The 144,179-nt window shown below is 32.4% G+C and overlaps 7 protein-coding genes and 1 long non-coding RNA gene across 15 annotated transcripts in view; 6 read left to right on the top strand and 2 right to left on the bottom strand.

Annotated features, from left to right (window-relative positions):
• The window catches only part of LOC115888179 (protein FAM151B-like), a 73,198-nt gene extending 62,872 nt beyond the window's left edge, over positions 1-10,326 (top strand). For all 4 annotated transcript variants that reach the window (XM_030907800.1, XM_030907799.1, XM_030907797.1 and 1 more), the window contains exons 4-5: positions 5,718-5,953; positions 9,754-10,326. In XM_030907800.1, coding sequence (XP_030763660.1) covers positions 5,718-5,953; positions 9,754-10,281 — 764 coding nt within the window. In that variant the 3' untranslated portion in view covers positions 10,282-10,326. The remainder of the gene's footprint in view (positions 1-5,717; positions 5,954-9,753) is intronic.
• Positions 10,327-11,294: 968 nt separating this feature from the next.
• LOC115888126 lies at positions 11,295-11,633 on the top strand. The gene has a single exon (XM_030907711.1). The coding sequence runs from the start codon at positions 11,295-11,297 to the stop codon at positions 11,631-11,633; it is 339 nt and encodes a 112-aa protein (XP_030763571.1).
• Positions 11,634-12,639: 1,006 nt separating this feature from the next.
• LOC115888125 lies at positions 12,640-12,978 on the top strand. The gene has a single exon (XM_030907710.1). The coding sequence runs from the start codon at positions 12,640-12,642 to the stop codon at positions 12,976-12,978; it is 339 nt and encodes a 112-aa protein (XP_030763570.1).
• Positions 12,979-13,134: 156 nt separating this feature from the next.
• On the bottom strand, positions 13,135-18,326 carry LOC115888103. The gene is made up of 3 exons (XR_004051216.1): positions 18,291-18,326; positions 17,506-17,677; positions 13,135-13,336 (listed from the first exon to the last, which is right to left on the bottom strand). It is a non-coding gene; the product is annotated as an uncharacterized LOC115888103 (long non-coding RNA).
• A 10,453-nt stretch (positions 18,327-28,779) lies between these two features.
• On the top strand, positions 28,780-69,969 carry LOC115888124. The gene is made up of 11 exons (XM_030907709.1): positions 28,780-29,063; positions 29,413-29,433; positions 31,462-31,566; positions 34,821-35,046; positions 38,920-39,240; positions 41,009-41,214; positions 58,842-58,964; positions 62,276-62,383; positions 62,514-62,809; positions 65,384-65,846; positions 69,690-69,969. The coding sequence occupies exons 1-11, from the start codon at positions 28,914-28,916 to the stop codon at positions 69,825-69,827; spliced, it is 2,157 nt and encodes a 718-aa protein (XP_030763569.1). The 5' UTR covers positions 28,780-28,913; the 3' UTR covers positions 69,828-69,969.
• Positions 69,970-77,526: 7,557 nt separating this feature from the next.
• Positions 77,527-83,376, top strand: LOC115888166 (venom acid phosphatase Acph-1-like). Its single transcript, XM_030907772.1, has 4 exons — positions 77,527-77,827; positions 79,242-79,349; positions 80,522-81,274; positions 83,072-83,376. The coding sequence occupies exons 1-4, from the start codon at positions 77,648-77,650 to the stop codon at positions 83,204-83,206; spliced, it is 1,176 nt and encodes a 391-aa protein (XP_030763632.1). The 5' UTR covers positions 77,527-77,647; the 3' UTR covers positions 83,207-83,376.
• Positions 83,377-83,561: 185 nt separating this feature from the next.
• LOC115888111 (protein maelstrom 1) lies at positions 83,562-110,406 on the top strand. Of its 3 annotated transcripts, XM_030907692.1 has the most exons (12): positions 83,562-83,732; positions 83,787-83,952; positions 93,356-93,551; positions 95,693-95,848; positions 99,029-99,162; positions 99,405-99,545; positions 101,033-101,152; positions 101,351-101,578; positions 103,969-104,094; positions 107,405-107,480; positions 107,541-107,633; positions 110,059-110,402. In XM_030907692.1, exons 2-12 carry the CDS (start codon positions 83,833-83,835, stop codon positions 110,202-110,204), a joined length of 1,536 nt encoding a protein of 511 aa, XP_030763552.1. In that variant the 5' UTR covers positions 83,562-83,732; positions 83,787-83,832; the 3' UTR covers positions 110,205-110,402. The 3 variants fall into 3 exon arrangements, with proteins under 3 accessions (XP_030763552.1, XP_030763553.1, XP_030763554.1); XM_030907693.1 differs by lacking the exon at positions 107,541-107,633 and having other exon boundaries at positions 110,059-110,406; XM_030907694.1 differs by lacking the exons at positions 83,562-83,732; positions 83,787-83,952 and adding an exon at positions 90,279-90,473 and having other exon boundaries at positions 110,059-110,406.
• Positions 110,407-110,861: 455 nt separating this feature from the next.
• LOC115888112 (GILT-like protein 1) lies at positions 110,862-130,288 on the bottom strand. Of its 3 annotated transcripts, XM_030907697.1 has the most exons (6): positions 129,947-130,266; positions 126,122-126,253; positions 114,388-114,567; positions 112,452-112,595; positions 111,323-111,424; positions 110,862-110,882 (listed from the first exon to the last, which is right to left on the bottom strand). In XM_030907697.1, exons 1-6 carry the CDS (start codon positions 130,043-130,045, stop codon positions 110,877-110,879), a joined length of 663 nt encoding a protein of 220 aa, XP_030763557.1. In that variant the 5' UTR covers positions 130,046-130,266; the 3' UTR covers positions 110,862-110,876. The 3 variants fall into 3 exon arrangements, with proteins under 3 accessions (XP_030763557.1, XP_030763556.1, XP_030763555.1); XM_030907696.1 differs by lacking the exons at positions 110,862-110,882; positions 112,452-112,595; positions 114,388-114,567 and adding exons at positions 116,262-116,405; positions 120,815-120,994 and having other exon boundaries at positions 111,285-111,424; positions 129,947-130,288; XM_030907695.1 differs by lacking the exon at positions 110,862-110,882 and having other exon boundaries at positions 111,293-111,424; positions 129,947-130,267.
• Positions 130,289-144,179: the final 13,891 nt, after the last annotated feature.

Genomic DNA, 144,179 nt, shown 5'->3' with positions numbered 1-144,179 from the left:
GCCAAAAGCTCTTTGTGCCTTCAAAATCCTTTCCTCTATATCTTTCTCTGTGCCCCCATCGCTGTGAACCATACTTCCCAGGTACTGAAATTCATCAACTCTTTCGATGGCTCAGTTGGAGATGTATAGACATTGGTTGTTGGGAGTATTTGACCTCATTTCTTTGGTTTTCGCCACGTTGATTTAAAGACCGACATTATTAGCTTCCTCTTGGAGTCTAAGAAGTTTTGGAGACATATCCGAATGTGAATGGGAAAAGATGCATAGATCGTCTGCATAGTCCAGGTCTTCAAGCCTGCTTAAGAGTCCCCATTGTATCCCTAGTGGTTCTTTAAATGCTCTATTTAGTGCACCATCCAGAACGATGTTAAAGAGTAGCGGCGAAAGTATACAGCCCTGTTTTACACCTACTGCAATAGAAATTTTCTCCCCCACTTAACCTTTATGTAATACACAGCTTGTAGCATCATGATAAAGCATTTTAATCATGCGGATTATTTTTTCGGGTATTCCTTTTTCTCTCAAAGCTTTCCAGATGGCTATGTGTTTTATAGTATCGAATGCTCTTTGAAAATCCACAAACGCCATGTATAATGGCGATCTGAACTCTTGAGATTGCTCTATTATTATTCTGAGAGTATTAATTTGGTCGATACATGATCTTTCAGGCCTAAAGCCTGCTTGTTCTTTTCTCAAAGTCGGTTCAAGGGCATCTGATATTCTTTTTTGGATGACTATAGCAATTATCTTGTTAATGGTGTTAAGTAAGGTAATGCCTCGCCAGTTTTTACACTGGGATAAGTCGCCCTTCTTGGGGAGTTTTGCAATAAGTCCTTCTTTCCACGTTGACGGGATATGTTCTGTTTCCCAACTGCTTTTTATTATTGTCTCTAGTAGCTGTGCAATGTTTTCTGGGTGTATCTTAAATAGTTCAGCGGGTATATTATCAGGACCTGCCGCTTTACCAGTTTTAAGCTGTGATAATGCTTGCTTAATTTCTTGAATCGATGGAGCACGTGTTGCGATTCTAGATTTGCAGTTCTCTGTTGGAGACGTTGGTACCTCATCAATATCATTTGTTACCTGTTGAGGCTCACTAAAAAATTCTGTCCATCTGTGCAGCTGATCCTCTTTTCGACATCCCATGCTACATTATTTTTCTGTCCCAGCCACTGATGGTATTTTTTATATTCCTTTTGGTAAATTGATTCACTTTTAGATGGAAATAACGCTTGTCCTGCTTCTTCAGCTTTTTTAATATTTCCTCCATTTTAATGGAAACGTACTCGAACGTATGCCGAATTCGTGCGAAAGGCATTTTTTGACAAAAAAACTGAATTCGATTGAAAACAAGCGTCAGTTTAAAAACAGGTTGTTTAATATAATAGTTAGTAGTGGGAACTATCGAATGAATACTATCGAAACATTCGATAGTTGCAATTCATTCGAATAATTCGATAGTTAGTAAGAAAACATTCGTTTAAAACTATTCGAATAAAAATTATCGAATAGATCCGTCATCTGCCTTGAAATATTGTATTCTAGTAATTCGGCAGCAAAAACCATTCATTTATAAAATTCATTCATTTATGAAATTCATTTATTCGTCAGGATCGATTATAATAAAATATTAATTGAATTTTAGTTGTCGCCCGGCGACGTAGGTTTCTTTCCGAGGAACCCGACAGCGGTCGGTGGCAATACTCTGAAAGAAGCCGGTATCTTTGATGTTTTGCGGAGTCAGATATAGATAAGGACACATTATTTTTTTTATTGAGGTACTAGTATTTACACAGAAAATACATTATGAAGGGCGCTGTTGCCATATTTTGGTATTAGTTGATATTAGCAAAGAATATTATTGTTTGGCTTTAGTTAGTTAGGGATAGTATGTCTATATATTCTGCATTTTTTTATTAATATTCTGTTGTTACACTGCAATAATACTTGTTATTTTATATGTAGGAAAATTATTTATAATGTTTTTAAGCAAAGACTGGTTTAATAAATAATAATAATAGTAATAATTTGTTATACCTATTAACAACAAAATTTAAAATCATTTAATATAAATATTTTTTTTAAGTAGTAGCAAAATATAAACAACAAATTAGATGTCAAAATTATTTATATTAGATCCTATTTAAAAATAATATAGTCTCTAAATTTTTTGTGTGTGGCAACGTTGGTTTATTAAATAATAATAATTACAGAACTAATTTGTTATATTAACAACAAATTTTAAAATCATGAAATATAAACATTTATTAATTTTCTAAGCATGCAGTGTAATGGAAGGAAAATATAAATAAAAATTAGAAATCAAAATTATTTATATTAGGTGCTTTATATTACTATTTAAAAATTATATTTACTTTTACTGCCATTTACTTTAAAAATAAATGAAATATTTCTTCATAAAAAAACTACATGTAAGAGAATTAGCATAAACAAAATACAAACATCGTTAACTTTTTTTTTAAATTGGCACGTGTAAAACTTTCATTTTAATTTTCTCACCCCATAGTTTGAGTTCGATAACCGCATTTAATTAACCACATTACTTAAATATGATTATTAAGTTCAACTAATTCATATTATTAAAACATCTAAAATACAAATATGTATTTTTAAAATTAATTGTAAGTTCATCTCATCTCTCTTAAAAATTGCTACTTCTCAAAATTTCCCATTAAAAAATAGACCATATACCATATAAAATTAAATAATTGAAAGATCGGACTACGGAAAACCACACAAATTTTTTTTCATTTATTTTAACTATTTTAATAAACGCAAAAATAGCACAGTATTTATACGGCGAAGTTATAAAAATTTGGAAGAACTAATAATACACTGACGCATACAAAAATCAAACGAATACTAAATTTCATTTATCAAAAGCATTCGATAGTCGTGGCTCAACGATAACCATTTAGTCGCACGGCGAGGTTGTCACATATGCTTTAGTATACAAATGAATGAATGATTTTATTCGAATAAAACCATTCGATAGTTGATATCATTCATTCATTAACCATTCGATAATCTAATTCATTCGATAGTTCCCATCGCTAATAATAGTAATCTGGCCAACCAAACCAAAACAAAGTTCCTACCATCAGCGTTAAGACAAATACAGGGTTGTTCACCACATACGACACGGAGTATTGTAGCTCAACGATTAGATTTTCACAAATTGTAAGTTTTAGGCTCGTTGAAGGATTATTAGAGGTACAATTTAAAAATAATTTTACAAGATACAGAGTGTCCCAAATAAGTAAAAAATATTATAGTTGTATTTTTTTAAATGGAACACCCTGTATATTATTCTATTTTTAGATTCTACGGTTAAAATAAAGGTAAATTTGATTAAGGTTTATCACACTTAAACCTTACCGTTTTTGAAAAATTTTCAATTTTGTGAATTTGCAGTAAAAAATTTAAGGCTTCATTTCTACAAGGGTATTAAAGGTAAATATTTACTGAAGATTATTTATTGATTAGATATTGTGTTGCAATAATAAAAATTATACTATCTTATACAGAGTGTCAAAAAATTTATATTAAATAATTACTAGCTTTAAACAGCAATAACTTGTTTAATTTAAATGGAACACCCTGTATATTTTACGAGAATCAGATGCATAATTTAATTGTCTATCAAATTTTATTATACCATTTTTTACCTATCTCTTCAAGTCTTCGTAGAAAATACATTTTTTATAATTTAGACCTCATTTATCACTATACCCATGGAATATTGACATTTCAGATTTTTCTAAAGCAATATATGTACAAAATGTACAAGTGGTAAAAAAATAATAATATTGCAAGCCCATTTGTTTACAAAAAGAAAAATATTTTAAATCTTTGTAAAAGAGTATACCAATTGTTACTAGTTATTAATATACCACCATTATTTCCGCCCAAAAATTAGTTAATTGCAAACTTAATTGTTTTAATTAACAAATTATTCTAAATAAATGTGGATTTCACTCAGAAATCAATACAATAATAAGTTATAAAAATGAACGTCTCTGTTGTTATAAATATGCATTTGTCAAAAAATGAAATAAAATATATAAGGTGTTACTTTTTGCCACACTGTCTAATACACATACAAAATGCAGTTTTTTAGTATTTGGAGCAATTATTATTAATCAACGTAAACGGTCAATTGATGTAGTTTGAATACCGGGATCATATTAATTATTGGTCCTCTTCAACAAAAAATATTTTACCAATTTTTTTTATATTTTAATGAAATAAGCAAATTATATCGACAATATTAGTATCTGTATTTTTTGAAAATTTGTTACATCTTTAAAAAATAATCTAAAATGTCAATATTCCATGGGTATAGTGATAAATGAGGTAAATTATAAGAAAATGCATTTTCTACGAAAACTTGAAGAGATAGGTAAAAAATTATATAATACAATTTGATAGACAATTAAATTGTGCATCTGATTCTCGTAAAATATACAGGGTTTTCTATTCAGATTGAACAACTTATTGCCGTTTAAAGCTAGTAATTATTAAATATAAATTTTTAGACACTCTGTATAAAATAGTAGTTTTGTTATTATTGAAAAGCAATATCTGATCAATAAATAAACTTCAGTAAATATTTAGCATTAAAAACTTCGATAGTACCATTGGAGAAATGAAGCCTTAAAATTTTTACTGCAATTTCATAAAATTGAAAATATCTCAAAAACGGTAAGGTTTAAGTGTGATAAACCTTAATGAAATTTACTTTTATTTCAACCGTAGAATCTAAAAATAGAATAATATACAGAGTGTTCAATTTACAAAAATACAACTATAATAATTTTTACTTATTTGGGCCACTCTGTATCTTGTAAAAATATTTTTAAATTGTACCTCTAATAGTCCTTCAACGAACCCAAAACTTACAATTTGTAAAAATTCAAAAGTTTAGCTACAATACTCCGTGTCGTATGTGGTGAATAACCCTGTATATCGGAAGATTAATATATGCAACGTTTGTGTCGTTTTAAAATGAGACAAAGTATACAGGGTGTCCCAGAAATAAGTGCAAGTATTTTAACTGGTAGTATATTTCGGCCTGAGAAACACACCTGAGGTTTTTTTTGCGAAATTTTCTTTTTGAAAATTTGGATTTTTTTGATAAAACTTTTGTAAATGTTTTTAGTTTTAAGTTAAAAAACATAATTTCTTGGTAATATGGCAACATAGGTAGTACATTAAATTTAAGCAAAAAATCATTTTTTGTTTAAATCTTCAAAGTAAAATAACTCGGTTATTTTGGACGTACTGGGACACCCTGTAGTGTTCATTCTGTAAGAAATAAAATATGGGATGCCATTCTATGCAGACAGTAATTCTCTATGGAACAAAGTAAAAAAATACAAAGGTACCATTTATATGCAAATCAAAAGTTGTAGTCATTTCCGGTGAAACAAGAAGTGACCGAAAAACATTCAGTCACTCAATCCTGATTTATGTCATATAATAACATATCAAATCCCCTTTTTTTGTCTGAAAAAATGAAACAGTTATAGGGGCGAGCTACTTTTGAAAATTATCCGGTATACTGAATTACTGTCTACCACATTCAAAGAAATAATTAACTCATTGAATTATTTATTCAAATTAATTTAATATTAAGAAAAAAATAATAAAAAAAATATATTTTTAATTTTAATTCATTGAATTGTTTTTTTTAGCAACAATTAATATGATAGAAGCTGACGTAGTGCTAGGAACAGTGGGAAAGGACAAAACAGTGATTCCGATAATGGCTCATCCACCAGACATTACGTCCGATCTCTCTCTAGAAACTTTCCTGGAACTAGTCAACACATCGAACATAGTCAACAATACCAAGCACGGTATTAAACTTGATTTCAAGTCTACCGATGCCTTCCTAAATTCTACAGCTTTTATTAAGAAATATGAAAACGTAAGTAGTATTTTGCAGGGTTGGAAAAAATCATGATTTAAAAGTTAAAAAAAAAAATTTTTTTTTTATTTAAATCAGATTTTTTTTATCCAAATCAGATTTTTTATTTAAATATTTTTTTTTATTTAAATCAAATTTTTTGATTTTAATAGAAAAAAATATTTAAATCGTATTTCCAAATAATTAGGACTTATAAACAACGCTTTATCGTACAAAAAGCCAAAATAGCTTCATCGACAAAGCATTTTCAAAACGAACAAAAGCACAAAAAAATATACAAATAATAAAAAATATCATACAAATCAATTCAAAAAAATTTTCGTCATTAAAATTACTGATAAAACATATACACATTTTACAAAAGGAAAATTGTAAATGGATAAAATCATGTAAGAGTTATAAAATATTAAATATTAAATACTATATAGACCTTTAACCAGTGTGTGAGATGATCAAAATTTTAAAATTCAAAATTGTTCATGATTAAACATCAACAAAAAAGTCGTTTACCTCATATAGCGGTATAGTATGATTTCAGAGCTTTGCGAAATGCGGGAAAGAATGAAAGTGACTTGATATTCAAAGGCAGATGATTGTACATTTTTTTGGCATTGTACAGTATTGAGCCTTTAACTAGTTCTGAGCTCGGGGTTGGCAGATAAAGCTCGTGCTCCGCATTCCTAAGTGGATTGTTGTGAGATGGCCTTTCCGGAACAGCAGATATGTGCTTGCGGATTAAGCAAACGGATTCAAAAATGAATAAGGAAGGAAGAGTCAGTATTTTGAATTTTTTAAAGAAATTCTGGCAGTGAGTTCTACTGTTCAGTCCCAATAAATATCGAACTGCTCTATTTTTTACAAGTACCCCAGAATGGAAGGGCATAACGAAGATGCGACTCAAAAAGGGCATAATAGACCATTCTACAGGTTGATAAGTTAAGTTCCTTAGAAACTGATCTTAGCGCAAAACAGGCAGTGATTTTTTTTTGATAAAGCTTCGATGTGCAAGTCCCATTTTAACGAGTTGTCTACAACAAGTCCTAAGAATTTTACAGAGTCCACGACGTCAATAGTGGTGTTATTAAGTACAAAAGGTTGTACAGTATTTTATATGACAAAACTTTATTTTTTGAAAGGTTGAGGCATAGGAGATTAGAATCGCACCAAGATTTAATGGTGCGTAAGTCACTGGATATAGTATTATACATATAGTGCCGTAACATCTCGGCCGCTCCAAGTGAAACTAGTATCGTCCGCAAAGAGGCAGATTTTACCGCTAATGTCTAGAATTACAATGTCGTTGATAAACACCAAAAATAAAATCGGGTCAAGTACTGAACCCTGAGGGACACCACATTCTATAGGCTTACAAGAAGACATATAGACGTATCAATCCTCACAAGCTGCCTTCTGTTGCCAAGATATGACTTAAGCCATTCGAGCGACAAAATTCAACTATTCGAGAACACTTTATTTTTTTACAACAGATACGTCTACAAAAACCGTTTTTGCCGACGACGCGCGACGACGGAAAGAGATAAATTTTCCGAAACGTTAGGCATTTTTTTGTTCGTTAGGCAAATTTGTATATCTTTAAACCTAACTTTTGACAAGTAGTTTCCGTTTGGGATTAACGCAGAAGTGTTTACATAAACTAACTAGTTTATTTTGTAGATTTTCTTGCAGTGACGAAATACCCATATAGGATTTTTTGGAAAGATGAATCCGCCACATAGGTACAGACATTTTTTAGAAGTTATCTTGATCAATACAGCTGTTTCAAAAAAGATATAAAACAGCATATTTTCTGACAACGGTTTCAAGATATTTCATCGTCAAAAGAACCTTTGCTGCACTAGAGGCTGCGAATGAACCATTTTCGAGAGATCCACCTATCTCTGTTTTTGTCATTTTGACACATCTTCATTTTCGAAACACGAGTTTTTCTCTTTTTAGACACAAATATGTTATAATGCAGATGATTTGTGTCCGACTCCATGTCAATTTTTAAAATCATGAATTAAAATTCCGCTATGTTGACTAGGGATAGCGTTTTTAATTAAAATTTAAGTTTTTATCGGCTGTTGAACTTTCAAACTCATAAGAACGCCATTCTACTCATATTGATTTATTTTTCAGAATCATGATATATAAAATAAAAATAAAAATCTATATATCAAACAAAAAAATATTTTGTAGCAATAAATAATGATATATAGAAGGGGCAATTAAAATATTATGAAATTAAACGAAGAATTTGCTTTTTTAAGAGAATTTGTTTTTTAGAGAGAATTTTAAGAAAGCTGGTTCTTTAATACATCTTTTGATATGCTCCCCTGAACCAAATCTGTAAACTTTGCCTGAACAGAGTGCGGACCGTCTGGCTGCCGGTAGACATTGCATTCACTACTGCGCATTATATCTGAATTCAATGTCTGTTTACTACTGCGCATCACAAATTCGCCCTATATTTCAGAAACTAAGGAGACTAGGACAAACATATGTGTAGCATATTTAGTTTCATAAAATTGTAATAAAGTAATGTAAAAATCGCATCATTGTGTCTCTGCTCATAAACGAGAAATCCCATAAAAATCCCACACGAACATGTACCTGTACACACACCCTGTACAGATGTGATGCGCAGAGGTGAACCGCAGTAGTCTACCGGCAGCCAGACGGCCCACACTTTGGTCAGGACAGCATAGGAAAAGAACCAGCTTTCTTAAAATTCTCATTTTCCCTGCTGTGCTAACTCTTGTACTATTATATTTTTATTAAGGTTAGATTAAATTTGTCAAAAAAGTGTCAAAACGTCCGTTATTTACGATCTTTCTCTTTGAATAAGAAGACTAAGGAAGGTGCATATCAAAAATCTTAGGTCCACCGCGATGAGCCTCAAATATGGCCAACTTAAATTCCGGTTTATCAGTGCCGTTCTAATTTTATTTAAAAAATGTAAAACTATGATGTAGGGTAGACTCAATAATATGTTGTTTTATTTGACGTTGTGAATAAATGTTGGTAGTTATTGTTAATTGTTACAAAAATATATAATTCTAATAAAAATAGATAAGTTATAATAATTATTTATTAACACAAACATCCGATACGCTACTGAAGCAGGTAAATCTGGTAAATCAAATTGACGTATCTAAATTCTTTGACATCTAATCTTTGACAAGTAGTAAATAAAAGCAAAAATGCAAGAAAAAATATATAATTAGTTAATTTAAGCGAACTTCATAAATGATCGGTTCACTACACGTATGTATATTATATAGTCACTTACTAGCGAAAAGTTGTTCCATTATTTCACTCGATTTTTGCCGAGATCTACCGCACGCTACACAACCAACTATTTTAGAGTCTTTTTCGATAAATCGCGATAGTGTCACTGTTAATTTAAGTTCTGCCACAATTTCCATCTAGATTTACTACCTTTATACAACTATCAGTAGTAGAATAAATAATAAATAACATAAAATAAGCTCCGTAAAGACTGATAAATCAATAACATTTCAAATCAAATTCAAATGTGTCAAATGAATCGTCAAACAGAACTGTCAAGGATCCCCACCCTAGAGTGCTTTTTCCGCCCACCATGCATGAATACATGGGTAGCATTATGCTCCTTCCTTAGTCTTCTTATTCAAAGATCTTTCTCCGTTTCTCCTAACCTAACCTAACCAGGCAATGGTTCTGAGCTAATACATAATCCGGTATAACCGACATTTTTGCTTAAATTCTTATCGAAATGATAATAGTGACTCATTAAGTTATTTAATTTTTTATTGCAGGAAAGTTTCCCAATCTGGCTGAACGCCGATATCCTGGAAGGTCCAAACACCAACGCCACTCCTGTCAACGACACCCAGTTCTTTGCCGCCGCTAAAGACTTCAAAACGGCAACATTGTCAGTGGGATGGACCACAGGATACAACGAGACAAACAACACTGGTTCCTATTCCGACGATCAAATATCAAACATGCTGAATAGTATTAAAACCAATAACGTGTCTGATCTCTCGTTCACATTCCCTGTCAGGGCAGTTTACGCTGCAAACAGTACAGCAAATTTGACAACATTGTTAGAAGGAGTTTCTGGTTCTACGCTCACCATCTGGTCAGGGGAAGATGATAAGGTCAACGTAACGAATTTAAGAAGTTTGCTGGAAAAAGTTAAGTTAGGCAAGACTTATATTGATGTTCCTGAGGCGCTTTTGAACGAAATCCACTTGGATACTATAAGTTCAGCAAGCCTGAGCAGTCTTAGCTGGGTGACTATGGGAGTGATGCTTCTGTTTACTTTTATTTTCAGATTGTAAAGTTGTTTAATTTAGAAGTTGAGTATAATAAATATTTTTATTCGATGTGTAGTACAATAAGTGATAAATACTGTAATTACTATTTATTTAATAAAATATACATATAGTTAAATGTGTGATTTGTTTCAATGAACGTAAAATATAGACTTAATATTAAATATGTAGGATTTCTGTATTATTTAACGCTTTTTTCTACACAAGAGTATAAAATATTTTAGAAAAAGTAGGTTTTATATTCAATAATTAGTCGAGCAAATATTTCATAGATATAGATTCTTTATAAGTGTCATACACGCTGTCAAGATATCTAAGATTTATTATTCCCAGTCACTTGCTTTCAGTTAGATGGATCACAAAAGACAATGCTGCAAATGCTGCAATAGGCTGGATTCTGTACTGGAAAGCAAAATTTATGTATGCTGACTAGTATTCAAAACATTAGTATGTATGATCTGTCATTTATTTTATCTATTAATATGTCCAGCAAAGATTTCTTTGACATTGTTTCTTTATAATTCTTGACAGTTATAAAGATAGATACAGATTGTTAGATTATCTGTGAGAAAATATTGATATGGATTTCTTATTATTTGATCATACTTTTTGCTTTCCTTAGAACTTAGTTATTAAATATAAGACTATATTTTAGTTAAATAATTTATTAACGATTAACCTTTCATCTTAGATTAAAAATGCTACAATTTAGGCAACATTTATTTGGTAACGGGGAATAACAAACATATTATTTATCAATCATTCACGGGCTGAACGTCTTCCTAAAGATTTGTAAAACGTGCAGAATCACGTTTTCCAATTGTGTTATCTTTGTTCCTGTTATCTGGCTGAACGCCAATATCCTGGAAGGCCGAAACACCAACGCCACTCCTGTCAACGACACCTAGTTCTTTGCCGCCGCCAAAGACTTCAAAACGGCAACACTGTCAGTGGGATGGACCACAGGATACAACGAGACAAACAACACTGGTTCCTATTCCGACGATCAAATATCAAACATGCTGAATAGTATTAAGACCAATAACGTGTCTGATCTCTCGTTCACATTCCCTGTCAGGGCAGTTTACGCTGCAAACAGTACAGCAAATTTGACAACATTGTTAGAGGGAGTTTCTGGTTCTACGCTCACCATCTGGTCAGGAGAAGATGATAAGGTCAACGTAACGAATTTAAGAAGTTTGCTGGAAAAAGTTAAGTTAGGCAAGACTTATATTGATGTTCCTGAGACGCTTTTGAACGAAATCCACTTGGATACTATAAGTTCAGCAAGCCTGAGCAGTCTTAGCTGGGTGACTATGGGAGTGATGCTTCTGTTTACTTTTATTTTCAGATTGTAAAGTTGTTTAATTTAGATGTTGAGTATAATAAATATTTTTATTCGATGTGTAGTACAATAAGTGATAAATACTGTAATTACTATTTATTTAATAAAATATACATATAGTTAAATGTGTGATTTGTTTCAATGAACGTAAAATATAGACTTAATATTAAATATGTAGGATTTCTGTATTATTTAACGCTTTTTTCTACACCAGAGTATAAAATATTTTAGAAAAAGTAGGTTTTATATTCAATAATTAGTCGAGCAAATATTTCATAGATATAGATTCTTTATAAGTGTCATACACGCTGTCAAGATATCTAAGATTTATTATTCCCAGTCACTTGCTTTCAGTTAGATGGATCACAAAAGACAATGCTGCAAATGCTGGTGGATTCTGTACTGGAAAGCAAAATTTATGTATGCTGACTAGTATTAAAAACATTAGTATGTATGATCTGTCATTTATTTTATCTATTAATATGTCCAGCAAAGATTTCTTTGACATTGTTTCTTTATAATTCTTGACAGTTATAAAGATAGATACAGATTATTAGATTATCTGTGAGACAATATTGATATGGATTTCTTATTATTTAATCATACTTTTTGCTTTTCTTAGAACTTAGTTATTAAATATAAGACTATATTTTAGTTAAATAATTTATTAACGATTAACCTTTCATCTTAGATTAAAAATGCTACAATTTAGGCAACATTTATTTGGTAACGGGGAATAACAAACATATTATTTATCAATCATTCACGGGCTGAACGTCTTCCTAAAGATTTGTAAAACGTGCAGAATCACGTTTTCCAATTGTGTTATCTTTGTTCCTGTTATCTGGCTGAACGCCAATATCCTGGAAGGCCGAAACACCAACGCCACTCCTGTCAACGACACCTAGTTCTTTGCCGCCGCCAAAGACTTCAAAACGGCAACACTGTCAGTGGGATGGACCACAGGATACAACGAGACAAACAACACTGGTTCCTATTCCGACGATCAAATATCAAACATGCTGAATAGTATTAAGACCAATAACGTGTCTGATCTCTCGTTCACATTCCCTGTCAGGGCAGTTTACGCTGCAAACAGTACAGCAAATTTGACAACATTGTTAGAAGGAGTTTCTGGTTCTACGCTCACCATCTGGTCAGGGGAAGATGATAAGGTCAACGTAACGAATTTAAGAAGTTTGCTGGAAAAAGTTAAGTTAAGCAAGACTTATATTGATGTTCCTGAGGCGCTTTTGAACGAAATCCACTTGGATACTATAAGTTCAGCAAGCCTGAGCAGTCTTAGCTGGGTGACTATGGGAGTGATGCTTCTGTTTACTTTTATTTTCAGATTGTAAAGTTGTTTAATTTAGATGTTGAGTATAATACGTGATAAATACTGTAATTAATATTTATTTAATAAAATATACATATAGTTAAATGTATGATTTGTTTCACTGAACGTAAAATATAGACTAAATATTAAATATATCAGATTTCTGTATTATCACTTTTTTCTTTTTCTTACAAGAGTATAAAATATTTTAGGAAAAGTAGGTTTAATATTCAATAATCAGTCAAGCAAAGATTCCATTGATATAGATTCCTTATAAGTTTCATACATGATGTCTAAGATATCTAAGATTTATTGTTCTCAGTTACTTGCTTTCAGCTGGGTCACAAAAGACAATGCTACAAATGCTGGTGGATTCTGACCTGGAAAGTAAAATTCATGTATGCTGACTAGTATTAAAAATATTAGTATGTATGATCTGTCATTTATTTTATCTATTATCTATTATGTCCACAAAACATCCCCGTTTAGAACTTCATCTGTCATGTAAAGAAAATGAAAGTAAATAAAGCGCCTCTCGTGTTTGTTCGCATACTAAAAATGGCAATTAATGCCTGTATAGCTTAATTCAGAACCTCCCAATTAGTGGAATAAATTAGTGGTTTCAATTAGCGTAGAAGTTTGGTCACCTATTTTTAATGTAAGCATTCAGAACGTCATAATTAGTGGTAGTAATTTTCAATTAGTCAAAAAAGTTAACAAACTTTTGACTTTTCCACTAATTATACTTCAAAATTTGCGAGGAATGTCATTTTGGCCTTTGATTATCATCCGCCAAGAAAAATTTTGGTTAGAAAGCAAAAGTTTATTGTTTTATATGCTAAATATTATGCTTTCTCTATGGATACTATAGACTAACTCAAGCTGTTGCTATAAAGTGTAATTGAAACCAATAATTTATTTCACTAATTGGGAGGTTCTGAATGAAGCTTATATATTTTTAATATATTTTTTAAATTTACATTTTTTTATTTGTTTAAATGGAATAGATTACATAACACTTAGGTATGCCAATTAGAGGCTTGTTTTCTAACATTTTTAAATAAAACGAATTAGAAAATGTATATTTGTCGTATGTATGAAAAAAGTAAAATATAAAATGGACACAACTAGCAAATTTTCGCTATTTTTATGCCATTTGATGACCGGCGCCTCTAGTGTTTGTTCGCACTGTCAGTCTTTTACTCCCATTTATGGCCATTAAAGAAAAAGTTCTAAAGGGGGATGTTTTGTGATATGTCCAGCAAAGATTTCATTGACATTGTTTCTTTATAATTATTGACAATTATAAAGATACGTACAGATTGTTAGTGAGACAATATTGATATTATGGATTTCTTATTATTTTATCATACTTTTTGGTTTCTTTAAAACTTAGTTACTAAAATATAATATTTATTATATTTTAATTAAATAATTTATTGACGATTGACCTTTCATCTTTGATTAGAAATGGTACAATTAAGGCAACATTTATTTGGCAACGGGGAATAGCAAACATATTTTTTATCAATCATTCACGTGCTTAAAGTCTTCCTAAAGATTTGTAAAACGTGCAGAATCACGTTTTCCAATTGGGTTATCTTTGTTTATTTGTCCATTCATGGACACACCAATTATAGAAAATGTTAATTTTAAATATATTTAGAGTATTTTTTTACACATATATACAGGGTGTATAAAATACTCAATTGGACACCGCAAGGTAAAAGGTAAAAGAAAGAGACCTAGGAGTTGGAGAGAAGGAATAGACGGGGACATTAGAACAATAGGAATAGAAGAAAACCTCTGGACAGACAGAGACCAATGGAGACTGGAAATCAGAAGACGGCGAAGAACGTTATGAACTGATTTGTATATATATATATACAGGGTGAGTTTCCTACGATGTTCTCTATGGGTATCCCGGAAACTACTGGAGATAGAGAGTCGGTTAAATGGGGAAAGAATTGCAGTTTTGTGAATCAAAAATATGCGCCCCTCAGATTTTTGAAAAAGTTCATGGCTTACTAGATATTTCGAAAAAATCAAATTTGGGCTATTTTAAAAATTGTCCCTAATTCCATTATAATCTATTTTAGACAAAAAGTTTTCAGACAAAAGTTGTAGATGTAGTAGATCACATCCCTAATGGGTTTGTGTTCTCCGATTTTTTCTAAAGCCTGTCATTTTTGACATATGACACAAATATACGTTTTTTTTAATGGAAACCATACTTGGTCATGATTTCATAAAAAGCACCATTTTTTAAGTTTTTCGGCGATATATAATATATTTTTATGTATATATCTATAATATGTTTTTTTTTCAAAAAATTACTGAGTTATAGACAATTCTTATCTTTCTTGACTAATTTCACTTAGTTAGCCGTGGAAACAAATTCAATCGTCGTTGCTCCCAGAAATGTGAAACTGTCACATCCTAACTTTGTAAATTAAAATAAATCAAAAATTGTCAATAATAATTTTTCAAATGAAGAAAAGTGTGTAGGATTATTGTTTCAACTTTTCTTGGCCATACAGTTTCGAGGATACGTTGACCGGTGAACGTAACTTAAGTTTTTTAGATAACGGTTTTCAAGACATGTTAAATTTAGATACTCGCGCATTAATAGAGTCGTTCCAACATGACTTTCATTATGACACACCATCCCCCCCCCCACAATAAAACAAATGTTAAAAATTATTTATATCATAATTATGTAGACTCAGGGATAGAAAGAGGTGGACCAATTGCATGGGACTCCTCCGATCACCTAACCTATCCATTTTAGATTTTTTATGCGGTATGGTTAACAATAAGGTTTAAAAAAGAACTTATGAATTAAGGAGAGGTACTCGAAAAGGCGGTACGAGAAAAGTTTAATTAAGTCGACCTGTCGTTCTGTGAGAATAGCTAGAAATAGCTCAGTTTTAAAAAGATACATTTATGTACTCAAAACAATGGCGGGTTTTTTGAACATTTTCTAAAATAACTTAAAGTGTATGAAGTAATATTATTTTTTTAAGTTTTAGTTTGTGTAATGTAAATTGTAAAGAGCCGTTTAATAATATATTTTGTCTTTTTATAAGTTATAAATGATAACACAATAAAAATGCCATGCCAACTAAGTGAAATTAGTCAAGAAAGATAACAATTGGCTATAACTCAGTAATAACTTAAAGTGTATATAGTAATATTATTTTTTTAAGTTTTAGTTTGTGTAATGTAAATTGTAAACAGCCGTTTAATAATATACTATAAGTTATAAATCATAACAAAATAACCATACCATGCCAACTAAGTGAAATTGGTCAAGAAAGATGACAATTGGCTATAACTCAGTAATTTTTTAACATATTATGGGTAGCTTATATCGCTGGAAAGCTTAAAAAATGGCGCTGTTTAGGAAGTCATGGCCTACTCTATGGATTCCATTTAAAAAATATATGTATGTTTGATTGGTGATGATTGTTTACTACCCTCTACCGTAGGGTTCCCAACTTTCAAATAAAAAATAGGGAATAAGGGGGTTAAAAAAAACCACAGGCAAAACATTGAAAACTTGCCCAAATATTGTTAAAAATTTACCCAAAAAATGTAACTGTTATGGGGTTTTTGGTCTTTCTTACTTACTATCTTAAAGATATTTATTCTCAAAATTTGTTATAATACAAAAAAATGATTTTCTGCAAACTTTTACTTAAAAATATAAGTAAACAAAAAAAGCTAAACATATTTATCACTTCCACAAAAAAGACACATGTTGCCGGATTAACTGCTGATTAACAATTCGATTAGATTTTGTTTTTGGTGTGTAAAAAGAGGACTTTTTCAATACATGACAGAAAGAGAACAGTACATGATCAAAAAGAGGACAGTCCTCTGAAATAGAGGACGGTTGGCAACCCTACTCTAAAGCGGCCCATACATTATCAAACAAATTGCGCAACGCAGGCTGTTGCGCAACGAGTTGCCAATGTATGGTAGTGTTTGATGCGTTGCGCAATTGTTTGATGAGTTTCAAGAATGTTTGAATTCTTTTGTGCAACAGGACTGTTTGCGCAACGCGTTGTGTAGTGTATGTGTGTGTTTCGCTTCGTTGTGCAATATTTTAGTTCTTGCATCCAAATTTTTTGTTTTCTTTTTCGTTTTTTGGTATCATCGACATCATATAGGGTATATACGATAATAATTGACGCAATGGCAATTGAGGACATGATTGTTTCTCAAACAATGCACAACTTTTAATAAAAAGTTTAATCACAATTTTACTAAGCGCATGGGTGATGCAGTTGTGCAACGGAACGGTGCACATCGCTTTGTTGGGCTACTTGTTTGATAGCTGAATCAGTTGTGCAACGCAGCGTTGCGCATCGCTTTGTTGCGCAATTTGTTTGATAATGTATGGGCCGCTTAAAGTACTCTTTCAGAACTATTACGAATTTTTATACTAACGCTCTTGGTTTTGGCAATAAAATATGTATAAGAATGCCAAATTTAAATAAAAACGGTTTATCAAAGTTTATAAAAACAAACATAATTATTTTACCTTTACGAGGGCTGTAACTTCTTCGAGAGGCATGCAGCTTAGGGCATATGCCGATGTAGTTTGGTACACTATCTTTTTGACAGCCTATATAGCAGGTAACAATCTTTAAAAATCCCAATTTCTAAGCGAAAAAAACTCGTAGACTTGTTTCTAGGGTCGAAATATACCACACCTAAAAATATTTGCACTTATTTAAGACTCGCCCTGTATATCATCACATATATTTTTTAAACGTTGACAGCACTGATACCTAAATAATTAGCAATTCAGACTTTAAACTAGTTGCATATAATTACGAACTTAAACGAAAATAAATACTATCTATAATTTTTTCGACAATAAATCATATATACCGTTCAAAATGTATATAGGTACCAATTTACCGTGAAGGTCAAATTTTTGTTTAAGGAATATTATATGTTTAAATATGTTTATCTACGTCAGTGAGTTAAAAAGTTTGTTCTTAACTCACGCATTTTCATTACCGCACTCCTTGTCTAGATGACTACCAAAGAGAAAAAAATATTTTGTAATACATTTATTTTGCACTAAATACCTACTAAATACAAATAAACTGTTTTATTGATAATAATTATAAAAACAAAAAACTTATTTATTATAAATGTTAATGATACAGTTGGAACAATTTTTCAAGTAAATGTCCGATGAAACATATTACATGTATTCATTTTAATAGATATCGTTGTACGTATCAATGCATAGAAAGCCCAAAGAGACGAAGGCTTATAAGTAGCAGATAAATTGGAAAAATATGTTATGAGTACCTTTTCATTTCCATAGTTCTGTGTACTTTTCTTTCGGTGCACCATTTTTCATACTTCATTCATACTTCTGCTTCGATCTTGCTGGAAGCAATCCAGAAATGGCTCTAAATGCCTCTTCTTCAATGTCAGAGGGAATACTTTCCGAATCGCTTATTTTGTAAACTAGTGACATCAATATTATTTACTGTCATATTGACATTCCGATGCATGGTGTTATTTGAACAAAGGTATTAAGGTAATTGATTTTCAGGATAGGTATATAGTTAAGTATATACAATAATTTTTAAAATTTATTGTGGGTTTTTATAGATAGACGTAGATAAAATATTGTACAATACAGACGGGTTAACTCCATTAAAATACTTGTGTGGTTACACAACTCGTGCTACGCACGTGCAACTCGTGCTACGCACGTGCAACTCGTGCTTACGTGCAGTAGCGTCGTACAGTTGCGTAGCACAAGTTGCACGTGCTATGCACGTGCAACTCGTGCTACGCAACTTTGTTTCACACGCGTATCTTAATGATGCTGTTAACTCACTTGTATCGTAAATATCTATTATTCAATTTATTTTTTCACGTTATAAATACTATATAGTAATAATAGTATCATTTTTTTTCGAAAAAACTATGCGTTTAATGTCCTTCTTCTTTACACAAAGTGGAATTCTAGATTTAAATATGATTGGATTTCTTCCATACGTCCATGCTAACTTAATTCTTATGTTAATTTCTCGAACCGATTTCTAAATCCCGAGCTGTGTATTAGTTGCCCCAAATAAATATATATTCTTCTAGTATTTTCAGTGTTGCGTTATTTACTGGAATCTCTTTTCTATCTACCAGTTAATTGTGCATTACTTTCATCATCATCATCATCATTTAGTTTATTCCGTCCACTGCTAACCAAAAGCCTCTCTTAACTCTAGCCGTTTCTTTCTATTTTGTGCCACTTGAATCCAGTTTCCAGCCACTCTCTTAATATTATCTGTCCATCGACTAGGAGGTCGTCCTCTGCTTCTATAGGCCTCGTGTCTTGGTCTCCATTTCACAAGTCTCCTTGTCCACCGTCCATCTATTATCCGAGCCACATGTCCTGCCCAATTCCATTTAAGATGTAAGACAGATATCACCGCATTTCTTAATCCTTTGTTGGTTTGGGAAAGGGAAAGGGAAAGGGAAAGGGAAAGGGAAAGGGAAAGGGAAAGGGAAAGGGAAAGGAAAGGCAAAGGGAAAGGGAAAGGGAAAGGGAAAGGCAAAGGAAAGGAAAGGAAAAGGAAAAGGGAAAGGGAAAGGGAAAGGAAAGGGAAAGGAAAGGGAAGAAAGAGAAAGGAAAAAAGGAAAGGAAAGAGAAAAGGGAAAGGGAAAGGGAAAGGGAAAGGGAAAGGGAAAGGGAAAGGGAAAGAGAGAAATAATCAAACAAGGTTTACTTGTGTTTGTAATGGTTAAGATATTCTCCATTTATTTTTAATCTATTGTTAGTCCAGTCCAGTTGACGGATGGTTTCTTCTAGAAATAAGAGAAATAATCAAACAAGATAGAAACAATCATCCTACTTTACTGTATTTTGATTCCAAAAATACGTAGTGGTTCGATTTCCACAAATATCGGAACACCCTGTATATGGATCACGAAAGCCAAGTGATATCAATATCGAAATATTTAGCAATAAACATTTGATATGTAAAATTTGTTACAGGCTTTTTGACATATTGAGTATTTAAATTATCTTTCGAGTGGTTCGTGACAAGACTAACGGAAAAAAAGTTAAACAGTTTCAGTTTATTTCGCTTGATTTAAACATACCGTTATCAAAAATGTTGTTAATATAATTTTCGTACGTCTTTTTATAAAGGCGAATTTTAGTGCGACTAATTTATTAATTACAGGTAATAATTGTAATTTTATTTAACTTTAACTTAGTGTTTTAATTGTATTCGGAATGCTAAAAGGTACGATAATACATTCATAATTTCATATTAATGCAATAATTAAAAAAAACAGTTCAAAAGTGTTTTAAAGATAAAATAAGAAATAAAAAAAATAAAAATAAGAAATAAAGAAAAAATAAATAAAAATTGGAAATAAAAATAATAAAAATAAGAAATAAAGAGAAAGAGAAAGAGAAAGAGAAAGAGAAAGAGAAAGAGAAAGAGAAAGAGAAAGAGAAAGAGAAAGAGAAAGAGAAAGAGAAAGAGAAAGAGAAAGAGAAAGAGAAAGAGAAAGAGAAAGAGAAAGAGAAAGAGAAAGAGAAAGAGAAAGAGAAAGAGAAAGAGAAAGAGAAAGAGAAAGAGAAAGAGAAAGAGAAAGAGAAAGAGAAAGAGAAAGAGAAAGAGAAAGAGAAAGAGAAAGAGAAAGAGAAAGAGAGAGAGAGAGAGAGAGAGAGAGAGAGAGAGAGAAAGAGAAAGAGAAAGAGAAAGAGAAAGAGAAAGAGAAAGAGAAAGAGAAAGAGAAAGAGAAAGAGAAAGAGAAAGAGAAAGAGAAAGAGAAAGAGAAAGAGAAAGAGAAAGAGAAAGAGAAAGAGAAAGAGAAAGATAATCCAACAATGTTATCGTAAGAGTCTTTTACGCTATACTGTTCGGGTTGCTCTCAGGGGTAGGGTAAAGCGGGTGTGTGACAGAAGGAAATATATATTATATTTCAGAAATCTGCTTAAGGCTTAACGATCCTGTCGTGTTAAGCCACACAAAAAAGTCCAAACCCACGTGCTTTGATTAAGGCTTGATTAAGGTTTGCAGAGCTTCAGCATTTGCCATAAAATAGCGAGCAATTTGTTACAAAACTATATAAATTATATATCACTGTAATCACAAAACTTCAATCTATTTCCATATTGTAACGGAATTTTAAATTATGTCTTTATTTTCGAGAACATTTAATCCAAACATAAGGAATATTTTTTGTTGATGTTTGACCATCAATATCTTAAAAATAAAGAAGTTGTCTAAAAATGTGCTGCAATACGGATATAGCATAATCCTTTATCTTTAATTTCCTTTTTCATTTGTGTAAAAATACTTAGCCAGTTTTACATAAAACGTTAAGTGCCGAACACTTATTTTGCTACTTTTTCGGATTAGTGAAATGACCTCTTAATGAAAAATGCAAATCATAAAATTACATTTTAATTTTAATTGAGACTCATAAAATCTGGTTAATCTCGAAAAGCATCAATTATTGTCTAAAAGATTTCTAAAATCTTAGAAAATAGGTGTTTAGTTTGATTAGTATCCGATATCATTTTACAATCTTTTATAAGTCCTTTTAATCTTTATCATAATCGCGTGATTTTTATTAATACGAGATTTGTTAGGATATGATCCTTCAGTAAATAAATCAAATAAACCTTGCAAAAATTATATTTGCTGCAATATAATTATAATAAGGACAAAACTAAATATATAAATAAAAAGTTGAATTTATTTGTATACATTAAAATAAACTGTCAGTATTATATATAATAATATAAAGATAACAAAATTCTTAAAATGAAATAAAAAGGACAGGAATAAGATTATAAATATATAAAATACTGATCTACAAATATTTGTTTAAATAAACATGCAGCAGACACTAAAGGATGTGGGTGAATATTTTATAATTTATGAATAAGTATAAATTTATCTTAAGCTGGTAGATAATATAGAATATACAGGGCATCTTTTAAGTGAGTGCAAGTATTTTAAACAGTGATAGATCTGAGTAAAGGAAACCTTTTCTATTAACCATTTTTCAAATTTTATGTTAAAAATATCCTAGTTATTCCATAGAAACACATATACAAGAAAAACAGCAACAATAAAATTTATCAAATTACTTTAACAATAAGTAATTACATTATTTACAAATATATTGTTTGTTGTTTCTAATAATTTTATTTATTTTTGGATGGATATAATTCATATTCAGCTATACTTGCCTTTGATTGTTTTAAAAACAAAAAACAGTTAAAAAAATAAAATAACTTGCATAAAACACAAAATACATAATAGTATGTTATTATACAGAGTGGCCCGATTGTAACCGGGAAACTTTGGCAACATATTCTCCAGATAAAAATAAGTAAAGAAGTCCTATATAAAATAATAATTAAAAGAGATATTAATTAAAATATATAAATTTATGTTCCAAAAGGCTTCGTTTTGGAGATACAAGCTGTAGAAGTTTTATTTTTATTTTGTTATTTACTGCAGCATATTCTGCAGATAAAAATAAGTAAAAAAGTTCGTATACATGTATGTCCTTAAATGCTTAGTTTCGGAGATACAGGGTGTGAAAGTTTCATTTTTATATCGATTTTTTTCAAATAATTTCTGAAGTAACGTCAACATTTAGATGAAAATAGGTGCCTGGGAGTTTTTCTCCAGACACCAATTTTCATCGAAATATTGACGTTATTTCAGAAATTATTTGGAAAACATCCAAATAAAAATGAAAATTCTTCACCCTGTATCTCCGAAACTAAACATTTTAGGACATACATTTATACGAACTTTTTTACTTATTTTTATCTGCAGAATATGCTGCCGAAGTTTCCGGAATACAGTGCGGACCACCCTGTATATTTCCGTCGTTTTTTACGAAAAAAACCGAAATAGAAATGAAACTTCTACACCCTGTATCTCCGAACTGAAGCCTTTTAGGATATACATTTATACAAAATTTTTTACTTATTTTTATCTGCAGAATATGTCGGCAAAGTTTCCCGATTACAATTTGGACCATCCTGTATATTGTTTTGAATAGGTAGTGCAACAACACGAACAAAAATAAAATTATTAAATGTGTAGAAAACCCGGTAAACAACGTAAACAATCGCATAACCAATTAAGATGAATCGTACGCGCGTCAAAAACGTCAAATGATAAATAATTTATCATAATTACATATTAATATTATAAATCACATAAAAACTGGATTTATTTAATGTAACTTGGTACAATTAAAAATCGTTTATAGGTATTTGTTATATAAAAATAGCAAATGTATAATTTTGTTTTCAAATATTATTAGAGACTTAGTAATAGCCGTGATAACCTACGGGTCGGTGGCGTGGTGGAAAAAGACATCGCAAGTGGGTGCGGTAAGGCTGTTAAGTTCCACACAAAGGCTTGCGTGCCTGTGTGTAACTGGGGCCATAAAAACCACTCCTACAAATGCGATGGATGTCTTGTTGAACTTACCACCACTACATATTTTCATACAAGGCGAAGCCAGATCTGTCATGCACAGGTTAATTCACGGTCAGCAGCACATAGCACAGTGCTGCTAACCAGAAGCTAATCGAAGAGCTAAAAGTAGATAAAGTATTGGGACAACAAATTCAACAACAAATTTAATATAACCATACCAGGAAGGGAAGACTGGATTAAAGGTGTACCCATTCAAGCTGAGGCAACCTGGCATACAGACGGCTCAAAAACATCAGAAGGCGTAGGAGCTGGGATAGTAGAGCCGAAACAAGGGAGATCCTTCCACGTAAGCCTATCTAAGGATGTCACAATTCTCCAGGCAGAAATAACGGCAATCCACTATTGTGTAGAAGAAATAATAAGGCAACAAAGAACAAATCGTTCTGTGGCCATTTTCACAGACAGCCAAGCGGCGCTAAAGGCTAGTGCTGTACGGATCCGAGTTTTTAAACGGATCGGGGATCCTTTAAAAAAATCCGGATCCGGATTTATCCGTATCCGGATTTGAATATGCGATTCGGATCTGAGATTCGGATCTAAGATTCGGATCTGAGATTCGGATCTTAAAATCGCATCTAAAATCCGAATCTCAAATTCGGATCCCATACCCCAGTTATGGTAATTTCGAGGGTAATTTATAAATTATGCACTGAAAAAAAAGGATCTCTCAGTCGAAATGAATATGACTTTGACCTGTCTATCTTTTTTATCAGTGTGGGCATACAAAAGTAGTTTAATTCGCAGCACAAGATATTTAATTTTCAAACAAAACAAAAAAATACAACCAAGTATGCGGATGCGGCATGCGCATGTTATGCATGGAACGACGACTGGCAACAGTGGCAACAGTGAATACGAATACGACGATCTTGGATCCAGATCCTAAATCCGGACTTAAACCCGGATCTTAAATCGGGGTCTTAAATCCGGATCTTAAATCCGAATATTTATACCCGGATCGATCCGGTTCCGGATTGTACACTTTAAAAAATCCGGATCAGATCCGGATCTGATCCGGATTGAAAAAGGATCCGGATCTGATGTACAGCACTACTAAAGGCACTCGGCTCCGCGGAGGTCAATTCTAGACTGGTGTTGGACTGTATGCGTGCTCTGAATACTTTGGGCGGACGTAGCACTGTTACGTTGGCCTGGGTGTCAGGGCACGAGGGTCACAAGGGTAACGAAAAGGCAGATGAAAGGGCCAAGCAAGGCTCATCAATGCCATTCATAGGCCCAGAACCCTTCTGCGGCGTTACAAAGGCGGTCACGAGAATGGCCACGGAACAATGGGTGGCCAACAAATCTCTAGAATGGTGGAGAAACGCACCAGGGCAGAGACAGGCGAAAAGGTTCATTGTAGAACATTCAGCAAAATTCACGGTAGACTTGATAAGCAAGGACAGAAAGACAGTCAAAGCTGTAGTAGGTCTACTAACAGGGCACTGTAAGCTAAATAGGCATCTAAAGCTGATGGGATTGACAGACGAAGCTATGTGTAGGTTCTGCCAATCTGAAGAAGAAACCTCAGAACACATTTTATGTCGGTGTGACAGCCTAGCAAATGTGCGGTTCCCGGTAATAGGCAATGATAGGCCATTGCCAAGGAGCTACATGGAGGGTTCAGTCTCCAAGTTGCTAAACTTTGTGAAAAGGATAGGACTGGAGAATGTAATCTAAGGATCAGAAGAGGACCACAACAGATCTGAGAAGGTCGCAGTGGATCAGACCGAAAGCCACCTCTAAGAATCTAATCTAATCTAATAATAGCCGTTAACATTGTATACATATACCGGATGGTGCATCTGCCGTGGACTCTTAACTCCGCAGATTTATAAGCGCTTTTAAGTCACTAGTCCGAAAAAGTAGCAAAATAAGCGTTCGGCATTTAACGTTTTATGTAATTCTGGCTAGGTATTTTTACACAAATGAAGAAGTAAATTAAAAATAAAGGATTATACTATATCCGTATTGTAGCACATTTTTAGACAACTTCTTTGTTTTTAAGATTTTGATGGTCAATCATCAACAAAATATTCCTTATGTTTGGACTAAATTTTCTAGAAAATATAGACATAATTTAAACTTATTTACAATACCGAAATAGATTGAAGTTATTTGATTACAGTGATATATAATTTATATAATTTTGTTACAAATTGCTCGCTATTTTATTGCAAATGCTGAAGATCTGCAAAACTTAATCAAGCCTTAATCAAAGCACGTGTGTTTGTGTGACTTAACACGACAGGATCGGGCTAAGCCTCTTTCTTTTTTTAAGTAGATTTCTAAAATATCATATACCGTATGATAAAAAAAAATGGCGTCCAGTTGGCTTGGAAATGACGATCGATGACATTTCCAATATAATTTTACATATAAAACGACAGTGATCTTCATTTCATAGCCATCGCTGACGCCGTTTTTATTCGATCATACGGTATATTATTTCCTTCGGCCACACACAATACAACAAATTACTATAATAAGAAAGCTGTTTTGCTCACACGTAAACCAGCTTTTTAAATGAGCCTGATCCAATCGATATTTTTTACATTAAAAAAATGATTGAAATTTAACAGAATCAAATATTCGAAAATGTGTTTGAACGGGCTGCGTGCTTATTTCAATATTATTATTTAACTCACGATTTTTGATTGTTAAAAAAACTAAAACTTAAAACCAAAAAAATGTTCTTATTTATGTGACAACACGATGATGTACATATGCAGTGTTTAGAAGGTTTAATTTATTGTTTTAAGTGGATGTGCTCAAATATAAACTTATAAGAACAGGAAAAGGAGGTAATAATCTGATTTACAAACACTATTAAAAAATTCAGAATTATTTTTATACCTAATACAAGCAACAACAATACTTTAAACAATTTTAACAAAAATGATGCTTTTTGAAGAGATACTTCTTTATGCGCGATGGGACTAAAAATTCAAGGCCTTGACACGGCATGGCCTTGACAGACTCGAACAACCCCATCTTTTTATGAGATTTTGACAACGTTTCGTGCACTACGAAACCCCATCATCAATGAATCAAATGTCCATAGAGTAGAATTAGACCAAGGCCAACTTGACCGTGTACTACACGTTACAGTGTGACAGTTAGATTTGACATAAGAAACGTCAAAAGTTGATGTCGTCCGATAACGACCAAATTTGGTGGTTAGGCTATGTGAGCGACGACGGTGCACACATCAGTCCCATCCTGTAAAGTTGGATGCGACGTTTCGTTTACATCTTCATCAACTAAGGGTTTGATATTGAAGAAAAATGTGGGTCGATTTCGGCATAATTGGGGACGGGCTATAGAATGAGGTCCTCGACGTTTCGAACCGATGGCGATACCTCTAAATGGACGAAATTATCAGGACTTTTTTTTAATTATTAAGCTGCGTCCACATCGCTCGCGAGCAGGCCGAACGAACACTTGAAACACGAAAAATATGACAGTCGGCGCCCGCGGTGCTTCTCGTGCTTGCGATCTCATAAAATGCCTGTTTCGACTGTTCGGAGTGTTCGGCTCTGTCGCGGTACATCAAAGAGACGCTTCGGAGCCATGCAAGTATACTTTATGGCGCGGTTTGAAGCGCTCGAGCGGTTTGCGTTGTTTGTTAAAAGGCTGTACTTAAACTGCCGTTAAACGGTAGCTTACTAAAATGCCGTTAATACGTATGACGTCGTTGATGTGACGCACTTGACGGCTTTATGAAATATAGAAATTTTATTAGGACTAACCAACGCTATCCTCTCCACAAAATAACCAACGCAACTAACCTCGACACTGATAAAAAATATAAAAAACAAATATAAATTAGTAAAAATCAACCAACCCCACCAAATAACCAACTAACCAATGAATTAACACCCTCCAAATAACCACGCTAACCAACCCGCCAAATAACTAAACCAATCCAACTAAAAAGAGTGAAACCAATGCAATAAGATCACGCTATAAGCAAAAAAAAACATAAAAAAGTCTTGGTCGGCGTGAGATTTGAACCACGGACCATTCGCTTACGAAGCGATAGCCTCAGCCACTGACCCACAGGTGCTCTTGCAGAAAGCTTAAGGCTAGGCATTACTTTCCGCCGACATGAACGACGTCACAATATCTATTAATGGCATTTTAGTAGGCTACCGTTTAACGGCTGTTTAAGTACATCGTTGTTAAAATTTTAATTTGGTTTCATTCATAAGATTCGGTATTTACTGCAATACGATAATACTACCATGATTTTTCTTATTTTATTTTGTTCAGAATTACAAATATTTGTGTTTGGTCTTGGATTAATAATATTAAATATACCTTTAATAAAATATAACTCTATATTTATATTGCGTACTTATCTTAATCTGATCTTTGAGAACTTTATTTACATTTTGGCATACGCCTGGTATTATTTCTGAAATGCTTTTTTTGAAACGTTGAATAAATAACCCAAACTAGTATGTGAGTCTCTAGTTGCAAAGAATCTTATTGTTATGGCCAATCTTTATTTAACTCTTTCTTTAACCGAAATACACTTCCTAAAAGTTCTATTTTTCCTTTCTATACGGGGGCCAATTAAGTTAATAAGTCTTTCAAAATCAGTAGCGGATATGCGATAAAAAATATAAAAAAAAAACATTCTGTCTGTTTGTAAATCGAGTAGATGTTTACTTTCACTGTGCTGGGATCTACTTTTGAAATTATTAGACATCCAACACCGCCTTTTTCCTTTTTTTCTTCTTCGTTTTGCAATAATGATCGCACTAGCAGCCGCTATTAAAAATACTTCGGTATCTTCCATGTCCGAACAGCACGAACGCAAGCACTACATTACAATGTGGACACCGTCGCTTGCGAGCCGAAATATCTTGAGAAACACGACAAACAGGAAGCGCAAGCAAAGCAAGCACTATCAGAAGCAAGAGCGCGAGCAGGATCACGAGCAATGTGGACGCACCTTTATGGGTCGATTGGAACCAAACTCGGCACGTGGATAGAGGTACCCGAATGGATTCCTCAGACAGACAGATGGAAGTAAGAAGAAGTTTCACTTCAAATATGCGCAAATAGTGCACTCACAATTTTTTTGTAGGATTATTTAACGTTCCGTTAGATTTCCACCTTCCGTATCATCTCTATCCGATTTTACAGCAGCATCAATAAATAAATTGAATTAGTTTTTATTGCTGAATTGTTGCTAATAATTTTCACGTCGAGATTTCCTTTTATCGTATCATTATTATATACAGCCGGTTATAAAACACATATATACGTTCCATTTCTAGGTAAGATAAAAGCTCCGGACTAATTAGTTATATTATTTTTTTGCGGGAAAATTGAAATAATTACACAGGCGGCGTTTGGCGCTCCGAAATGAAATAGATAAGTTTTCGCAATCGGTTTTCAGTTTTAGATCGACGGGAAAATGTTGCGGTTCTGGGGTCTGGCGGCTCTGTCTATCCTTTTGGTTTTCGGTGATGGGTACATTATCAATCCGAAGATAGGAAGACCGCATAATGCTAAGGTGTCGAATAGGAATGTGACGGCAGAGTCTTCTATAATTTTATCACACGTCGTAAGTACTTATTAGCTATTTTTTTTAATTCTATACTTAAAAAGGAATAAACTATTTTATCTTAACTGAGACTGTGTGGAGGAACCTTAAAACTAAACGAGAACAAAACTTGATTTTGTTTAATTTTTCATGCTGTATTTTCTCTCTTGCATTCAATTATTTCGCATTAAAAACAGAAAATGTAAAAACCGCCAACTCTCACAAGTCAGTTCTTCCACTACAAAAAAAATTGGGATCTCATGAGATTACATATATAAAACCAAATCAGTTATTTCATTTAGTGTCTATGGAAGTCTATAATTCATTTCGCATTTTATGTTTTTAATGCGATCTTTATTTCATATTGTAGGTCATTCTTCTTTTTTCACTGGTAATATTATCTTTGAAAATAATATCAATATACAAGGTGCTACAAATTCGAGGTACGAGCATTGGTATCTCGGTAACCGTAATAGAAATTGGGGCAAAGTTGCGTTTAGGGTGTTCACCAAGATGCAATCAAAAAAGTTTTAAAAACTTCAAGGATTGCTGAGTTTTTTGAAAAAAAAAACGGATTTTTTTAAAAAGCAATTTTATTTTTTCCTGTCGTTACTTTTTAGAAAATCAAAAAAAAACTAATTGCACATTCTCATAGCCACTTTATTAGGGCTATCTGATAGTATTTTTATATTTTCAAATTAGCTGATAATTTGTGAAATACAGAGGCCAACTTAATTTTTTTAAATACTGACCTGCATTTTTTATTTCAGGTTTTGAAAGAACTCGGTCTCCTGAGTAAATTATACCGGGCGCATCTCATGAGTGGCTCACCCCTTTAACTTTTTTATTTTTCCAGATAAAAAAACGGGATTTGGTATGTTAGTATATGACATAAATTACAACTTAACAAGCATAGCTAGAGACGTGAGAAATATAAAATAAGAGACGCCCCTCGATGTGCAGTGGACAGCCATATACGTATTACTTTTTACAAATATACTCAGCCTAATCTCCAAAAAGTGAAGCCCAAACAGTGAAAGAACAATATGGAATTCTGCATAAGTCTATTTCACCCGGATATTCATTAAACTGAGCATGCCTCACCTGAAGAAGTTTCCATTGGTCGATGTTTTTAAAGGGAAGTGGTTGACTGACATTTCCCCTAACCTTCAATTTTATTTATATTTTTATTATTTATAACACATTATCATGGAGTTGGAAAAATATCAAAAAATAGTTGGAAACAATAAACTAAACAAAATCACACTTTTACGCGCACAAATAAAAAGTAATCCAAACAGAACTAAAACAACAATCAATCGGAGTTTGGCGCAATCGCAGTTCAATCCATATCCGGGTGAAATAGACTTATGCAGTTTTAATATGGAGCTGGGTTATGTTGTCTTTTTCTTACGGCACAGAAATTGCACAAGGGGTTAAATAGGGAACCCTGAGTATATTTGTAAAAAGTAATACGTATATGTGGACAGCCCGCAAATTTGCTTAGCGTAACTGCATCTCTCTTCCGCCGAATGCGTTCTCTCTCGTGTGCACGACCGGTGCTATCCCCAAGTCTCTTCCTATATTTGTCAAACTGTAGAATTGATTGAGGTATTCAATTGTTTTTGGTCACTTCCTGTTTTACCAAAAATGACAACAAATTTTGATTTTTAAATAGCACCCTCGATATTTTTTTACTTAATAAGATAGAAAATGTCACTCTGAATAGAGTGACATATCATACGTCAACTTTTGACATTTTCTCATATGGTTTATTTGAAGTTGTAACATGCGGATCGTAACGAAAATTTGACGCGAAATACCAAGTGTGTAGTACCAAATTATTCGTAAAAAATGCTTTTTCCAAATATGCTAATGAGCCACCCTCGTTCCATTTGAAAACATTGAGATATGATTAAAAATACGATTTGGGCATCTTTTAACTGGCCAGGATAAGACACAAATAACACTAGACGAACAAATCCATTTTTCCAAGGCTCCTTGACTAAAGATTAGTGTTTTTTACACAGCCATGGCACTCTAGAATGAAATTTAAAATACGATCTTTTTTAAAGCAAAAATGCCAAAAGTTGACATGTGATATGTCATTCTATTCAGAGCGACATTTTCTATCGAATACAGTAAAAAAATACCGAGGGTGCCATTTAAAAATCAAAAGTCGTAGTCATTTCCGGTGAAACAGGAAGTCACCAAAAACAATTGTATACTTTAATCAATCTTAATTTATGTCATATACTAACATACCAAATCTCGTTTTTTAATCTGACAAAATAAAAAAGTTATAGAGGTGAGCCACTTTTGAGACGCAACTTACATGATACAAATTTAACTTATTGTTAAAAATCTATAATAAAAATTTAAAATTAAGAATTTATTTGCAATTAAAGATTTTTTTTAGATTTTTAGACATGGCAATCGGACTCCAGAAATGTCAGAACGTTATCCCACCGATCCATACTTAAATTACACCTACTATCCTTATGGAATTGGTCAACTCACTAATGTAAGTACATAAATATACAGGGTGTCCCTAGCTGAGAGTCATTAGGAGGTTGTAGAGAGCTAAAATTTTTCCAGAGCTTTTTTTACACATCCATCCAAAGTAGCAAAAAGAAATTCTAAAAGGATTGAATTATTTTATAACAGTCGAATAGCGTTGTCTTAAGGACTGCTTGATTTTATTAAGCGTTTGGTTTCGACCATTCTGTTTTTAATAAAAGTTGTCTTATTAAACTATTTTCTAGTAGTTTTTACAACGTATCCTATAACGCATTAAACGATAATTTCTTTTAGTACTTATTATATAACAGTTAATAAGACAATGCTATATGATAACAAACATATTATTTTATTAGACCCTTATACCCACCATGTAAGAGTTCTATAATATTCATATAACTAGTAGTCACAAGATCATATAATAGTTACTTAAACTTGTCTTATTAAAGTTGTATTACGTTGTATGATAGAACGTTTTATTGCGTTAAACTACGGTGCTGTATACAACACAGTTATATAGCCTTATATGATAAAATTGTGATCAACAAAATAAATTCGCTGTAATATCTGCATTATAAAACTGGTAATGTACAATATAACCTCATTTTAAATTAAATGGTATACCTAGTTATTTATTTTGTTATTGTTGTTGTTGCAAAAGTAATATCTACGTACGAGTATAATCAATCACAGCTATTATGAATTCGGGACAAAGTTGGAAAAAAGTTAATAAACGCAGTGGTAGTTATAAAGAGCATGTAAGAAAAAACTCCTCGAAATTACGGCAAATAATCCCCAGAATTCCCTGGGTTCTCAAAAGCCAAAATCTCTCGGGTTATCTAGCTTCTTAAAAGCATTGTTGCCACGTTGGTGTAAAAGTTTTACTATAGTAATGTTTGTATTGTTTTATTGTTGTTTTTCCAAGTCCTTAGGTTGCCGCTCACTCGTCGGGCACGCATGAAATGCGTTGCGTGCATGAATCCATGAAAATCTGATCATGTTTGTTAGTTTACATACTAATCAAATGAGATTTGGCAACATCTATTTGTCACAAATCTCAATATGTCCAAAATAGTTCTATAGTGCCTGGAAATTCTGCGTAATGATAAATATTTATTCTATACCGTTTTATTTTACAACAAAGACTTATTTAAGGGATTCATTTATAATAAAATGGTTGCATTATAATTCGCCATGCTTAAGGCAGAACTTTTGTATGTCCTATGGCCGCCATTATATGAAGCAAAATTAAAAACATCAAAATACATTGGAAAATGTTATTTTTGAGAACTATTTTGTGATAAGATTCCCACATAACAGTAATAAAGTGTTTAATTAAATTAAAAACAAGAATTTTTGAAAATGTTATATTATTTTATTGTTTAAATTTATATGTAAATCTTAATCGAAATTAAAGCGCTTTAATTTTTTGCCAAATACATACCTATAATCTAGCAGTAAAATTTTCGGCGCAACAAAAATTGTCCCTACTTTTCAAACCCTATTAATGATTTTTTATATTACATATTTGTTGTACCTTCTGGCTCTACCCGCCATTTTCATTGTCGAGTAAAGTCTCCTTTTTAACAATCCACATCCTCTAGATTCATTTTACGACACGCTTAAAATATAATTTGCTCCTAATATTCTTCGGTAAAAAATAAAATACTCTTGTACCTCGCTAAATGATCATGTGTTTTTATTGTTCTGTTTCTTAGATGTGACCACGTAATACACAATAAAACTAGTTTTATAATAGTCATATAATGCTGTGTAAAATAGTTGCATAAGAGTTGTATACCCTTTTTATAGAACTTCTATACTACTAAACGGTTGTATAAAAATGGGCCTTTTTTGGTTGTAAAGCTCATCATATTACTGTCATATAGCACGTTATGTGAATTGAGGTATCCTATAAAAATTATCACATAGCTGTTTATACAACCTTTATAAAATAAAATTTGCTACTTGGGATGTTTCACAATCAGGTCTCTCGATTAAAGCTATTTGCAATACGACTTTAGATTCAACACCCTATATTCTAAAAATTATTTAAATTTCGTAAAACTAAAAATTGCCTGTCAAAGAAAAATTATACAGGGTGTGTCAAAAAACATGTGCCATCTCTCGTAGGGAGATTCCTCAGGTAAAAATAAGATTTATTTCTCATATCAACATAGGTCCGATTCTGCTTTCTTTCGTAGCTACAGGGTGTTAAAATCTTAATATTTTTTCGATTTATTGTAATTTTCTTACAAGTACTTTTAGCGTTTCGAATGAAATTTTGAAGGTAAAAGTTACTATAAATGTGACATATTTTAATGCTAAAAATGGGTCGACATATTCACCAGTGACGTGTATATGGGTTATCACTGGAATATTTAAAAAAAAGCATGTACGCCACTGACTTTTTTCACTTTTTTGACTTCAGCGAAAGAGTGTAAACAGTTTAAAACCGCCGATTAAAAGTTGTCTCTTGATATTTTGTCGATTTCGGCCTCCTTGATGAGATAAACGCAATTTTATTAATTTGCATTGATCCAAACATATGAAAAAAAGTTCCTATAAACGTGGGTATGGAAATGTATGGTTTTAGAGTTACAGGATGTTAAAAGTTTTTGAAATTAGGTTTTTTCTAATTATCTTAAATACCATTATTTTTTTTAATTTGAAATTGCTGTAAATTGAACTGATAGTAATAATATTGAATAATAAATTTAAAACGTAAAATATATAATTTATTAATTTTATTTTAATTTTAATTTTATTAATTGTGATTAATTTAATTGCGTTTATCTCATCAAGGCGGCCGAATTTGACAAAATATCAAGAGGTAACTTTTATTTGGCATTTCACGGCCTACACAGTTCTAATATCAAAAGAAAAAAAGTCAGTGGCGCACAAGTTTTTATTTGAAAAATATTCCAATGATAACCCATATGCACGTCCCTGAGTTTATCGACACTTTTTTAGCATTAAAATATGTAGCACTTATAGTAACTTTTACCCTCAAAATTTCACTTGAATCACTAGAAGTACTTGGATGAAAATTATAATAAATCTAAAAATTATTAACACTTTAACACCCTGTAGCTACGAAACAAAGCAGAATCGGACCTATGTTGATATGAAAAATAAATCTTGTTTTTACGTGAGGAATCTCCCCACGAGAGATGGCACATGGTTTTGAAACACCCGGTATAATTTGTTATTAAACTAAAAATATGTAATTTGTTAATAGTCTAAAATTTATTGCAGTCTGGAAAGCGAAGAGAGTATTCGATTGGATCAGCCCTAAGGGAACGATATGATAATTTCTTAGGGCAATATTACCAACCCGATATCATAGAATCGAGAAGTACGGACAGGAATAGGACCAAAATGTCTTTGTTGTTGGTACTGGCTAGTCTGTTCCCACCCAAATGCAGGATGGTATGGGATGGAGAGTTAAACTGGCAACCTATTCCCTATAATTATATACCAGGTAAACAAAAAAGTTATTAATGTATCAAGGGAATTATAAGGCTGTTAAATACCGAGGGCAAATTTTCTGTCCCGAGGGCCTAATTGCTCGAGGTTACACTTTTTAATTCCCGTAGTAGATAGATAATTTTATTTCTTACTGAATTTAGTATATTTTTTAGCATTTTAAAACGACACAAATGTTGCATTTATTAATCTTCAGGTATTTGTATTAACGCTGCTGGTAGGAACTTTATTTTTTGCCAAGTTACTATTCTATATTGACGGTTGTTATCAATCGAGTTCTGTTTTCTGTCAAAAAAATACGCCTTTTGTATGAATTCGGCACGCATTCCAGTAACTTTCCATTAAAATGGAGTTAATATTAAAAAAAAACTGAAGAAGCACGAAAAGCGTTACTTCCATCTAAAAATGAATCAATTTATCAAAAAGGAATATAAAAATTTCCTTCATTGACTGGGACAGAAAAATATTGTATGTTAAAATTATTATTCTTTTGTAAATTTATTATACGTGACATTAATGATATAGAGAGTTTACATTAATGATTAGAGTATTTAAATGAGTATCCATTTTCATTTTATATTATTACTCAAACTCTCTATTGTATTTCATGGTGATCAAAAGGCAGAGGGAATTATGGCATCTTAATTCCCGTTTATAATGTTCCAAGAGTGTTATCAGTCTACTTAGAGTTAGCATAATCAAGACGATATAAGCTTATGTTAATTCAGAAAGAAATAAAGAAATTAAAGTAGTTTCCATCCCCCCTCCCCACACACACATACCGGGTTTTATATTTCCATATATATATTATTAGGTTTCAAACGTTTTTCTACGTTGTCCGATACCCAAGTTCCAGCCTGTTCTATTGGTACAATCCTCTGTTGACAGGTTTCTTTCACTCATCGCTTTGTGTACGATTTTTTGTCATTCCAGTTTCGGTCTTCCTTGTTTTTTTTCTGCCCTTTGGTTGCCAATTGATTATTTTCTTAGGCCATTTTGTATTCTTCATTCGCTCTACCTGTCCATACCAGATCAGCTGCTTTCTCTCTATATCCCCTGTGTTACTGTGCCATCTATACCCATTTGTTGTTTTATGGTATTATTTCTTATTCGTTGTTGTCTGGAAATTCCCATTGATCTTCGAATGGCATCCGTTTCTACGGCCTCTGTCCTCTTCTTGTATTTCTCAGTTATTCTCCATGTTTCGGCTCCATATAGGAGGCTGCTCTTTATCGTGGTCTCATATATATTAAATTTTCTTCGCTTTGTTATTGATTTGCTCCATATTTGGACATTGAATAATTTCTTGACCGTTGTCCAAGTTCAAATATCCTTCTAGTACGCCTATACATAGATATTTTGTTTTGTCTATGTTAACACTGTGAAGCCCTATTCTCCGTATTGTTCAATAAGTTTTCTTATATTGCATATCACCTTTGTCATTGGCGACTATTATTTTTTGATCGTCTGCGAATTGAAGTCTGAACAAACATGCATTGTCAATCTCTATGCCCAGATTACGGATCTTTCTTTTCCAATTTTTTAAAGCGACTGCAACGTATATTTTAAAGAGAGTAGGGGAGATGCAACACAACTTTGACGTAGGCCTTTATTGGTTATAAACATTTCTTTAAACTCTTTTCCTAAATTTATTTTTGATTTTGCATCGTTATATAGTTCCTTAAGAGCTGTTATATATGTATGGTTAATGGTAGATTATTCCAGTACTCTCCATAGTCTGGATATTGGGACAGTGTCGTATGCTGTCGATAAGTCAACAAATGTTATATGTGTGTCCAAGTTTCTTGACGATCTTTTGTCTATAACTTGTTTTAAACAAAGCGCGTTATCTGTACACGACCTTCCTGCTCTAAAACCATTCTGTTCTTATTCCTCATTTTCTCTATAATCTTCTTCTATGCATCACCGAACCACTCTGTATAGCAAAAAAGCTCATAAGGTTACTTTATATCGTTTTTTAAAACATCTATAATTATTGGCCAATATTCATTCATCTTCTAGGATAAACATGTCAATCTACCTAATCATTGAACTTAATTAAAAATAACACTGTAAATTCAAAACCATAATCACGTGAATTATGGACACGCAGGTACGAGCTTTGATTATTTACTTAATTACCAATAATTTAAGAATTGCATTGTGACAGTAGCAGAAAATCGTAATTTTTATTTGCTCAAGTCAATTATAAAAGGAAAATACAGAAACTATATACATTGTCTCAGGTTTAACAAGATTTTTTTCATTTGCTAGACATTTTTAACTAGAAAAAAATATACAGAAATGTTAATGTGATAAACAGAATTATTATTTATAATTTTATCTCAGGTATTGGGGTGGGTCAAATTCGACGCTTTTAAATGGAAACACCCTTTTCTATATGAGATAGACAAAAACTAATATCGGTGTCTGGAGCTTAATTTTTGTCAAAAACATGATGGTGAAAACCGCATATCGATATCTGTTACCGTTTCCGAGTTACGGGGTGTTTTTCAAAAATATGCATTTTTAACAAATCGCTCTAACTTTTTTGCTATGGAAAATTTTGTTTTTTTATGAAAATTTAATCTAATACCTATGTTTTCATATTATCAAGAAATTATGTTTTTTACCTAAAAACTAAACAAATTTCCAAAAAAATTTTTTTCGCGAAAAAGACCTCATAGACGTGTTTCTGGGGGTGAACTATACTACCAGTTAAAATATTTGGACTTATTTCTGAGACACCCTGTATTTGAAACTGCTGCTTATTTTGTAGCTACCGCCTAACAGTTTAAAAAGGATTACTGCTCTTAAGAATTTATATTTATATAAAAATCCGACCTAGAAAAGACTTTAATCGTTTTCTATTTCAAGTCATTTTGAAAAAGATTTAAATTTTAAGTCTTAAGTCAGGTTTCGAAAAATGACTTAAAATCAAATGACTTAATGATTTAAATCAAAAAAAGACTTAAGTTTCTATGAACATGCAGCTCTGTTGAATACATCCTGTATACTGTATTTTACCCAATTCTAATAATAGAAATACAGTTTAATACTTACTCATAAATATAAGAACCACTAACCACCACATATTCAATATTTAGTGGTTTTTAATGCATTTAACTTTAATATTGTAGGTAATATATGATTAGAACTAGATATATCTAGATACTTAACTCTATAATAATTATAGTTTTTAACCAGTTTTATCAGAAAATGTATTTTTTAGTTGCATTTTCCTTAATTATAATGCGATAATTTTGTTTTTCGTTATATATTATTACAAGCAAAAATTTTCGTGAAAATTTTTCCATAAACACATATTATAAATTAAACATTATTTTTCTTATTTTTGATATAATGTTTATTGGACACTAAGAAAATATATATAATTATTTACTAATTACTAATCTACGTATGCTATAATAATTTTATAATTAATAACAAGAATATTTGTTGCTAACTGATAATATTTTTAAGGTGATAATTTGTTGCTACTGAAAATATTTTTAAGGGGAATAAAATTAACAGAATAAGTAAATAATAATAAGTCCTCTCTCTAAACTGAAGGACTCTCTTCTTTAAGTAAAAAAATACTCAGTATAATTGACAGATGGGGACTTTGGAAATAGTTATTTGTGTACCAAGGCCGTAAAGTTGATCTTTCTGGGTCTCGGCTACGCCTCGGCCGCAAATTTTAATATAGAATTTAAATACATATCATTAATACACAAATTTTATTGCCTAAAAAGCATAAATAAAAAAATGTTTCAGTTAAATCTTACTGGATGTTCAAAATAAAGTTACTTTTTTGTACATTGACAAATACTAAAACTATAATAATCGTATTTTCTATACTTTACAGAAAAAGATGACGCAGTTCTTTACGGCATCTCTTGTCCTACCTACGTCGAGCAATACGCCGAAGTACTGCAAAGCCCCGAAGTACAAGCGGATTTAAGTCAGTACGCCACTGAGTTCAATTACATAGCAGAAAATTCCGGTTTAAACATAACATCCTTCGAAGACGTTTACAACGTTTATTTTGGCCTGTCGACTGAAGAAGAATATGGACTGACACTGCCCAACTGGACAGCGAGGGTATGGCCGGATTTAATCAACGAGGTTTCTTTTAAGCAGTATGAAATATACACCAAGACTACCAACTTGACAAAAATGGCAGCAGGTATATAACTATTTTTTTTTTCTTGCTTAATACCCTCACAGATATTCGAAATGGGTCATTATAAATTATAATTTGTGCCGTTTTTGTGACATCTTTTAATCCGCTGAATATATTTTTATGATTTTTTTACTGACCACCAACCAGGGCTGCAAGTTCACAGAAAACTGAAGTCTTTTTTCGAAAGCTGACTTAAGTCTTCTTCTTCTTCTTCTTCTTCTTCTTCTTCTTCTTCTTCTTCTTCTTCTTCTTCTTCTCCTTCTCCTTCTCCTTCTCCTTCTCCTTCTCCTTCTCCTTCTCCTTCTCCTTCTCCTTCTCCTTCTCCTTCTCCTTCTCCTTCTCCTTCTCCTTCTCCTTCTCCTTCTCCTTCTCCTTCTCCTTCTCCTTCTCCTTCTCCTTCTCCTTCTCCTTCTCCTTCTCCTTCTCCTTCTCCTTCTCCTTCTCCTTCTCCTTCTCCTTCTCCTTCTCCTTCTCCTTCTCCTTCTCCTTCTCCTTCTCCTTCTCCTTCTCCTTCTCCTTCTCCTTCTCCTTCTCCTTCTCCTTCTCCTTCTCCTTCTCCTTCTCCTTCTCCTTCTCCTTCTCCTTCTCCTTCTCCTTCTCCTTCTCCTTCTCCTTCTCCTTCTCCTTCTCCTTCTCCTTCTCCTTCTCCTTCTCCCTTCCTTCTCCTTCTCCTTCTCCTTCTCCTTCTCCTTCTCCTTTCTCCTTCTCCTTCTCCTTCTCCTTCTCCTTCTCCTTCTCCTTCTCCTTCTCCTTCTCCTTCTCTCCTTCTCCTTCTCCTTCTCCTTCTCCTTCTCCTTCTCCTTCTCCTTCTCCTTCTCCTTCTCCTTCTCCTTCTCCTTCTCCTTCTCCTTCTCCTTCTCCTTCTCCTTCTCCTTCTCCTTCTCCTTCTCCTTCTCCTTCTCCTTCTCCTTCTCCTTCTCCTTCTCCTTCTCCTTCTCCTTCTCCTTCTCCTTCTCCTTCTCCTTCTCCTTCTCCTTCTCCTTCTCCTTCAACCTTCTCCTTCTCCGCAACCCAAGTACTTACATCTTCTTACTCTTTTTATAGTTTGATCTTCTACTTGTATCCTGATATTTTCAATATTTAGTTTGCTGATAATCATAACTTTTGTTTTGTTTATGTTTATTTAAGACCATGACTCTGACTAATATTGCTAACTCTGTCGACCAGGCACTGCAAATTTTTCTCATTGCTAGCTAGGAGCACCTTATCGTCAGCATATCGGATGTTATTAATAGGTTTACCATTCACCTTTATTCCCACTTCTAAATCTTCCAACGCCTCCTGGAATATCGATTCAGAGTATAAATTAAACAGAAGTGGCGATAATATACATCCTTGTCTGACGCCTTTAAGAATTTCTATATCGGTTGTTGACATATTTCCGATTTTTATATAAGCTGACAAGCTGACTGATTCCAATATAAGTTTCTAATGATTCTGATGTCTTTGCCATTTAACCCAATCCGCTTTAGTAAATGTATCAGCTTATCGTGTTTCACGTTATCAAATGCCTTCTCATAATCTATGAAACATGTGAAGGCACTTGTCTGCTGATCGAGGCATTTTTGGACTAAAACCTGTATCGAGAACAAAGCATCTCTGGTTCCCAGTCCACTTCTAAAAAATTATTACTTACTTATTAAAAAATCGGTTAAATTTAAAAAAAACATATTTTTGTAGTTGTAGTTGTTTTATCAGTTTTGCATTTTTTTAATTTCTTCTTCATTATTAATATATTTAGAACTTCTAACAATTAATTTCAAATTTTCAGGTTATTTCATTGAGAAAATCTTAAAAGATACACAAAAGAAAATTGAAAACAGCACTGAAACGAAGATTTATCTATATTCTGCACACGAAAACAACTTGGGACAACTTTTCCAAGCTTTAAACCTATTTGAGTACCCGCACATACCAACCTATGGATCTTACGCATTATTTGAAGTTCATTGGATAAATAATACTTATGGATTTAAAGTAAGAATATTATTCTTGAATTTATAATTTTGAATATTATCTCTTATTTAAATGTTTCTAAAGGGTATAGCCGGGTTAGTATGGGAAATCTGTCCCGCACTGAAAAAAAGGATCTCTCAGTCGAAATAAATATGACTTTGACCCAAAAGATTGGCACTTTTCAATAGGGCCAAGAACGACGTTTCTTTGCCCAAAGCATTAACTATCTTTTCATAAGCTTTAAAAAATTACTTTAGAGAATTGAAGAATCTATCTGTCCAAATAAGTATTTCACTCTTGACCCAAAATTAATATGCAAAGAAGTTCTTGCTACAAGAACAATAGTCTCTTTGATTCATGCAAAAATTCTTGATTGAAAAGGGACATTTCTTGATTAAAAAGACACTTTTCTTAAACCAATAGCGAATACCATTGACTCAACTAAAATTTATTTTGATCTAAGAGAAGTCAATACATCATATACAGGCATATTACGTATATGTTATTTTCTGATAAATTTAAGTTTTCCTAGTTTGTAGTAAGTAAAGTGATATTATTTTCCTCGATAGTAGATTTTTTTTTTTTAGAATTTAGAATGAGTGGGAGGGGGGTTAATCACTTCGACCTTACAGATCCATTGTGTCACCCTTTCTTGAATCATAACTCATCATACAGTCCGAGGGCTTTGACAAAAGCCAGTATCTGGGACGGTTTTATAGAGGGTAGTTCTCCATCTCCAATATCAGTCGTACCAAAATTCATGGCACGAATGGTTGTCTTCTCGGCGCACTCAGTGATGAGGTGTACTGGTGTTTCCCCATCTTCCCCACAGAATCTGCATTCGCCGTTTCTTCTTAGTTTCAATCTACTGAGGTGTTCGTTGAGGAGACAGTGTCCTGTTAAAAACCCCGTGACAATCCGAAGATTGTTCTTACTCAGACCCAGGAAGATCTGTGATTTTTCTTCATCATAAGCCCTCAGAAACTTCTTCGAGTGTCTTAGACCATTGGAAAATTTCCATTCCAGGTTGCGGATGGAATCTTCCAAGTTCTTGAGTTCCGCCTTGAGTTGGTTACCACTTGGAAAGCAGAACGGTTCTGGTTCAGTTAGTGGAGTGTTCGCTGCTTTCCTAGCTAGATTATTTGCTTTTTCATTGCCTTCTATCCCTTGGTGAGCAGGCACCCAGTGTAGGAGGACTTTGTTTTCTTTGGCTAATTTATTCAGCTTCTCTATGCATTCTTTGACCAATTTCGAATTGATTGATACTGAGTTGATCGCCTTTAACGCTGCTTGACTATCAGATAATAGTAGATAGTTATTTCTGCTTCTTCACTCCTTGGTATTTTTTTGGGTGGTTCATCACTCTACAAATTACAAAAAAATGTTACATCACGATTTGTAATTATTTGCATAAAAAAATCGATACCTATATTCTTATTCTATCTATGCATTATCTATACAGATGCATTAGGTAAATGTCTCTTACCTTCAGATATAGCAAATAAATGCTCTAATTTCCATTTTTTCAGAAACTCCTTTAAAGAATCCATATATCCTAAAATTTGTCCATAAAAAATGTCAAATGCATGTTAATAACGATCACTAATTTGTTATACGATATGCGTTTAAAAAGCAAATTATGCAAAATTCCAAGTGGAAAATTCCAAGCAACAAAACCCGTGCACACTATGATGTGTATGAAATGCGACGTGAGACTGATCGAACTGCCGACTGATTGTATATACCGTCCATCGTCATCGTCTTTGCGTGTCGTTATTATTTTTCATCAAAAGAGTATTTAGCTATTGGAAAAATGGCCATGTTTCTTGAATGAAGTACTTCCTAGAGTATTTTTGTTATTATCTTAAAACAATAAAGCTTCCCCTAGGAGATGCACTTCCCCTAGGAGATGCTTCCCCTAGGAGATGCAAGACCTTGTCGTTGGTGGGGAAGCTCTTGGTCAGGTGCTGGGGGGAATCCCCTCTAGCACTTGGCTTGGTCTAAGAAGCATCTCACTCATCGTCTTGTCCCTGACTGTAGTGTCGTGGCCAGGGAATTGCACCAAGACATATAACGATACCGGGCGGGGCTACGGACAGCCTCAACCTTGGGGCACCGGGGGGCACCCCATTGTATTTTACCCCTTACTTCTACATGCGGGGCTCTGTAGAAGTGGACCGACTGTCCCTAGCGACTCATAGGAACACTATGAGATCTGGTAATAATAGTAATAAAAACATCACCGGTGAAGCTGTGGGGAAACCCCCTAGCGACACTGGGAACAGTAACAATGAAAGTTCCAAGGGGCCAAACCCAAAGAGAACTACAGGAGAGGTGGCTGACACTTGCGTGAGACCATCCTCCGCAAGTGGCATACAAGCTACCACCTCCTCCAAGGGTCGGGAGCCTACCTCCTACCTCTAAACCCAACAGGCGACACAAGCTACCGTTTCGTCTACCCGGCCTGGGTCGTAGCTCCTCGACTGTGATGGACACGGGTCTCCGTAGGAAGTCCTGGGACTGTATGATGAGTTATAACTCAAGAAAGGGGGACACAATAGATCTCTAAAGTCGCAGAGATTAACCCCCCTCCCACTTATTCTAAAACAAAGTAACTTGCACTTGGTTGAATGAAAATAGATTCAAGAGAAATTTTCGAATTTTTCAAGAGAACAAGTTTTCTTGAGTTAAGAGAGTTTTTCTTCAGGCAAAATATTTACTTTTACGCTAAAATAAATTCTCTTGCCACTAAATTTTTTTTTCAAGAACGATGACGACTTTGGTTCAAGTCTATCTTTTTTATCAGTGCGCGACTTTTCTGACTCGCACTCAGGGGATCGATTTGATGTCGAATCAAAATAATTCACCTAAATTTTTAGCTCTTTAACTCAAACGGTTTTCGAGATTTTCAAAAAAAAACTGTTTTTTCAATTTATTTTTATTTTTATAGTAAAATTCAAAATTAATTAATGATTTTTTTTCTAATTCTTAGTCTGAGACATGAAAAAGTTATATGATCATCAACTTCCCCTAGGAGATGCAAGACCTTGTCGTTGGTGGGGAAGCTCCTGGTCAGGTGCTGGGGGGAATCCCCCCTACCACTTGGCTTGGTCTAAGAAGCATCTCACTCACCGTCTTGTCCCTGACTGTAGTGTCGTGGCCAGGGAATTGCACCAAGACATATAACGGTACCGGGCGGGGCTACGGACAGCCTCAACCTTGGGGCATCGGGGGGCACCCCATTGTATTTTACCCCTTACTTCTACATGCGGGGCTCTGTAGAAGTGGACCGACTGTCCCTAGCGACTCATGGGAACACTATGAAATCTGGTAATAATAGTAATAAAAACATCAGCGGTGAAGCTGTGGGGAAACCCCCTAGCAACACTGGGAACAGTAACAATGAAAGTTCCAAGGGGCCAAACCCAAAGAGAACTACAGGAGAAGTGGCTGACACTTGCGTGAGACCATCCTCCGCAAGTGGCATACAAGTTACCACCTCCTCCAAGGGTCGGGAGCCTACCTCCTACCTCTAAACCCAACAGGCGACACAAGCTACCGTTTCGTCTACCCGGCCTGGGTCGTAGCTCCTCGACTGTGAAGGACACGGGTCTCCGTAGGAAGTCCTGGGACTGTATGATGAGTTATAACTCAAGAAAGGGGGACACAATAGATCTCTAAGGTCGCAGAGATTAACCCCCCTCCCACTTATTCTAAATTCTAATTCTATATGATCATGATTCGGCTTTTCGTTTAAGAATCATGATCATATAATTTTTTCTCTTGTCTTGATTTCTAGGAATTAAAAAAAATTATCAGTAATTCATTTTGAATTTTACGATAAAAATAAAAATAAAATTGAAAAAACATTTTTTTTTAAATCTCGAAAACCGTTTGAGTTAAAGAGCTAAAAATTTAGGTGAATTTTTTGATTCGACACCAAATCGATTCCTTGAGTTCGAGCAAAGATAATTCTACTACGATACCTATAATATTCTTTGGTGCGAGTCAAAAAAACCGCGGGGGCAGATTTCCCATATTAATCCGGCTATACCGTTTCTTGTTCATTTCATTCTATTCAGAGTGTCATTTTCAATCGAATAAAGTAAAAAAAAACCGAGGGTGTGGTTTGGTTTGGTCACCCAACAACTGAATACGTCAATCATTCCTAATTTATGTCATATACTAACAACCAAATCTCGAGCTTTTATCTGAAAAAATAAAAAAAAAGTTATATGAGTGAGCCACTTTTGAGAGTCACCACATTGATATTACGAATAATTCAAGCGTTTTAGTTATACATTTAGACATTATAAATTCCTATTAAATAAACTATTTAAGTAAATTTATCTACACAGTAATCAATTAAACCTGGTAGGAAATTACATATTTCCTATTTCACAACATTTTGACTGAGAAATATAGTATGAAATACGTGAAAATTATAAAAACTCTTAATAATTACTTCATTAATAGTAAAATCAGAGATTATATTTATTTTTATTATAAATCAGGGATTAATATTATATTTTAGTAATAATACATTATTTTAATTGCATTATTAGTACCATAAACTACCTGTGTTAACTGAAGTGATTCAAGGATTATCACATCTTTTTTAATACCAGCTGGTTATCTTCTTATATATCTTTTTTTTTCTAAAAAATAATTATATCACTAATAATTTTCCATACCTAGTATGTACACACAATCAAAGAGATATAGAGTATATAAAAATTCGCCCGCTTTAAATAAGTATAGGCTTTGAACGGCACCGGCTGTAATGCAACAAAATTCTAGCTGTGAGCATCAATTAAAGCGAAAATAACATTTGCTATGAGAGATGCAGAATTTTATAACAATTTAAAATATATTTAACCAACATCAACACATTTAAACTATATCTAATAACAATAAAAATAAATAGCAAACCAAGACATGAGATTTTACTACAGGTGTTCGACATATCGACCGTCTTCTTTTATGGACAGACGGGGCAGTTTTTGAACATTTCTCGCGGAATTCATGTGGGGGTTAAATGGTTACCCATTTCAGTGGGGGTGAAAGATACCCTCTCATAACTGCTAAGTATTTCTAATTCTTGTCTAGATTATACGGAAGAATAAGGAACCTTTATTCTTCCTCAAATATATCCATAGGATTAGATCCATGGGCACTAAGTCAGGCGGCCTCGACGGCCAACGGCTGGGATCTTGGTTAGCTATTCAATTATTCTTGAAATTGGCTGCAAAAATTTGAGCGTTCAGAGGCGGTGCGTCGCGCGTCGTCTTGCTGGAAAAATATGTTTTCGAGTTCCATTAAGGGCATATCATCAATAAGGGGTCCAAAGCCTACTAGTTAAAAGTGGCGAACTTTTAAAAATTCTGTATTTCGAAGGAGATTATAACAAAATATCAAGTGTGCTATATTTTTTGAAAGGAAATTTTAAATTCTTTTCAGTTAATTAAAAATATACAGGGTGTTCCAAATAAAAAATCAATTTTCCTGTTGATAACTCTTAAATTATTAATTTTAAAAAAATTATACTTAAACCATTAAATTCTACGTAAAAAGGTGCTATGGAAATGTTTTCATAGAAATACAAAATTTTCCATAGCAAAAAAGTTACAGCGATTTGTTAAAAATGCACATTTTTGAAAAATACCCCGTATCTCCGAAACGGTAACAGATATTAATGTGCGGTTTTCACCATCATGTTTTTGATGAAAATTGAGCTGCAGACACCGATATTAGTTTTCGTCTATCTCCTATGGAAAAGGTTGTTTCCGTTTAAAAGCGTCGAATTTGACCCACCCTGTACAGAGGGGAAGAACTATTGCTCTTATGAACCAGAAATGTCCCAAATAGACGTTGCAGAGATAGTAGGCGTTACTCAGGGTGTTGCATGGAAAACATATGCAAGGTACTTGGAACTAGGAACTCTAAAGAACAGGCCCAAAGTCATCAAAGAGGCATAACTGAACAACAAGACCGCTTTGTATGCCAAACTGCTAGCAGAAATCCCAATATTTCTCATCCAGAGCTACAAAGACAACTTCTGGCAGCTACAGGTGTAAACGTTTCAGTTGAAACAATAAGAAAAAGGCTTCGCGATCGAGGGTTGGTTGTACAGTAGGAGGGAGTTAGAGCTTTCACAGTTATCTGGGGGGCAAAATAAAATTGACCGCCTAAATTGGTACCAACACCAAAAATAGACATTTGACAACTGGCAAAATGTTTTTTTTTTTTGGATAAGACCAGAATTGGCCTAACATCAGATGACCATCGATTCGGGTTCCCAGAGCTCCAGGAAGACGATCGAGAATCCAGACTGCCAAATCTGTACCAAAATATAAAGGAGTTGTAATGTTCTGGGGAGGTATTATGCTAGGAGCAAAAACTCCATTGTTACCACTTCAACAAACTTTAACGGGTCGAAGGTGTGTTGATTTAGTGCTAGAACCAATCGTTAGGCTTTGGAGAGCTGCAATTGGGGATAATTTTAACTTCATGCCCGATAATGCACCTCCCCATAGCAGCAGAGTGACTATAGAATGTCTTGAAACGGAAGGTGTAATAATTTTGGACTGGCCTGCATGTTTACCAGATCTAAACCCTGTCGAACACTTGTGGGACCAGCTCAAAAGACCGGTTAGAGCCCGTCAAATCAATCCAGGAAGTCTCGCACAGCTTATAGCAGCATTAGCAGAATGGGAAAACACACCCCAAGACAACGATGATGATTTAATAAGAAGTATGCCAGCGCGGATAGAAGCTTGCATAAGGGCCTTGCATTGGTGACAATACGGATTATTAAAATTTGTCAATTTTTTTTTTGGCTTGTTGACGATTAAAAATTAAAATCTCATTTCGTTTCAGAAACCAAAAAAATACTATTGCTCTATTCTTAAACACAAAATTTTCATACGTCTCAAAAATATGAAAAATAATGGATGATATTGAATGGAATATTCATCATTATAAGTTTGGTTGTGTGTATGTCAAGACCATATTTAAAACTGTATTTATAAACTGCAAAATGTCAATTTAAAAGTCGCAAATAATAACACTAAAATTTAACAGATAATTTAAGGGAAATATTAAGTTTTTATAAAGTGCACATAATTTGTCATATTCAGATACTGCTAATCAATAAATTACCTTTTGCAGACATACTTCAGAGTAACAAGGACGAGAGAATGAATTATTAAAATAAATATAGCTAAGTATTTTAATACTTTTATGACTTTTTTGTCTTACGTATTAAAAAAAGAATGTCAAAAATACCGAATTTATTTATCTCTGATCAATAAACAAAAAAATACCGATCTGTTTCGTAAAAAATACGTCACCTACTTCACTGGTTTTGCAGCGGAAATAGATACTTTGACTTACAGAGTGTCATTACGAAAAGCTATACTTAATGCCGTATCTAAACTACTTAAAATCTTAGCTAATAATAATTTACAACATAAATAGTAGAGAATTATAAAAAATAGCGTTAAGGTGTATTCACACTTACCTACGTTAATTCCGATCCGTAAAGCGGTTTCAGTTACGATAAAAATATACCAAGTAACATTGAAAATTCAATCAAAAAGGATGAAGTATAAGTCTAAAGAGAGAATTGTGAAGAGATGTAAAAATACATTTTTTTAAAAATACAAGAACTGTCCCGAAATCAAAACTTATTCTAACTTATATTAGGTATTTAATTTAGATGGTCTTTACTTAGTTTTCAGTAAATATGGTAATTGTAAATCATTTTAGAATTTTTTTTTAGAATTTAGAATGAGTGGGAGGGGGGTTAATCACTGCGACCTTACAGATCCATTGTGTCCCCCTTTCTTGAGTCATAACTCATCATACAGTCCCAGGGCTTTGACAAAAGTCAGTATCTGGGACGGTTTTATAGAGGGTAGTTCTCCATCTCCAATATCAGTCGTACCAAAATTCATGGCACGAATGGTTGTCTCGGCGCACTCAGTGATGAGGTGTACTGGTGTTTCCCCATCTTCCCCACAGAATCTGCATTCGCCGTTTCTTCTTAGTTTCAATCTACTGAGGTGTTCATTGAGGAGACAGTGTCCTGTTAAAAACCCCGTGACAATCCGAAGATTGTTCTTACTTAAACCCAGGAAGATCTGTGATTTTTCTTGATCATAAGCCCTCAGAAACTTCTTCGAGTGTCTTAGACCGTTGCAAGATTTCCATTCCAGGTTGCGGATGGAATCTTCCAAGTTCTTGAGTTCCGCCTTGAGTTGGTTACCACTTGGAAAGCAGAACGGTTCTGGTCCAGTTAGTGGAGTGTTCGCTCCTTTCCTAGCTAGATTATTTGCTTTTTCATTGCCTTCTATCCCTTGGTGAGCAGGCACCCAGAGTAGGAGGACTTTGTTTTCTTTGCCTAATTTATTCAGCTTCTCTATGCATTCTTTGACCAATTGTAAATCATACAGGATGTTCAAAATCCTACGCCAAACTTTCTAAAATATAAAATAATTTTTCTTATTTTTTTTTAAATAGAACACCCTGTATATTATTTTTTCAATAGATGGAGAATTAAAAAATGACCATTTTTGTATTTAGAGTATCTCAAAATGTTTAACGGTTTCGCAGATATTCGCGGTTTTATATTTCATATAGCATTTTCCACAGTAAATTTTATTAGTCACCCAATGGTTTTTCTCTCGTATTTTACCGTTGAAAGGGCCATATGAAATAATACTGCGTGTATCTGCGAAACCATTAAACATTTTGAAATACTTTAAATACAAAAAATGTTAATGCTAAAACAATATACAGCGTGTTCAAATTTGGCATAGATTTTGAACGCCCTGTATGTTTTAAGATTTTGTTATCTACAGCAAATTAAGTATAGACACACCATCTACAGTAACCATAATAGTACATCACAACCATCTACAGTAAATGCATAATATAGGAAGAAGATTGAAAAATGTATATATTTTTATTTATTTATTAATATCTCTGAAATTATCGAAATATATTTACTCATATCTTAGGAGTATGTACAGTGATCTGAAAGGAAACCAAAAATGCAATAATATACAGGGTATTTTATTTAAAAAAAAATTATCCCGATCCACTCAATTTTTTGAGCCACCCTATAGAAATCAAAATAATTTCCGTTAATACATACTTTAGGTTAGCATTTAAACAAAATTTCCAAGTTTTTTATTCTAGAAGTTACAGAGATGCCCGAACTATGCCGAACCCTGTATAATTTTACGATAGAGAGCTGAGGTTAGTGTTGCACAAGACAAGAATTCTTGTCTTGAAAATCAATTTCTTGTTTTGTCTTGAAATTCAAGACAAGAAATTCTTGTCTTGCAGATTTCTTGAATAGCAAAGTCTTGTCTTGTCTTGCAAGACTCTTGAAATTTCTTGTCTTGAAAAATTTTACATTCTAACAAAAAAGTAATAATATTTCTATATTTTATTTCATAGAAAGCGTCGTATACAAAATGTAATACGAAAAAATGAACAACAACGATGCTAATTTTAGCAAAAAAAAATCTTAAAAGACCGCAAACTACGTCTTTATATAAGGTTAAGTTCATTTTTTAATTCTTGTTAGTTTATTATGTTCTATTTTGGTTACCCGTTTGTTACTTTTATTTTTTATGGTATTTATTTTGTTTTTTTATTATGAAAGATTGGTTGGAAAAGTTTGGCTACAGGGTGTACGGAAAGGTCACGCTAGAGTGTACTATTTGCGCTATTTGATACTACTTTTTGTTCGCGGAGCAATTTCGTGCATTAAATGTAGTACCAAATAGCGCAAATAGCGTGCTTTACGAACCCACCATTAGTTTCAACTACCATTAGTTTTTTTATAATACCATTATACCAATATAATTTTGTGTATAATACCAATTACCAATATACGGTTTGTTGCCTCGACTTTATTTTATTTCATTCTCAACTCTAAAACACTGGCTATAATAGAAACAAAATGAACACTGGTCAATATTAATGCCGGGTTTATACAATATTTGCATAAGTCGTAATCATAATCACAGTCTTAATAATCGTCATAATCACAACTCAATTTTAATGTGCGTTTACAGAACATTTTCATAATCATAATTTTTATATCAGTGAAGTTGGGTAACATAATTAAAAGCTAAGTTCATGGTAGATGTCAACAGGTTTATAGGAAGTGGATAGCTTAACTTTTATGATTATGACTATGATTGTGATTGCGACTATGTAAATGTTGAATAAACGCGGCATAACTTGCGAAAAGACCTAATTACCACTTAAAAAAATGTATAATATCTAACTTTCAAGAAATCTTGAATTCAAGAAATCTTGCAAGACTCTTGAAATTTCTTGCATATTAAAGTCTTGTCTTGTCTTGAAATTCAATTCAAGAAATTTTGAATGTCTTGTCTTGAATTGCTTGCAAGAGTCTTGGTCTTGCAAGACTTTTTCAAGACTCTTGTGCAACACTAGCTGAGATGTCACTGACATGTGTGAATACACCTTTAAACCGATAAAATATTATATTGCATTGACAGGAAATAATTGAAATTGTTTTATTATAATGCGCAAAAATAAATTTGTTTTCCAACTTTAAGATTAACTTTTTGAGTTAGATTAGATGCTATTATTTGGAGATAAGCAGCTTAAAGAACTAAAATTAGATGGTTATTAATATTTATTTAATACTTAAATATTTAACATAAACAACTATTTAAAATCGTAGTAAAGATAGTACAATGATCAACGACTGTATATTTTTATATTTTCTTTTTTACATTTATCTAGAACAACAAAGTCTTTGAGTATTACTAAGTTGGTATTTTGATTTCAACCTATCAAAAACTAAAGTTTTGTCATATAAAAGTACTATACAACCTGTTGTACTTAATAACACCACTATATTGACGTCGTGGACACTGTGAAATTCTTAGGACTTGTTGTAGACAACTCGTTAAAATGGGACTTTCACATCGAAGCTCTATCAAAGAAACTAAGTGCTGCCGGTTTTGCGCTAAGATCAGTTTCTAAGGAATTTAACTTATCAACCTCTAGAATAGCCTATTATGCCCTTTTTGAGTCACATCTTCATTATGCCCTTCCATTCTGGGGTACTTGCTGCGCAACAAAATTTGATCGTATTTTCAGACTTCAAAAGAGAGCAGTTCGATATTTATTGGAACTGAACAGTAGAACTCACTGCCAGAATTTCTTTAAAAATTTCAAAATACTGACTCTTCATTCATTTTTGAATCCGTTTGCTTAATCCGCAAGCAAATATCTGCTATTCCCGAAAGGCTATCTCATAACTATCCACTTAGGAATGCAGAGCACGATCTTTATCTGCCAACCCCGAGCTCAGAACTAGTTAAAAGTTCAATACTGTACAATGCCAAAAAAATGTACAATCATCTGCCTTTAAATATCAAGTCGCTCTCATTCTTTCCCGCATTTCGCAAAGCTCTGAAATCATACTTACTAGAGCCCTATATGCGGTAAACGACTTTTTTGTTGAAGTTTAATCATGAACAATTTTGAATTTTAAAATTTTGATCATCTCACACGCTGGTCAAAGGTCAAGTATTTAATATTTTATAACTCTTAAAATTATATCTATTTACTATATGCAATTGTCCATGTATGTACTTTTTGTAAATACTTAATAATGACTTAATTTTTTTTGAATTGTATGATTTGTATTGTGTATTTTTTGTTGTTTGTATTTTTTTTTTGTGCTTTTGTTTGTTTTATGAGTGCTTTGTCGATGAAGCTGTTTTGGCGTTTTGCACAATAAAGCGTTGTTTGTTTTGTTTTTTGTTTTTTGTTTTTTGTTTTTTGTTTTTTGTTTTTTGTTTTTTGTTTTTTGTTTTTTGTTTTTTGTTTTTTGTTTTTTGTTTTTTGTTTTTTGTTTTTTGTTTTTTGTTTTTTTTTTTTTTTTTTTTTTTTTTTTTTTTTTTTTTTTTTTTTTTTTTTTTTTTTTTTTTTTTTTTTTTTTTTTTTTTTTTTTTTTTTTTTTTTTTTTTTTTTTTTTTTTTTTGTTTTTTGTTTTTTGTTTTTTGTTTTTTGTTTTTTGTTTTTTGTTTTTTGTTTTTTGTTTTTTGTTTTTTGTTTTTTGTTTTTTGTTTTTTGTTTTTTGTTTTTTGTTTTTTGTTTTTTGTTTTTTGCTTTTTGCTTTTTGCTTTTTGTTTTTTGTTTTTTGTTTATATTATTAATTGGATGATTAAATTTTCAAAATATATTACACAGTGTGTAACGAAACTTTTGACACAAACTGACAAAAATTTGACAGATATCCAGAAGCTTTGCCATTTTTAATTTATAAGAATTCATCTGTGATCTGTGACACTGTTGATTTTTGCTAATAAATATAAATTATTATAGTGAATTATTATTCTTTTCAGATTTATTATCAAAACTACAATGGTACAGATACTCCAAAACTTTTGAAATTGCCTGCTTGTGAGGAATTTTGTCCGCTAGACAGCTTTAAAACCTTGGTAGAAGAATATTTACCAGAACCAGGCCTTTGTGGAAATTAGTAAAATAATTATTCAAAAAATGTTAACTAATTAAATTAAACGGAAATGTTAAGTACAAATATAATAGAAAATCTAGTCCTATTGTTACTTGTTAACTTTGTATATTTTTGTTAGTCAATATAGTTTTCGAAAATGTTTATAAAAGGAATAAGAATCAAAAATTCAGAATTTAAAAATTTAAATCATAAGAAGGTTAGAAAGTTTTTTACACAAGATTAGGTAGATATATTTGTTGGAAAATTTGTCAGGAATAAAATGATATACCTAATACTATATATAATATAGTTGAAAAAAAAATGTTAATAAACCGTATTTTTTTAATATGCCTTTTATTAAATTATGTCTAACAACTAGGTATTTCGCGCTTATGATGAAAAAAAAACGGCGTCCAGTTGGCTTGGAAATGAACGTCAATGACATTCCCCATATAATTGTACATATAAAATGACAGCGATCTTCATTTATAGCCATCGCTGACGCCGTTTTTATAATTTATTTACAATTTTATAGAGAATTATTCATTACCCATTTAAAATAAGAAAGTTCCTGTCAACTAACTTCCAGTATTTTCGGAAGTGCCGCCATATTGAAAATAGCCGCCATATTAGAAATTGCAGTTTTTTTTTATTTATCTAATTTTATCAATATTTTCAATCAATTCAAATTTCTAAATTCGCAATAATAAGGTATATATGTTTATAAGTAGATATCAATGTCATCAAAAAAAAAGACACGTGCACACGCTTTAAAATAGTTTGAAAAAATTGACTAACAACAGTTATATAAATAACTTTGTCCTTATTTTAATCTGTAAACAGGTGATTTAGTTCCTAGATAGATAAACTAATTTTGATAGTTAAAATAAAAACAAATGTTTGTATCAAAATTCTTACTCACATGACAGTCTTATTATGTCACTATTTTTTTTTGGAAAACCTTTACATTAAGTACCTGAATGATTTCATATCTTTCAATTTCTTAGTAATAATAAAAATTTTATTATATCTATAACATTTATACATCGTCTTAAAACTCAAATTAGCATATGTGTAATCATCTTTTTTTACAAACCAAATGCTGCTCCTCCAAAAGCCATTTGTGCCATTTGATTTACTTACAGCTCGGACTCTGAGGACTCGTGTACTTGGCAAGTACACCAATATTTGCGTACTTGGCAAGTATCTGGCCGCTCACTCTCCGCGACGAGTGACAAATAATTGTACAAGGAAACCCTTCACACAACATGGCAAGAAAATAAAGTCCTCCTACACCAAGAGATAGAAGGCACTGAAAAAACAAATGATCTAGCTAGAAAAGGAGCGAACACTCCACTAACTGGACCAGAACCGTTCTGTTTTCCAAACGGGAACCAACTGAAAGCGGAACTGAAGAATCTGGAAGACTCCATCCGTAACTTTGAATGGGTGTCCTCCAACGGTCTAAGACACTCGAAAAAGTTCCTCAGAACTTACGACAGAGAAAAATCAAAGGTTTTCCTTGATTTAAGTAAAAACAATCTTTGGATTGTCTCATCAACAAGCACCTCAGTAGGCTGAAGCTGAGAAACAACGGCGAATGCAGATTTTGTGGGGAAAATGGGGAAACACCAGAACACCTTATCACTGAGTGCGCCGTGGCGACGACCATTCGTGCCATGAACTTTGGTACGGCTGATGTCGAGGAGACCTGGCCTCTGTGGAGCCGTCTCAGATACTGGCTTTTGTTAAAGCCCTGAGACTGTATGATGAGTTATAACTCGTTATAACTCAAGAAATCAATCACAATAGATCTGTAATAAGGTCGCGGTGATTAACTCCCCTCCTAAACATTCTACATTCTACAAGTATATCCCAAGAACAAATGAGGAGGAGACTTTCTAGATGATGCATTTTGTTAATTTTTTCGAATTTTGACAAACAAAGAAAAACTGCTACGCATTTTGCAAGAAACTTACCGAAAAACTAGTATACTTAAAAAAATGATAAAAAATCATACAAATAGTACACCTACATGTGAAAAATCTAGTTTTTATGATATCTGAAAAAAAAATTAAAAAAAAACTATTGACTGTCCATTAAACGTGAAATTTTTCTTTATTTTTCTGCTACTACGGTCCGTATATCCAAATTCATGGTCCCCAATCGTAGTTCCATTAATTATTTTAAGTAGTATTATTCAAAGAATAGAGAAGCTGTAGTACAAAAAAACACTCTTCGTCTAGCAATGACAAAGAAATAGCAGTATGTCCATTGCACAAAAGGACATTCTTCTGTTTGTTTGTCTGTCACATAATATTGTAACGTTATGTATGTAGTTTGCAACGCCCACTGCATCAATGGAGGCGCTTCTGGACCTTCCGCCTCTTCACATAGTGATCCAGGCGGAGGCAAGAATGGGACTCTATCGACAAAAAGTGTCTTGTCTCCGGGAAATAGGACAGAAACAGGACACTTAAAGATGGGAGATTCTATCGGAGGATCTCTACTCCAAATGAGATCGGACCAAATGACCCCTCTTTATCACTACCACAAACCATTCGGGGTGAACAAAATGGATCGAGGAATGTGGACAGATATAACATTCCTTCAGGATGGACTAACCTGGTATACAGACGGGTCAAAGACCGCTGAAGGAACAGGAGCTGAAGTATTTGGGGAAAGACCAAGGGCAAGCTTATCCTTTTCCTTGGGTAAACACTTAACCGTATTCCAGACAGAAATCTTCGCCATTCTACAATGTGCAAGAGAAAACAATAGAAGAGCTTATTCATGTAAGCTCATCAATATATGCTCTGACAGTCAGGCGGCACTTGGGGCGCTTATGAACCCAAAAGTATCGTCGAGACTCGTCTGGGAATGCCTGGGTGAACTGGGAGCTCTGGCACGAAGGAACAGAATTAAATTATTCTGGGTGCCAGGCCACAGCGGCATCCAAGGCAACGAAAAAGCCGATGAGCTAGCTAGGCAGGGATCATCGGCATCCTATCTTAGTCCAGAGCCAGTACTGGGAATACTCAAATGTATGGCCCGTAGTGCACTAAAACTCTGGATCAAGAAAAAGCACAATGTCCACTGGAGAAACAGACAGGGGCACAGGCACAGCAAGGCTTTTGTCCAAGGACCTAGCTCTAAAACCGCAAAAGAACTGCTAATGCTTAGCAGGAATAAAGTGCGGATTACAACAGGCCTCTTGACAGGACACATGGCTGTTAAGTGTTATCTGAACAAGTATGTATCAAGGGTAAAAATCAGGGTTTTATCTTAATTACTATTACTTATCTTAATTATTAAAATTTTTCGGGTCATGTATTCCAAGTCTTCTATATCTTGTGCTACAACAGCCTGGCCATCTGCTAATAACAAGGTGTACACTGTAGTATCATCATCTACTGGTAATCCCATATACCTAGATACATTTTCGCTTCCATGTTTTCAGTGTATTTTCCAAGTAAATCTTAAATATGATGGGCGATAAGCAACATCCTTGTCTAAGGCCTTTAGTGACTGTAAATCCCGGTGTTAAGCCATGGTTTGTTATAATTATATATTTTGAGTCACGGTATAAGGATTTAACAGCCTTTATTATTTCTATATTCATATTACTTTGTTGCGGCGTCTTCCAAAGTCTCCCTAAGCAGAGGCGGATACAGGAATTTATTTTAGGGGGAGGCCCAAAATAAAAAGCAATGCAGAATATGCTTTTTAGGACGCTATTTTTAACCGAAAAGCCTAATATTTTAGCACAATTTACAGATTTTAGGGGGGGGGCGGGCCTCATGGTCCCCCCTGTATCAGCCACTGTCCCTAAAGGTATACTGTCATAAGCTTTCTTCAAATCAACAAATAGAATATAAACTTCTTGATCGAATGCTGTTTCAACCTAATTTGTACTGGCACAAATTGAGCAGCCATACAGAGGTACTGTTTAGACAACGTCACTGAAAATAACAACTTATTTAGGGGGTCTTTTTAGAAGTAAGATAATGCTTATCTATGCGGAATATAAGAGATTTTTTCCCTAGAGAAAAGCAGACCGTCTACTGAAGAAACACACAAGGACTCAGGCATAGCAATGCTTAGGTTAGGTTAGGTTGCTGGGGTTTGGGATCATGTTTGATCCCTCACTCGGACGCCTTGGGCCCATTGCAATACCCCTGTAATGCAATGTACTTGTCTTGAAATCAAGACAAGAAATCAAGACAAGATCAAGACAAGATCAAGACAAGATCAAGACAAGTTCAAGACAAGATCAAGACAATATCAAGACAATATCAAGACAAGAGCAAGACAAGATCAAGACAAGATCAAGACAAGATCAAGACAAGATCAAGACAAGATCAAGACAAGATCAAGACAAGATCAAGACAAGATCAAGACAAGATCAAGACAAGATCAAAACAAGATCAAGACAAGATCAAAACAAGATCAAGACAAGATCAAGACAAGATCAAGACAAGATCAAGACAAGATCAAGACAAGTTCAAGACAAGATCAAGACAAGATCAAGACAAGATCAAGACAATATCAAGACAAGATCAAGACAAGATCAAGACAAGATCAAGACAAGATCAAGACAAGATCAAGACAAGATCAGGACAAGATCAAGGCAAGATCAAGACAAGATCAAGAAGTTGTCAAGAAAATGACGACCCCTAAGAGTGGGTACAGACATAGAAAGAGAACAAAATCAATATGTCTTACAGGTTACTGTCTTTCCGGCATAGGAGTGCCTCTTAATATTGCGAAAAAAAACGAGATTTATCTGATCAAAGTTCCATTTCAAGATCAATTTATAGTTAATAGTGTTTACTAGATCGATCGACTTAATTAACTTTGATCATGCGATATCTATCGCAATTTTTTCGAAAAAAAAACGTCACATCTATCGCATCACAAATTCCAACATTATCATCTCTCCAAAAATAGTAAGTCGTACTCAAAATCGAGTATCATCGAGTTATTGCCAATCTTATCAGTTTCATTGAGACTTTTCGTATAAATTGAAAGACTACGATGAATGGGTACTCAAAAGCAATAGCCGGGCATCATCGCGAAAAATTTCTCTCGTTTCAGTACCAGTGCGTTGGTGGAAACAACTTAGCAGAGTTTTTCAAACATGCTTCGTCAAGCTTGGGTTGTCGGTCTGTTGCTGCTGTTCGCCATCAGCTGGACTCAGGAAGAAGAGGCTTCTGGAATGGATCAGAGCACTTTGATACTAACCCACGTGGTAAGAATTTAAATTTTGAAGATTTTACTTGGAAATCTTTTGGATAGGTATATCATTTTTCGTTGCATTTAGATACTGAAGTTAAACATCCTAAATTACAATTTTTTACACGATCAGTAGTTATTCAAGCGTGAAATATCCATTCGCCTGCGAGATTGTGCCACAAGAATTCCTGCATTGATTTGCTTCAGAAAAGTTCTTCAAGCCTATAGAATTTTAGTGCTAAAGGTTTTTCACTATCTGAAAATATTAGATTATCCTCCTTTTTTAAATTTAAATACGGTTTACATCTTAACATGGTTTTAAATCTACAATAAATAAGGGCTAGAGTTATCCAGAAGATACTATATATAAAAAGTACACACATACATACTGCCATTACTCACTGACCACTGACGAGTATTCGACACACATCAGAAAATCACGCAAGTCGTTTTCTTTCATGAGCTTATCTGTGACTGAAAAGCCCGATACGTGATGTTATCTGCCTACCGCACTCCGGACATTCAAAAATCTCATTGCTTTCTTGCCTCTTTACTTTTTGTTTGTCGCTGTTAACTGAGTTTACAATTCTTCTCCATTGAGCTCAATTTTGAGCTGCTTCTTCCCACTCATTCTGCATGTTAATACCCTTTAAATTTTCGTGGAAAATGTTCTTGTACCTTTTCAGTTGTCCACCCGGGTTCCTCTTATCATCTACAAGTTCACCGTAAAGCAGAGATTGTATGCGGTTTTCTTGCATTCTGCATACGTGACCAGCCAATCTCTTTCTATCAAGCGGGATTTTGTAAATATGACTTTAAAACTCTTAGCTTTTTCAAGAACCGATACATTTGAGACATGGTGGAACCACCGGATGTTTAAGAGTTCTCTAAGGTGTCTCTGTTGCAACTTGTTTAATGCGTTCATGTGTCGGTGGTACGGAACCCAGGTTTCGCTTCCATATAACATAGTGGGGATTATAATTGCTCGGTACCATAGACTCGGTACACTGCAAGTTTCGTTTTTGTAATCAAGTCATGATTGGATAAAACCCTGTCTTTTAATTTCCATATAAAAAGTAGCAACAAAATAAAGACTGATACATTTTTATTTGTTGCATGATTTGATGTGTTGGTATAATATTCTTTAAGACTAATTTCTTTTGATTTTCGTTAGTTTTTCCAATGATTTTCTAAACTCACATGGTATCTGTTTTTATTTTATTTTTTACTTAATTATTAAGTATGTCTTCTGACTCCTTCAGTTCATATTAAAAAAATATTTACGGATTCTTAGACTTTTTACTTTAAGTAAAGAATTGCGACCTTTATCTCTTGTGATCCTCACCTGATCTCTAAATTAGATTCTCTAGTTGTCACTTGTAACCTATTCAAAAATCTAATAATTTGACGACTCAACCTTCCTTGCACCTCTTCACCACTGATTTAACATTCTATAGTAAAATATGTATATTTATAAAGAATTACACATTTGCCTGGCTGTCACACTGAAATATATAGAATGTGTTTTTCCGTTTAACAAAATCTGCACATACTAACGTCGTCAGTCAATCCATCAGCTTTGTTGCAATGTTCTGTTATTAGGTATGTACTCTGTCTTAAATTTTTGCGATTCTACTATGAACTATTTCACCTGCTTCTGTCAATTTTTCCACAATTCTAGAGATGATGCCACTTACTGTTTTGTGACCATTTTTGTAATTGCTTTTACCACCACAGAAAGATTTCGGACTCGTGAATGGCATTGATAAACCTTATATGGTCATTTTATCTGCCTTTTCGTTATTTTTGTAACGATGTACTTAAACAGCCGTTAAACGGTAGCCTACTAAAATGCCGTTAATAGATATTGTGACGTCGTTCATGTCGGCGGAAAGTAATGCCTAGCCTTAAGCTTTTTGCAAGAGCACCTGTGGGTCAGTGGCTGAGGCTATCGCTTCGTAAGCGGATGGTCTGTGGTTCAAATCTCACGCCGACCAAGACTTTTTTTTTATTTTTTTTGCTTATAGCGTGATCTTATTGCATTGGTTTCACACTTTTTGGTTGGATTGGTTTAGTTATTTGGCGGGTTGGTTAGCGTGGTTATTTGGAGGGTGTTAATTCATTGGTTAGTTGGTTATTTGGTGGGGTTGGTTGATTTTTACTAATTTATATTTGTTTTTTATATTTTTTATCAGTGTCGAGGTTAGTTGCGTTGGTTAAGTTGGTTATTTGGTGGGGTGGATAGCGTTGGTTAGTCCTTATAAAATTCCTATATTTTATAAAGCCGTCAAGTGCGTCACATCAACGACGTCATACCTATTAACGGTATTTTAGTAAGCTACCCTTCAACGGCAGTTTAAGTACAGCCTTTTTGTAATACTTATAACGATGTACTTAAACAGCCGTTAAATGGTAGCCTACTAAAATGCCGTTAATAGATATTGTGACGTCGTTCATACCGGCGGAAAGTAAGGCCTGCCTATAAGCATTTTGCAAGAGGACCTGTGGCTCCGTGCTTGAGGCTATCGCTTCGTGAGCGAATGGTCCGTGGTTCAAATCTCACGCCGACCAAGACTTTTTTATATTTTTTTTGCTTATAGCGTGATCTTATTGCATTGGTTTCACTCTTTTTGGTTGGACTGGTTTAGTTATTTGGCGGGTTGGTTAGCGTGGTTATTTGGAGGGTGTTAATTCATTGGTTAGTTGGTTATTTGGTGGGGTTGGTTGGTTTTTACTAATTTATATTTTTTTTATATTTTTTTATTAGTGTCGAGGTTAGTTGCATTGGTTAAGTTGGTTATTTGGTGGGGTGGTTGCGTCCTTATAAAATTCCTATATTTCATAAAGCCCGTCAAGTGCGTCACATCAACGACGTCATACCTATTAACGGCATTTTAGTAAGCTACCGTTTAACGGCAGTTTAAGTACAGCCCACTTATATTCGATAAATGGTGGCAATGAGTCTACAAAATTTTTACATGTATTCACTACTAGAAAACCCACTGACACCAAGATAGCGTGTAATAGCACACAGAGCTTTATAAAAGGAGCATAAATCCAAATATATACACTTAATCAACATGCTACCAACACTAAAAACACTTTTTTGTATTTAATTGCGATATTATATATTATTTTCTCTACGATGGTAAATATATTTTCTAAGTAATCATTCTCATTTTTAGTTTATAAATAAAAATTAAAATAAGTATTTTTTGGTATATTAGTATTGGTATATTGGTATGATATACCAATATACCAATATCTATTAGTATAATAATATGTTTATGTATTTGGTATATTGGTAATATAGCATTTTTCTTTTAGATTTTCCGTCACGGTAACCGAACACCGGATATAGAACATGAACTTTACCCTAAAGATCCATATCTAAACGAACTTTACCATCCATACGGAAATGGGCAGCTGACTAAGGTAAGACCTTTGTCTATATGCATAAGACATACTGCGCCTTCCAATTTTCACAGACTGAACACCAAAATACATTTTGCAACAACCATATTATAATTTAAACATTATCTCTATCGTTACTAATTAATTCCAGGTTGGAAAACACAAGGAGTATGGTGTAGGTAAAGCACTCAGAGCGCGATACGATTCCTTCCTTGGCGACCACTATTACCCTCAAATCATCGACGCCCACACCACAGATTACAACAGAACTAAAATGTCCCTGCAACTGGTTCTAGCCGGACTATTCCCACCCAGGGAAGAGGATATTTTTGAGGATGGAATCATTTGGCAACCTGTACCGTTTAACTATCTGCCCAAAGACAGAGACAAAGTGTTGCTTGGAGTGTTGTGTCCTAATTACTTGAGGATGTATGAAGAGGTGACACAGTAAGTATTGAAAGAATATGAGTATACGTATATAAGGTATAGATCAAGCTCTAGATCAGGTTGTTGGCTTTTGGAGATTTTTGGATCATAATCATCATCAGTTCCAGCTTAATCAACAATTTCCAGTTATTGCGTAGCCCCCCCCCCCTAACATATTTAGATAATCCCCCCTTAATGGGATCATTGCTGTCTATTGTTGGCTATACAGGTCCAAGATAACCCCGCTGATTTCCTAATATTATGACTTATGACCCCCTCTTAGGTTTGGTCTTCTAGGTAGATCTTCACCTTACCGTAGATTAAAAACCTTATCGTTTTTAAAATATTTTCAATTTTATGAAATTACAGTAAAAAATTTAATGCTTCATTTCTCCAAGGGTATCGAAGTTTTTAATACTAAATATTTACTAAAGTTTATTTATTGATCAGATATTATGTTGCAATAATAAACAATATACTATCTTATACAGAGAGTCTAAAAATTTATATTAAATAATTACTAGGTTTAAACAGCAATACCTTGTTTAATTTAAATGGAACACCCTATATATTTTACGAGAATCAGATGCACAATTTAATTGTCCATCAAATTATATTATACCATTTTTTACCTATCTCTTCAAGTTTTCGTAGAAAATGCATTTTCTTATAATTTAGACTTCATTTATCACTATACCCACGGAATATTGACATTTTAGATTATTTTTAAAGATGTAAGAAATTTTGAAAGAATATAGATACTAATATTGTCGATATATTTCGCTTATTTCATTAAAAAATAAAAAAAAAACTGTTTAAATATTTTTTTTAAAGAGGACCAATTAATATAATCTCATTATTCAAATTACATTAATTGACTGTTTACGTTGATTAATAATAATTACTCCAAATACTAAAAAAATGAATTTTGTGTGTGTATTAGACAGTGTGGTAAAAAGTAACCCCTTATAAATTTTATTTAATTTCTTGACGAATGCTTATTTATAACAACAGAGGCGTTAATCTTCATAACTTATTATTGTATTGATTTCTGAATCAAATGCACATTTATTTAGAATAATTTATTAATTAAAACAATTAAGTATGTAATAACTAATTTTTGGGCGGAAATAATAGTGTTATATTAATATAGTATACTCTTTTACAAAGATTTAAATAGTCTTCTTTTTTTAAACAAATAGGCTTACAATATTATAATTTTTACCACCTGTACATTTTGTATTTATTTTGCTTTAAAAAAATCTAAAGCGTCAATATTTCATGGGTATAGTGATAAATGAGGTCTAAATTATAAGAAAATGCATTTTCTACGAAAACTTCAAGAGATAGGTAAAAAATGGTATAATACAATTTCATAGACAATTAAATTGTGCATCTGATTCAGGTAAAATATACAGGATGTTTCTATTTAAATTAAACAAGTTATTGCCGTTCAAAACTAGTAATTATATAATATAAATTTTTGGACACTCTGTATAAGGTAGTATAATTTTTATTATTGCAACACAATACCTGATCAATAAATAAACTTCAGTAAATATTTAGTATTAAGAAATTCGATAACCAAGGAGAAATGAAGCCTTAAATTTTTTACTGCAATTTCACAAAATTGAAAATATTTCAAAAACGGTAAGGTTTAAATGTGACAAATCTTAATCCAATTTACCTTTATTTCAATCGTAGAATCTAAAAATAAAATAATATACAGGGGGTATTTAAAAAAATACAAAATATTTTTTACTTATTTAGGACACTCTATTTTGTAAAATTATTTTTAAATTATAGCTCTAATAGTCCTTCAACGAATCCAAAACTTACAATTTGTAAAAATCTGATCGTTTGGCTCCAATACTCCGTGTCGTATGTGGTGAACAACCCTGTATATCCAGGTATCTCTATCGACAAGTATCCAGGTTTCGTATGCATAGTTCATAATTAGTAGTACAGCTTGCATGGTCAAAGATACCTAAGATTCTTGCAGGAATTATATTCCTGGAAATTTCTTCTTCTTCTAATGTAAATCCGTTAATGGATGTTTGCCATGATATTTCCCATTACTTCTCTATTTCAAGACAACCAAGACATTTTTTTCTTCCGTTGCCTCTCCCAGCTTCGATCTTGTCTTCGATCAACAGATGCAAGAATTGATATTTTGGGTTTCACTTTTCTTCTTGATCAATTCAAACAGTTCACGTTGTTTGTTAACACGTCTTAGAATTTTTTCATTTGTTACTCTAGCCGTCTAAAATGTCTTCAGGATTCTGCGATACTTGTTAATACGTATGGTAATGGTAGTTGCCTTCAATATCCAACCTACCAGACTATAAAGGAACAGCGACCATACGTAGCACTTAACGAAACTTAATCGAAGAGAGGTTTAAGTTAAAAAATCGAAAAAGACTCTTTGAAACCTCAAGAATGCCTGTCGAGCTAGTTCAATGCGATATTTAATTTCTTTGTCTGATGTCCATATTACCCGAAATTACTCCACTTAAAACTTAGAAAGTTAATAGTTGAGATCACCAAAATCTTAAATTTGGCTCCACATTTTAAAAAATTCAATTTTCTTTCTAGATCAGAAGAGATTCAGAACAAGTTTGCTCAATACACCGACGTATTCCAGTACGTCTCCGAACATACCGGTCTTAAAGTAACCAGGTTCTTCGACTTCTACAACTTGTACTTCGGCCTGTCCACCGAACAGGAATACGGTTTCACCCTGCCGGACTGGACAAAAACCGTCTGGCCCAAAACCGTAACCGATCTGGCTATCCAAGACTACTTCGTGTCCATGACAACCAAAGAAATGAGACAGATGGCCACGGGGTACTTCCTGGATAAGATCATTGAAGACACGAAAAGGAAGATAATCAGCAGTGAATGGCCTGGAAAGAAGATGTACTTGTACTCGGCTCACGAGAACAACATCGCTGAATTGCTGATCAGTTTGAACGTGTTCGATAAGTGGCACGTGCCGAATTACGGGTCATGGGTGGCGTTGGAGATACATTTTGTTAATAACATCTATGGCGTAAAGGTATTAATATATTCATTTCATACCGTAATTTTAGTGATTCGAAATGAAATTTTGTTTAATTACAGGTTACTAAAAGTGTTACATATTTTAATCAGTTATCACTGGAATATTTAAAAAAAACACGCACGCCATTGACTGTTTTCTTTTGATATCAAAATTGTACCGTTTAATGCCAATTAAAAGTTATCTCTTGATATTTTGTCGAATTCGGCCTCCTTGATGAGATAAACGCAATTTGATTAATCACAATTAATAAAATTAAAATAAAAATAAAGTTAATAAATTATATTTTATCTTATATTTTAATTTATTATTAAATATTATTACTATTAGTTATTATTACTATTAGTCCAACGTACAGCAATTTTAATGGTATTAAAGATAATTACAAAAAACCTAATTTTAGAAAGTTTTAACATCCTGCAACTCTAAAACTATGCACTTCCATACCCATGTTAATAGGAACTTTATTTCATATTTTTTGATGAGGAATCAATGAGTACTTATTTAAAACTTTCGCAAGTTAATGATATTAAATTTTTTTAAAGGGTGCTAGTCATAGACTTGGTGCTAGTAGACTTGGATCAAGGCAAATTAATAAAATTGCGTTTATCTTTTCAAGGAGGCCAAAATCAATAAAATATTAAGAGACAACTTTTAATCGGCATTAAACTGCTTACACTATTTCGCTGACAAGAGAAAAAAACACTTAGTGGAGTATTAGCCTTTTTTAAAAAAAATATTCCAGTGATAACCCATATGCACGTCCCTGGTGAATATGTCAACACTTTTTGAGCTTTAAAATATGTCGCATTTATAGTAACTTTTACCCTCAAAATTTTATTCGAAACGCTAAAAGTCCTTGAAACAAAATTATAATAAATCGAAAAAATATTAAGACTTTCACACCCTGTAGCTACGAAACAAAGCAGAATCGGACCTATGTTGATATGAAAAATAAATCTTATTTTTGAGTGAGGAATCTCCCCACGAGAGATGGTACATATTTTTTAAACACCCGGTATAAAATGAAAAAGGACACTTTTCTAACTACTCTAAAGGTGCGTATTCACTTGCAACAAAACACTCCGAACAAACCAAACGCGCCGCGCACTCCAAAAAATCTGCAACAAAACATTTTCCGGGAGCGCTCTGTACGACCTGCAACAAAACATTTTGCGCGGAGCGCTCCGCCTGTTTGCTGTCCAAGCCACTAAAGGTATTTTTTATATTTCTTTTTGTAAATGGCTTCACTTTTACGTGGATTACAAGGCTTAATATTTCCTGCATTTTAATGGAAACGTACTCGAACGTGTGCCGAATTCGTGCGAAAGACGTTTTTTTTTTGACAAAAAAAAACTGAAATGAATTGTCAACAACAGTCAATTTATAATACAATACTAACCTGGCAACACCAGCAACGTTAATACAAATATACACGAAGATTAATAAATGCAACATTTGTGTCGTTTTAAAGTGGGACAAAATACATTAAATTCAGTAAGAAATAAAATCATCTATGTACCACGGGAATTATAAAGTGTTAATAACCTCGAGCAATTATTGTCTTTCGCGTGGTAAATACCACAAGGTGTCTCACCAATCCGGGTTTTTCTGGATGCACAATCGTGTATATTATGCAAAATTTCCATATGCTTAATTTAAACCACAATGAATACAGGGTTGTTCACCACATACGACACGGAGTATTGTAGCTAAACTATTAGATTTTTACAAATTGTAAGTTTTGGGTTCGTTGAAGGACTATTAGAGCTACAATTTAAAAATATTTTTACAAGATACGTTTAGTAAAAAATATTATAGTTGTATTTTTTTAAATGGAACACCCTGTATATTATTCTATTTTTGGATTCTACAATTGAAATAAAGGTAAATTTGATTAAAGTTTATAACACTTAAACCTTACCGTTTTTGAAATATTTTCAATTTTATGAAATTGCAGTAAAAATTTTAAGGCTTCATTTCTCCAAGGGTTTCAAAGTTTTTAAGACTAAATATTTACTGAAGATTATTTATTGATCAGATATTACGTAGCAATAATAAAATTTTTACTACCTTATACAGAGTGTCCAAAAATTTATTTTATATAATTACTAGTTTTAAACGACAATAACTTGTTTAATTTAAATGGAACATCCTGTATATTTTAGGAAAATTAGATGTACAATTTAATTGTCTATCAAATTATATTTTACCATTTTTTACCTATCTCTTTAAGTTTTCGTAGAAAATGCATTTTCTTATAATTTAGACCTCATTTATCACGATACCTATGGAATATTGACATCCGACATTTTTTTAAAGCGACATACATATGTACAAAACATACAGGTGGTAAATATTGCAAGCCTATTGGTATACAAAAAAGCTATTTAAATCTTTGTAAAACAGTATACCAATTAAATATACCACCATTATTTTCGACCAAAAATTAGTTACATACTTTTAAATTATTTTAGTTAATAAAGTATTCTAAATAAATCTGGATTTGGCTCAGAAATCAATATAATAATAAGTTTTGAAAATGAACGTCTCTGTTTTTATAAATTAGCATTCGTCAAAAAATGAAATAAAATTTATAAGGTGTTACTTTTTACTACAGTGTCTAATATACACACAAAATTCAGTTTTTCAGTTTTGGAGCAATTATTATTAATCAACGATCATATTAATTGATCCTCTTTAACAAAAAATATTTACAATCACAACAGTTTTTTTATTTTATTTTTTAATGAAATAAGCGAATTATATCGACAATATTAGTGTTTGTACTCTTTGAAAATTTGTTACATCTTTAAAAATAATCTAAGATGTCAATATTCCATAGGTATAGTGATTAATGAGGTCTAAATTATAAGAAAATACATTTTCTACGAAAACTTGAAGAGATGGGTAAAAAATGGTATAATACAATTTGATAGACAATTAAATTATGCATATGATTCACGTAAAATATATTTATTCCATTTCCATTTTGTTCCATTTAAATTAAACAAGTTATTGCCGTTTAAAGCTAGTAATTATTTAATATAATTTTGTGGACACTCTGTATAAAGTAGTAGAATTCTAATTATTGCAACACAATATCTGATCAATAAATAATCTTTAGTAAATATTTAGTTTTAAAAACTTTGATACCCTTGAAGAAATGAAGCCTTAAAATGTTTACTGCAATTTCATAAAATTGAAAATATTTCAAAACCGGTAAGGTTTAAGTATGATAAACCTTAATCAAATTCATCTTTATTTTAATCGTAGAATCTAAAAATAGAATAATATACGGGGTGTTCCATTTAAAAAAATACAACTATAATATTTTTTACTTATTTGGGACACTCTGTATCTTGTAAAAATATTTATAAATTGTAGCTCTAATAGTCCTTCAATGAACCCAAGACTTACAATTTGTAAAAATCTAATCGTTTAGCTACAATACTCCGTGTCGTATGTAGTGAACAACCCTGTATATGTAATAACCCTCGAGGTTTTTTTTCGGATGCAACAAGTTAAATTACCACAGATCCAAATTTTCAACTAAATATATACAATTTTGAGGCTGTCTAGTCAGTATAGTATAGTCAGTCAGTAAAGTCGACTTTTACTTATATTGGCTTATTTTCAGTAACTACCGTGCAATCAAAAACGTTTATGATCCAGAAGGCTTGGACTTTGACAGATAAAATGTCTAATTTACAAAAATTGTTTTTCTGTCATCATACAAAGCGCCTGGTTTAATTATAAAATTTTAAAAAACTGTTCAAACCGTTGCTTCAGTTATCTATTATTACTTTTAGAAATAATTATTTATATTTCTTATTTCAGGTTTTCTATGAAAATCATACAGGAAATGGCCCACAGTTACTGTCGATACCAGAATGTGGAAGTTTCTGTCCTCTGGATAAATTCATTGGTCTTACAAGTGAATTCATACCGCCAGAAGATCTATGCGGCATTGAATGAAGAACAAAATACCTAGTTTACACAAATAATTGGAGAATCAAGTGAATGCAATAGCAATTGTCGGTGAAAAGCCAACTTGTTGAATCTCTTTTATATTTATTTTTGTATATTATCAAAAAAAATAAATCGAAATAAAATGATTTTAAGATGCGATTATTTAATCACCTACAGTACGTCTGTCCGTTCTGTAGCTACGGGGTATCCGTGAGAGGGGTAACGATATTCTCTCTATGTTTTTCGTAAAAAAATAGACGACGCGTCCCATCAATAAAAATTCAACAAATTTGCAAGTAGCCAATAAAATGAGTGGGCGGAGCGATTTGCGGTGACGCACTCGTCAAATCGACGTATAAAATATATTGCTGTTTATTTAAATGTTTTTTGTCCGCATTCCTTTCATAGACACAGATCCAGCAGATGTACTGTACTTAGTTAAAAACCAATCCATCCAAACTAAAATTGAAATGTGAGATTAATCATACATTGAAAAGATATATAGTACGTGTGCTGGATCTGTGTCTATGAAAGGAATGCGGACAAAAAACATTTAAATAAACATATTTTATACGTCGACCTGACGAGTACGTCACCGCAAATCGCTCCGCCCACTCATTTTATTGGCTACTTGCAAATTTGTCGAATTTTTATTGATGGGACGCGTCGTCTAATTTTTTACGAAAAACATCGAGAGAATATCGTTTCCCCTCTCACGGATATCCCGTAGCTACAGAACGGACAGACGTACTGTAAAAGCACTTGTTGTATGCTTTTATACAAAACATTAAATTACGATAGAAATTTTGAATGTATAATAATTACTTTAATATAAAACATATTAGTAAATATTGACAATACGACATAAGTGCTGTCTACAGCTTAGATGTCTATTTATTGTTAAAAATTAATTTTTTAAGTAAATTATCACTAAATCCACTAACTCAAAAAGATAACTTTTTTAGTATTTTTTTTTATCTGATTAGATATAAATAAGTACTAAAGGCATGAAAGTCAAAAAGGTAACAAAAAGGCAGATGAAATAGCCAAACAAGGCTCATAAATGCCATTCATAGGCTCAGAACCCTTCTACGGCAATAGCCACAAAACAGAAATTTGTTAAGGTGCGTCCAAACCTTACGAGACGAGAGCGAGGCAAAAGCGAGACAACAGCGAGACAAGAGCAAGAGGAGAGCGAGACATCTTCTATCCATTTTTGCGGCAAGCTTGCCACAAGACAAACGAGTTGGATTATAGTAATAGGAACCCAAACACATATTAAATTGTAATTGAATATAACAAACAATGACCAAATAATAACGGATACAGTAGTAAATGTTTGTATCTCTAACATGGTATTTGGTTCGTTGTATATTAATCCCTTTTGGTTGTTTTCCTCTATAAACTTTCATTTATTTCGAGACACGACGTTTTTTACAAAATACCTTTTTTAACGTTTTTTCAGAAAAAAAAAATGTTACATAGAAAAATTATATAGAAGCATATTTTAAAATTACTGTATAGTATAAAGGGTGCCTACTTCAAAAAAGTGTTGGGGATATAACATACAGGGTGTCCCACTTAAGATGGATACAAGCCAATATCTTGGTTGTCTGTTGAGCGATCTTTTTCATTTATAGCAGGAAGCTGTATGACTATAAGACGTACATTTTGCCCAGGGTAAGAAATTCTATACCTCATAGACGTACGTTTTAATGGGGTTTGATATTTTTCGAGTCAATAGTAAACTACCCTTAGGACAGTATTTATTTCAAATCTGATAAATTATATTGAATCCTCCTTACCCAAGATACTTAAGTTCTAATTTTGATAAATATTGATACAGGGAGTGTTATTAAAATAAGACATTTTTATTGGTGGCGAACTTTTAAAAATTAATTTTTAAAATTAATTTTTAAAATTAATTTTTAAAATTAATTTTTAAAATTAAGTTTGCCACTTTAATTTTTAAAGTGGCGAACTTTTAAAAATTCTGTATTTCGAAGGGGATTATAACAAAATATCAAGTGTGCTATATTTTTGGAAAGGTAATTTTAATTTTTTTTCAGTTAATTAAAAATATACAGGGTGTCCCATATAAAAAATCAAATTTTCTGTTGATAATTCTTAAATTATTAATTTTAAAAAAATTATACTTAAACCATTAAATTCTAGGCAAAAAAGTGCTTTGGAAATGTTTTCATAAAAATACAAAATTTTCCATAGCAAAAAAGTTACAGCGACTTGTTAAAAATGAATATTTTTGAAAAACACCCCGTAACTCCAAAACGGTAACAGATATCGTTGTGCGGTTTTCACCATCATGTTTTTGACAAAAATTGAACTCCAGACACCGATATTAGTTTTTGTCTATCTCCTATAGAAAAGGGTGTTTCCATTTAAAAGCGTCGAATTTGACCCACCCTGTACACCAGTGCGGTTTGTGTGAGTGTGTGAGTGTGCGTGTCTTGCACTAAACTAGTAGTGGTGTACACTGGTGTACACGGTTGCGAGTTGTTGAGTGCTGAGCCCCGTTTAATATTTTACTTCTTCTTTATACATTTCCCTCACTATTTCTTTTTTTTCATATTGGTACCACGGCTAAGGGTATTGCGGCGGATATTATGTCATTATCCTACTGATTTACTTTATTTACGTATTTTATTTTAACAATTACTTTTATTACAGATTTCCATATATATCTACGTGTTTATCGAAATAAATAATGCAAATTACAAAATTGATTACGTATAATATTAAACAAAAATTCGCAAATGTTACGTCATAGTATTGGAAAATAATTGATGCGAATTACACAAATCAAAATACCCATGCTTGTCAAGTTTCCATAATTTAATTCAGAGAAAAAATGTCGGACACAACGTCACAATTCAGATTTTTATAAGGAAATAACCAACTACTACAGCTGAAATGATTAATTGGTAGTATTTAGGAGTATTCCCCGATATCTAAAAATAAAACGTAAATTACAGTAGTAGAGTGTGGTCTGAAAACCTGATTTAATTGAATAATTATGAATAATTAATAAAATATATGTTATTATTTTTCTGATGATAATTTTACGTCACGAAATACAGCTGTAATATTATAAGTTTTTGGAAATTTTGAATTGGAAGAGATCTCCATCAAAATACAATTTAATGAATATCAGTAAAGATATACTGAGTGTTATATCTAGAAACTGAAATATAGAAACTGAAATTCTTGGTGTATTTAGATATGTGATACCATATTATGAAAGAGGATAGTTGTATTTTCCCTCGGTGTGAATGGCCATATATAGGATTAGGATATACTAGATTAACTAAACTGCCCGTTAAATTAAATACCACAGCGATTTTTTACTCATTTTCAACGAGTTGTAACTTTGAAAAAAATGGACCAATTTAGTTAATTTTTTTTTTGGCAAAATTGCAGCAACACAAAAATTACAAAAATTACATTCCTTTTTTTTTGACACCCTGTATATCATAGAAAACTAAATCTCATACAAAATTTCGAAAAATCAGATCAATCTACGAAAAACGATCTTTAATATGCTAAAAAAATCAACAAAATCGGTCCATTTTTTTCAAAGTTACAACTCGTTGAAAATGAGTAAAAAAATCGCTGTTGTATTTAATTTGACGGGCAGTTTAGTTGATATTTTCCTCAAAGTAAAGTTTGAATTTTCTTCAACACAAAGTAAAATAAATTTTCCTGGCATATTCAACATTTTGATTTGCAATTTATTTCCTAGATCCAAAACTGTAGATAGAACCATCCCATTACACACTGAAAATGTTTTCTAGATGATCTGCATACATTTTTATGGTACATAATCCCATAACGCCTTAAGCTGTATTCAGAATCTCGCAATAGTGGAATAAATTAGTGTTTTTAATTAGCGTAGAAGTTTGTTCCATTAATTTCAATGTAAGAATCCAGAAGTCAAAATTAGTGCTAGTATTTTCAATTAGTATAAAAAGTTAACTTTTGCAGTGGCAAAAGTTAACTTTTTATACTAATTATTATTAATACTATTATATATTAATACTATTATATATTAATACTATTCACTATAATTAGTGAATTATACTTATAATTTGCGATTAATGTCATTTTGGCCGTTAATTATCATCCGTCAAGAGAAATTCTGCCACCGGCATTTAAAAGGCGGCAAGTGAATTGTCTTTCAATTTTGAGATTTTTGGATTTTTAGACTAATGTGACCCTACTCTATCTAAATATCCAAAAATATTTTTGAAAAATATTTTTTTTATACCATTTTTGAAATTTTGATTGCTAAGAATAGCTCTCGGCTGTATCTCGGAAAGTATTAGCCGTAGGGCCTACGGAAAAAAATAGTTATAACTAATGAGGCTAGGAGAAATTGCTGGAAACTATTTTCAAGTTTGTAAACCGGCCGCTAGGGGGCGCAACTGCTATGGAAAATAAGAAAATAGAATTTTTACAGAATTTTGCCTAGATAATGCCCTGATATGTATGTATGTATGTATGTATGTATGGGTACTATAAATAATAGCTTCATAATCTTCAGTAAATTTTGGATTTTTTTTGTTAGAACCATTTTCCCTTATCTGCTAAAATAAAGTGGTGGGGGAAGGTTAGATCTATCTTTGTTTAAATACTAATAACTCCGGACTGGATGATCACAATCCAACAAACTAGGGCTCGTTTAAAAGAGCGTTTCTTACTCTATATTATACCATAAAAATAATAATAATAAGGTTTTGAACGCAGACGCTAGCGGGCGCTTTCTTACAATTTAACAAACATAGCTCGTTTTTTCAAAAAAATTAAATACGATAGTATATGTAATTTTAGCTGATAAGTAAGTAAGTAAAGAGTAGAAGAGGCCATATAACCAGAGGACCTCGATATGAATTTCTCCGACTCATCCTTAACGGAAAAATCGAGGGAAAGAAGTGGATTGGGCGCACGAGGCTTTCGTGGTTGAGGAACTTGCGGCAATGGACAGGCTTGAGTGCGGATAAACTACTCCATGTAGCGCAAGATCGAGGGCGATACAGAGAAGACTACACTTGAAGAAGAAGAAAAAAGTGTAGAAAAAGCTTAAAAATTTAGCGAAAACCGCATCTTGATATCTTTTTTCAAACCGAAGATATTAGCAAAATTATAATAAATATCAAAAAATAAGCCCTTAATTACTTTATTTTTACAACACGGTATCAGTAGCCCTCTTGATTATGCCCAATCTAACAAAAACATAAGATAGAAACATTTAGTTTATTTTAAAATCGACGATATGCCAGGATACCATAATACCAGATGCATTAATATCTAATAATTAAGATATTAATAAGAGTGAACAAGAAACGATGCCTCAGTGAAGTCATGGTAGGCTTTGGAAAAGAGTTGCTTTTGACATAATAGTATAAACGTCAAATTTTTATTAGATCAACATTTTGATAGTCTTAGCAGCGTTTTTTATCTTTTAATTGCTTTTTTAAAATGACTTTATTATTTGAAGTAGTTGAGGTTGTTGGCATTTTGAAAAAAAAATCAAAAGATAAAAAACGCTACTAAGACTATCAAAATGTTGATCTAATATCAGTTTGACGTTTATACTATTACGTCAAAAGCAACTTTTTTCCAAAGCCTACCATGACTTCACTGAATCATCGTTTATTGTTCACTGTTATTAATATCTTAATTATTAGATATTAATACATCTGGTATTATGGTATTCTGGTATTTCGTCGATTTTAAAATAAACTAACTGTTTCTATCTTATTTTTTTGTTAGAATGGGCATAATCAAGAGGGATACCGATACCGTGTTGTAAAAATAAGGTAATTAAGGGCTTATTTTTTGGTATTTATTATAATTTTGCTAATATCTTGGGTTTGAAAAATGATATCGAGATGCAGTTTTCGCTGACTTTTTAAGCTTTTTCTACTCTTTACTATCAGCTAAAATTACATATACTATCGTATTTAATTTTTTGAAAAAACGCGCAATGTTTGTTAAATTGTAAGAAAGCGCCCCCTAGCGTCTACGTTCAAAACCTTGTTATTATTATTATTATGGTATAATATAGAGTAAAAAGCGCTCTTTTAAACGAGACCTCGTTTGTTGGATTCTGATCATCCAGTCCGGAGTTATTAACATTTAAATAAAGACAGATCTTCCCCCACCACTTTATTTTAGCAGATAGGGGAAAATGGTTCCTGCAAAAAAAAATCCAAAATTTACTGAAGATTATGAAGCTATTATTTATAGTACCCATTATCTAGGCAAAATTCTGTAAAAATTCTATTTTCTTATTTTCCATAGCGGCCGGTTTACAAACTTGAAAATAATTTAACAGCCGAGAGCTATTCTTAGTGGGACACCCGGTACAATGATTTGCCAAATAGTAAATTTTACCATAAGGGACAAGCGACTTAATTGGTGCTAAAGAAGCCTTAAATGCATATTTTTAAATGTAGCTATATCACCTTAAATAATTATTTAAGTAGTATTTTTAGCTAATAGGAATATAAAAACCCATTACAACATTATCACAGTTTCGGCAGAATGGCATCATTAAATCAAACCAAACATATCCAAATTAATTAAATTGAATTGTTTAAGTGATATTTTCAAAAGCCAATAACTCGGAAACGGTTACTTTGAGGTACATTGTGTGTATTTCAATTTTTGCTTAGAATTGAAGGAAGAATTGAAATATGTAATAATATACAGGGGATTATATTTAAAAAATGAAACTTTGATGTGCCACGACTTTATGAACGACCCTGTATACTTAAAATTATTACTCGGTAATAGATATTTAAAAATCGTATAACTTTTGTATTTAACTTTTTGCGGTACCTCCTATATTTTACCTAATAATCGACCGCTCCCATACATAAAAGCGACCCTGTATATTTTTGAGAAGCTCATAGCAAGACGGATCATATGATTTATAAATACACAGGGTGTTCCATTTGAGAAAACATAACTTTAGTTCATATTTTCAAAAATATTTTCTTATACTACGCCACTGTATTCTACGTATAAAGTTCTATAATAATCAGTTTTCATCTTCTCGATATCATCCACAATAACGGAGATACGGGACGAGATACCAAATTGCAAAATTTTCTTAAAGACCCTATAGTTCAGAAATAAAAAGGGCTATGAAAATTTTGTTGCCAGCATCTTTCGTTTGACAAAAAAGTGGTACAGGTTTGTGCAAACCGCATCCTCCTATCTTTACTAATAACGGAGATAGGTACCGTATGATTTCAACTAAAATGGGATACCCTGTACATATTAGTTATGAATACAATGTATGTAAAAAGATTATTAATATTTATGTTTGTATTTCAACAACATTATTTTTATATGCTTTTTAAAATATTAAAATTTGTTTACATACCTATTAGTACAATAAGATATTATTTTATTTAAACTTTTTGAACCTAAAAGAACAATCCCACAAACAATTCATAAATATAATAATTAATATTAATTATTTAAGATTATAATAACAATACGTTATTTTTATTAAATCAATTATAATAATATATTACGATTTATGGGAATACCTAACACACTCTTTCCTTCCGTTGCTTCCACTGACGTCTGAAAATATTCTAGGTATTCACGGAAAACTGTATCAAACCGCAGAAAATCATTTTAATATAAAAGCCGAAGGTCTATAACATACCCAGTATATCAATCAATACCTTTGAACTAGAGACTTAACACTATAGTTTAGGTTTAGTTTGTTAGCTTTTTTTTTATTTTCATTTATATAGATAGTGTAAAAGAAAATACCTACAATAAGTAAAATGTTTGCTAAAAGTAATTTTAAAATGTTTGTTTTGTTGGGTGTTTTTAATGTGATTCTACAAATATCGGCGATGCCAGAATATCATTTTCATAATCATGATCATAGTTATGGTCATCATCATCATGATTTTCACAATCATGATTCTACAGGAGAAGATACGTTGGTGTTAAGTCACGTGGTAAGTTTATTTGAAATTATTAATCTTGTTTTTAAAAAGTTATATGGGTTTATCAAAATGTAGAGATATACTACTTGAAAAGTAGTTTACAGTGTATTTTCTAGTGCCCCTCTGTATGTCTATTATTTTTGTAGATTTTTATTTTAGCTAGTTTTCTTGTTTTTCCTTTTTTTGTACTCTCGGTATTTTGTTACTTTATTCGATAGAAAATGACATGAATAGAATGACATATCATATGGCAACTTTTGACATTTTCGTATAACATGGTTTATTTGAAATTATAACTTGCGGTTCGTAACGAAAATTTAACTCGAAATACCAAGTGTATGGTATCAAATTATTAGTAAAAAATGCGTTTTCCAAATATGCTAATGAGCCACCCTCGTTCCATTTGAAAAAATTGAGATATGATTAAAAATACGATTTGGGCATTTTTTAACCGGCCAGAACAAGACACTAAAAACTTTAAACTATCAAACCTATTTTTCCAAGATTCCTTGATTAAAAATTAGTATTTTTAACTCTAGATTGAAGATTACAGTTGGGAGTTGGAATCTTTGGTGATACACAGCAAAATAAAACACTAAATCACCACTATACACCAAAACACTTTTACTTTTACATTGGACGCGCGTTTCGCTAACCATGTTAGCATCATCAGCAGATTATCTGACTCTTGATCATTTGCTGATGATGCTAACATGGTTAGCGAAACGCGCGTCTAGTGTAAAAGTAAAAGTGTTTTAGTGTATTGTGGTGGTTTAGTGTTCTATCTAGATTGAAATTTAAAATGCAATCTTGTTTCGAAATGTCAAAAGTTGACATATGATATGTTATTCTATTCAGAGTGTCATTTTCTGTCGAATAAAGTAAAAAATTACGAGGGTGCCATTTAAGAATCATAAGTTGTAGTCATTTTTTTTCCAGTGGCCTAAAAAATTGAATACGCCAATCAATTCTAATTTATGTCATATATTAACATACCAAATCTCGTTTTTTATCTGAAAAAATAAAAAAATTATTGGGAGTGAGCCATTTTTGAGACGCACCCGATATCTATACAAATGGAGTTATAAAACATATAAATGAAAACGCAAAATATTCATTATTTTCAAAATTGTTATGTAAAAAATATTCCGAATTGATGACATATGACCGCAATCTTTATTTTTCGATCATATTGTAGTTTCTGAGATCCCAATGATGAGACTCGAATTTGGGACACCCTGTACAGTCAAGTTAGTGAAAATAATTGTCAATAACTAACGATATACAATATTGTATGTCCTTCTTGTTTTTTCTTGTTCTAAAATTTTGTAATTGTCTCGGGAAAATTATGAGATTTTTTATTTGAATTATTTTTTTTTTATTTTGTTTATTGAATGTTTAACTTATACCTGCATATTTTTTTTAGTTATTTCGCCATGGAGATAGGACTCCAGACAGTTTCCAAGAGCTATATCCAAACGATCCATATTTGAACGAAACCTACTATCCATATGGATTAGGACAACTAACAAACGTAAGTAAAATCTATTGACAAAAACATCTTCTTTTGCATATCTATATCTATACATAAATATTATCTAATTTTAAAAAAATTGGAATAATAGAAAATCTATTTAATTCAAGATATACAGGGTGTCCCAGAAATAAGTGCAAATATTTTAAGGGGTTGCAGATCTCGATAAAAGAAACATATTTTCTCTTTATCGTTTTTCAAATAAATCCAAAATAACGGAGATATTTTACTTTAAAAATTTCCCAAAAAAATGATTTTTTGCTAACATTTTGAGAACCACTGGATCTTTTCTGGATTTTCTTTTACTACCTATGTTGTCATATTATCAAGAAATTATGTTTTTTAACTAAAAACTAAAAAAAAATTCAAAAATTCCGAATTTTCAATTTTTTTTTCGAGAAAAAACCTCATAGGCGTGTTTCTGTGGTTGAACTATACTAACAGTTAAAATACTTGCACTTATTTCTGGGACACCCTGTATAAAGTATAAATTCTATTATTTAAAATTAATCGCTTTTGATTTCTGTCTAATTCTGAGTTATTTGTTTACTATAGTATTAAATATACAGGGTGACCCAGTCTACCCAATCTACACTCCATATGGCTCCCTGTTAGATTTTTACTCCTTTATTTTGATAAAATATGCTGGCGATTGTAACGCACATCACCATATATCTACCAAAAATATTTTGATAGATATACAGGATGATTCAAATTTATTTTTACACAAAAGTTTCATTCAGAACCTCGAAATTAGTGGTTTCAATTAGCGTACAAGTGTGTTCCTCTAATTTCAATCTAAGCATTCAGAACGGTAAAATTAGTGGTAGTAATGTTCAATTAGTAAAAAAAGTTTACAAAAATTTTAACTTTTTTGACTAATTATACTTCAAAATTTGAGAGTAATGTCATTTTGAATAGCATCAGTCAACCAAATCTTTGATTATTTTGTGCTATCAGTCAAGAGAAATTGTGGTATGTATAAACAAATAACTAAAAAGTTTATTGTTTTATAAACTAATTATTAGACTTATCTGTGGATACAACAGAAACAGACTACCGCAAGCTGTTGCTGGGATATTCCATTAATCTTAATTGTATATTTCTGCTCTATGGCTATCATAATATACAGACAGGGATGAAAAGGCAATTTATATTTCTTTTATTTTTAGGCTGGAAGAGTGAAAGAATACAACATCGGAGTATCCCTTCGTACCAGATACAGTTCCTTCCTCTCCGACGTCTTCCTTACAGGAGAAGTCGAAGCTACAACCACCGATTACAACAGAACCAAAGCCTCCCTGCTTTTGGTACTTGCAGGACTATATCCACCACCACCAGAGCAAACGTGGGACCAGCAACTTCCCTGGCAACCCATACCCTACAACTATGTTTCGAGAAGTCAAGACACTCTAATGATGGGAGTAACCTGTCCAAATTACTTGACTTTGTACGAGCAGTACTCCAACACACTACCCATGAGAAATTTGTTCAAGAAATACAGAAAAGTTTTCAGTTACATCTCGCAGCACAGTGGCTTGAACGTTACCCGTTTCCAGGATGTTTATAACCTCTATTTTGGATTATCTACCGAACAAGAAAATAATCTAGAACTGCCTGCATGGACTAAAAAAGTCTGGCCTCAACAAATTATTGATATAGCATCAAGGGAATACCGCGTGTCTATGGGTACAGATGATTTGAAGAGAATTGCTGCTGGGTATCTTTTAAAGAAGATTATTGATGATACAACGAAGAAAATCAATGGGATTGAGGATAGTAAAAAGATTTACTTGTACTCGGCTCACGAGAACAATGTTGCTGAGTTGCTGATAATTTTAGATGTTTTTGAGAGGCACATTCCCAAGTATGGAGCTCACGTGATGGTAGAGGTTCACAAAATCGAAGGAGTTTATGGATTTAAGGTAATTTTTTAAAGTTCTAGTATAGTTCTTCTTGAGTGAGTCTGAAAATATAAATAGTTGTAGAGGTGCGACGATCAAAATATACCACCCCTATAAATATGTGCACTTATTTAAAATTCACCCTGTATATTTTTAGCTCAATGGCTTGTCATTAAATGCCCATTCCCTTCTATTCCGGATCAGGGTTGCCACAAGCTACACAATTGTGTATTTTGCTACACATTTGCTTCCGTGACTGCACAGCTACACCACAATGGCCTGTGCTACACATTTTGAGAATTTACATATTTATTATAAAAAATAATACCAGAACAGTAAATCAGCTGATAAAAGCTGTTTTTTTTTGCTTTTAAGTTATCTAAGTTACATTAAAAGAGGCCGCAAGTGAACTTTAAATTTTGAACTGACAAATATCATTTTCGGTCATCTATTGGTCGAGTCAAAAACGGTAAATAGACAGGATTACTTAATTAATTAAAACTTAAATTCAGAGGCCAAATTTCACAGTAGTTCGGTCCACTCGTTGGCATACGTGAATAATATTCAATTCCTATTTCACTTTTCCTCCCATATCAGCAAAGACTGCAGTTTCTATGGACAAATTTGGCCGATTAAACAGTCCTGAATTGTTTACAGTTTTTAAACAGACTTTTTTAACCGGTCTAATTTTTCCATAAAATCGTTAGTTTCGCGACATCAATTTTGACGTCGTTGCAATATTTGCTGGCATGAGAGGAAATGAAATGGGAAATGAATATATTGGCGTATACAAACGAGTGGAAGTGAGACTATTACCGAGACTCGTAATTATGCTTTAAAATTTGGCGATTTTACGTCTTATTCTTGGTCTTATTGGATAGTTTTCAATTATTGGTCATGGATTGCTACACAATGCTACACATTTGTGTGGTAAAGTTCTGCACAATCAAAATTTTTCTTGTGGCAACCCTGTTCCGGATATACTAATGTCAGATTCTATACCGAGTGGTTTTTGAAATACAATCACTTTTAGACGAAATTTTCTGCATATTTAAAGCTGTTCCAAAATTATAAAATACCATATTATTTATATTTTTTAATTAGAAATATTTTATAATACTATTCTTCTCAAAACTAGATGTACATACTAAAAGACACCATATTTCATGATATATATACAGGGTGAGTCTACAGGGTCCGGCAATAGTGCGTTGGGCATCTGTAGCTCCTAGAATAAAAAAACTTGAGAATTTTGTTTATATGCAAACCTAAAGTATGTACCAGGATGTATTTCAGGAAAATATTTTAACTTCTATAGGGTGGCTCAAAAAAGTATGAGTGGACCTGGATGATTTTTTTAAATGGAATACCCTGTATATTATTGCATTTTTGGCTTCCTTTCAGATCGCTTTACATAACCCTAAGATATGAATAAATATATTTCGATAGTTTCAGAGATATTAATAATTATTAATAATTTTTTTAGGTTTATACAATAATATACAGGGGGATGTTCAATTTTAAAAAAATCATCCAAGTCCACTATCACACTTTCTTGAGCCACCCTATAAAACTTAAAATATTTTCCTGAAATACATCCTGATACATACTTTAGGTTTGCACTTAAACAAAATTCTCAATTTTTTTATTCTGTTCCTAGAATAAAAGTCCCTGTATTTCATAGCATTTGCATAGCATAAACGAACGTATATACCTATAATGAAAAAGCTGTGGTTATATGACATGATATTTTTTAGTTTTTGAAATGACAAAAAGATATTCTTTAAAATATTAATTTTGTGTCCATTTCTGTTTCAGATATTTTACCAAAATTACGATTTCGATGAACCTGTACTTTTGAAAATACCATCCTGTGAAGAGTTCTGTCCATTCGAAGAATTTCTTCGACTTTTCACTAAATATCTTCCAAGAAATGATCTCTGTGGGAATTAATATATTTCCCAAAAATTATTATGTTCCTATGCTTATCTCAGAGCTCATAGAAACTCATACTCATGCTTTTCATGTCATTTCGTTCTCAAAAATAGTGATATATACAATTTAACATTAATACCATTATTTGTAAATATTAATTTATTTATTTTTGTACAGTAGATTTAACTATTTATTGCTTTACTTTTGATTATAATATATTTATATTGTAATAAATTAATTACATTTTATGAATTTGTTTTTTTTTATAAAGCAGAACTTTTTCCTTTGTTATGCAACCAGTAATACAACCGTTTGAATATTATATGACCATAGATAATAGAGAACTATACAACTTGACGCTTGACGTTATCATGTTATCAACAGAATCTTAGGTTAGGATTTGGACATTTTTTCGTTTCGTTTTTTGTCAAAAGAATTGTTGAAACTTGAGCCACACTATTTGTAAAACTGCTTGAATTGCAGTTTTAAGTGTTTTAAGATTGTTTCAGAGATTAGTTGTTGTGTCAGTCGGTACTGTGGTGTGGTAATTAATAGTGAACATTTTACAGGCAAATTTTGAATATGTATTTTTTTTCAGTTTGTTTTTATCTGCTACATAAGTACATACCGGACTTGTATGTGCCATGGCGCCAAAAAAGCAAGCCAAACCAAACGCCTTTATGGAGTTTGTTTATGAATTACAACAGCAAAGAAATATAAGATCTACTGAGCAAGCAGTTAGTGTAGCTGGGCCTCTTTGGCAGGTATATTTATTTCATTAGCAGCATACTTTTATAAGTTTGCTTCAATATGTTGTATATTACTGTGTCATCTTTCTTCGCCCTGTGCAAAAAAGTGGTCTTTCCCTTAATAATTAAAATTCGCAAATAAAATAAAACACAATTTGGTCATTCATATTGATGCATTATTATTCTAAGATATAGGGACATTAAGGTAATCTGTAGCAAAGAGAGCTCTCAGTTATTGTACTGAAGGTGGCAAGTTAGTTTCCTGTTTGCAATATTTATAAGTTTGAGTAACGTTTAAAGTCTACCCAGGCTTAAATGAGTACTTACTTGACCCGTGGAAGACCTAGCATGCAAGACCCTTGCATTTTTTGTACTCTTGCTTTTTTCAGTTGTTTTATTTACATGTCATAGTTCATAGAAATTATTTGAAGGTAGATCATCATTAAAAAAGTAAACTATAATTTAAATTCCCCCTTCCCCCATAATTTATTAAACAAAAGATCATGAAAAAGGCTCCTCCATAACTATTTTCAGAAAATATGTGATGAAGGATGAATGTATTATGGTAGCCATCATGCCATATTTGTTTAAAAACCTTTTTATCGACATATAGTAAGGTGCTCATGTTTTTTGAACCATTGAAATAAATCTACATATATAAAATGCTAATGTTTATCTGTGCCATCTTTAATGAAGTAAAGACTTGCTCTAGAAACTTGCTTTATTTACTAAAAGATAGCTAATTGGCTCTTCTAAAAACTGTCGTCGCCGAATTTTTTGTTTTTCATTTAATTAAAAAAAAATAAAAAGTATTTTTTTAAAAAAATAGATATGATATGATGACATGATATAAATAGGTACTTGCTTGAACAAAATCATTGCTTTAATTTATTAGCAATAGTGTGTTTAAATTAGCTCAGATTTTCCCGATTTTGGCATGAAAGTCATTTAAAAAGAAGTTTTTACCAAAATATAACATAAATATAATTCGTAAACTTAATTTTTTATAAACTTTAGTACTTACTTGGCTTATACAGGGTTAATGAAGGGTTATAATGTATAACTAATCAAATGTATTAGTTATATTTTTTGTGTTATGTTTTTATAGGCATTTGCATCTTATTTTTTTGTTACATGAGAAAGTCCTTTAATACTTTCTAGCGGTGGAAATCAAACTCTTCTAAATAAGTAATGATGCTATTTCTTATTGTTATTGCTTCTTTTCTCTTTTGAAGTTCCTATAATATTTATTATGTTATGTTTTATTAGATATTTACATTTTTAATTCAATATTTTGGGGCCTTTGTCTCAAATTCAGTGAAGTTGGTTTATGTTGTTTGATGTGAAATTTAAGTTACCTATACTTTTTTCTTTGCTTGTGTTCTGTTAATTTTCTCATGAATGATTACTTAATAATTTCATATTATTTTCATTAAAAATCCTAATTTTTTATCCATTTTACTTTGCAAAACCATCCCTTGCTTTCTGATTGATGAACTGCACCACCAATGAACAAAAATTAGTCAGTACCGAAAAACCGGGAATCCCTAAGAGGCGCGGTACCGAAATTCCCGGTTCAGAAAAACAGCTCCGGTTTCGGAAACCCTATAATAGTCACCTAAGTCACATCGCCGTACTAAAAAATAACATTAGAGACAATCTCTGGTAACATCAAAAAGTAATAAAAATTGAGAAATTTGCACATTGTTGGATTATTAAGTTAATTTGTAAGTTTTTTCGCTCTTAAAAATTAATCAAGGTATGTGTTGACATGAGTGAAAAAACAAAATGATCAGGAGACATGGTTCTGACTGCGAAATATTGTTTAAGAGAAATTTTCTCACAAAATTATCGCACAGGGTGTTTTAAAATTATGATAAAAAACAACCGTTCGATTAACCCTGTATAATAAGCAGGACACTAAAGTTTATAAAACTGAGTTTACTAATTAAAGTGGATACAGGGATCTTCACCATATACGACACGGAGCTAATTTTAGCTAAAGATAAGATTTTTACAAATTGTAAGTTTTGGATTCGTTGAAGGACTATTAGAGCTACAATTTAAAAATATTTTTACAAGATACAGAGTGTCACAAATAAATAAAATCATCATAAAATCAAAGTTGTATTTTTTTAAAAGGAACACTCCGTATATTATTACATTTTTAGTTTCTACGATTAAAATAAAAGTAAATTTGATTAAGATTTACCGCATTTTAATCGTACCGTTTTTGAAATATTTAGGTTTTTGTCAAAATACAGTAAGAATTGTAAGGCTTTATTCCTCTAGGCGTATTTAAGTTTTAAAGCCAAATATTTTACTGAAGTATTTCTATTTACGAAATTTTATGTTGCAATAATAAAAATTATACTACCTTAGGTGTGTCTCAAAATTTATTTTAAATAATTACTAGCTTTAAACGCCAATAACTTGTTTGATTTAAAGGGAACACCCTGTATATTTTATGAAAATTGAATGCACAATTTAATTATCTACCAAATTGTATTATACCATTTTTTATCTATCTCTTCAAGTTTTCGTAGAAAATGCATTTTCTTATAATTTAGACCTCATTTATATATATACCTATGGAATATTGACATTTTAGATTAATTTTAAAAATGTAACAAATTTTTAAAGAGTTGCTACAGTTAATTTTTTTATTTTAATGAAGCTATAATTAAATTAAAAATATATCGTATTTAAACTTTTTTATATTTTATTAAGATTTAGGACAGGTTTTTTAAATAAAAGTTTAGAAAAAACAATTTAGAGTCCAAAAAGGATAAAAATAATAAAATACACGTTATAGAAGAAATTTTATAATCGAAATTAGGTAATTTTTGAAATTAATAATAAATTATTCATTTTAGTCAAACATTTACAACCCCTAATATTAATCAAAACAGGATCTATTCCACAGATATAATAGAATCGACGACAGGGAGAGAAAAAAAAATATGATTGTTGTAATTTTTTTTCTGGTTAAGTGATGTCTTATTATGTAAATTAGAGAAAACATAAATCTGTTCCATTAAAGCAAGGAAGGTGATAGGAAGTGGATAAAATAAAAACTACATTTATTTAACTCGGTACTGTCTTTATTATACCGGGTGCGTCTCAAAAGTGGCTCATCCCCATAATTTTTTATATTTTCAAATAAAAAACAAGATTTAGTATGTTAGTATATGAAATAAATTAGGATTTATTGACGCATTCAATTGTTTTTGGTCACTTCCTGTTTCACCGGAAATGACTATAACTTTTAATTTTTAAACGGCACCCTCGGTATATTTCTACTTTATTCGATAGAAAATGACACTCTGAATAGAATGACATATCATATGTCAACTTTTGACATTTTCGCATATGGTATAATTGTAATTGTAACACGCGGTTCATAACGACAATTTGACTCGAAATACCAAGTGTGTGGTATCAATATATTCATAAAAAAATGCTTTTTCCAAATATGCTAATGAGTCACCCTTGTTCCATTTGAAAAAAATTGACATATGTATGATTAAAAAATACGATTTGTACATCTTTTAACCGGCCTAGACAAGACACGAAACCTATTAGACGATCAAAACTATTTTTCCAAGGCTCCTTGATTAAAACTTAGTGGATTGAAAAAACTGGATTGAAATTTAAAATAGGATATGTTTTAAGCGACAATGTCAAAAGTTGACATATGATATGTCATTCTATTCAGAGTGTCATTTTTATCGAATAAAGTAGCAATATACCGAGGGTGCCTTTAAAAATCAAAAGATGTAATCTTTTCGGTGAAACAGGAAGAGACCAAAAACAATTGAATACGTCAATAAATTCTAATTTATGTCATATACCTACTAACATACAAATCTGTTTTTTTTATCTGAAAAAAATAAAAAAGTTATAGGGGTGAGCCACTTTTGAGACGACCCGGTATATTAAAAAATATTGTTTCATAGTGTAATATCATTTTAAAATTCTTGTATGTTATTTTAGATTCTGAAGATAATTTTAGAATAAACCGGAATATATTTTTAATAAAAACATTATTAATTATTAACAGGGTTATAATTATGATTTTGTTACAATGTAAGTAAGTAAATAATGTAATATAAAAGAAAAAATTCAGATTTTACATTTTACTAAAATATTATCTAAATAAGCGCCTTTCTACAACAACGCCACTGACTGCCAATGGGTAAATTGAGAGTTGCCTACCGGTCAAAAGTCGTTTCAAGACTTAAATGGATTATTTAAGTCAAATTTCTTGCAAGTTTGGCACTGGCGAACTATATTTTATAGTTTTTGAACAGAAAAAGTCAATAAAATAAACACTTAAGGACTACAAGCTAAGAAAATGCGTTAATACAGCCGGGGAGATAGCGGCAACAAAGCTTTACTGCACACGTGCGACACGTACTACAAGGTAATAAATGAATGAATAGGCTCCCTCGCCTCTAATCGGTGTTGTCATATTGTACAGAACTTATCCTTATTAAACAGTATCCGACTTATAATTTAGTAGTATAAGGACTATTTAATACATCTATGGAATATTAAAACCTACTTTATTAAACTGTAGTATTAATATCTCAATATATGTGTATAACAAGAAAAAAAAATATTGATAATATTAAAGACGTGACAACATAGGCTGGATGAGGAAGGCTCGGTCGACTGTACCCAGAAGTAAACATGTGTACAAAAAAGGTTGTTTGTCCGCGTTGAGATGTAAATAGTGTAGTCTATATTTTATTTTAAGTCTATGGTACAGATACTAATATTGTTGTTATAGGTCGTTTATTTCATTAAATAATAATAAAAAACTGTTTAAATATTTGTTAAAGAGAAAAAATTATAATATGATTCCAGTACTCAAACTACATTAATTGACTATTTGCGTTAATTAATAATAATTGCTCCATATTCTAAAAAACTGAATTTTGTATGTGTATATTTTGTCGACAGTGTAATGTAAAAAGTAACACCTTAAAAATTTTATTTCATTTTTTGATTAATTTTTGGATATATTTATAACAACATAGACGTTTAGTTTCATAACTTGACTTATTATTATATTGATTTCTGATTCAAATCCACATTTATTTAGAATAATTTATTAACTAACACAATTAAGTATGTAATTAATTAATATTTGGACGGAAATAATGGTGGAATATTTAATTAATGGTATACTCTTTTATAAATATTTAAATAGTTTTCTTTTTGTATACAAATGGGCTAGTAATATTATCGTTTTTAGCACCTGTACATTTTGTACATGTGGTGCTCTAAAAACAATCTAGAATGTCAATATTCCATAGGTCTAAATTATAAGAAAATACATTTTCTTCAAAAACTTGAGGGGATAGGTAAAAAATGGTATAATACAATTTGATAGATAATTAAATTGTGCATCTGATTTTCGTTAAATATACAGGGTGTTTCATTTAAATTAAACAAGTTATTGCCGTTTAAAGCTAGAAATTATATAATATAAATTTTTTGACATTCTGTATGTGGTAGTATTATTTTTATTATTGCAACACAATAACTGATCAATAAATAAACTTCAGTAAATATTTACTATTAAAAACTTTGATACCCTTGTAGAAATGAAGCCTTAAAATTTTTACTGCAATTCCACAAAATTGAAAATATTTCAAAAACGGCATGGTTTAAGTGTGATAAAGCTTAATCAAATTTACCTTTATTTTAATGATAGAAACGAAAAATGTAATAATATACAGGATGTTCCATTTAAAAAAATACAACTTTGATATATTTTATTTATTTGGGACACTCTGTATCTTGTAAAAATATTTTTAAATTGTAGCTATAATAGTCCTTCAACAAACCCAAAACTTATAATTTTTAAATATCTAATCGTTTAGCTACAATACTCCGTGTCGTATGTGGTGAACAACCCTGTATATTTATATACAGTTTGTTTAAAATTATGACAATAGAGCTAAAACTTTGAATAAGAAGACTAATTTTACATAGTGAAAAGCTGAAACTATTCTTTTTTCGAATACAAGTATTGCTTAAAAATATTAAATGTCAGCAAAATTAAAGAAAAATAAATAAAGATTTTATAGAAAAACAGTTTAATTTGTGCCATTATTATTATTATTATTTTTTTAAGTAATCGCATCGACTACTGTGATTGGTCCATAGTTACGAGGCGACCCGTTTAATTTAATAACCTTGTCCTGTACCCGAAACCGGCAATACTGCCAGAGATGAAATACATAGGTCCACTTTCTCTTCTTGGTTTTGCTTTAACACATTTTTGAATTTCCTTTAGTACAGACTGGCGCCTCTCATGCGACGCGGAGACTGCAAGGAGAACGGTAGTTTATATTAAAATGAAATTTTGGAAGCGTATGTAGGTTGATTAAAAGCATTTTATAAAAATATTTGAAGTTCTACAGGTTGTTCCCAAAAACAGTTACGCATCGAAGTTGTGTTTTTTTTTGTAATGGAACACCCTATATATTAGTTAATTTTCGGATCCTAGGAAAAAAATGAAGGTGAGTTTGATTAAAGATGCATATGACTAAAATGTAAGGTTTTTGACATATTTCACATTTTGTGAAAATGAAGAATAAATTTTGAATTTCAATGACAGCTACCTAAATTGTAATTTACCCTGTATAGCCTAATACTTAGTTAAAATAATCACTGTGTGTAAAACCAAATTAAAATTTGACCCGAAAAAGTATACAGGGTGAGAAAATTAATATTGGAACATTGCATTGGTCATATTTAAATGCAAGTTACTCTTTTATTTTAAAATGAACACCCAGTATATTATTTCGATGTTCAATGGAGAATTCATGTCTCTTCAAAATAATATTAAGGTTGCCTGCCCCTTAGACAAAGATTTTCATAGATATTTTAATCTTAATGGTTTACTGTCACTAGATCTTTATTATTTGATAAAATCTAGGTGGCTGTGATATTCCTTCGTTAATTTAACAAAAATTTATGGATGTAGACACTGAATAAAATTATACTCTTATCTTTTTTTCACGTTAAGAAGCAGATGTAGATTTATATTTCCAATTTGAGTAACTTTTTTGGGCAAACCACGACCAAACCAAACATATTATGCTCCCAGAATTTCATATCAATAAAAACTGTCATTCTCCTTGGAGTCTCCGTGTCGTCGTACTGTACAGGATGGGCCAAATTGGACAGTTTTAAAGGAAAACGCCCTTTTTCAAAGGATATAGACAAAAACTAATATTGGTGTCTGGAGCCCAACTTTTATCAAAAACAAGATAAAAACTGCACTTTGATATCTTTTACCGTTTCAGAGTTACTAGGTATTTTTCAAAAATGTGCATTTTTAACAAATCCCTTTAACTTTTTTGCGCTTTTATGAGAACATTTCTAAAGTATCTTTTTTATGTAGAATTTAACGGTTTAAATATATACCGGGTGCGTCTCAAAAGTGGCTCACCCCTATAACTTTTTTTATTTTTTCAGATAAAAAATCGAGATTTGGTATGTTAGTATATGACATAAATTAGGATTGATTGACGTATTCAATTGTTTTTGGTCACTTCCTGTTTCACCGGAAATAACTACAACTTTTGATTTTTAAATGGCACCCACGGTATTTTTTTACTTTATTCCATAGAAAATCACATTCTGAATAGAATGACATATCATATGTCAACTTTTGACATTCTCGCTTAATACAAATTTGTATTTAAATTTCAATCTAGAGTGCCATGGCTATGTTAAAAACGCTAATTCTTAATCAATGAGCCTTGGAAAAATTGATTTGATCGTCTAAATTTTTAGTGCCTTGTCCTGGCCAGTTAGAAAATGCCCAAATCGTATTTTTAATCATATCTCAATTTTTTCAAATGGAAAGAAGGTGTCTCATTAGCATATTTGGAAAAAGCATTTCTTTACGAATAATTTGATACCACACACTTGGTATTTCGAATCAAATTTTCATTACGAACCGCAAGTTATAATTTCAGATAAACCATATGCGAAAATGTCAAAAGTTGACGTATGATATGTCAGTCTATTCAGAATGTCATTTTTTATCGAATAAAGTAAAAAAATACCGTGGGTGTCATTTAAAAATCAAAAGTTGTAGTCATTTCCGGTGAAACAGAAAGTAACCAAAAACAATTGAATACGTCAATCAATCCTAATTTATGTCATATACTAACATATCAAATCTCGTTTTTTGTCTGAAAAAATAAAAAAAGTTATAGGGGTGAGCCACTTTTGAAACGCACCCGGTATTTTTTAAAGTAACAATTTAAGAGTTATCAACACAAAAATTTATTTTTTATATGACAGACCCTTTAGATATATTTTTCATTCACCGAAAAGAGCTTAAAATTACCTTTCTAAACATATATCACACTTGATATTTTGTTGAGTCCTTTTCGAAATACAGAATTTTTAAAAGTTCGCCAGTTTCAACTATTTGGTATACTTTGGCCTTATTGATGATCTGCCCCTAATAGAACTCGGAAACATATTTTTCCTGCAAGTCGTGGCACCTCCTCACACCGCTGAAATTATCAGCAATTTTTTGCAGCTGCTTTCAAAAGTAATAGAATAGCTAACAATATCCCAGCCGTTGGCCGTTTAGGCCACCGGACTTATCGCCTATGGATTTGTTTCTTTGAGGAATACTAAAGAATCTTATTTTTAAATTTCCCGTATACTCTAGACAAAAATTAGAAGTACTTAGCGGTATATTTTACCTACACTGTTGTTCAGATCTGTACAGGGTGGGTCAAATTGGATAAAAGCGTCCAAATGGAAACACCCTTTTCTATAGGAGATAGACGAAAACTAATATCGGTGTCTGGAGCTCGATTTTTATCAAAAACATGATGGTGAAAACAGGGTGTCCCATATAAAAAATCAACTTTTCTGTTGATAACTCAAAAATGATAAAAAATATACTTAAACCATTAAATTCTACATAGAAAAAAAGTTACGATTTGTTAAAAATGCACATTTTTGAAAAACACCCCGTAACTACGAAACAGTAACAGATATCGATGTGCGGTTTTTACCATCATATTTCTGATAAAAATAGAGCTCCAGACACCGATATTAGTTTTCGTCCAACTCCTATAGAAAAGGGAGTTTCCCTTTAAAAGCATCCAATTTGACCTACCCTGTACATAAGAGAAGACGATCGACATTTCAAACACCTGCAGCAAAATCTCCTGTCTTGATTTGCTATTTATCATTGTTGTTATTAGATATAGTTTAAATGTGTTGTTGTTTCGTCTATCTCCTTTAGAAAAGGGTGTTTTCATTTAAAAGGGTCCAATTTGATCCATTCTGTACATTTTCTTCATTATCTTACGCATTTTTAGACCACGGATTCAGAAAAATCATAAATTTTATTAACTTTTATTAGAACATGAACCAGCAACAACGGCAACGGTTCAAAGACCGGGCATCCCATCTCAAAAATGCAGTGGCGCCGGGAAGGTACACTTCGGAAGGAATATTGGTCGATGATTTGGTCAGGGAGGAAAACCTGAAAATTCAACAAGAACAACAGGAGAAAGAGGAAGTGAAGAATCTAATTTCCGCCTCTAACAGCAGAGATTGTAAATATTTATATATTTTTTGTTATGTATTAAGGACTCAGAGAAATAAGTAAACGAAGACTACGGGTATATGGGCAACTTGTAATCCGATTCATTCGATCGGCGTGACTCACTTTTTGTTCATTTGAATGTGCTAGACAATTCCCAAGTAGCATTTTTAGACACAAAATCGAAACAAAACAGTTTCTCACATTTTTGATACATATGTTTCGTAACATAAATCGCTTTTGGTTTCGAAACATTTTACCAATATATGGTTTTGCTACATAAGCTATAACAATATCTTCGCGTCAAAATTTTTTCGAAACTTTTAAGAAACAGATATGGGTCACGTTTACCAAGATTTCGTACCCGTTTTGTGTCTGAAAAGTTTCCATAATTTATTTCATATTCTGTCAAATGCAGTGGCAACATAACCTTACTTTATTGAATGTATTTTGTTCTGCAGTTTTTTGCATTTATGCATTCTTCAAGTTTTTATTGTACTATAATTAAAAAAGCAGAAGAAGGGATATAATGGTGAGTAGGGAATGTTTTAGGAATAAATGTAATAACTGCCACTACCCATACCCAACAGTAGACCGAAGAAAAATGTTACCAGCAAACGTTTTTTTCTCTTTTTTTCCACAATAGAATACATGTTTTTATGTTTTGTGTTGTAATAAGTAAATAAAAATTCTCTTTTGATTGGCGTTGTTGACAGGCAACTAGTTCGAAATTTCTACTCATAGATAGCGCTAAATCGAAACATTTTGGAAACAAAAGTTTCCAATTATTGTCGATTCATTTTCGAAACACGAGTTTCTCTCTTTTCAGACACAAATATGATATAATGTAGATGATTTGTGTCCGACTCCATATCCATTTTATAAAATAAAGAATTAAAATTCCGCCATGTTGGGTAGTGTTAGCGTTTTTAACTAAAAATGTGATGTTTTTATCGGCTGTTCAGCTTTTACACTCATAAGAACGCATTCTACTTACATTGATTTTTATACTATTTTTATTTTCAGAACTATGATATAGAAATAAAAATCTATATTTCAAACAAAAATATTTTGTAGCAACAAATAATTATATATAGAAGGGGCATTAAAAATATGAAAGTACATTATTAAATTAAACAATGAATTTGCTTTTGCTAGACATTTTTTGTGCGAGAAAACCTGAAAATAAAAATTTCAAGACAAAAAAATTATGGTAGAGGTCAACATTGTTGATTGTTTTTTTCATTTTGAAATCCACACACAGACATAGACTATTTTAGTTTGGTATTTTGTTTCTTCACAGTTAGAAACAGTGACTGCTGAAAATGGGAACATCTTGGGAACAAATTGCAGAAAACGTTTCGAAACATTTCCTCTAAAATTTTTGATACTGCATCGAAACATTGCAGGAAACGGCTAGTGCCACCATATTGATATTGATAAAATATATAAGTTTCTAAAATGTTTCCTATTTGTAGCGTACCGTTTCCATTTTGTCTCAAAAAACAGACACACAATTATTAGACCTAAAATGTGTCCAAAAATCCTACTTGGGAATGATTCAGTATTGAAACTAAAAGAATTTCCGACTTCCATTGTCTATTTATTTTACTTACATGTTTCGGCCAAATATATTTACCGCTATCAAGAGTAAACTAATCTAAAGCTTCAGTCAGAACTCACGAAATTCACTTAAAATTAACTAATTATATATTTTTTCTTGCATTTTTGCTTTTATTTACTATGTGTTTAAGATTAGATGTCAAAGAATTTAGATACGTAAATTTAACTTACCTGCTTCAGTGGCATATCGGATGTTTGTGTGAATAAATAATTATTATAACTTATATTTTTATTAGAATTATATATTTTTATAACAATTTTAATAACTACCAACATTTATTCGCAACGTAAAATAAAACAACTAATTATTGAGTCCCACACAATAAATATTATCCCACGTCTACACTACATCATATTTTTACACGTTTTGAATAAAGTTAGAACGGCACTGATAAACCGTAATTTAAGTCGGCCATTTTAGGAGCCCGTCGCGTTCGATGTTAGATTTTTGATATGCTCTTTCCTTAATATTTTTATTCAAAGCTCTTATTACAGTACTATTAACCGCTGATCGCAAGTTATAAATTTTAGCGTTGGGATCTGAAGTTTGGTTTATGATTCACTTCAACACGTTCTGTAGACATGCTGCTACTAATCGATATTATCCTGCCGAAATTGGCGTGGTTAAGTTCACTCTTTTGGAGGGAGTTAAACAAGAAAACGTATTTCATTATCTGATCAAATCGGGTAAGTAACTGTTAAGGTACATTCAGGCTGAGAGCGTCGCGTCGCGTTTGCGTCGCGTCCGCCCCATTGAACTCGAACCCCGACTCTCAGCGGACGCTAGCGCAAAGCCAAACGCGACGCTGTCTGCCTGAACGGTCTAATTTAAGTTAAGTGAATTAATTCCATTTCGACACGCAAACGCGACGCTACGCTCGACGCTCTCAGCCTGAATGTACCTTTATAATAAAACAAACAAGCCTAACAAAAAAAAACTTAAACAAAAATACTTATAACAGCCTAATCATTAGACAACTAGTCGACTTACGATCATAACGGAATTCAGCCTACCTAAAGCGGGTTTTAAGGGCCGTTTAGACCCTCAGCGTTGATTGAAATAATTATTGGGAAGATACGCAACCTAATGGGCGAATTCGTGACAAGGCTGATTTGATTTCCCCTTACGTCTCAAGTGCTGTACGGTGGAGACACCATTCGCTCTGCGGTCAGCGCATAAAACACTTATTTTCTCTAATTCGGCCAGCGAAGGCATATCGAAGACGTGTAGATCTGAAAGCGACAGTGTTGCCATAATAAAGTGTAAAATCGCTTATTTCTGGGGCTTACTCAACCAGGTCTCACAATAGAAATTCACCTCAAATATCCATTTAGTTGGTCATTGGCAAGTAGTCTCTCATTGTACATGAAAATAACAAAACAAACATTTACTGATCTGGATAAAATTGATAGTTAAATCGTAAAACTCACCCGGGGGTACTCCGCCCTTTAGCCACTGACATCACTGACATTCTATTCAATATATCCCATTCCATATCTTCCATCTAATTCAAATATTATTCGGATCTATTGGTTAATAATCTTCAACAACTAGCTAGTGTCACCTGAAATAGTATAGGGGCTTCCCCCGGACGCAAATCTGCCGCTAAACAGATTCGCATCCCAATCGAATAGGCTAATTGGGGTACCTCACTACCACAAAAAGAAAAATTATTTTATAAATATTAAATATATCGTATGATCGAAAAAGTCGTTTAGTTCTTTTGGAAATGACGATTATTGACATTTACCATAATATTGTACATTATAAAATAACAGTGATCTTTATTTCCAAGCCAACTCTGACGCTGTTCTTTGTTTAATCATATAATGTTATAATAAATTGTTTAATGATAGAAAATCCGTATTATTAACGTACTGTACTCAAAATCCGTAAATCTACGGATTAATTAGTAGTTCTGGCAACACTGTCTCCGGCAACCACTCTTCTATCGACTGAAAGCAGAACTACGGTTACGAAGTACAGTATTCTTTATCCGCTGCGCTGTAAACGACTATCAGCGCGCAGCGGCTCGGAGCTAAACTAAATCTCGGAATTCTCGGACAGGCTGACGGTAACGCCAGCTACATCTCGGACAGGTTTTGTGCCACGAAATCGCCCATAAGGTTATTAATAATAAAGTGCGGGAAATCTGGTTGCCGGTAGACTACTGCGGTTCATTACTGCGCATCACATCTGTACAGGGTATCCCATTTTCGTGTGTTTTATAGGATTTCTCGTTTATGAGTAGAGATACAATGATGCGATTTTCACATTACTTGGCTACTTTTTATGAAACTAAATATGCTACAAATAGATTTGTCCTAGCCTCCTTTGTTCCTGAAATAGAGGGCGAATTTGTGATGCGCAGCAGTGAATGCAACGTCTGCCGGCAGCCAGACTCTGTTCAGGAGAGCATAACAAAATAGTCTAAGAGCTAGCAACGTTTTTTCGAGAAAGCATTTTAAGACGTCTGGCTCATTGATATATCTTTTACTATGCTCTCTGGAACAGCATACGGCCCGTGTGGCTGCCGATACCCGATGCGTTCACTACTGCGCATCGGAAGAAGATCCTATATTTTTATTAATTTAGTCCTATAAATTCTAGTATTGAATATAAATCGAACATGTCTCTATAGCGCAGTGCGTAGAGTTTCCGACCACGAACCGTTGATTCAGAGTTCGAATCCGGGTCAGGTCAAAGACTTTTACAATCAATATAAACGAAAATAAAATAAAAAATGTCTTGGCCCTGACCCGGATTCGAACTCTCTGAATCATCGGTTCGTGGTCGGAAACTCTACGCACTGCGCTATGAAGACATGTAGGATCTTATATTCAATACTAGAGGGTAGTAGGGAACGCAACGTTTACTGGCAGCCAGATGGACCGCATGCTGTTGTAGAGATCATAGTAAAGATATATCAAAGAGCCAGACGTCTTAAAATACTTTGTTTTCCGACGTTGCTAGCTCTTGTACTAAAAAGATGTATTAAAGAACCAGCATTCTTAAGATTCTCTCTCGAAAACGTTGCTAGCTCTTCGACTATAAGTAAAACAGCGAAATCGTTATGGAAATGAAAATATAAAATGACACCAATCACAATCAAATCGTACATCCGATGAACGGAGTAATGAAAATGCAATAAATTTAAACAGCGTAATTTTCTAACCAAATCAAGTATTTAAATTCAACCTATACAATTAATATCGTATCGTCGGATAACGGATGCATGAAAATCAAGCTTTAAACCTGTTATTTTTAACTCAAGTCAGTTGTTATTTTAAGGCTGTACTTAAACTGCCGTTAAACGGTAGCTTACTAAAATGCCGTTAATAGGCATGACGTCGTTGATGTGACGCACTTGATGGTTTTATGAAATATAGGAATTTTATAAGGACTAACCAACGCTATCCACCCCACCAAATTACCAACTTAACCAACGCAACTAACCTCGACACAGGTAAAAAAATATAAACAACAAATATAAATTAGTAAAAAAACCAACCAACCCCACCAAATAACCAACTAACCAATGAATTAACACCTTCCAAATAACTACGCTAACCAACCAGCCAAATAACTAAACCAATCCAACCAAAAAGAGTGAAACCAATGCAATAAGATCACGCTATAAGCAAAAAAAATATAAAAAAGTCTTGGTCGGCGTGAGATTTGAACCACGGACCATGCGCTCACGAAGCGATAGCCTTAGCCACGGAGGTACAGGTGCTCTTGCACAGTGTTTATAGGCAGGCATGACTTTCTGCCGACATGAACGTCACAATATCTATTAACGGCATTTTAGTAGGCTACCGTTTAACGGCTGTTTAAGTACATCATTATTTTAAATATATTTTTAGGAGATCTCCCTCAAGGGTACAAGCATGAAGCTTTGCTCCATTCAAAGGAAACGCATGAATTGGAAATACCTTTGTCTAGCAATTCTCCAGACAATCAAGAAGAAGTTTATTTTAAGTTGCTAGATTTTCTTGAGGTATTGTTTATAATTTTTTTTGATCATGTAAAACTTAAAACTTATGAAAATTTTAATATTCATTTAAATTAGTATTAATATTATATAGTGTGCCAAAAAAATCAAAATAGTATTGACATAGAGAGACATAAATCAGTACCAGAGTCAGTTTTTAAGTAAAAAAATTGTGGTTTAAGATTGCCCTGGATTAGTAAATAAAAATGCCTAGAAAATTCTATAATAATTATAAATGATACTTTTAGAAAAATAAAGCGCCAGGAAATCGGAGACTCCCTATTATGTTCGCGGACAAGAGGCACATCGAGATGGTGAAGAGTATTTTAGATGACTGGTCTGGTCAGTTTGAAGGCAAGACGAACTTGTTTAAAATTTATAATCTACAGGTAAGCAAGCGATCTATAATCTTTTAGTTTTCTGAAAATTAAAATTTTTTGCTTCTTAAAAAGATGTTCAATTTTACATTCGTTATATTTGTCCCCCACATCTCAAATGGTGTTTTCTTTTAGTCTTTTAATGTACCTACTAATTAGCTAAGATTGAAAATAGCTTTGGAATATAAATGGTTTTTGGACCCGTCCCCCAATATTTTTCTCTCGGCGACACTATAGGCTTGGTGAATTCTCCGCCGGTGCTGCCACCATCGGAGAATATCGTAAACAACTAGTATATACAAATACACGGGTTTAAATAGCGAGTATACGAAAAATTTATTATTTAATTATTCTAAAAGTGTTAGAAACTATAATTTGTGAATGTTCTAAAAATAAAAATAAAAAAGTAAATATTTTGACATATTCAGAAGGTCTAACTTGTATTATAATTTATTATTCCAGCTAAAAATACTTTTTAGATCACTTCAACTACGGTAGCGAGCATAGTTTTAATCACTGGTTTTGCTAGTGGGGCATAATTGGGGCTATTTCGGCTATTGCAAAAATGTTTAAAGGTACATAATTATAATTTTAGATGTTCATAAAACATTTATTCACTAATTGATTAAAAAAGTATTCCATTAATATTGCAAATTATATTTTATCCTCTCATAGTATATGTCTATTTAATTTTTTTGATTAAGTAACGAGCACTTTGTTACTCACTTGTTTCGTTGAACTGCTTGAATCCGTTTTTGCTTTTGATCAAATAGGTATGAGAGACTATGAAGCTATAAAATGTTGTTTCGGGATAATTGAATATCCCACAATTTAGTTCTTGAATGTTATTGCACCCAACAACGCCCTAATGACGCTCTCCTTCACGTGTTTTCGGCAATTTTATTAACATTTGAAATTAATTGCCACAACAATACGAACAATACTAGTTCGAATTCTTTTCACTACTTATGTTTTACTACTCGAAACAGCGTTACATCACACAAACCTCGTACCTGAGTATTTTATAGTCTCAATAACTGCACTAGCAAAAAACTAATATTCTTAAATATTATGACAAAACCACGATTTCAATATTATTTTAATGCGATCAGCATGACGACGCCGTGAAATACATACTGATAATTTCTGATTTCTGCCGTTGAAGCGCTGCGGTCGGAATTTGTTGAAATCGACTGAAATGCACCAAGTCTACAGTCGATTTTGAGTAAAAGAAAAAAACTGAGAATTTTGACCGTCTTCAAAAGAAATTCTATTTCGGATAGTTGGTAACACTGTTTGTACCTCTTATTCTTTAGAAATAATAATTATGGTCAACTGTGTTATTTGATTATAAGTAATAAATCGTTAATTAAACAATCTACTTAAGCATTAGTTTATATCTAACTTATTATTAATTATTATTGAATGCTGTATTAAAGAACTTTAATTTTTATGTGTCTCTGACACCTTTCACTTATAGACATATAATTTTATTTCAGTCGATGTTCCTAACCTTAAGAAACACCGTAGCTGGCGGACCCATATGGGAAACGATTACAATCAGTGACAGAGAAATCGAAAAAGATGTGTATTGTCATACACCTGGTCTTGCTTGTAAGGTAAGTTTATACTGTGTTGAACACCAGAAGTGGGCTAAACTGTTATTTCTATATAATCGTTGGAACTGTTACTGTTATTTGAAAATAACAGGTTTTATGTCATTTACTTATTTTATTGTTAAACAGTCAAAGAAAAACCGTTTTCTTACTTATTTAATTATCTTAAACGCACTTATAGCTTTTTAATCATGTTTTTAGTATCATAGTGTGTCATCCAGGCCGCATTTCTGTAGCCAGTCGATAGTGATACGATATGCTTACATGCTGTGCGACAACTGTTGCTCTGATTTGAATATAACACTAGAACAGGGTAGTCACGTTCCATTGAAATCCACCATATCGGACAATGCTACTACTATCAGAGATTCGTCTAGTTATTGCAGTAGCATTAGAAGCTCACAATTTGGAAGCAGTAGAAGCCGAAAGGTAAGAAATTTCGCTTTTTTTTGACAGCAGAAATGTAATTTTTTTTAGTATTTAAAAGGATTATCTATATTTTTTTCTTCATATATGAATATAATGTCTACAAAGAAAACACAGCAGAAATATTAACAAAGTTCTTGAAAAAACTACAATCTATTATTTCTAATAGATTTCGTGATATCGATTTTTGAATTCAGAGTTTTAATAGCGCGACCACTATCGAACACCCACTCAATTCCACTTATTTTTACCAAAAATGCAAGTGTTTCTAGCTTGCACTTAAAAAAATTCAAGCTATAAGGAAATTTACAACGACTCGTTATTAAATATACAAATTAAGTATCACGAGACGTAATTAAATTGTGAAGCTGAACGCATGACGTACACCTCTCCCTAGAACTTTAAGTACTGACAGATGTATTGATTGGGTCGACCGGTCAACTGCAACAAATAGAAGTGTCTAGCCCTAGCAGTCAACTATTAAGCTTGACCAATCAGGTTGGTTAGCGTGGTTATTTGAAGGGTGTTAATTCATTTGTGTTTGTCAAAAACTCTAACGTGATTGGCGATGTGCAAACGAGTCAAATTTCCTGTGCGCAAAAATAAACTCGCGTAAAATAACAATAAACAGCGTAATAGAGAGATATGGCTAAACCGAATAGCGTGCATGGACGTTAATAAGGTCAGGTGTTATTTCCTTTACGTGAGGTGGTAATAGACAGTTAAAGCACGGCCAAAGACGTAAACGTATCGTTTGACATGTACGCTTGCGCAGTGAGAAATTCACTTGCGTTTACGGATACGTGATACGTATCTTTACGTGCCTTTACGTACGTACAAAACGCAAACGTATCGAGCCGAAGGAGTTTCGATTTTCACCCGAATGATGCCGAACGTACAAATTCACAAACAATTCGTTTCCACAACTGGCAAGTAATTAAGTTATTTCATAAATTTTGGGGCCAGTGTAACAGAACTGGGCCTATTATATTACAATAAATTAGTATGAAAATATTAAGCATCATAATAAACTCATTTTGGAATCTATTTAATTAAATATGCTAGTTCTTAGCCAAAATCCATATGAGGATTCTAAAAGATGGAATCTAATAAATAATCATAAAACTGTCTGTTTTCCTATATTTTTTATTACTAAGAGCATTTTAAGTTGTAAGGACTACTTTCTGTAATAAAATAATTTCCATTTATAATTTTCTTCATTTTTCGATATTACTTTTATAAATTTAATGCGGATTCAATGGAATAATAGATATCCATTTTCAGTTTTAAAATTAAATAAATTGTTTCACAAAATAATTTAGAATTACAAATGTACCATTTGCGTTACGTACGTCAAATACTTGCTTTAACTCTTGTTTACACGACAACGCAAGGGCAGACGTAACGTAGTTTTCTGCGTTACGTGTCGAGAGATACGTATACGTATTGTGCCTTGCTTTAACTTTCTATTAACTCTCTTCATTTATAGTTATCGGCGTTATCGGACCGGAAAGAATTCTGATCGCGGCGCGTCCGCTATTTAAACTTAACCTAACTTTGAATTTAAAACTTTGAAATTGTTTTGTTTACTAGGTATTTTAAAACTAAAGGGCTGCTTCTTTCCAGTGCTTTATTGTTCAACGTCTGCCAATGGGTTTAGGGCAACAAGCAACAAATTCTCTTAGAAGGGCTAAATCGTCATCTGCTATAAACCTAAGACTCTTTATAGGTTCTTTAGTATCGGAAGAGGTGGAATCCATATTTTGGGCCATATTTATATAATTAAAACTAATCCCAGCTACTTAAATATCAAATTACCTAATAAAACTAAAGCAATAATACAAAACAATTCAAACATAACCTAAAATAAAAGATCTCGCCGGCCGGCTCCGGTTGTCAAATACCCGCACATGCCCATTTAAGCAATTTTTAAACGTTATTTAGAAATAGCACTTGGTGTAATTGATCCGCAAATTACGTCAGGCGGTAACGTTATTAGCGGGTGTTGCGTTAAAAATTGACTCGCGCATATCGTAACCGTGTCGTAACCATGATAAGGTACGCGTAAATACTGGATGACTATTCGGTTTTCCGATATCTCTCTAATAACTGTGCCGGTTAGGCGCTGTGCACAAGTTTAGAGGCCATAAGTGGGCGGGCTATGTGCGCAAACTAGTCACCTAACTAGTGCCCGATTCCGAAAATTGGAACCACGAAAAACAATAAAGAAAAAACAAAGATTATAATCTGTATAATCTGTGGTTGTATCCATAGAGAAAGCCTAATATTTAGCTTATAAAACAATAAACTTTTGATTAAAAGTTGATTGTTTTATAATCACGAATGTATTAATTATTAATTAATTAAAGATATATCCTAGTTCTTGCTTTTAGGGTTTTGAAAGCGACACCGATTCGGTTGCTGACACTTGGGACAGTGAGTCTGTAGTTAGTGACACTTCTACTTTTACAAGTGGAAATAATGGATCAATGTTTGGAGGTAGCAGTCAAGGGCGATCGGTGAGTTATATGTTACAATGAATTGAGGAAAGCTGTTTCCTATTTGTACAGGGTGTCCCATTTTGGTTGAAATCATAGGGTATCTTCGTTATTCGTGAAGATAGAAGGATGCGGTTTACACAAACCTGGGCCCAAATACGTTTAAAATAAAGTATACGGAGGGTACCGCTTAAATTCCTGTCCCGATATTGAAGGATGGCTATAGAATTTCAATGCATTTCCTACATAAGTCTATCCTTGGTTTGTAGGAGGTTTGACTAAACAAGGATGAACCTATGTCTTGAAACCATTCGACTCGATTTTCTGCCCTCCTTCAATACTGGGACGTAAATCCTCTCATTGCTCTTATGGGGAGGCCGTCGTATATTTTATTTAAACGTATTTGCCTGGGCCACTTTTTGGTCAAACGGAAGATGCTGTCAACAAAATTTTCATAGCCCTCTTCGTTTTTGAGCTACTGGGTCTTTTCGAAAATTTTGCAATTTGGGACAGCCCCCGTATCTCCGCTATTATGGATGATATCGAGAAGGTGAAAACTGATTCTTGTAGAACTTTTACGTTATGTTTTTTCAAATGGAACACCATCTATATTTATAAATCATATGATCCGCCTTGCTATGAGCTTCTCAAATATATATGTCACTCTATATTTATTTTCACTAATTACTGCAATATTTAAAATATATCATTTTCTTATTAGTAGGCCATGATAAATAATAAAATTAAAATGGTATTTACTAAAATAGACATACACATATTAAAATTTTATTTCAAATTTATATATTTTACTTTTGAACTGTTACCACTCAACCTCTGAATATATTTTTCACTTTTTTATAACGGAATTTATTATAATGGGATGGGTTTGCAAATATCTAAAAGCTTGCATTATAAAGCATTTTCCAGATGTTCATAATTATTGTTTTTTAAATATTGCATTAAATAGTGAAAATAAATATAGAGTGCTATATATTTTTGAGAAGCTTATGGCAAGCCAGATCATAATTTATAAATATACAGGGTGCTCCATTTAAGAAAACATAACTTTAGTTCATATCTTTAAAAATATTATTTTCGAAGAATAACAGACTACGCCACTGTATTCTACGCAAAAAGTTCTACAATAAACATTTTTTATCGTCTCAGTACCTTTAACAATAACAGAGATACATGGGGTCTCCTAAATTGCAAAATTTTCAAAAACACCCTGTAGCTCAAAAACGAAGAGGGCTATGAAAATTTTGTTTAGGACATCTTCCGTTTGACAAAACAGTGGCCCTGGTTTGTGCAAACCGCATCCTTCTATCTTCACGAATAACGGAGATACCGTATGATTTCAACCAAAATCTGGTAGTAGGGGAGCACTAGCGGGTATTTTGGGATTTACCCAACCGCAGCAGAATAACATAAGGAGACAAAAAAAGCATACATCATCTTTGTAACATCTAATTTTCACAATACAAATGTTCCCAAGGACTATATATACTAAATATATTATAAGAATATATTGCTAGTACCGCATTTACACAATGAGTAGAAAGTGAAGCCAAAGAAAAGAAATAGGAATATCAAGCTTGCACAAGTCTATCCTTTTTGTTCAACAGGATTTTTGTGCGCACGCACCAAATAAAACGATCTGATTCGTCTACTTCATTGCTAAACGCTGTCACCTGTCCGCGCACTGTTTTAAACTCTAAATAATAATAATGTATAATATATTGTTTTTTAATTGGTAATGGCATTATTTCAACCTGTTATTTTAGATATTTTTGTTTAAATATATCAGAGATTAAATTTAAATTCATAAGTAAAGGCGCGAATAGTCAGACGCTAAATTGATTTACGTGGTAGATAGAAACTTAGAAAACTACTTCTATTGGTTAGTATAAAATAAATCAACTAGTCGAGAAGCACCTCTCACTTTTGCGTAGTTCAAAGCTGTTGAACGAAAAGGACCGATTTATGTGGATTTTGTATAGCTTCATCTCAAAAATTTGGCTTCAATTTCTATTCTATTCGTAACTAGCGATATAGTGTAATATACTCACCGCCAAAAAAAACCGGCCACTAAAAACTAGTCTCAATTTCAAAGTTGGATTTCTCGCGAACCACTCATTAGGTTTTGCCGATTCATTTTTAAATTGTAAATTAATTTCTTCTTAACGGATGCTACGTCAGAAATTTTTGTTCCGAATTTATTTTGAGCATATTATACAGAGCACAACAATAAGACGAAGTTTTTTGCCCGAATTTTGTAACACCCTGTAGGGTGTAGCAACTATAGTAGCTATCGCTAAATCAAATGACATTGTAGCCTCATCTTTTGTGAGCATTTTGTTTTTTTTTTAATCACGACGTTATCTCTGTTTGTATTGGAGATAGGCTGCTTTAAAACGAACGTCTCGGAAAAATGCTTCGCAGGCAGAAAGTTTTATGTGTAAATAATCAAGGCGACATAGGCGAAAACAGATTTATGAGTATTTGCAATATGACAACAACGGTTGCCAAATTAAAAAATGTCATTATCGGTAACTGACGTTGCTCGTATTGTGGCTTTAATTGAGGATGGCCGAAGTCAACGTTATATGTCCGATACCCAGGGTATACCTCGAACAACAGTCTAGGATGCCTGGAATCGGTACTGAAACGGAAGACAAATGCAATTGACGACCGCTTTATTGTCCTGAATACTTTACGAAATCGTAGAATTACAGCTTTTCAGAATCAAAATCTGCTACAAGCCGTGCGCAGAACTCAAGTCAGTGAGAGAACAATCAGACGAAGACTCAAAGAAAACAGCTTGTCTGCAAGGAGGCCTGCCACAGGACCCCAGCTACTTCCAAGACATCGTCGAGCACGTCTTCAGTTTGCGCGTTTACATGTGAATTGGGATATTGAGAAATGGACTAAAGCTGTTTTCGAGGCGTTTGTTTTAAAGCAGCGTATCTCCAATACAAACGGAGATAATGTCGTGATTAAAAAAACAAAATACTCACAAAAGATGAGGCTACAATGTCATTGGATTTAGCAATAGCTACTACAGTTGCTGCGCCCTACAGGGTATTACAAAGTTCGGGCAAAAAACTTCGTCTTACTGTTGTGCCCTGTATATGCTCAAAATAAATTCGGAATAAAAATTTCTGACGTAGCATCCGTTAAGAAGGAATTGATTTACAATTTAAAAAAAAATCAGCAAAATCTAATGAGTGGTTCGCGAGAAATCCAACTTTGAAATTGGGACTAGTTTGTAGTGGCCGGTTTTTTTGCCGGTGAGTGTATATATATGCCATAACCTAATTGATTATTTTAGAGAACTGACTCAAGTGTTTCCCATTCCGCTTCCACACTGAATAGCTATGCAAGTGCTACGGTTAAAACTAATTTACGTAAGTTACTGTGTTAGTTTCGTGTTTGTTTGTGTATTGGTCTCTTGTTGTTTTATTTAGCTTCTGGATTTGAAAGGAAACTGACTGATTTGTCACTAAATTCAGGATCTAGAAGAGCGAATAATGAAAATGTTCGTCCGGGAGCATCAACAGGTAAGTCACTGTTATGTAAAGCAACTTTAACCTTTTAGAATAACAACGGTTTTATATTTGTTATTTCTGAATAACAGTTGACATGGATCTTTCCAGTTTTTTTTTAACGGGAAGTGTAACTCTCGAAGTTGTTGCTCACCAGAAAACAAAAAATAATATCCGTTTTTTATTCTCCTTAAACTCTCTCTGATAAAATTTCGGTTCGCGACTGCACACCGTGAGGGGCGTTTCTCTCAGCGCACTGTTATTTTCATACCTGTTATTTTTTGAAAGAATTAACTGTTATTCTCCTACACAAAACATTTCAAATGCTGTTTAAGCTCATGCATGACTGCCAAGTTTCGATAATGGAAACAGTTACTATTAAAACCCACTCAGACAACTGTTAGAGTTTACGCTGTTGCACACTAGAAATCAAATAGTTGTTTAGGGTGGGTCAAATTGTCTGCTTTTAAAGGGAAACGCCCTTTTCTATAGGAGATAGACGAAAACTAATATCGGTGTCTGGAACTCAATTTTTATCAAAAACGTGATGGTGAAAACCGCAAATATACAGTGTGTCCACGGATTGACTCCCAAAGAGGGAAAACTTTTTTATTCGTGGGTTTATGAAAAAAAAGTTATTCTTCATAAAAACTCCTGCTTGAGTTTAAACGACCAACAGGCATATTATTTTTACAAATGGACATACCGAGTGTTAAAAAGTTTAAGAAATATGGAAAACGCCAAGAACAAAGTACTTGTATATGTCAAAATACGATGAAAAGTTATTAATAAAAGTTCTAGGGATTGAAAAACTACACCACGTTTATCTCAAAACCTAAATGTACAGGGATTGGTAAAAGATTCCTCTCCATATAAAATACCGCATTTGCTCTAAATTAACTTATTTTTTTTGAATAATTTTTAAATCCTTGTTTACCTTTACGCAATTTCATTACTTCCCTTTTTCATTACTTCCCTTTTTGAATTAACCAATGGAGGCTATAAAATAAAACTCGTACACGATTAATTATTAAACTTTTTTTAGAAAACGAATGGAAAATAAAAAAAATATTGTTACAAACAAATAATAGATAATAAAGGCACGTTGTAACAGGTGTTATTCAAAAAATTAAGTTAATTTAGAGTAAATGGTATTTTATATGGAGAGGTATCTTTTACCAATCCCTGTACATTTAGGTAGTAAAATAAAATTTGGTAATGTGGTGTAGTTTTTCAATCCTTAGAACTTTTATTAATAACTTTTCATCGTATTTTTACATATACAAGTACTTTGTTCTTAGCGTTTTCCTTATTTTTTAAACTTTTTAACACTCGGTATATACATGTGTAAAAATAATATGCCTGTTGGTCGTTTAAGCTCAAGCAGGAGTTTTTGTGAAGAATAACTTTTTTTCATAAACCCACGAATAAAAAAGTTTTTCCTCTTTGGGAGTCAATCCGTGGACACACTGTATATCTGTTACCGTTTCGGAGTTACGGGGTGTTTTTCAAGAATGTGCATTTTTAACAAATCACTGTAACTTTTTTGCTATGGAAAATTTTGTATTTCTATGAAAACATTTTTCATAGAAGCTGTAACTTTTTTACGTAGAATTTAATGGTTTGAATATATTTTTTTTTAAATTAATAATTTAAAAGTTATCGACAGATAAATTGATTTTTTTTATTTGGGACACCATGTATATTTTTAATTAACTGAAAGTCTCTTAAAATTACCTTTCCAAAAATAACAATTTGTTAAGTGAAAACCCCTCTGTTTCATTAGCACTTGACAGAAGGAAAACCTTGTAAAAACTGAATTTTTGAAAACAGTTGTTGGAATTTTTATTTATAAGCAACATTTGTAAAATAACGGGTCTTTAAAAAATATTCGTTTCTGTTTAGCTCACGTGTGAAGGAAAGAAAAAAGAACTAAAAACTAAAATCAGTATATTTAGAATGCATGCAACAGTTCTTTTACAATGACAATGTTTCTCCGAGATTGTTGTTAACCTTTAGTGAAGAGCTCAAAATCCATCTAAACAAGTATTGAAGCGTTCGCTGTTGCCACACTAGAATACTAAAATAATAACTGCTTCACTACTCAAAACTAAACTCGCGATGTATATTGTAATTGCAAAACATTTTCCGATGCACATGCAATAACAACAGGTTTCTATTTAATTAGCATGTGAAACAACTGTTGTTTACACTCTTCTATGACCATAGATCATCCCATACATCAACCCTTCCTGGTTTTGACAAAAGGAAGTTACTCTCGAAGCCAGTCCATAGGATCGTTACACACTGTTATTTTCAAACCTGTTATTTTTTTTAAATAACAACTCTTACGAATTGTTATTTCTAAATAATAGTTCTTTAAAATGTAACCTAACCTGCCTCTGTTTAATCGTGGCATGTAAGTAATTCATTGTTTCAGGGGCTATACCAAAGAATTTCACTTCTGCAGACTCTGATGATTTCCCTCCTTTGGGCGGAGGCAAGGGCAAAGGAAGAGGTAGAGGTAGAGCTGTATTGGCGGCACGGTTACAACGACCTGGTATTTTAAGCGACCATGACGATTAACTTTATTTGTTTACTGTTTATTATTTTTTTTATTTCTTTACCTGTCAACAAACTATTGATACTTGTTATTGTTTGACCAGATACTTTAAAAGATCGTATTTATCTCTAAAACACTATATATCTCATACATATTTTGTTTTAATATTAAGAATAAACAATATATTTTGTTAAATATAGTTTAATAAATTTGTATTTTCGACAACATATTTATTTTTGTTTCAATAATAATTCTATTTATACAGGGTGATCTTGTATTGGTTTTTAGAGTACTCCGATATCTAGAACCAAGCTTTTGTATATTTTTGTTTTCAAAACGAGGTCTCTGGGTTGTTTTTGTCTAATTTTTATATAGATATGTTGCAGTTGATTAAAATCCAATAAGGTATTTTTTTCTTTGGTTGATTAAAAAACTATATAACAATAATAAATAGTTTATTTTCACAAAGAAATTACAGAAGTATGTTTGCACGCCTCGGGGAAAGCTTCTTTTATCAAATCGCATACAACATTGCGGAAATTGTTCAAACTGGTGTCTTGCAGTTGTTGGCTAAATACCTGTGATCTTTCCAGTTTTTTTTAACGGGAAGTGTAACTCTCGAAGTTGTTGCTCACCAGAAACCAAAAAATATCCGTTTTTTATTCTCCCTAAACTCTCTCAGTGCACTGTTATTTTCATACCTGTTATTTTTTGAAAGAATAACTGTTATACTCCTACACAAAACATTTCAAATGCTGTTTAAGCTCATGCATGACTGCCAAGTTTCGATAACGGAAACAGTTACTATTAAAACCCACTCAGACAGTTAGAGCTCACGCTGTTGCACATTAGAAATCAAATAGCTGTTTAGGATGGGTCAAATTGGACGCTTTTAAAGGGAAACGCTCTTTTCTGTAGGAGATAAACGAAAACTAATATCGGTGTCTGGAACTCAATTTTTATCAAAAACGTGATGGTGAAAACCGCAAATATACAGTGTGTCCACGGATTTAAAGAGAGGGAATTCCCACAGAGGGAAAACTTTTTTATTCGTGAGTTTATGAAAAAAAAGTTATTTTTCATAAAAACTCCTGCTTGAGCTTAAACGATAATAAATAGTTTATTTTCACAAAGAAATTACAGAAGTATGTTTGCACGCCTCGGGGAAAGCTTCTTTTATCAAATCGCATACAACATTGCGGAAATTGTTCAAACTGGTGTCTTGCAGTTGTTGGCTAAATACCTAAAAAAGAAAATTTTTTTTATTTAACATGCGGTTCATAACGACAATTTGACTCGAACCAACCAACACCCTGTACATTACTTTTCAGAGTGAATTCTTGTGCTAACTTTGAAGCAAGAGATATACTTTACTAAAAAATTGTATTGCTTCCTTAAATGTATACAGGGGTATCAAAAGTTGGTGGTCTATTTTAAATATTTATTTTACATAAAAACTTCGTTATTTCAAATACAACACTGTATTTTTTAAATCAAGTCGAAGCAGGTTTAAATGCTCTTTCAAACTATATTAGGGTTTCCTGCTTAACAACCTGTTATAAATTTAAATAAAGTCCATAAACTAATGTCGGTTTTGAAAATAGCTACTATAAGTGTCACTAGAAAATTGATATGGCGACACCAGCCATCTTGATTACATTTTTATTGAAAAATCGCTTTTTATTCAAAATCTTAGCCAGAAAGGTATAGGAAACCCTAATATAGTTTGAAAGAGCATTTATATCTGCTTCGACTCATTTAAAAAAATATATATAGTGTTGCCTTTGAAATATCGAAGTTTTTATGTAAAATAAATATTTAAAATAGACCAGCAATTTTTGATACCCCTGTATACATTTAAGGAAACAATGAAATATTTTAGTAAAGTTTATTTCACTGGCTTGAAAGTCAGCACAAGAATTAATTCTGAAAATTAATGTACAAGGTGTTGACAGACTTTTTTATTATAGAATGCATATTTAAATATCTCACAAAAACCAAAGCTTTTAAACATATTAAACCCTTATAATAAATGCCTTATTTTATGTCTAAGAATCCAAAAATGAAATAAAATACTGAGTGTGTGTTCCATAAGAAAAAATATAACTTTGGTATGGATCTTAGTTCTAACACACCCTGTGCATTTCAAAATAATTTTAAATTATACAGATTGCCTTTCCACATATACCCATAAAATATTGTTTTTCTACATCTTTTCGTTTTCGTATAATCTACCGAGGCGAATGAGGTGCGCCACCCTGTATACTTACCCCATTATAAACTATAGTAGGTACGAATTTCAGTTTGACATCTATTGTTTCACGTTCAGCTTCAAGTTGAAGTTCTGTTCCTTTTCTTGTCAAGTAACACTTCTTATAGGTGTCGTCAAAATCGATACCAATCCGTGCAGCACACTAGAAAAGATTATTTTTTTTTAACATTAAAATTATTTTTAAAAAACTATAATATGACTAGTGATGGCGATTTTCATTACTTTTGATTACTCGTTACTAATCGTTACTCGAGTACTAAGTTCGTTACTTTGATTACTTTTTTCTGTTTTGGTACTCCTATCAATTTTGCCAACCGCTGTCAACCTTTATGTCTAATTTCACCTGCTTAAGGGACATATTTTGAAAAATAGGTTCTTAGTACCCACGTATTTCATTTTACGTTACCTAAGGAACTTCTAAAAGTTTCATACTTCTAAACCCCATTTTAACAAATTTATAAAACCCCTTATTTCACCTACTTAGGAGGTGAGTTTCCAAAAAAAATCTCTTCTAAGTACTCACTTTCGCCACTTAAGAAACCTCTATACAAAATATACCCCTAGGACTAATTTTAAAAAAATATATACAAAATTTCACCACCAGTTTTTACCCCCTTATTTATGTGTAAATTTCCAGAAATCGTTCCTCAGTGCTCAATTATGTCACTCAAGAAACCTCTGTGCAAAATGTCATACTTTTAGAAGCGATTTTAACAAATTTTTGTACAAACTTTCACCTCTAACTTTACTCTCGTAGAATAGTAGAATAGAATAAATTAGAAAGTATAGTATACCGGGTGCGTCTCGAAAGTGGCTCACCCCTATAATTTTTATTTTTTCATATAAAAAAACGAGATTTGGTATGTTAGTATATGACATAAATTAGGACTGATTGACGTATTCAATTGTTTTTTATCGCTTCCTGTTTCACCGGAAATGACTACACCTTTTGATTTATAAATGGCACCCTCGGTATTTTTTTACTTTATTCGATAGACAATTACCGTCCTCCATTCACGCAGTTGTGCAGCTCTGAACTATTCAAGACCGCGATACTCTCACTCCGTTCAATTGAGTCATAAAGTTCAGAACTGTTCTGCGCCATATGGAGGCACCAGGCTATCGCGCACAGCTCCTTTCAGAACCGTTCTGAGTAGCCCAGGGCGTAAAGCTCAGGAACTTGAAATTCGCGAATGGAGGACAGCAATTGACATTCTTGCTTAATAAAAAATCGTATTTTAAAATTCAATCTAGAGTGACATAGCTATGTTAAAAACACTAATTCTTAATCAAGGAGCCTTGGAAAATAGATTTGATCGTCTAATGTTTTTAATATATTGTCCTGACCAGTTAGAAAATGATCAAATCGTATTTTTAATCATATCTCATTTTTTTCAAATGGAACGAGGGTGGCTCGTTAGCATATTTGGAAAAAGCATTTTTTTACGAATAATTTGATACCACACACTTGGTATTTTGAGTCAAATTTTCGTTACGAACCAAGTTATAATTTCAAATAAACCATATGGGAAAATGTCAAAAATTGACATATCATAATGTCATTCTGTTCAGAGTGTTATTTTCTATCGAATAAAGTAAAAAAATACCGAGGGTGTAATTTAAAAATCAAAAGTTGTAATCATTTCCGGTGAAACAGGAAGTGACCGAAAGCAATTGAACATACGTCAATCAATCCTATTTATGTCATATACTAACACGCCAAATATCGTTTTTTTAACTGAAAAATAACTTTATATTTGCCACAAAGATTGCTGTAATGGCTTTCTTTACCTTTCAATATATTGTAAACAACATATTGCAACGCTCGATATGCCAAGGGTTACAATTAAATTAGTTGCTAACAAATCTTTTTTTTTCAGTTTTACTTTGCAGTTTTTCTTTTTTTTGTCAGAAATTTATTAATACATACATACCTGTTGACCAAATTCATCTTTATCAATTCTGGCATTTCTGTAGCTATTCATAAAGCAATTTACGTATTCGACTTGCAAATTCTGATTGGGAGTCCTTTGTAGAACGCAGGACATCATCCTGTTCCCCTTACATTCTAGTGTGCCATGTTGACAAGTAAATCTTGTCCCATTTTCGTAACTCTGAAAATTCAATATCTATCAGTATGATTCAAAAATTTCTACCCCGTCGGCAAGAGCGATTCTTGGATAGATATTTACATGTCTTTGCAAGTGTTACTTTAAATATTATATCTATGTTTAACAATAAACACATTTTTAAAGCTAATAGTTATTTTTTATACAAGACGATAAAATGGTATTTTATCGTCGACCGAAAAGGTTAATTAATTTCGGAAGACGATAATGCAATTTTATCGTCGTATATAAAACAATATTTTTTTCCGTAGGCAGTTACATTTTAAAAAATATTCAGAAATTATTATTTCAAGGAATTTATAACGACAGAAAAAATATTGTGCTGGGTTGGCGTTGGTTTCTATGTAATTTGACAAATAAATAAAGCTATCTCTTTAGTTGTCAGTTTTGAGTCAATATTTTTTAATTCTCTTTCGTGTCGACTGCTGATTGAATTGGAGCCAGAAATGGCTCAAAACGAAATAAGTATAGATATTCCAACAGATATTCAGGCTGAGGCGACAAACGCCATATCCAAACTACTTCCATTTAAATCCCGAATAACTTTAAAATTTTCAAAAATGGAACCAATTAAAAAACGTGCTAGAAGAAATAAAGTTTTTAACCTATCCTCGCTGTTAAAGTATCATCTAATCCACCCTTGCGGTTAAAGTACTATTTTATCTACTATTTTTGATAGATATAAAGCAATTTTAATAGTTGCTATGGAAAAAAAGAATTTTTTCATGCATTATGTTAATTTAGGCTACTTTACTCTTGTCTGAATTTAACATTTTCGACCCCCCTCTGTATATCAAAGGAGTTCCTTAAAATGGAATTGTGTATTTAAAACAAATGTTAAATACCAAAAAAAAAGTTTAAAACATAATTTATAAGTAAACAATCTACACATTTTTGATGCTCGAATTACATAATAATATATACAAGAAAGTCAAGTAAATTTTTGCAAGACGGCTATGGCTAGTTGACAATATTGAACTTTTTCATTTATTTTCGTATGAATCAACAAAAAATCTTGTGTTCTTTTCTGTTCTTTTGAAATAGTGCTTGAAATGCATTTAATTGTGTGTAAAGTGTTGTTTAGTGTATTTTTGTGGAGATGTAAGCTGGGTGCAGGCGTTGAAGTGAGTTTTAAATTTATAATTTTAATTCTAAAACAGTGATTTTATTATTATAAGCTTGTTCTTAATTGTTATTAAGATTTGAGGCGTCAAAATGCAAAACCCGCCTTATCCCATAAATGTATTTATTTACAATACCTAATATACATTTAAGGAAACAATGAAATATTTACAGTAAAGTTTATTTCACTGGCTTGAAAGTCAACACAAAAGTTGAACTGAAAATTAATGTACAAGGTGACAGACTTTTATTATAGAATGCATATTTAAATGTCTCCACAAGAAACCAAAGCTTTTAAACATATTAAACCCTTATAATAAATGCCTTATTTTATGTCTAAGAATCTAAAAATGAAATAAAATACTGGGTGTGTGTTCCATAAGAAAAAATATAACTTTGGTATGGATCTTAGTTCTAACACACCCTGTGCATTTCAAAATAATTTTAAATTATACAGATTGCCTTTCCACATATACCCATAAAATATTTTTTTCTACATCTTTCCGTTTTCGTATAATCTACCGAGGCGAATGAGGTGCGCCACCCTGTATACTTACCCCATTATAAACTATAGTAGGTACGAATTTCAGTTTGACATCTATTGTTTGACGTTCAGCTTCAAGTTGAAGTTCTGTTCCTTTTCTTGTCAAGTAACACTTTTTATAGGTGTCGTCAAAATCGATACCAATCCGTGCAGCACACTAGAAAAGATTATTTTTTTAACATTAAAATTATTTTTAAAAAACTATAATATGACTAGTGATGGCGATTTTCATTACTTTTGATTACTCGTTACTAATCGTTACTCGAGTACTAAGTTCGTTACTTTGATTACTTTTTTCTGATTTTGGTACTCCTATCAATTTTGCCAACCGCTGTCAACCTTTATGTCTAATTTCACCTGCTTAAGGGACATATTTTGAAAAATAGGTTCTTAGTACCCACGCATTTCATTTTACGTTACCTAAGGAACTTCTAAAAGTTTCATACTTCTAAACCCCATTTTAACAAATTTATAAAACCCCTTATTTCACCTACTTAGGAGGTGAGTTTCCAAAAAAAATCTCTTCTAAGTACTCACTTTCGCCACTTAAGAAACCTCTATACAAAATATACCCCTAGAACTAATTTTAAAAAAATATATACAAAATTTCACCACCAGTTTTTACTCCCTTATTTATGTGTAAATTTCCAGAAATCGTTCCTCAGTGCTCAATTATGTCACTCAAGAAACCTCTGTGCAAAATGTCATACTTTTAGAAGCGATTTTAACAAATTTTTGTACAAACTTTCACCCCTAACTTTACCCTCGTAGAATACTAGAATAGAATAAATTAGAAAGTATAGTATACAGGGTGGTGACAATTTCGATGCTCAACATTGGCATCTCAGAAACTACGAGAGATACGAATTCGGATAAATGTGGCAAAAGTTGCGTAATTAGAAGTTTGACGCACACCTATGAAGAAAACCCCGGTATCTTGATTAGTTTCGGATTTATGTTCAAAAAAAATGAAAATAATACATTTATTTTAAATGTCAATATCTTCAAAGCTATTGTATCTATTGCAACGTAAGTTAGTAGTTTTATATTTTTGACCTCGGCCAATTAAATGCCGTTTTCAGAAAATTTCTTAGCCTTCTAGATTTCGCACAACAGTCAAGTTTTTGTTTTCTTATGGCCGCCATTTTGAATTTTTATACTGTTAGATAGAGCGAAAAAAAGTCTATACAGTGGTATCTAATTTTTATTCATTACCTATTGTATAAATTCGCTAAAAAAATAGATTTTTTAAAAATTCGCCTAGAATGAGAATGAGTGGGAGGGGGGTTAATCACTGCGACCTTACAGATCCATTGTGTCCCCCTTTCTTGAGTCATAACTCATCATACAGTCCCAGGGCTTTGACAAAAGCCAGTATCTGGGACGGTTTTACAGAGGGTAGTTCTCCATCTCCAATATCAGTCATACCAAAATTCATGGCACGAATGGTTGTCGTCTCGGCGCACTCAGTGATGAGGTGTATGGTGTTTCCCCATCTTCCCCACAGAATCTGCATTCGCCGTTTCTTCTTAGTTTCAATCTACTGAGCTGTTCATTGAGGAGACAGTGTCCTGTTAAAAACGCCGTGACAATCCGAAGATTGTTCTTACTTAAACCCAGGAAGATCTGTGATTTTTCTTGATCATAAGCCCTCAGAAACTTATTCGAGTGTCTTAGACCGTTGCAAGATTTCCATTCCAGGTTGCGGATGGAATCTTCTAAGTTCTTGAGTTCTGCCTTGAGTTGGTTACCACTTGGAAAGCAGAACGGTTCTGGTCTAGTTAGTGGAATGTTCGCTCCTTTCCTAGCTAGATTATTTGCTTTTTTATTGCCTTCTATCCCTTGGTGAGCAGGCACCCAGAGTAGGAGGACTTTGTTTTCTTTGCCTAATTTATTCAGCTTCTCTATGCATTCTTTGACCAATTTCGAATTGATTGATACTGAGTTGATCGCTTTTAACGCTGCTTGACTATCAGACCAGATGGCTATTTCTTGTTTCCGATAGTTCCTATCTAAGATAAGTTGTACGCATCTTTCGATAGCGTAGATTTCTGCCTGTAGGATACTAGGGTAAGTGCCCATTGGTTCGGAGTATTTAGCTCTCGGCCCAAATACTCCGATCCCTGTTCCCGTATTGGTCTTGGAAGCATCAGTATACCAAGTTATGGTATGGTCTTTCAACTGCTGGGCAAGCGTTTCGCTCTTCCAATCATTTTTATTGTTCAATACTACATTGAGATTTTCTCAAAGTTGTACGTTCTTGGCATATCGTCCACTGGGAGTTTCAGGAGTGGTATTTCCTTTTTGAGGGTGTTCCAAGCCCCTGATCTGACAATTCTCCCAGTTCTAATTCCGTTAGTGACCATTCTAATCATTGTCGCATGGGCATCTCTACCAATGACAATGTGCAGTGGTGTTAGATCTAGAATGACCTCCATTGCTGCTGTTGGACAGGTTTTCATGGCTCCTGTGATACAAACGCATGCTAGTCTCTGGACTTTGCACAAGTTTAGCCTTGCCGTCCGTTGCTCTAGTTTTGTGAACCAGGCAACTGCTCCATAAGTAATCATGGGTCTTACTATCATGGTATACATCCAGCGCAAAGTGTTAGGGGAGCAGCCCCATCTATTTCCGGCCAGTCTTCTGCATATCATGAGAGCCTTTATGGCTTTGCTGGTAGTGTTCTTAATATGCCTGTTCCACAGGAGTTTACTGTCCAGGGTTATTCCCAGATATTTAACTTCCTGTGTTGGCAGTATTACCTTTCCATCTAGTTGAATTCTTTTCAAGTTTTTCAGACTTCGCTTTCTGGTGAATGGCACTATCGCGGTTTTGTCTGAGTTGATACTCAGCACGACAGTCCTACACCATCTCTCAGTGATACGGAGTCCTCTTTGGATAATATCGCACAAGGTGCCTTCATGTTTCCCCCGAGCGATCATGCCTATGTCATCTGCATACCCAATGCAGTGTATTCCCGCTAGAGTTAATTCGTCTAGTAGTTCATCCACCACCAAGCTCCACAGCAAAGGGGAGGTTACTCCACCTTGTGGAGTTCCTTGCGTTGTTTTAACAGCTACAGTTTTGGTGCCCATCTGAGCCTCTGCTGTTCGTGTTGACAGCATTTCCCAAAACCAGCGAATAATAGTTCTGTTCAACCCTCTTGTTTCTAGAGATCGCCTGACCACCTTATGTGGTATATTGTCAAACGCCCCCGCAATATCCAAGAAGGCACAAATTGCTGTTTCTTTGCTATCCAGACTTGTCTGTATTAGCTCCGTTAATTGGTACAGAGCAAAAATTCGCCTAAGATCAAGTCTGCCTTGGAAATCCAATTGACACTTTATATGTCGGCAAGTTATTTTTTGCTTATTATTAAGTGTCAAATCTGGATGCACAAAAATTGTATAGTAGAGTTCAGTACAGGTCAATACAAATGTTTTTTTTTTGATAATTTTCCCTACATAAGATTATACAACACTTACACAACACTCGCGACTTATTTTACGGCTAGAAGTTCCCGGACTTATTTCAATCTTTGCTGGCATATTAATATCAGCAACTGCTAAATTTCTTGAAATCCTTGCGAAAATGGTACATTGAGGCTGTGTCCTTTCAGGATACAATATTCTATAAATTGCGCATGCTATATCCGAATTTCTATTATTTTTTAAGTAAACATCATACATATCTCGTGTTTCCTCAATTGTAAACCTATTGTTGACTGTTAATACTCTTTACACTATCTATTATAAATTTTTATGTCCAGATTTGACACTTAATAGTGTAAATAAAAATTAACTTGCTGTCATATAAAGTGTCAATGGAATTTCCCAGGCAGACTTGATCTTATGAGCGAATTTTTTAAAAATCTATTTTTTAGTGAATTTACATAATGAATAAAAATTACATACCACCGTATAGATTATTTTTTGCTCTATCTAATAGTATAAAAATTCAAAATGGCGGCCGTAAGAAAACAAAAACTTGACTGTTGTGCGAAATCTAGAAGGCTTAGAAATTTCCTGAAAACGGCATTTAATTGACCGAAGTCAAAAATATAAAACTACCAACTTACGTTGCAATAGATACAACAGTTCTGAAGATATTCTCATTTAATATAAACGTATTATTTTCAATTTTTTGACATAAATCCGAAACTAATCAAGATACCGGGGTTTTCTTCATAGGTGTTTGTCAAACTTCTAATTAAGCAACCATTTGTCCCATTTAACCGAATTCGTATCTCTCGTAGTTTCTGAGATGCCAACGTTGAACATCAAAATTGTCACCACCCTATATAATAGAAAGAAAGAATAGAATAATTAACTTAGTAAAAATTTTAGGGTGGCGGAATTTTGTGCCGGGGAATTTATATTATTTTTTGCCACAAAGATTCCTGTAATGGCTTTCTTTACCTTTCAAGACATATATTGTAAACCATATATTGCAACGCTTGGTATACCAAAGGTTACAATTAAATTAGTTGCTAACAAATCTTTTTATTTTTCAATTTTACTTTGCAGTTTTTCTTTTATGGTCAGAAATTCATTAATACATACATACCTGTTGACCAAATTCATCTTTATCAATTCTGGCATTTCTGTAGCTATTCATAAAGCAATTTACGTATTCGACTTGCAAATTCTGATTGGGCGTCCTTTGTAGAACGCAGGACATCATCCTGTTCCCCTTACATTCTAGTGTGCCATGTTGACAGGTAAATCTTGTCCCATTTTCGTAACTCTGAAAATTCAATATCTATCAGTATGATTCAAAAATGTTATACCACGTCGGCAAGAGCGATTCTTGGATAGATATTTACGTGTCTTTGCAAGTGTTACGTTAATTATTATATCTATGTTTAACAATAAACACATTTTTAAAGCTAATAGTTATTTTTTATACAAGACGATAAAATGGTATTTTATCGTCGACCGAAAAGGTTAATTAATTTCGGAAGACGATAATGCAATTTTATCGTCGTATATAAAACAATATTTTTTCCGTAGGCAGTTACATTTTAAAAATATTCAGAAATTATTATTTCAAGGAATTTATAACGACAGAAAAAATATTGTGCTGGGTTGGCGTTGGTTTCGATGTAATTTGACAAATAAATAAAGCTATCTCTTTAGTTGTCAGTTTTGAGTCAATATTTTTTAATTCTCTTTCGTGTCGACTGCTGATTGAATTGGAGCCAGAAATGGCTCAAAACGAAATAAGTAAATTACCAACAGATATTCAGGCTGAGGCGACAAACGCCATATCCAAACTACTTCCATTTAAATCCCGAATAACTTTAAAATTTTCAAAAATGGAAGCAATTAAAAAACGTGCTAGAAGAAATGAAGTTTTTAACCTATCCTCGCTGTTAAAGTATCATCTAATCTACCCTCGCGGTTAAAGTACTATTTTATCTACTATTTTTGATAGATATAAGACAACTTTAACAGTTGCTATGGAAAAAAATAATTTTTTCATACATTATGTTATTTTAGTCTACTTTACTCTTGTCTGAATTTAACATTTTCGACCCCCTCTGTACATCAAAGGAGTTCCTTAAAATGGAATTGTGTATTAAAAACAAATGTTAAATACCAAAAAAAGTTCAAAACATAATTTATAAGTAAACAATCTACACATTTTTGATGCTCGAATTACATAATAATTATACAAGAAAGTCAAGTAAATTTTTGCAAGACGGCTATGGCTAGTTGACAATATTGAATCTTTTCATTAATTTTCGTAAGAATCAACAAAAAATCTTGTGTTCTTTTGAAATAGTGCTTGAAATGTCTTTAATTGTGTGTAAAGTGTTGTTTAGTGTATTTTTGTGGAGATGTAAGCTGGGTGCAGGCGTTGAAGTGAGTTTTAAATTTATAATTTTAATTCTAAAACAGTGATTTTATTATTATAAGCTTGTTCTTAATTGTTATTAAGATTTGAGGCGTCAAAATGCAAAACCCGCCTTATCCCAAAAACATTGTTTCGAAATAATAAGCAAAAACTGTTTTAGTAGATGTTTGAAGCGTTAATTTACAAAAAAAACGTGTCCATTGAGTATAATCGTCGTTTTTCTATAAATAAAAATTAATATTTAATTAATAAACAGAAAAAAAAACAAAAATAATTCGGATAAGGCCGATTTTGTTGCAGTATGCTGCATATCGGCTACGAAATGAAGAACGCTGTCATTTTATATATGTAATTTTTTATGGGAAATATCATCGATCGTCGTTTCCTAGCCAAATGGATGCCTTTTTTTCGATCATACGGTATATGCATCCTAACATGATTTATAAAATATACTATTTTATTAAAATTAAGTAAGGATTTGAAAAAATGCGGGATTTGTAACAATAATGACAATAAAAAGCAAATATAAGTAGATAATACGGATATTGCCACAGTAACGTAATTTGTAGTGAATTTTATACAGGGTTGTTCACCACATACGACACGGAGTATTGTAGCTAAACAATTAAATTTTTACAAATTGTAAGTTTTGGGTTTTTTGAAGGTCTATTAGAGCTACAATTTAAAAATATTTTTACAAGATACAGAGTGTCCCAAATAAGTAAAAAATATTATAGTTGTATTTTTTTAAATGGAACACCCTGTATATTATTCTATTTTTGGATTCTACGATAGAAATAAAGGTAAATTTTATTAAGGTTTATCATACTTAAACCTTACCGTTTTTGAAATATTTTCAATTTTATGAAATTGCAGTAAAAAATTTAAGGCTTTATTTCTCCAAGGGTATCAAAGTTTTTAATACTAAATATTTACTGAAGGTTATTTATTGATCAGATATTGTGTTGCAATAATAAAAATTTTACTACCTTATACAGAGTGTCCAAAAATTTATATTAAATAATTACTAGCTTTAAACGGCAATAACTTGTTTAATTTAAATGGAACGCCCTATATATTTTACGTCAATCAGATGCACAATGTAATTGTCTATCAAATTGTATTATACCATTTTTTACCCATCTCTTCAAGTTTTCGTAGAAAAAGCATTTTCTTATAATTTTGACCTCATTTATCACTATACCCATGAAATATTGACATTTCCGATTTTTTTTTATAGCACCATAATATGTACAAAACGTACAGGTGGTAAATATTGCAAGCCTATTGGCATACAGAAAAACTATTTAAATCTTTGTAAAAGAGTATACCAATTAAGTATACCACCATTATTTCCTACCAAAAACACCAAAAATTAGTTAATTACATACTTTTAAATTGTTTTAATTAATAAATTATTCTAAATAAATGTGGATTTGGCTCAGAAATCAATATAATAATAAGTTATGAAAACGAATGTCTCTGTTTTTATAAATAAGCATTCGTCAATAAATGAAATAAAATTTATAAGATGTTACTTTTTACCACACTGTCTAATACACACAAAATTCAGTTTTTTAGTATTCGTGACAATTATTACTACAACGTAAACAGTCAATTAATGTAGTTTGAATATTGGGATCATATTAATTGGTCCTCTTTAACAAAAATATTTAAACAGTTGTTTTTTTATTTTTTAATCAAATAAGCGACAATATTAGTATCTGTACCCTTTGAAAATTTATTACATCTTTAAAAAATAAGCTAAAATGTCAATATTCCATGGGTATAGTGATAAATGAGGTCTAAATTATAAGAAAATGCATTTTCTATGAAAACTTGAAGAGATGGGCAAAAAATGAAACAATACAATTTTTGAATTTAAACAGTTTTTTTTTTATTTTTTAATGAAATAAACAAACTACATCGACAATATTAGTATTTGTACTTTTCAAAAAGGTACTTTTAAAATTTGGTACATCTTTAAAAATAATCTAAAATGTCAGTATTCCATGGGTATATTGTTCAATGAATTTAAAATTACAAGGAAATGCATTTTCTACGGAAACTTGAAGTTACAGGTAAAAAATGGTATAATACAATTTGATAGACAATTACATTGTGTATCTGATTCACGTAAAATATATAGGGTGTTCCATTTAAATTAAACAAGTTATTGCCGTTTAAAGCTAGTAATTATTTAATATAAATTTTTGGACACTCTGTATAAGGTAGTATTTTTTTTATTGCAACACAATATCTGATCAATAAATAACCTTCAGTAAATATTTAGTATTAAAAACTTTGATACCCTTGTAGAAATAAAGCCTTAATTTTTTTACTGCAATTTCATAAAATTAAAAATATTTCAAAAACGGTAAGGATTAACTGTAATAAACCTTAATCAAATTTATTTCAATCGTAGAATCCAAAAATAGAATAATATACAGGGTGTTCCATTTAAAAAAATACAACTATAATATTTTTTACTTATTTGGGACACTCTGTATCTTGTAAAATTATTTTTAAATTGTAGCTCTAATAGTCCTTCAACGAACCCAAAACTTACAATTTGTAAAAATCTAATCGTTTAGCTACAATACTCCGTGTCGTATGCGGTGAACAGCCCTGTATAGGAATAGGCGTTTTTTACTGCAGTTTGAGATTATGTTTATGTAGATTTCAGGGTCCACTATCGAAAACAATATGCGCCATCAATGTTCTAATAGATAAAATACTATTAGTAGATGAACTACAGATCACATGATTGGAAAAACTCAACCGCCAATATCTCAATCGTTCATAAAACTGAAAATTACAAATTGACGGTTATACCAAAGTTTTTTACAGGTGTTGGTTAAATTTTAATTGTGTAGTAATTTTGATAGAAAGAGTTATTTTTTTGGTCAGGTAAGACTAAACAAAGTATACGGTATTTGTTTACTATGTATTTAGTTAATAACTTCGGGTTAATGTTTAATAATATTCTGTTGTTTCTGAAACACGTATTGCGGGTAATATGGAATATTTCATATTACACGATATGTGAGTATTTCATATCGCCCGACCATAATCATTGAAGGATGAGTAGTTTATAGGATTTTTTTAATAGAACTACCTATTTTTAAAGCTTATAGTTGCGGGTTGGAACCTTTGGTCCTTTGGTTTTACAACAGCAAAATAAAACACTAATTCACCAAAACACATTACTTTTAACAATGGACATACGATTTGCAAACCATTTTAGCATCATCAGCAGATGATTAGGACTAAACTATAATCTACAATTTGGGCATTTATATAGACACTCTATTGGTACTGACCAAGCGTGACAAAATGAGCCACACGAGTCAAAATTTATCTAGTCTAAACATGAATTACCTTCCATTGTCTAAGTTGTTCTCTGTCTAAACTTCCACAAATGCCGAGACGGAAATATTTGTGTGCTATTTTTGTACATAAAACAACTAGTAGTAGTAAATTTTGTTTACCGTTCTTTTTGTAGAATTATTTATCCTATCCCATATTACCCGCCATACCTATTCCATATTACCCGCCACTTTTTTGACTACACAAAAGTTCATATTTCTCTATATTCTTTTGTAACTTCATAATCTTTCTAGATATCTAATTTTTACAGGAGAAACTTTTAAACAATACTACTAACTATTTATTTCTAAAATTTGAGATTAAAAAAATCATTATTATTGAATTTATATAGGAAAATAAAAATGGTATTCCATATTACCCGAAATTACTCTAATATTAGGCCATTTTAAAAAAAAAAATGGATAAGGCGGATTTTGCCACTTGACGCCTCATTTATATTCACAAGTATCCAAAGCATTTTTGATAAAAATAATTGACATTTACAAAATATTGATTTTTTCTTTAAGCGTGCATAGATTGCACTAATTATATATGTTCTCATTAATTGTTTTCTAGTATTTTTTAATTACTTTATATTTTATTCCTAAAGATTGTTATATTTAAACAAGTTTTTTTTATACTTACAGCGCTTTTTCCAAAGGGTATCAACTGCAGATCAACATACTGTGCTATGTCCTGCCAGTTCTTGTATAATTGATTTCTTATAAAACTCAAGCTATCTGGGCACAAAGATTCAAAGTACACTTTAACACTTAACTAAAAAACAAATATTTTACATTAAATTTAGATATAATCTATTTAGCAAAAAGATATACTCGTATTATATGAAAGTGACAGTTATTCTGCATTTGAATTCAAAATCATATATTTTTTCGTTGGACAAGATATGCGCTACATAATGCATAAAGTATTTATACAAGGCCATAAATACTTAAAAAGAATGAATACGAGTATTCTTTAAGGAAAAACTTCTTTATCTATATATAAACTTTTATGTGCGCACATGGGCCAAAATTATTGCATATAACGATATTTTTATTTTATTTTGAACCTAATGTGATTCTTTTTATATTTTTGGACCTATTGGCTTACTACACGACTAATTAATATAAAATTAAAAATCTAAGTGCAACTAGGCTGTTATTATAACTTTATTTCATAATGAGTGAAAATCAACAAAAACAAATTTCATTTTAAACAGAAAATATTGAAAACAATTTTAATTATTTCTCACAACTAATAGTCTGTATTGTCTCCTCGAGCCTCAATGCGAGCTGTGATACGTCGTGGCATGCTCTCAATTAAGTTGTCCAGAAGATGTTGAGGGATGGCTTCTGGCTTCCCATGTTTCGCGCGCAGCAATTTTCAATTCAATTAAGGTACGGGGAGGATCATTCCTTTTGGCAATATGGCGTTTTAGCATGTCCCAAGCATGCTCGATCACATTCATATCTGGAGACATCGGTGGCCACCACAGTTTTCTTATACCCTCTTCCTCACAAAATTCGCGAACCGCTAAAGTGCGATGGGGAGGAGCATTATCGTCCATGTAAACAAATTCATCCCCCACTGCCCAATAGGCTCTAAAACGTCTCTAAAATATGAGGCACCTGTCATTGTGCCATCAATAAAAACAAGAGGAGTTCGAGCTCCGTGCATTATACCTGCCCATAGCATAATGTTTCCCCCTTGAAACGGGACACGGGGTTGAGCTGCATTCGAGCTTGCTCGTCTTCCAGATGTTCTCCAGACCAAAGTTCGTCGCGAGTCTGACACTAGGCCTATTCTTGTTTCATCACTAAACATGACGAATTTCCAATTAGGTCCATTTGCTCTCTCCTCAGCCCATTGTAGTCGCGTAATTTTGTGCTGAAATGAAGCTTCGGAACACGTAGAGGCCTCCTTAAATGTAATCCTCTGTCATGGAGTCTTCTTGCTATGGTCTTTCTGGAAACATTTACTCCTTCAAGGCGAGCTAACTCATTTTTAATAGCAGTACTAGAAAGGAGGGGAATGTGTCGTGCAATTAGGGATATTTGACGGTCTTGCACAGCAGTAGTAACTCTCTTTCTACCTCTTCCAGGCCGGTCTGTAACCTCGTTTGTGTCCCTGATTTTTTTTTAATATTCGCGAAACATAGCTTTGGTTAACTCCTACAATTTCAGGTATTGCAACTTGCCGGTAGCCCTGTTGAGACAGTGTTACTATTCTGACTATATTAAACTGTGAAATAATTTTCTAGGCATTTTAAGGCTAAAACAATGGTCAAATTCTTCTGAAACCCAAGAGACCACAAATCGAAATGTGCAAGAATTTGTAATAATATTGGGTCTGAACGATAAACATTGTTGACCATATCCATTTTAACAAAAAAATGTTTATTACAGATTATGTTATCAAAGCTATGTATATAAAAAAGATTATTTAAATTCCTTTCTGTATATTTTTAAACGATATATGCAATAATTTTGGCCATGTGTGTATATTTTTGGGCCTTTTTTTTTGTGGGGAAAAATCTGCAAACCAGAGACCGTATGTGGTACTGTCGGGGTGGTTGAGGTACCTTACCGACTAAAAAACCTCCACAAGCCGCTTTGAATATCTCCCCGAGGAACTACCTTTCGGCATTACTTCTCGAGGAGGCGGTTTTACTGCGATGTTTTAGTTACTTCGTCTAGCTTCTTTCTCTTTTGCATCTATTAGTGTCTCCATAAAAGTGTGAACACTATTCCAATTTTCTGGGGATCGAATCATCTCTGGAACTAGATCGGAAATCTTAATTTTTGGGACTCTTAGTTTTTCGTATAGAACTCTTCGTTCAGCAGTCCATCGGTTACATTCCAAAAGGGTATGCTCCACCGTATCAGCATCGGAGTCGCCATAGAGACATGTCGGGCTATCAGCTAACTTTATTTTATATAGGTAATACCTGAAACAACCGTGGCCAGAAAGGAATTGACTCATGGCATAGTTCATTTCTCCATATTCTCTATTTATCCAACACTCTAGGTTCTTTATAAGTGTTCTAGTCCATTTACCTTCCCCATTTCTGTTTTCACTCCATCTTTTACACCATATTTCCAGAACTCTATTTCGACTTTCTTCCGCTGTTCTTCCTGAATGTTCTTGCCTTTCTATTCTTTCTTCAATTACTATGTCTATCGGGGCCATTGAGCTCAGAACTTGTGCAGCCTCCGCAGATATTGTTCTGTATCCACGACATACCTTATGGCCAATCTTCGTTGCACTGCAAGGAGTTTCTCTCTATGACTCCGAACTTTGCAGGTTTCTCCCCAAATTTCGGATCCATACAAAATTGTAGATGCTTGTACAGCAGCTAGCACTCGGCGTTTCGTTTGACCCAAGGTTTGGCATAATTCTGGATAACATGGCCCCCTGTTTTTCTGCTTTCAAAACTGTATGGCGGATATGCTCAGAAAAGCCTCATCCCGCTTGGAAAACAATCTCCAAATATTTTAGTGTTTTCTTTGGTACAATTACATTTTGTTTCACATGAAAACGTACACTGCGTGATTTTCGGTTACCAACCAAAATAACTGCCTCCGTTTTGTGCGGCGCTATTTCTAGTCCCACCTCATCCATCCATGAGCACACCTGCTCCGATGCTCTTTCCGCAGTTCTAACGAGGTCTTCGTTACATTTAGCTTTACCATCAGCGCAACATCATCTGCATATGCTATAACTTCTACTTCTGCTGGGTATTCCATACGAAGGAGTCCATCATACAGTACATTCTATAGTAAAGGACCCAGTATAGATCCCTGAGGTACACCTTTAGATACTTTAACTTCTGCATCCTCTACAATAACGCATCTTTTGCTGAAATAAGCTTTTATATTTTCCACTAAATAAACTTATTTTCCAATGATATTTAAGCTCATTGATTATATTTTCCCAGTTAGCCGAGTTGAAAGCATTTTTTACATCCAAGGTAATCAACATAAGGATATCTCTGTTTGACGAGCTAGTATTCTTTAGTACTCTAATTGCCTGAGACACTTTTTTGAGAGAATCGATTATACTGATTTTTTTTCGGAACCCGTACTGCCTAATTTTTTTTTTTTTGTTTTTTTTTGGGCCCTAAATGCATATGAACTATTGATATTTCCGCATGAATCACCCCGTATACGTAGAAACTTAGAAATATCTTGAACGCATTATATAATATCGGTTCTTTTTTAGTATGCCACAATCTTTTAATTAATTCTCCGAATTAATTTGAAAAATCTGTCAATGTTGGCCGTCAAACATTTTGTTGTCTAAACAAGTTTAAATTTTGAAATTATTATTTATTTTTCCAAACACAATTATTGTACCCTTTTAATTATGCTTAAATTTTTAAACAAACTATTAAAACAGTAAATATTATCGTTGATTTCAACACGTTCGAAATATGGTTCTTAACAATTAAAATAGGTAGGTACTTACTTTTGCGGTAGAACCAACGAAATTTTGTCCATTAATAAGAGTTGTACACAAAAATAACACACTAAAACATATCGGTATCTGTTGTAATATATGCCACATCTTATTGGTATCGGTTGTAACTGTTGCAAGAGTATACAGAAGCAGATTTAAATATTTCGCGATTTGTCATATTATATTGCCGCCTTAAATTTAAGCTGTCGAGGTTTGACTGTTGGAGGTAGCAAGAACATGCGAATTTTTTCACGCAAATATAATTATTAGGGAGTTAATGAGCCAATATATTTTGAAGGACTACTAGTGCTTTGTTTATCACAATGAATGCATTTAAAAACAATGCGAAGAGTGAGACTAAAGTCGTTGAAATATTTTTACAGGGTTCGCCAAAAAGTTTGGATAAAAAGTGAACAAATTAAATAATTGAATAAAGTTTATTCATGGAATTAATGCAGTATGCCTAATATCAAAAATTAATCTAATGTGATAAATTCAATTATAATTTACAAAAATGCTTATTAAATACAGGATGGCTCCTCTCATACGACGCGGACGCTCCAAGGAGAACGACAGTTTCTATTGAAATGAAATTTTGCGAGCATATGTCAGCTAATTTAGAGCATTTCTTAAAAATATAGATACTTATTCAGGGTGTCCCCAAAAAAGTTACAAATTATAGTTGTTTTTTTGTAATGGACCACCCTATACAGGGTGCTACAAATTCGAGGTACGAGCATTGGTAACTCGGTAACCGTAACAGATACGAACATGGTTAAATTGGGGCAAAGTTGCTGTTTGGGATGTTGACCAAAATGCTATCAAAATTTTTTAAAAATTTCGAGGATTGCTGAGTTTTTTGGAAAAAAACGGATATTTTTGAAAATCAATTTTATTTTTTCCTGTCGATACTTTTTAGAAAATCAAAAAACTAATTGCACATTTTCATAGCCACTTTATTAGGGCTATCTGATAGTATTTTTAGATTTTCAAATCAGCTGATAATTTGTAAGATATATAGGTCAACTTATTTTTTTTAAATACGGACCTGCATTTTTTATTTCAGATTTTGAAAGAACTCGCTCTCTTGAGTACAATGATGTGCTACAGTTAATATATTTTTTTTGTTTTGGAAATTTGGATACAATTTATTTAAACTAATTTCAAGTCCGGCTCTGCTTTTTTTTAATATTTAATATATTCATCGTTACAATATTGATAAGCTTTCAAACTTAACAGTGACGTGGGTTGAATACGGAAAATCAATAAAATAATAAAAAATAATATAAATAAAATGTAATATAAACAATCAAATCATTTCCCCAGAAGATGGATTGGAAATGGTAGAGCGGTATAATGATCAGCGAGGTACCTGGACCGTCTCATGACGTCAAGTAATTCGACAGGTCCAAATTTTAGAAAAAAGTGAAATCAACACATCTTGGCAGTTACAATAAAGAGTACAAAATGCATTCGAAAGTATAAGAAGATCTACTCAAAAGCTATAAATAACATTGAACGAAAAATAAATTTGTGCAATAGGTAGGGTGGTAACCCTTTCGAACATGTAGACTATGTAAAGCGTTAGAACTAGTTTGTAGAAGTTAATTTATTGATAATAACTACGATTAATATTATGCAAGTTATTAGATCGTACACTGAGAATTTCAATTTCACAATAAGAAAAGTTAAAAATAATATCTTTAAATTGCTGATCTGGATATTATTTATTTGAATCTTTCAATTGGCTCAATTTTCCTTATTCAATGTTCATTAGTACTGATCAATATTGTTGCGATGAATATAATCAGATTAAATAATTTAAAAAACAAGGTCGGACTTGAATTTTTTTTAAATAATAATAAAATAGTTTTGTTGCTGTTAAGGTACCCAAAACAATCCAAAAAAATCCGTTTTTTCTAAAAAAAAACTCAGCAATCCTTGAAATTTTTAAATCTTTTTTGATGGTATCTTGGTAAACAGCCCAAGGCGCAACTTTGCCCCAATTTAACTATCTTCGTATCTATTACGGTTTCCGAGATACCAATGCTCGTACCTCGAATTTGTAGCAGCACCCTGTATACTAATTGGTTTTCGGATTCTAAAAATGTCTTTTGAAAAGAGAATGATTTTATGTAGTAAACAGGAAAAGAAGCATTTTGAGCATTTGATTTCATCTAGCTAATTTTTGTCACATAATTATACGTTTATATCTAGTTTTAATTTTGTAATAATTAAAAAATGTTCTAAACGTGTATGTTTTTATTACCGATAAATATTTTACTCTAATTCATAAAAATCATAAAAATGAAAATATCTAGGAAATCTTTGTCTAAAGGGTAGGCAACCCTTTTTTTAATACTTTTTTGAATATATGTATATCAATTCTCCATTAAATATCGGAATAATATACTGAGTGTTTCATTTAAAATAAAGGAGTAACTTGCTTTTAAATGTCAATATAACACAAATATTCAATATTAATTTTGTCTCACCCTGTACAGCTTTTCGGGTCAAATTTTAATTTAACTTAACATATAACGGTTATTTTAGCTAAATATCAAGCTATACAAGGTAAATTACCATTTAGGTAGCTGTTACTGAAATTTAAAATTTATTCTTTATTTTCACGAAATGTAAAATATGTCAAAAGCCTTACATTTTAGACATGCTTCTTTAATGAGACACCCCTTTATTTTTTATACTCATAATTAAAATAAAAATGTAATTAAATGATTTTTTGGCATAGTATTTAGCAAGCAGCGAAAAGCTACTACTTGAAGATTAAATTTTTTCTCACAATTAAAAAAATTGTTTGTTCTAACAGTCTAACATCGTTGGCTATGCAACTTTCACTTACGTACATATATGCATGTAGAATATCTGATTTATACAACCTATTACCACCTGTTTTAGGGCAACTATTATAACAATATAATGTGCGAAACTTCAGCTTACTGATAATTGTTCCTGGTGTTTAGTTTGATAACAAGATGATATTTACTTTTTCTTTAAGGGAAAAATATAAATATTGCTTTCAGCATTCTAATTGTTTATCATCCACTTTCTTGTTGCACCATCGTATTAAATCGTTGTACTTTTATCACAGATAACATAGTATACTATACATAAAACCTAATCCTTTGGAGCGGATTCATTTCTTTAAAAAAAGTCTTCTAGGTGTTACGCCACTGTAAGAAAATTTACAAAAAAATTGGCGCCGCACAGAGGGATATTTGTAAAAATTAAGCGGCCAAATGTATTTTATTGATTTTAATTTGGAATAATAGCAAACTAATGTGAAATTTTGTAATTTACACGATTTGTATGGGTAAAAAATACAATATAAGAACAACAGAAAGAGGAAAATATGGAAATTTAATTATTAACTCTAAAAAAATATAAAATTATAAATTCCCAAAAACCTTGTCCATTAGTTAGATGATGATTCCCCGTCAGAAGAAAACGTACTAGATGGATCGTCATCATCAGAGGGATCTTCTGTTGTTTCTGCAGGTTCATATGAAAGAAACAATTCTTTGGTTTCTTTTAAAAACGGTTTTGATTTTTTCCTTGGTTGAGGTCGGGTTCCCGTTAGTGAAGGGTCGGAATTTAAAAGTAACCTGTTAAAAACATCCATATTGCACGACTCCCTTGAAATCTTTCTAGCGAAATTTTGCCTATACAGGGTGTCCCAGAAATAAGTGCAAATATTTTAAGGGGTGGTAGGTCTCGATAAAAGAAACATATTTTCTCTTTATCGTTTTTCAAATAAGTCCAAAATAACGGAGTTATTTTACTTTGAAAATTTCCAAAAAAAATGATTTTTTGCTAAAATTTTGAGAACCACTGGATCTTTTCTGGATTTTCTTTCTTGTAAATTTAATCTAATACCTATGGTGCCATATTATTAAGAAATTATGTTTTTTAACTAAAAACTAAAAAAAATTCCAAATTTTTTTTCAAAATATCTCAAATTTTCAAAATTTTTTTTTCGCGAAAAGAACCTCATAGGCGTGTTTCTGGGGTTGAACTATACTACCAGTTAAAATATTTGTACTTATTTCTGGGACACCCTGTATAAACGAAAATGCTTATTTCGTGCCTCCGCGGCTTCTTCTGAAAGTTGGCCTATCGGAAGTAAGGCAGCTTCAATAACTTCAGACCCATGAATTAAGATTTTGTGCATTGTGGGGGTCATTGGATGCCACTCAACATAAAGTTGAGCAGTTTTAAATGCATACTGCTCAAACTTTATTATGTTAATCCTATGCCCACTAGAAATTGCCTCTAGAATAACTTTAATTCTATGGATAAGATTCAAATCAAGTCCAGTTATTGTCGCTGCAACTTCAGGATCTTCAAAGAATCTACGGCTGGTATTCCCGTCATTCGTGTTTCCAAATCCTTGCTTTGGTATATCTACAAGTAATCCCAATGATGAGCATCCATTTTTTTACAGGCAACTACAAAAGGAAACGTGTAATAATGTTTCAAATAATCTGATTCTAGCATGTAAAACAGATAATCCAAATGCTAAAGCAGCTGGATTTGAGTTTTTTCTTTTGTTCAGATTATATAGCACCTCATAGTAGATAAGTTATCACATGCCGCATTACATACTTTACCGTCAACCATGGTGAAAAGCATAACCTGATTTATAACAAATTGTTTGTCTTGCTAATTTATTACTGCTGGAACAAGAGAATCAATAGCTGCCTGGATATATGCAATCTCTTCTTTAGTTATATCTGATGTTTCTTTTATAAATCTAATTCTAATAGGGCGGCAATATCGAGGCGAGGAAGGAGTGGGGTTTTCCCAAACTAATTTATCATTATATCTGGATTTTAACTGAAGAGGGACAAATGAACTTTGAAAAATATTCGAGTCAGAATCTTCAGAACTTTGCTTGAATTGGACTTGTGAGCCATCACAACCCCACTTGTAGATAAGCGTTAAAGATTCTCTTTCATCTGCACCTAGTGTTCCAAATCTGCACCTTGTGTTCTGCAAACTCTTCCAAAAAAAAACACAACCTTCTGACAGTAAGATCCACCACATCTTGTAGCCTTATTTCCGCGCATGTTTCGGTTACTCTGTAAGCCTCTTTGTCAGGATAACTTTTTATTTTTTCTTTATGGATTAAGCTATAGCATGGATATAATTTTTTGGCTGAATTTCTAATAATTTCATATTGTTTTCTTGTCAAGTTGGCTTCCACAAACATTGAGAGAGCTTTAAATGTGGTTAAGGGAGAAATGCGTTCTTTCTTTGACACTGCTTTTTTATATTGTTTCGCTTCGTGTGGATCAGTAACTATTTCTTTTACTAACTTTGATGCAGTTCGATGTCTTCCTGCATACAATTGCATTTGAGTCGCGTAGGTAAGTAACTTGGCATCTGTTTTAGTAAGAACTTCCTTAGCCTTTCTTCTTTTACTTCTATCACTCAATTCAAAAAACGACTTTTTAGGTCTTCCCATGTTTGGCACTGCTTTTGGCAAACAAAAAGATGTTTCAAGCCACGTAGCATTTTTTTTGAGAAAATAATTTTTCTGAAAACTTCTTCTGTCCATTTTTTTTAAACTTTTTAAATTTATGTTTTATTTCTTTTTTACAGTCATCCGAGAAATCATCGTAAGAAAGTAAAAAGTTTTCTAAAAAACAGTTTTTCTGTTATATTTGGCAATTCTTGTTCGTTCATTATATCAAATAATTGCTTTTTGGTGAATATCTTCACGCCAGATGGTCCTAAAATTAAATAACGAAATAAAAATTAACAAGTTTTATAATTGTGTGAAATTACATGATTTTTTTATAAAGAAAAATCTTGGAAAATCGGATATTATTGGGTCTAAACTTTTTAAATTCGTGTACTAGACACTACCATCTAGACAATTTAAAAAAAAATTAGGCAGGAAATACACGGAACAATAACAAAAACCTAGCTTTACTTAAAATTTAAAACGTCAAATCTTTTAAATTTACTTTTAGGAACAGTTACATCGAATATATTGAACAAGATATTAATAATTTGTAGTATTTACCTGCTTCATCAATATCCATAATAACGTTTTCAAGAAAAGTAGCTACTACAAAAGGTATCGAATTTCAAACTTTGTCTTAATAACTCAAATAAATAAATGTTCACTTATCTTGAACAATAGAAACAAAAACACAAATTCCTTAAGGTGGAAAAAAACCACAATATATAGTGTATTCATATGTTATCTTAACAATAATATTGCTGTTTCTTAAAAAAAGTCACATTTACTAAATCAAATTTTGGCCACCTAATTTTATCAGATACCCTTCTGTGCGCCGGGAGGCACGTATAGTCGCCCATACAATATGTTAATAAAAAGTTGGTAGACAGTTCTTTTAGTTTCAAAGATAAGGATTTTTCAATTTTTTTATCTCAGAAACTGCGACTTTGACTGATTTTGATGTTATTACAAATTTTGTTGCAAAATATTCATAATCTTAAATTGAAAACCGAGTTTCGCTAGCTACTGTAATTTTGGAGTTACGATTTTTTTAAATGTTTAACCCCCTCCCATACCCCCTTACCAACCCCACACCCCCACCAAAAACTAATGGCCAGATTCTCGGGTGCCATAGTATTTTTGTGCCAAATTTGGTTAAAATCGGTTTAGCGGTTTTTGAGTTATCGTATTACAGACGGACAGACAGCCAGACAGACACCATGAAGATATTTTGTATTTAGGTCATTTATGACCCAAATAACTTATTTTGAGTGAAATAAAAAAAAAATTTTGCCGATCTTAGCCTACCATACCTATTGGTATGGTCGGCTAATTAAATAGTTATTTTTTCGCAAATCCAAGATTTGTCAGTATTCATGAGACACAGGACAAAGAGTAGATTTTAACAACGCAAAAATTATAATGAGAAAACCATAGCCTTTAAACGAAAAATCAAAAAGGCTTTTTTAATGCAGTCTAATATAAATAAATTTATTGCTGAGGCATCTGTAGAGGTCAGTAATGTATGGCTATTTGTATGGCCTTTCGTTTTAATCATATGCCCTAATGAAACTTAGTTTTTTTCAGGAATCCGATAATCTATTAATATGTCCATTTACAAAAAACACAACTTTGATGTGTACCTTTTTTTGGTCACACCCTGTAGAACTCTAGGTATTTTTAGAAAATGCTCTAATTTTTTTTTAATCATTTCAACACAAATTGTCGTTCTCCTCGGAGACTCCGCGTCGTATGAGAGGCGCCACCCTGTATACAGGGTGGTCCGAACTGTATTCCGGAAACTTCGACAGCAAATTCTGTAGATTAAAATAAATAAAAAAACTTCGTATAAATGTATGTCCTAAAATGCTTAGTTTTCGAGATACAGAGTGTAGAAGTTTCATTTTTATTTGGATTTTTTCAAAATAATTTCGGAAGTAACGTCAATATTTGGATGAAAATCAAATGAAAATTAGTGTATGGGAGCCATTATAATATCTTATCTATGATTGGAGCTTTGATGTCAATCAAATGTCAATATAACTCCTACTTGTAGAGGGCGCCACCTACATATTTTTAACCGGTTTGAAGAGTAATAAATTTTCGTCTGTACCTATATAAAACTACTAAGTAAAAAACTATGCATTTACGGCGTTTTTTTCGTAATAAAGCTCTCTTGGTAAAAATCGCTACGAATAATGGTTCTCAAGATATTTGGAATTGAAATTATCAATACCTGTCATCATTGACATAAATTAAACATGTTGACTAAATAGTTATTAGACTGAAATCATAAATTTGAATGTCCAAATCAAATCAAACAGAAACTATTTTATCATCATTTTTTCGAAGAAAAGTTTATGATTAATTTAAAAAAAAACAAAAAGTTCACAAATTTATCATTTCAGTCAAATAATTATATGTAGGTACTCAATATTGTTAAGGTGTATGTGGTGCCATCTGTCGAAGAAGCGAGGAACTTAAACCGCAACGTGTATTGAGAAACCTGGCGAATTCACCAGAAAGGAAAAGAAATTCTACAGAATTCTAGAATAGAATTTTCCGGAAGATCCACAGTAAAAGGCGCGCTATCGGCAGTTGGGTAGTTTGAAATTTGATAATACCGCGTTTTAAATTGTGAATTAATTGGCGAAGGTGCCAGAAAAGTTAGAGTAATAGTAGTTGTATAAATTGTGTTTTATAATCAGTATAAATTGTGTGTACAGAGTGAGAAAAAAATAAATTCGTTAAGTGTTTTATTGTTTTTTTCGAGTTTAAATTAGTGGATCCGAAACTGAGCATTTTAGGACATACATTTATACGAAGTTTTTACTTATTTTTATCTGCAGAATATGCTGGTGAAATTTCCGGGATACAGTTCAGACCACCCTGTATATTGGGTCAAAACAAATCACTGGTTTATGATTTATTTATTATATCTGTTTTATACATGTCTATGGTAATTTTAGTTATTCTTAAGAAACAAAAATATTCGAAAAAAGAAAGACACTAATTAAGAAAAGTGATTTTTATTGAAAATTATTTCGTAAGTACACATTTGTTATTAATAATTTTATTTTCGAACTAATTTCAAAAACAAACAACAAAAAAATATAGAATTTGCAAACATTGACTAGAATAGAATTATTACAAACTACCTAAATATAAATAAAAACGTACATTTTTTGTTTGACAAACTATAGTGTGAATTTTGTGAGTGGAACAATAATTAAATATCTATCTAAATCTATCTACAAACGGTAACGAAAATATATTCAACTCTTTCTCACAACCTGACTTTACACACAAATAAATGAACTCTTTGTCACATTTATAACAATTTTCATTCACTAATTCATAAAATCGGACTAAAAAATAACAGAAAATGTTAACAGATCTATGAAATTTTTCTATTTAAACTTATTCTTGTATATACATATAAAATAAATAAATATATCTATATCAAACATAAATATATTCTGAGATATTTTAACATTTTTTTCAAAGACAAAAAATTATATATCTTTGTCTTAATTTCATCTAATTTTAAAGAAAATGTTATTTTTCAAACGTCAAAAAAGTACTGATGTTTGCGATGTGATTGCCAATATAATGTATGAATTAGTGATGTATCGGTATTTGAGTAACGCGATTTTGGAGCGGTATTTTTTTGTAACGTCGTGGCGCGCTCCAACGAATCAGGAACCTGTTACTGAAGAACAACGATATTAATGACAACAAAATTATAAATTATTTATAACTTGCAAATAAATTATATATAATCGCACTTGAAGTTAGCTCGAACCGTAGTAACCGCATAGCGACGTGTTTAGCTCCAGCCATCGCGATTTCATCGGTCGCCAACAGTAGTGTCTGGAACTGGTATGTTCGTAGCTCCGTGCGATCTCGATCGGGACGTGTTCGCTCCAGCCGTCGCGTTCCTAGAGTTGTAGTTCCCTGTCGCGAACAGAAGTAATTGCTGTAACAGGGCATCGACGCTCGACCTCGGCAGCGGCGGCGACCTACTTCGCTCCAGCCGTCGCGCACCTAGAGTTTTAGTTCCCTGTCGCGAGCAGAAGTAACTGCTGTAACTGATTATCGACGCTCGACCTCGGCGGCCACGTACTCCGTTCCAGCAGTCGCTGGAGCGCTTCTAGGGTTTCGGTTCTGCCTGTCGCGATTTGATCGGTTACTATTGGCGTTGGTGCTCCCGTCGCTACGTTACTTTCGAAATAGCGATTTTTGATATGTACATGACATGGTATAAAATAGTGTTGTTTGAAAGATGAAACGCAAAAACAAATAAAATAAAATAAAAATATTTTATTTGCTTTTATACATTTATATAAGTTTTATTGTTTATATCCATTTTTAAGGTTAGGTTGGACCAATAAACATTTTTTTACAGTGGTTTGGACTTTGTTCTTGATTTTAACATTAAATAATATAATATAGTATATTGCATTACACATAAATATGAGCCGTTCATTTTATTTAAACGAAAATTGATAAAGAAAAAAAAAATAACAAGGAATGTCATGAATGTCATCGTTTTTCTAAAAATGAGATTGATTGGCTATACACAATTATACACTCGATATTTGGAAAATGAGTGGCGGATAAAAGTTACATTAATCTACAAGTTAGATATATTTTTATTATTTTATAACACTTTGGAAGTCGGAACTTCGGTTACAAAATCGCGGTATTTTGGCGCAGTATTTTTCTGGAACGGTCGCTATTGTAATGCTACTCATGTGGAACCGGTATTCCCATCACTAGTATGAATAGTATATAGTAAAAATAATGACTTTTCGTGACGAGGCTGTACAGGGTAGCTCAAATTTGACGCTCATCATTGGGATTTCGGAAAACGTAAGAGATACAGGATCGGTTAAATGGAGGCAAAGTTGCGCAATTTGATGCTCAATAAAATGCCGTTTTTTTTGCATAAAATATTCTGGTGATGGAATTTTCTGTACGAAACGTCGGCAAATATCAAAGTGACTATATATAGTCTTTTAAGAGTGAAGAAAGGATTTAATTAAATTGAAAAAAAATCAGGTCCGTATTTAAAAAAATTAAGTTGATGATGGTCGTCAGAAGCCGAAACGTCAGAGTCAATATTTAATCACACAGAGTTATAGAGCAAAAAAAGTGGCTATGAAAATGTGTTTTTTATTTTAAGTTATCTTAACAAATAAGACCAGGAAACAATAGAAAACAAAATTGAAAATTCCGCTTTTTTTTCGAATATATTCGGAGGTATTCTGAATTTTTCAAAATGCAATACGGCATTTAATTGAGCATCAAATTGCGCAACTTTGCCTCCATTTAACCGATCCTGTATCTCTTACGGTTTCCGAAATCCCAATGATGAGCGTCGAATTCGAGCCACCCTGTACGTTTGACAACATTACAAGCGAGGCACAAAAAGTAATTTTTTCCATAGCAACTGTTAAAATTGCCTTATCTCTATCAAAAATAGTAGATAAAATAGTACTTTAACCGCAAGGGTAGATTAAATATGATACTTTAACAGCGAGGATAGATTAAAAACTTTATTTCTTCTCGCACGTTTTTTAATTGCTTCCATTTTTGAAAATTTTTGTATTCCTTTTCATAAGTTATTCGGGATTTAAATGGAAGTAGTTTGGATAATATGACGTTTGTCGCCTCAGCCTGAATATCTGTTGGTAATTTACTTATTTCGTTTTGAGTCATTTCTGACTCCAATTCAATCAACAATCGACACCTCTTTCGTGTCATTTAAATAATATTGACTCAAAACTGACAACTAAAGAGACAGCTTTATTTATACTAAGGGCTGGCAAAGGTTAGTCTTGGGTCGAGATTTCCGTATGTAAGAAGAGTACAATGCGTTTATAATGTACTGAACAAAGAGAGGACAGTAAACACGTTGTCAAATGTATGAAATAAACCGAGAAACTGTGCACATCGCTAAGAGATGTGGAAGGGGATAAGCAGATTTGTCGCAGTTGACCGGTCGACCCAATCAAGCTAGAAAGTTACTAGAAAGTAAGCAAGCTAGAAACACTTGCATTTTTGGTAAAAATAAGTGGAATTGAGTGGGTGTTCGATAGTGGTCGCGCTATTAGAACTCTGAATTCAAAAATCGATATCACGAAATCTATTAGAAATAATAGATTGTAGTTTTTTCAAGAAATTTGTTAATATTTCTGCTGTATTTTCTTTGTAGACAGTATGTGAAAATCTTTATCAATAAAAAAGTTACACGATTGCTGAAAATTGTTATGCTCTAAAAGTAAATGGATGGATTGTTTACAATTTTTAAATGGAAAAAACAACCTTATCGAATTTTTCTTATGTAAACATATTGTAAAATATCCGATCTGGAAAATATAAAAAAGTTTTAATATCTAAAGCGGTTCTTGAGTTATGGCTTGTTATGTGTTAAAAAGTTGAGTTTTTAAATTATCGCGATTACTGACGTTTTCTCGTTATAAAAAAATGACACCCTAACGATATCCTTATAATTCCATTTCAGATGCTCAGAAACATGTCTAATGATTTTATCTAGTTATCTCTTGAAAAAATAGGATTTTAAAAATAAGCGATTTGCGATCGTGATTTTACTTTACTTGATAGGGAAAGGCGCATCGGCAACGCCGCAACAGCACACCGTCGCGCGTCGCGTCGTTCGGTCGCATTTAATAAGTCCCTATGCGATTTACTTCCACACATGTAAATGCCGACCCAAAAGTAACTGTTGCCAGCACGGTATGTCAAATTACGTAGAAACCAACGCCAACCCACCACAATATTTTTTCTACTCGTAATAAATTCCTTGAAATAATAATTTCTGAATATTTTTTAAAACGTAACTCGCTATGGAAAAAAATATTGTTTTATACACGACGATAAAATTGCATTATCGTCGTATAAAATACCATTTTATCGTCTTGTATAAAAAAATAACTATTTGTGACGTTTGGAAAAATAGTATATTGTTTTATTTGGAGTAAAAATTATATTTTTTGTGTCGAGGCTGTATGTTTGAGGCGAGGCACAAAAAGTAATTTTTACTCCGAATAGAACTATACGCTATTTTTTTTCAAACGTTACAAATATCTATATTTTTAAACAATTTTAAACGTTCCAAATAATATAAAAAGATTTAAAAGTAATACCTTAATACCTTGTATGTAATTATATCAGATCATATATCAAGAAACTATAGTTACGCTCGTTTAATTTGACACTTTATGTCAGTTTAATAATATATTTTCTTAGGGTGTATTCCGTTGCTTACCTTGGTTATGGTTTTATGTCCCGTTTCTATCGGTTTCCTGAAAGTTTTCTTATTACGGAATACGGTTCCTGAAAAATATCGGTCATAACTGTCACCAAACTAACCAGCGCGAGAAGGCTGGGTTTTCTGGTTTTGTTTGTCAATTAATGTCATTTATGTGAGAGAAATCAAGCAAATATTGGAAGTTCGAGTGAAATTCTCATTTAATTTCTAAAATTTGTAATATCCTGTATTTATATCCAAAAGCAAAGAAAGGTAGGTAGTAAAGGTAAATAAATTTCATTAACTAAACAGAATGACTTTTTAGGACCATTTAAACTTATCATGCAGCCATTGTTTCTTGCCATTGTCAGGAACATATAAAGAAAACATGAATAATAAGAGAACAAGTAATCGTGAATGTTTTGTAACTTATAAAAATATAAATATTGATTAGATTTGTTTATTTATTATTGATCTATTTTAATATTAGACCTGCAAATCTTCACTTGAGCTGTCTAACGGGTTTAACAGTTCATTAATAAATTAATTTTCAATATTAAACTCCATTGAAAAGGAGGAGCAAACGTAAAAGCAGAGAATAGGTACCGTAAAACGGGGCTACTTCGGACAGTTTTTGAGGTTTTTTGTAAGTTACTTGACCTAAGTGTGTTCAAATTCAACCAATATTTTTTGTGTGGGTTACTACATCCTTCCTCTATGTCTAACTAAAAAAAAATGTTAAACTTTCTTTTTCTAACGTATATATTTTTTTGTTTGAAAAGTGTCCAAAGTTATCCCCATAGGTGGGGTAACTTCGGACATGCCTTTAAAAATGTGTAAATTTGATGTTATACCAGTTAAATGGAAACTTCAAACATTATTTAAGACATTTTTATTAAAAAAGATTTGATTATATCTAAAAATATCAGTCAAAAACTATGCCTCTTCCTCGATACTCAGCACTGGTTGCCGTCCTGGATTCTTATCATGAATCCCCTTAACTTTATCCCCAATTGTGGATTTGGGAATCCTATAATACTCAGCCGCCTCTCTTAAGGTTTTTCGCGGGGCTTTGACATCTACTACTGCTTGCTGTAACCTCTCTGGTGAATAATTTTGGTAGGGGCGACTCCCCAGTTGCTTTTTGTAACTTCGAACCATGTCCGAAGTTAACCTTCAAAATATGATTTTTTTGCTTACGACCATCTGGAAAAAAAAATTGAACGATTAAAAATCTTCAAATTACACAAAACACTTTCAGATAATATACCTACTGAATACTAAAAAAAGTACGACTTTATGAACAATAGGTAGTTGTATGCCAGTTACTTTTTCCACTTTAAAAAAACAACAAAAATTGCATACTTACAAAAATTGACGTAAAAAATACGCCGGGCCCGAAAAACACTCGATATTTAAGAGACGTCTGAGGGCAACTGTTTTAAACACGTTCCAGTCCACACGCGGCTGCTTTGATG

The sequence above is a fragment of the Sitophilus oryzae genome, unplaced genomic scaffold (genome assembly GCF_002938485.1).
Source record: "Sitophilus oryzae breed Bouriz unplaced genomic scaffold, Soryzae_2.0 scaffold_684_pilon_pilon, whole genome shotgun sequence".
Lineage (NCBI taxonomy): Eukaryota > Metazoa > Arthropoda > Insecta > Coleoptera > Curculionidae > Sitophilus > Sitophilus oryzae.
This window is presented reverse-complemented; position numbering and strand designations above follow the sequence as displayed.

What these genes read in the sequence shown, in the direction of transcription:
- LOC115888126 (XM_030907711.1), top strand. Translation starts at nt 11,295, where the DNA reads ATGCTGAATAGTATTAAGACCAATAACGTGTCTGATCTCTCGTTCACA.
- LOC115888166 (XM_030907772.1), top strand. Translation starts at nt 77,648, where the DNA reads ATGTTTGCTAAAAGTAATTTTAAAATGTTTGTTTTGTTGGGTGTTTTT. An exon ending in GATTAGGACAACTAACAAAC is followed by an intron (nt 79,350 to 80,521) that starts GTAAGTAAAATC and finishes TTTTATTTTTAG; the next exon opens with GCTGGAAGAGTGAAAGAATA. An exon ending in AAGGAGTTTATGGATTTAAG is followed by an intron (nt 81,275 to 83,071) that starts GTAATTTTTTAA and finishes TTTCTGTTTCAG; the next exon opens with ATATTTTACCAAAATTACGA.
- LOC115888111 (XM_030907692.1), top strand. Translation starts at nt 83,833, where the DNA reads ATGGCGCCAAAAAAGCAAGCCAAACCAAACGCCTTTATGGAGTTTGTT. An exon ending in TAGCTGGGCCTCTTTGGCAG is followed by an intron (nt 83,953 to 93,355) that starts GTATATTTATTT and finishes AACTTTTATTAG; the next exon opens with AACATGAACCAGCAACAACG. An exon ending in CACCTGGTCTTGCTTGTAAG is followed by an intron (nt 101,153 to 101,350) that starts GTAAGTTTATAC and finishes TCATGTTTTTAG; the next exon opens with TATCATAGTGTGTCATCCAG.
- LOC115888125 (XM_030907710.1), top strand. Translation starts at nt 12,640, where the DNA reads ATGCTGAATAGTATTAAGACCAATAACGTGTCTGATCTCTCGTTCACA.
- LOC115888112 (XM_030907696.1), bottom strand. Translation starts at nt 130,045, where the DNA reads ATGTGGCATATATTACAACAGATACCGATATGTTTTAGTGTGTTATTT. An exon ending in AAGATGAATTTGGTCAACAG is followed by an intron (nt 116,406 to 120,814) that starts GTATGTATGTAT and finishes AATCTTTTCTAG; the next exon opens with TGTGCTGCACGGATTGGTAT. An exon ending in CTACTATAGTTTATAATGGG is followed by an intron (nt 111,425 to 116,261) that starts GTAAGTATACAG and finishes TTTCTTTTTTAG; the next exon opens with GTATTTAGCCAACAACTGCA.
- LOC115888124 (XM_030907709.1), top strand. Translation starts at nt 28,914, where the DNA reads ATGTTGCGGTTCTGGGGTCTGGCGGCTCTGTCTATCCTTTTGGTTTTC. An exon ending in CTATAATTTTATCACACGTC is followed by an intron (nt 29,064 to 29,412) that starts GTAAGTACTTAT and finishes TTCATATTGTAG; the next exon opens with GTCATTCTTCTTTTTTCACT. An exon ending in ATAATACTTATGGATTTAAA is followed by an intron (nt 41,215 to 58,841) that starts GTAAGAATATTA and finishes ACAACTTAGCAG; the next exon opens with AGTTTTTCAAACATGCTTCG.